The sequence below is a fragment of the Cygnus atratus genome, chromosome Z (genome assembly GCF_013377495.2).
Source record: "Cygnus atratus isolate AKBS03 ecotype Queensland, Australia chromosome Z, CAtr_DNAZoo_HiC_assembly, whole genome shotgun sequence".
Classification (NCBI taxonomy): Eukaryota; Metazoa; Chordata; class Aves; order Anseriformes; family Anatidae; genus Cygnus; species Cygnus atratus.
This window is the reverse complement of record NC_066396.1, coordinates 47,544,980-47,689,158: the sequence shown is the minus strand read 5'-3', so window position 1 is coordinate 47,689,158 and position 144,179 is coordinate 47,544,980. Positions and strand designations below refer to the sequence as shown.

Here is a 144,179-nt window from a genome sequence, read left to right as displayed (position 1 = left end):
TCAAGGGTATGATCTGTGTGATCTATCACATACAATTATGTCAGCTTGCTCCTTCAGTGCACTAACTAAGGTTTAAATCAGGAAGTAGTTCTCATCCTGCCCCAAAAAGCAAGTCTGTGCACTGAATGTAGTAAGTTAATTTGATTGAATGTATTGGCTTTAATTAGTTGCAGAGACTATTGGTCTTCATAAATAATATTGTACATCAAAGCTGCCATTTCTTAAAAACAAACAAAAAAAACAGAAAACACACCTCTACTTAGCTTTCAGCTTATTTCTCTAACAGTTTGAGCAAAGATTATTTAACTTCTGGATATGACATGTACTTGTCACATGTGTAACACTTAATACAGCTAATCTTTTAACATAGCTTTAAAATAAAATGGAGTTGACATATTCGTGTCCTTTTTATTCTTCAGGAAAGCTGCAACAAGAAAAACAGCTGCTCATGTACAAAGGAATGAACAGGCTGGAAAGAAATGTATGCAACTTATGAGTGCCCAGCACTCCTAATATTGTAGCTTTTGAAGACTTATTTGCAAGTGTTAGGACTGGCATTTCAACTGACGTTCAGGAAAAACAGCTGAAGTTTGAATTGGAACAAGATATACTTACTGCACCAAAGAATGAGTTTGGCATGCACCAGTGCCACAAGAGAGGCCACCAATCCCATGCTGGAACCATCTCTATGCTAGTTATTTCATCTTAACACAGAATGAAAATGGTCCTAGTGCAGCTGAAGCAATGTAATATGATCTATTGCCTCTGTTTTGAGTTCACGACAAGCAAACCAGTTTTTTTGGGGCTTGAAGGTCTTGGTGTATAAATAAGAGATTGATAAATAAGATTTGGATCACATTTATTTAAAGGCACTTCTACTCTCCCATTTCTTTTCTTTTGATGTGTTTAACCTTATACTCTGTTTGTGGTATTTTGAAGAACATTCCTTTCTGGTGTTAGCAAGTTCATTTATTTGAACACATTTCCTTTGGTTATAAAGTTTCTGTACCAGATAAAGAATTTCTGGCTAACACTCAAAACACAGACAGCTTAAAACGTACTCAAGTTAAAATCTTTAGTTATTGCAAATTATTCTTCCCTATTTGAGATAGTTATGGTAGCTTTAAAAAATTACACACTGAGTGAATTTTAAGACTACACGTGCATCAAGTTCATTATTGCTAGTTAACAACTGCAGATTGAAAATGTGTGGACCTATTTATTTCACAGTGAAACTGTTCTACTATGTTGCTGTTCAGAGATTTGGCCTTCTGCATCTAATAAACAGAAGACAGAAATAATCCAAGTTTTTTTATCTTAATGGTTTTCAAAAATTTGTAAGCAAGTAAGATGTCACCTAAGAATCGTTATAGGGAGAGTCCGGGGGGACAGCTGCTCCTAGCAATAGAGGAAAGATTCACACATAGCCCCAACATTATTTACTAACTAACTAGTAAGAATTTATTTAGATGATCTGGTCCACATTGAAGAAAGCACTCTCCTAATTCTGGGACTCCTGACCCACTGGTTTCCAATACTGAACCACACTGTAGTCGCATTCAGGTTGAAAATTCTTATATGCAAACTTTTTTCCCTATTCTTCATCTTGATAATCCCAAATAAATTCTGACAGACCTCTGACACCAAGGTTCAGTGGGAACCCTTCCTTCATTCTGTTTCTGCTTATGACATCCTTTATTGCTAAGGGACAATCAAAAAAAGACTTCTCTTGAATTGCCCCTCCTCTGTTTGTTCAACAACTTCGGAACAGATTTCAGTTTAGTTCTGTGTTGCTGAATGATAAGGTAAGACCTTTATAAGGCTGAGGTCAGAGAATTTTAGAAAAGCATAACTGAATTTTGCCTTGTTTGTGCAAAGAAGTACTCCAAGTAGTTAAAAACTGATTGCCGGATTTTGTTTAGCTCTACTTTGTAAAGAAAAAAACATGTCTAACAATTAGTGAACACAGCTGTGACACCTGATAGTGAAATTTTTAGATACATTCAAAGAGCAGAAAATAATTCCATAAGATTTTGAATAACCCATAACGTTTCCGAAGTCATTTTTCATGTTCTTCTACAGTAAGACAAAATAGAAAATATGGCAAAAAATGAAGCTTTTGCTGTGACCTTCAGCAACTGGTCCCCATTCCACACTACCACACAGAGACTAGAAAAAACAGTTCAGCAGTTTTAGACATGTATCAAACTGGCACGAATGCTAACAAATCACAACCTACCTCTGGGTCAAGAACAGCTGCTGGGCAAAACCATCTTTCATCACTGGGATCAAATTCTATTTAAGATTAGAATAAATTAGGAGATGATCATCATAACCAGTAACCAACTGTGCATTTCAGCCTAAGTCTGGTTTACTTCCTTTACCACTGTTTTTGCTCACAACTAACAATTCAGGTATCCATTAAGTACCCATCAGAAGAGTTTATTTAAATCATTAAGAAGAAGGTCTCCACCACAGTTTATTGAAACAATATATTCTAATAGATTTTATACATCTTACATTCTACAAAAGTGTTTGAATTCTGAAATCATTTAAAGAAAGATTTTTGTATCACATCTAACTTAAAGAGGCAGCTACTTTTCAAAGTACTGCACTACAACAGTTAAATGTGGTGAAGGATTTATTAATGCACTTCAAAGATGCTACCTGCAGCACATGGCATCTATATATTTTTTTCAGAACAGCTGACCAGTCGCATCTGCATCCTCCAATGACTTCTTTTAGGCTTGTCCTCTTATGTCTGTAAGCTGCAGAGGTTTTTTACAGGACATTCCCACTAAGGTGCTCCACCACACCATTACGAGCACATTTAGTTTTTAAATTTATTTCAAATATAAGATAAAAATTTTCCCTACCTTAGATACAAACAGAGACTGATTAAAAAACTCTTGCATATATACACCGACACAACCCTGAAATGAAGGAATGAGGAGTCTGCCGGCATGGAAAAGGTACAGATAGATAGGACAGCAGGCTGGCCCATTCTGTGTCCTCCAGTATCCTTTAACTTCAAAGCAGGACCTGTAGTGAACTGATCTCAGTAACATCAGAGAACAGAAGCATCAGCACTGTTCCCTTTATCAACTTTAGAACATTCCCAAAAAGAGCCTTTTCACTTCATGAATGTCCTCTATAGTTCATATTCTCTTCTTTACACCTGCAGTATGATCCCAGAACAATACATTATCACAGGGGAAGAACTAACTGGGAATCTTCATCATTATGGCCTTCCTTAATTAGGTTCTAACTAGCTGTGCCTGCCCAGAATTCACTTCTTGCTGACTGGTAGAGAGTGTCAATTATGCCAGCCTGCCCACCTGAGTAGCTTTAGAAAGCATAACAAAAACAACATCATCATAAATCCAAATCCCCTAAGCTCCAAACATCCATCTTGTGGAATCTCTCCCCAAAGCAAACCATCTCGCTAACAAATTCTTTTGGTATATTGCACTGTTTACAAATCAAAAGTCCATAAAACCATTACTAGTATGCAAAGCCAGTTCAAGTTGTTCTGTGTTAAGACAATTTGTTTGCTATTATCATCTGCTATAGTAATCAGCCAAGTACACAGAACTTTAAAAGAATTAGGCAGTGCCTCATGTACTCCAGTGTGCATTTTGCTTAAGGGGATTCAGAACAGTTTACTTAGCTGACTTCAGATAATAATTTTTTAAATTATTTTATCTTGCTATGCCATTTTCATAGGTGGATATTTAATTTTAGATAAAGTATTTACAGATCTATAGAAAAATGAAAAACCTTAAAACACCTAACAGAATCGGATCTACATTTAGTGATGCTCTTCTGAATTCAGTACCGCCACATCAGCAGTTGCACTCTTTTCCAGTTCCAGCGCATAGGGGTTATACTCTTCTTCAAGCTTTCTCCTCCAGATTTTAACTAGAGAATATTAGAATAAAAGAAACACACAAAGAAAAACAAATCAAAATCCCCTAAGTTATTTTATAACACTTGAGGCAAAACCTAAAATGTAAAGTCATTGATTTTCAACCTCCTCCTCCTCCTCAAAATAAATGCTGAGATAAGTTGGCACATCTATCATGAAACATCAGACGACCAATGAAACAATATTTTAAATACGCAGGAATGCACTGAGGTCTTTGATCCAGCCTCATACTCAAGCAAGGCTCAACTCTGAAGGTGTATCCAACTTTCAAAAACTCCTAAGTTTTCAAAACTTCCAAAGAAGTTTTAAAGTTGCCTAGTATCTATAACAACTACTGTTGGCTGCCGAATGCATTAACAGAGCTGGAAGAATGTGTTTCTAGAAGCCTTAACAAAACATAAACAATTTTGGACAGGAAGATGTATCTCAAACAAGCTTCAATACAAAACTTAAGTCCACCCTAAGTACAGAGTATATACACCTGGGGGGAGGGGTGTTGGTGGTAAAACACATTTGTAGGATTTTCTAACAAATGGAAATAACAACTCCATTAAAACCTCCTTGGATAAAGCAACGTGTTTCACCTGCCACCAGGGGATTTCAGAGGGATTTTGTCTAAGAGTTTCTCAGCCGGAGCTGACCTCAGTTTCACAGAATCAGGAAAACAAAAGGTCACAGAAAAGCACATCTCCCCCCTTACTAACCATTAACATGCCAGGCGTCATTTTTCCAGTGAAAATGGTGAAGTGGAATGAAGAGAAAATTAAATCAAAGTAAGTCCCTAAATACTCACTATAATTTGGTACGTCCTCAGAGTCCCTGGAAGCCGTTCTACCAGTGTCTGATAAGTAACTATTTTCATGTTCAGTGGTTATGATGCTAAGTTGAGTTTCTCTTAGTCTTCCTTCAGCTTCTTCCTCCAAAGCAGCTATCATATCTTTGTAGGCCTTCCTGGCCTCTGTTGTCAGCTGAACCATTCTATGAAAATGGTCCTATATAAATATAAAATACTAGTATTACTTACATGAGACAGCATGTTTTAACATCTCTATGAAATTCTGAATGAATATCCCTTATTTGGAACGTATGCATATTTATATATAAAGTTGAAACCCAATGTGTATTTTTAGTCAGTAAGAACAGAAACTAAAATGTGCGTAGCAATATTTTGCTCTAAAATCATGAATGAAATTTTTTTCAAAACCAACTAATGTAGGTTTGTCCACACAAGTAAACACTGCAAAGTTTGAAACAGTCTTCTACACGCTACATCCATTTTCAAGGCAAGATCGTTATCCTGAAGATTCATTGAAATGTCTGTACAGCTAACCACGTGGTGGTGATCTTTAATACCTTCCACCTTTGGCCTTAGCTTTTTCCCTATTTTTAAGAATATTTTTATAAGCATCCATTGTCTGTTTGGGTTGGAAGGGACCTTAAAGATCACCCACTGCCAAACCCCCTGCCATGGGCAGGGACAGCTCCCACCAGACCTGGTGGCTCAAAGTCCCAACCAGCCTGGCCTTCAACACTTCCAGGAACGGGGCATATTGTAAACGATGCAACTCCACCACTTAAGTGTTTATAAAACCAGAAAAACAAACCAAGCTTTTACAGAAACTTAACTGTCCTGAAACAAACAAGTTGGAAAGACATCTAGGTAGAGACAATATCAGGAAAAGATTGTGAAATCACTTTTTGAACACTACTGAGTGGCTGTACATTTATAATTAATTTTTCATACAAGCCACTTACCTAGAATAAAGAATGTAGGTATGCAAAAGCAAAACAAGCAAAACCTTAAAGAAGGAACTTTTTTTTCCCCCTGCATGTAAGAAGTAAAGCTAAACAAAAGCATAAAACTTGATCTCTCAACTCACCTGAGCCCCATCATAGCTAAAAATTCCCACCACACTCACAGGCACTGCTTTGTTCACACAACGGCCTAGGGCCTTGCGATTAAGGGCAAAAACAAATGGGATATTCTGCTCACAGGCACAGTCGATAATGTTATGTAGTGTCTCATCCAACCCACCTGGAGCAGATAATAGAGTTAACAATGAACAACACTATTCAAGCTAGAAGACAGTGTTAAAAGATGATGAATACTACAGGATTATGGGAGCATTTAGAAATGACAAGAGTTTACAAGAACAAATACATGGATCTCAATAACATTGTTAGATCTCCATTTTTTAAAGGAGAATTTGACACTTTTTTGTTAATTAGCAGTATCCTTAGTCTGCTACTATTCTTTTTTTTTGTATGTAAGGAACAATAGGATTTACTACAGAAACAAATCAACTATAAAAAGATCTGACTGCTACAAAAATATTTAAAAGTTAGTAGAAATTAATGACAATAATTAGTAAAGCAATTTTTAAACAAAGCATCACTGACAACTTATTGTCAATCTGTAGCCTAAAAATACTGATAACAGGAGGGTTGACACAACTGACACCAGTAACCTTTTTCTCTTCTCAGCTGTGCCAGTGCAATCTTTTGTGCAACTGTAATGCAAATCAGTAAGTAAACAGATGCCAGTTTCAAGTAACTTTCCCCACCCCAGATATTCTTGACTTAGTTCACACTTCAGATGCACAAAAGTAAACAATCTGAAGAAGGAAGGCCTCTTTATATGATTGGATTTCAAAGGCTACTCAGATAGGTTCTGCCAATAAAAATAATAATAATCATCATCATAAGTATATGAGTCCACTTTTTTACATTTCTTTTATTAAACAAACTTTATTTTTTTTTAACTTATTTACCCTTTGACTGAATCTTTTCGCAGTTAGGAGAGATGATGACACACTTCAGTTTTTTCAGCCTCAGATGTTTCAAAACTTCTCTAAGCCCCATAACAAGCCTGCGCTTTATCTTAGCCTTTACTGGGTCTTTCTGATACAAACGATCTTGGAAACGAACCAGTTCTTTTAAGAGATCTGTCACACAACTGTCAACTTCTTTGCTAAGTACCTGGCTGCAATAACTGGAAGAAATAATAAATTAAATGTTAACAACTCTGAAATTACAAATATGTCTTTGTCCATTTTCTATTCCCACTCCAGACACACTTATGACATACAAGAAGACAAATATTTACTTAAGATAATTGTAACTCTTCAAGAGCCAGGATTTACCTTGGACTCTCTTCTCATAATGGTATGTGAATTTGCCACTTGCCATCTTTCTGTTGACATCCTTAGATTTTTTTTCCTTGAGACCCTTCCTTACTGAAGGGCTACTTGTGTAAAAAATGGGAAAAAAATAATTCAGAACCCTCATCTTTCCCAGGAAATATTAGAAAGATGAAGTACATCCGTTTTTACCCTTTCATTATGAAGACCACAAAGCTGTGGTCTGATACTGAAGTTAAGTGAAATAGGACAAAAGACAAAAAGAACATATTCCTAATGTTCTGGAGAGGAGAAATTTGATTCAGATTTCCATCTTTACCATAAGTAGCCATGTATTTAAAGAAATAAATTAGAATTATTTACTCTCACTGTTGAACTTTGATTTAGATAGGTCAAAATAAAGATCCTCAGAAAAATGCTTGAATAGAAAATTATTACATAAAGACATATTTATTGGTATAAATATATATATAGGTTTATGGTATAAATTTATATATATATATGTTTTACTTTGGTTTGTTACCTATGGTATCTAGCTGTGCTATCAAACCTTTCTTTAAGTTCTTAGCCACTGAAAAAAAATCTTAAGTAAATATTTTTTACATACTTGCCATTTTTCCCATCAGAAGAAAACCAAACTACACACTAAAAATAAGTGAGGTGTCCTACTCTTATTGTTGAGTATTAAGCTGGTACTCCATTTGTTTAATGCAAGGTACTTATACTCAGCTACTTTTCCTTCCTGAGTCTCTCATGAATTCTTCACCTTTTTTTTCCTGCAAGGATAATTTATTCTGAAGTGACAACTACAACGATGTACAAACTATGTCTCTGGATTTCACTTTTTCACTTGTGCACCAGCTTATAGAAAAAGAAATCTAGAATCTTAGACTAAACACTAATTAGTGTTGCACAGAATGCAGTTAAAGTACCTTGTTAGAAAATTGCCACATTGGTGGTACTGTTGGAAAACAGGTATCAGTACAATCAGTACTTACTCTCTAAATCTCCTACTGTGGATTTTTGGAAGATTAGAAGTTAGCTGCTTTGAAGCCATAGAGCTTTCTGTAGACTCTTTGATCCCTGTGCTCTCCAGAAACCCTTCAGCAACTTGCATTACAGGAACAGCTATCATATAAATAAAGATGTTTCAATGAAAAGACAGACGACAAAGCTACTGTGAAGAGGCTAACGTGAAGTACCTACCTCTTGAAGAGTTATTTCAGTATTACAACAGTAGTATGTGAACAAGTGTTTTTTTTTTTTGTTTGTTTGTTTTTTTTAAATTCATAGAATCTTAGAGTTGGAAGGGTCCCGCAAGGATAATGAAGTTCAACTCCTGGCTCCACACAGGATCATGCAAAAAACAGACTGTATTTCTGAGAGCATGGTCCAAATGCTTAACTCCAGCAGGCTTTGTGCTGGGATCACTTCCCTGGAGAGCCTGTTCCAGTGCCCAAACACCCTCTCAGTGAAGAACTTTCTCCAGTTTCCCAACCTGAACCCTCCCCTGTCACCACTGGTTATTGTTCCTCTTTTTAAAACATACTGCCATGGAGATGCGGGGAGCCTCATTATGACATATAATAAATCCAACAGGCATAAAAGTGTGAAATAGTAATCAGAATCCCAATTACTCAGCTACAGTGAGCATCAACTTTGGCATACTTTAGATAAGCCAGTGTTGAATCTTTGAAAATTTTGAAGTTACATTTTCATTTGGCAGTATTTGGTACAATTTTTGAAAGTACTAAGTGTGCTCACTCTCAAATCTCAATGTACATACTATGTTATAGCTTGAAAGATACCTGTTTGACTATCCTGTGGAAGTGTATCTCCTTCAGTAGTATTTTCTGCAGACAGACAAGTATCTCCATCTTTTGGTATTGCTGTTTGTTCTAGCAGGTGTTGCTGTTTTCGCTGCTCTCTTTCTTTCAGAATAATCTAAAACATAGAAATTTAAAAAAAAATCAGTATCACAGATAAAAAAGCAGTTTCTCTTATCAAGTGTTTACATACGGATCAATCAAAGAACTTTGGTGCTATAATTCAAGGCTTACATGTATTTTTAAATTTACATATAAATTCTGCAGTTCTTCAAAGTAATATTATAGAGAAGAAAAGATATTCCTTAAATCTACATTAAAAACGATCTTTTTTTCCTAGACTACCAGCAGCTGGGTGGAGAAAGCCATTTCTAGTGATCTGCCTCGTTGGCAAATGAAAAATGCCTCCCTCTTTACCTTTCTTCTTCAAACTGTCAATTTGTAGCACTTCAGCTAAGCACTCAAACTCTCTCTCTTTCTCACCCACCCACCCTGCATCATGCACATTGCAATTTGCTTAACCAAGAATCTACCAATCTACCTTCTCCATTTGTTCCCCTGTTAAGAATCCCAAGTCAGTCTCTATTGCACTGCTTGCTGTTTCTGAACTTGCAGGTTGGAAAACAAACAAACAAAAAAACAAAAAAACAAACTACAGATCAGTATCTGTATGGTACACTGAAGAAGGAAGAGAAGTAAGACATGTTCAATCCAAATATGCTGCTATAGGTGAAATCACTAATCAGTTTCTTGAAACCGATTTTCCTTCTCTGCCTTTGTAGCTGGCTAAGAAGTGGTTATTACACACATGGCTGCCTAGATCAGCTAGTCTGGCCAAACTTTGTAATGAACTACACCATGGAACCTAATTGCCAAAGTAAATTTCTCCATTTGTGTTTGTCAAAGAAGAAAGAAGAACAAAGATAATCCCTACCATACTCAGAACACAGATATTATGTAGACGAAGCGGATCTTTGTCTTCTCAGACCCACTTTGGAAAATAGATGGCATGAAAATAGAACAGCCAAAAGACTCAACAGTAATTACTGTCCCTCCCCTCTCCTCCCCCCCAAGAGTTTGTTATGGTTTTATAGTGCACAGTTTTCGAATTCAAACAGTCAGCACAGAACGACTAGTAAACTACCTTCACTAACTCCATAAGAACTTTTCTAGACCAAGATGTAACCCAGTGATGAAGCATTACATCTGGGGAAAGGAAAGTGCCAGAAATGAAACCAGTGGTATTACAAAAATACTCTGTATAGGAGGCATGACAAGAAACAACATGAATGGGCAAAGAGGGAAGAGAACTGAAACCCCCAGGCTGATCTAACACTAGTTGCTGGAGAGTCAGCAGAAATTCTCGCTTGGAAGAACCCAGATACATTAAACACTAACTTTGCATGTTCATTATCCCCACTCCTGAAGATAAGCGTATCTTGTCCAAACCAAACAAGGTTTCTTTGGATGTCCCCCTGTTCCAGTCATTTGCACACACTTTTGTAGTGACAGCTATCTTCAGCTATAAAGTCATGTAAGTGAGGAAATATATTTTTGGGGGAAATGTTATATGCTGTTTGGTAAGACTTCTCTTCTTCCTCCCCTTTTCTACTTAAACCAAGGAAAGCCAAAACTGAATTTTGGCAAGCAGAAGCTGAGATGCCTATCTCTGTAACAGGAATTTTAACAGACTCAGAGTAATACTAAAATTATGTTAGCCTATAATGTACTATGATTCTACAAACGTTAAAAATATCAGCACCTTTTTAAGAGGTGTTGGTCTCTTTGCTTTAGGGACTTCTCTCTGCTTCCCTTTCTTTACCAAAGGAGCGCTGGAATCCAAAGGGTTATGAGGCATCTTTCCTTGATTTAACCGGTGACTTTTTGTGGCTGTAGCAGGTTCTTTAGAAAGCAATGGTATGGCACCACCAACTGAGATAAAAAAGAAGTCTGTATCAGACAACTAGCACAAAATACCTAAAGCAGAATCCAATGCAAGATTAATGACTGGAATAGGACTAGTATGAGCATATTAAATTTGTGTTGCTTCTAAGAATGTTTATAGGCAATTCTGTGTCATTAAACGGTGCTCTTTAATAAAGATATTTTTAGACCCCTCCCAAGTTAATGACATTTCCTCTACTATTATCATACTACCAGAATCACAAACTCTGTCTCAGAAGTAGAATTTGGCAGATCACTGCACTCCATGCTGCCTTTAACACCAAGCCACCTCAGCTTAGTAAACCTTCAGAAATCTCCGTGTTTCACTGTAAAACTACTGCTAAGTCTCTTTTGTTCAATCAAAACATCTCTCTGAAGATGTCCACTTTACCTGCACTTTTCAGAGGGCTTAGGGCACAGAGGCTTTAAATGACTGGCCGAGTGACTGAACTTGGAACTGCCAAACCATACCCTAACAAATACTCTCCATTTTCAACCCAGGGTCACTAAGAATTACTGTATCTTGTAACTTCCATTACCTGCAATATAAACCAGGTTACGTTACCAAGTAAATGAACAGGATGACATAAGTGACAGTGGAATGAGCTTGACACCTCTGCACCTGAGGCAACCTCTTCTCACTAAAAATTACACAAAGCTTCTGGCAATTTGTCTTAAGCCATCTTCATTTACTGCTTACAAAGTCTTTATGTGCTGATCCTCCAATAACACATACAGCACAATTAGCATAAGCCACTTACTTCACAGATCTCTTACACCACTACTTTTCTCTTTAGGCACTGTGCAACAAAGGCAAACTGAGAACACTGCCAAGAACGCGGTGCAGTATGGTAGCATAGGCGTCATCAAGAATTAAAACTGGATTTGAAGCAATACATACATCCTGCAGGCACCTCAGAGCTCTTATGCTGCTGAAACTGACGACTTCAACAGTTTGTCATTTTGAATGACTGATGCATTTCCAGAATTTAATTTAAATTCAATTAGATACTGCTTTACTATGCTTTTCCACCTATACATTATTCACCAAATGAAGTAGTAAGTGGAATGAAATAATTTCAGCTGCAGTTGCATTCCTTGCCTTTCTTGCTCACTGTGCTTCGTTTCCAGCTACAGAGGTCAGCACAATGCTATTTTACAAACTAATGTTGCATTTTGATATGCACTGATTTAATTGCACTGAATAACACTAAAATAAAAATAGAAAAGTGAGGTAACATCTGCCTTACACTTTGAGGGCATCAACACGATACAAAAATTTGTCTTGTGCAGGTAATCTGTTACTAGAAAGGAAGTACTGTGACCCATAAATTCATGACCCACCACCTACTTTTCAATCCGTGTATTATATAATTATGTATTATATATCTGTGTATTATATAATTATGTAAAACTGGTTGTTAGCCCCTCTACAGCACCGGCTGATTCAAATGGGGGAAAATAAAAATCAACTGCAGAATTAAAAAAAACATCGTACAAGATCTCTCGACAAAGCCTCATTGAAGACTAGTACTTTGAGCTTTTTTGAAAAGCTTATACAGATATCACATTAAACTTTGTGAGATGAACGCTCCTTCAATTAGCTCTTTCCACAGTACCAAAATCATGAGAGAACATTTATCATCCTTAAGTTCCAGCAAACACCATGTTTCTTTTTGCAAAATGTACAGCACTAACACAGCTAGGACTAAATTTTGACCTACAACAGAAAAGGCACTGGTCTATCTGTTTCCTTGGTATGCATCAACAAGGTTTGAAGGATTCTATCACCAAAATCTAGCATTTTGTTAAAAGCCACTATTGCACAATTCTCAGGAACAGCAGAACTCATCCTTTGGATTGGGCTGAGTGACTCTCATATAACCCCTGTGTTTACAAAGCAGTTTTTTTGCATAAGGTAACAGCTCTAGGGTTTTTAGCATCAGAAGAGTTTAATATGGCCTTTGTTATTGTGTAACCCCTTCCTGTAAGCTAAAAGCACAACAGTAACACACTTACTTAAGACAAAGCAAAAACTTCCAAAAACATTAATATTTTCCTCAAAACTAAATTTCAATCACCTTTCATAGTTATATGATTTATTTTTATTTTTTATTTTTTTTTTTAAAGTTCAGTGTCTTGAATATTTTTCTTGCCCCAAGTCTTCCTCTAAAAATTTCAGGCTTTCATGTCTTTTTTAAAATAAACGAATGAATTAAAAAACAACAACAAATACATACAAAACACAAGACGATTTTCTCTTGCATCTTGTGAACGATGCTGCTGCCTGAATATTCACATATGATTATATATCAGAATCAGGCTGCATTTTAAGTTTCAATACTGAAACACAACTCAAGTTGAAAGTAAGTAAATTTAATCATAACCACTACCTGAAAACACCACGGGCTTAGAAGATTGTTTTGACTTCTCTGTCTGCTGTTTCTGCTCCAAGACCGCCAGCATGCCACCTAAATCCAGTTGCACAGGAATTTGACTCTTCTTACCACTGCTCTTGGATGTTTCCTGAGCAAATGAAGAATAGATTAAACTGTTTTCCATTTCTGAATGCAGAGACTGTTGAATAATATATTCTTAAAAACTTAATTCACAGTACACTTTTACTTTTTAACTTGATTTAATCAAACTATTTTGCTCTTTAAACTCGTATGAACTTTAACGTGAAACATAAAAAGTCAAAAACAGTTCAAATACTGTGTTGTTACTTTTTAATAGTTACTGAAATAAAGCATAGAATAATCAAGCCTTTATTAAAGCAGGTGTTTCATGTCAGGATCACACTTTGGTCAAATTGCCACCTATTTTTGAAAAAGAAAAAAGGCTTACCAGAATTGAAAGTTTTGTTAAAAGTACAGTGAATTTTCTAGGGCATGTGATTACAATACACATACATCACTATCTTCAATGCTTTTTTAAAAAAGAGGTCACCAGCTCTTCCTTTAAGCACCATTGCCTTATAAGCACTAATCTTTCTGTCTGCTTTGAAGAGAAGTTGAAAGTAGTGTCCCATATTTGCCACCACATGTAATGATTCAGAATATAAAAAGATTACACATGAATAGACTAGTAAAGACTAAGAAAGGGCAAACTGTGACTGCAGAACATGATAAGAAAATAACTCACAGACTTTGTACTTACTTTGGAAGATCAGTTATATTCCTTAACTGTGTTAAAACAGGAGATAATATGATCTCCTCTTGCTGAGTGCAAGATCTTACCTTTCATCAGAGCTATGCCAGAACCTACAAGCCAACATGGAACTACTTATTGACCTCACTGTTGTGGTGTTTTTCTCCTTCTTGACCCAGGCTAAGTGGATCTCCATGTCTTAATCTGGCCAAACCATTTTCAAGAGGTTCTCAGCTTCTTAAGACAATCAGTGAGGGTTGGATTTATGTCATGATCAAGTAAGAGAGGAGAAAGAAAAATTGCAATACCTGAAACTTGTATACATTAAAAAGATAGTATTTTCCCCTAAAAATTGTAACACAAACCAGGAGGGTAGCAATTACTACACCTGAGTGTTTTAAGTCAAGAGGACCTTGTCACTTACCTTGAAGTATGAATGAGGAACTATGAATACAATCATGGAAGAGCTTGGACTTAGTCTTATAGTTAAATATGTTAGTTTCCTTTGTAATTTTGAATTGACAACTTATTTTCAAATATAAATTAATTTACCTGCATTTTCTTCCTTTCTAATGGTAAAGATGAAGCCTGCTTCCCTGACAATACATCTACTTTAGGAGTCCCATCCAGTGTGAGAGAGCGACTATCCCAAGGCTCTTTGGGGTAATGGATCTTTATTTAGAGACAAAAGGTAACAAGGAAGAGAAAGTATTAAAAGACACAAAAAGGGTAGAGTGAAAATGGTATTAAATTCATTTGGTGTATGCCAGTCATCCTATCTACAGTAAATGGGGTTTAAAACTATGATCTACATCTTAAGTAGCAATGAAATTCTTGTAACAGTGAAATCACTTATTTGCTGCCCTATTACATCAGGCTCATATTTACTTCCTTTTTTCATATTTGGAATTAAAAACAGCAAAGCAGCTTCCTCGTCAAATACTTGTTATGAAGGAATATAAGCTACTTTATGATAACGCCTCTACAAACTATGCATGTTTTGAGAGGTGATATTCCACCTAAGCTTACAAAAGTCAAAGGCTTCTCTCATTTTCACTGCAGGTCTGCAAACTGCTTTCTTTATAGCAAACCTGGTTTGAGCAATCACCATGCCTTTTACTGCCTTGAGCAGTAAAAAGCAAAAAAAAAAAAAAAAAAAAAAAGTGTTTTGCTAATACCACTAGTATTCTCAGTGACACAAAACAAGGACAAAAATTTCTACCAACAAAACTGGCTTCAAAGAAAAAGGAACACAGATTTTTACCTTTATTATTTATTTGCTCTGCAAGAGCAATCATATTTCCAATCCTTGTGATTTATGTTTGGGATTCATTCCCATATTGAATAAATTTCCATATTAATCCTTAATAAATTTCCAAATGAATCCTTAATTCATTTCACTTATGGAAAATTAAGTAGCTTGGATTTATGACCGATGTCAGACTGAAGTACTTACCCTTGCACAGTTTGACAACAGTGTTACACAATTCAGATGCCAGTGAAATTTGATTGTACGCACAAACAGCAAAGCCAGAAAATGAGTCTTCCTATTATTTTTGTCCTTTTATGAAATGCAAAATTAAACCTTAACATTATATGTAGGAAAATCCTCAATCTACTGAATACATTGACTTTACAGAGAACCTATGGGGAACGCCATGGGTAGAAAGCTACATTGTAGGCATTCACATTTAGTCAAGAGAATTCTACCTTCATCCAGCTAAAACCTGCAGTCTTTTCATGCTTATCTTCTTAGAATTCAGGTGAAGTTATAAGATTACTTACTTCAGCTTGCTTTGTGACAGCAGGAATAAATGGTGGTTTCTGAGATCCTGATTTGTTTCTCCTGTCAGAAGCAGCTGCCAGATCAGGAAACTCCTCAGCATCCTAAATAAATTAAACAGAAAATGATGTTTTTGTATGAACCATCAAGTCCATATTCTCAAAACTGAGTTTTCCTATGTTCAAATGGTTTTCTCCCTGCTTATCACTCACTTACCATAATTTCACTGTACAAAAATTCAGAAGCTGAGGGTAGCGCTACCAACTATAATCAGCACTACAATGGTTAAATCAACTAGGCAGTAGTAGTTAATTCAGGGCTGAAAGAGCTTAGGAAAGAAATGCTTCCAACAGCAGCTTGTTATTGCTGTCAGCTGATACAAATACTTAGACTTAAATGGCTCCTAAAGGAGTGTTTTTCAGATCATTTAACAGCCTTGCAAACAACTCCCCTCTTCTTCCAGTACAGTCTCCAGCTGTGCAACTCTGCCTTAAACATGTTAGTGGTGAAGAACAAAAGGGCAGGCAAAGGGGTAATAACTCTTGACTACAGTACGGAAATAAACAGATAAATCAGTCAAGTGATTATGTAGCCTTATACACTTAGCAAGTTTTAATAGCAAAGGATCCAGATTCTGGATTAATTAAGTCACTGGTACAGACAGGGTGGAGCTTGCTCTACAGTGGTCACTTTATACCCAGGAGAGCTTCAATCAGAATGACCCGAAACCACCAGCCTGGTTTTAATTCAATTGCTTCTCCTCTCACTTTCTAAGAGGCCTTTTCAGCTGTGACAATACTGCTGAACATACCAACACTTCTTCTGGAGCCCGGAAGACTTCGTATAAACAGCCCAAGTTAGCATGTTTAATAACAGGCAAGCTCAGTCTGTGCAGACACACCTAACTCAATAAATTATTTTAGAAGATGGTTGTAAGTAGGTCAAAAGAAGACTGGAAGAAAGGGAAAATGTTTCGTGAACACACTTTTCCATCTTAAGGATTTCTTCAACCAGAGTTAGTACCTTTGGATTTCAATAGCCCTCAGTAGAAAAAATATTTATTTCAGTTTGTCTGATCACTTACTGAATTTACATAAACTTCCGGCATTTGCAACACCCTGTAGTAAAGGGAATAGTTAAAATCTAGCACTCAGAGTGGCGTAATACCTCCTTATATTTGTTCTTAACTCATTACATTGAAAAAGCAGAGGACATAAAAACAAAATAATGAAATCAAGTAAATAATCTCCTTTTTATTCTCTTGTCTCTTTTGATTCCTTCTAAGACATCGATTTTATAGACCAAGAAATCTTAGTTTATTCAGTCTTGCCTCCCACAGGAACAGTTTGATACCTTTGATTGTTGTCAGAGCCCTCCCTATCTTTTTTTAGTTCAGGTATGTGTATTTTTTTTTTAAGGAGTAAGGGGCACACAAACTAGTACCCACATTCTATTTAGATCAGATCCGTCCTGGATTTATGTGTTGTCATAATGTTTTCCATTTTCTTCCCTATTTTTCTATGAATAATTCATAACACTGTTTGCATGTTTGACTAGTACTACTAGCACTGGCCTGATCTGATGCTGTTACTAATAATTTCTTCCCTCAGGGAAAATACCTGGTTCAGAGACATTCATTGTGGACATAAAAACAGGATTACTTTACCCCACATGCACTAATTTACGCATATTAGGAGTTTCTATTAATTAGTGACTTTTACGAAATCTAGTAAGCATTCCAATACATTCCTCAAGTGAGCAGCTGCAAATACAGAACCTTAAGTTCTCAAGGTCCCCAGAAGTTCCATGTGCACGATTGTTTTATGTTCTTCTATTTCAAGAATATCATACAAGCATCTCATGCATTTTTCACACTCAAGCTTTCCTATCAAACCAGGAGCAGGCTCTGAAAGCTATTCCCAACTACCACCCCAGATGCTGCATCCACATCATGGATTTCAGTGCAATATGTACATTCTGTTCTATGATCCTATGTGATTTCTTTTTTCCTTTTTTTTGTCTTCATCAGTACCATCACCTTCCTACTATTTTCCACAATTCCTGCCATTCTTTCTGTTTAGATAAGTCAGGAATAGCAATCAGGAATATAAACGAATAGTGACAACTATGTTCCATAAGAATTGCTTCCAGACTTGAGATGGGCTGAAGCACAATACCAATATCGCATTCTTTAATACTGTGGCACACTACGGTATCAAGTATACTCCCAATCCACTGCACACTTTGCTTTCTGAAACAGCTACTGCGCAATATTTTTCATTTAGGAAATCTGCCTTTTATTGGAACCTGTTAACATCCAGATTCTCCACTCTTTCCTGCACAACTATGCTACTTCAATCCCTGATAAGTCAAAAGGCAAAACCGCTCCCCACCTGTAACTTCTAACAAAAATCTTAACTGACATGGACATGACCCAATTTCCTCTACTAATGGCGTTTGAACTTAAATGTGTGGAAAGCTAACATCTGGTCTTCCAATACACACTCATAACACTAAAAAAAATTATCACAACAAAAACCTCCTCACTGTACCTCAATCCTTGGTGGTTCTTGTATTGCAGTAGATTCATTCTGAGTTTTTTCTACATCAGTGGGTGACTTGTTTTTCTTTTTCTTCTTTTTCTTTTTTTTCTTCTTTGCTGACACTTCTTCAGGCTCAGTTCCATTAGCATCAGTTTTTGTTTCTGCCTGTTAACAAAAATCATGAGGTATGACTATTAGAAATTGATTTATTTCATTATCACCTATGAAAATAAATACAATAGTGACCTCACTTAAACAAATAACATGCATCTTAGCTTAGGCTAGAAAATTCAAGATCTCTTAGTAACTCAGTGGTACTGCAAGAACTCTTCATTTGAAGCACATTAAATAATTATCAGAATATATCTGGACTACTGAGATTCCAATATGAAATTTCCACCCCGGTAGGACAAGATTTCCATGTTTTGTTCCTGTTTCAGAATGTGGGAATTTCAACAAAGTCCAGCCTAAAAGTGGCATATTCAAATCAGCTATTTTGGAATTTTGTGTTGATGGATTTGCATTGTTTTTCTGATACCTAGTTATTCTTTTTTTGACCACAAGTGAAAAAAAAAAATCTAATAAGGACAATGTAACTTTATATTACTTCTTAAAAGTTACATTAGAAGTTTACATTACATAGTATCTAAGGAAAAAAGGCAGTGTCTCACAGCAAGAGACACGACCACACAGTTAGAGAAATTAGTTTAAAGCAGATAATTCTCAAGTACCTTTACTTGACTATCCTGCTTTCCCTTGCCTCTGGGAAGACCTTCAGATGCTGATGACAACGTAGTTTTCTTCGGGGGCTGTGAAAGTACCATAGCCCAAGACAGATGTGGCTGAGCAGAACCATCTGTAGATGCTTCAGGAAATGCTGCTGTGGAAAAAAAAAAAAAAAAGTGATATCCAAAGATGTCACAAAATATTTCTCAAATATTCAGAAGACACAGGGTCAATAGTGATTTAATCAAGGACTAGCAAATACATCATAGAGCTATATTCTCTCTGAGGAGGGAGTGAAATAAGATGCTGTGGTGGTTTTACTCGGGTGGGCGGCTGAGCTCCACCACAAACACTCTCCCACTCCCCCTCCTCAAAGAGGGACGGGGAGAAAAATATGATGAAAAGGGCTCAAGGGTTGAGATAAGGATGAGGAGATCGCACAGTAATTACCATGATGGGCAAAACAGACTCAGCGTAGGGAGATAGTAAGATTTATTACCTATTACTAACAAGCTAGAGAAATGAGAAACAAAGGAAAGAAACCAAAAGCACCTTCCCCCCCATCCACCCTCTTCCACCTCCTCCCCCCGAGCGGTGCAGGGGAACGGGGGAATGGGGGTTATGGTCAGTCTATAGCGCTGCTTCTCCGCCACTGCCTCACAGACCCTCTCTGCCCCTGCTCCCCGTGGGGTCCCTCCCACGGGATGCCGTCCTTCCCGAACTGAGCCTGCGGGGGCTGCCCACAGGCAGCAGCTCTTCAAGAACTGCTCCCACACGGCTCCGTACCACGGGGTCCATCCATCCCCCAGGAGCAAACTGCTCCAGCACGGGTCCACCACGTGCAGCAGCTCCTGCCAGGTCACCTGCTCCTGCGTGGGTTCCTCTCCACGGGCTACAGGTCCAGCCCGGAATCTGCTCCAGCAGGAGTCTTCCACAGGCCGCAGTCTCCATCAGTGCAGGTCCACCTGCTCTACCGTGGTCTCCTCCACGGGCTGCAGTGTGGAGCCCTGCTCCACCGTGGTACTCCATGGGCTGCAGGGGGACAGCCTGCTTCACCATGGTCCTCACCATAGGCCGCAGGGGACTTCTGCTCCAGCGCCTGGAGCACCTCTCCCCCTCCTTCTTCACTGACCTTGGCACCTGCAAGGCTGTTCCTCACTCCTCTCACTCTCCCAACTGCTGTGTGGCGCAGCATTTTTTTTTTCCCTTTCTTAAATCTGCTCTCACAGAGGCGCAAAACAACATCACTTATTGGCTCAGCTCTGGTCAGCAGTGGGGCCCTTACCAAACATGGGGCAGCTTCTAGATCCTTCTCACAGAAGCCACCTCTATAGCCCACTGCTACCAAAACCTTGCCACGTAAACCCACTACAGATGCTCCCTTACACATTTCACTCCTTCAGGAAAATTTTCAGAGTTACAACTACTCCACATATTGTCAGGCACTATACGCATACATTTAGTCCAATTAAATTATAATTGGAAATTATACTGTCATATGAAATACATAATTCCATGCTCATTTTCTAACATATTTTTTAAACTACGAACTCCTAATATATTTCTATATAAAATTCCTTTAATACTTATTCAACTGTGAGTCACACAGCTTTTACATACAAGGCCACATCAGTACTTTCTACTTTCTGAAAAATTTCCAGTTTTGCAGATATATAAACACAAGCTAAAAGGCTTCCTTATATGCCTCAGCGTACAGGAGTTTCACCCACTACCATTTAGCAGTATCGACGTTTTGGAAGAAAAGAACTCACACATTTTATAAATATTCATAACACATAACAAAGCACATCAAAAGTAAAATAAAATAAATAAATAAATAAAATAAAAATAATTGAGCGATTAAATACAACAGTTTATTGAGTTTATGTGGCAAGGTTTTGGTAGCGAGGGGACTGGAAAGATGGCCTCTGTGAGAAAAGACCAGGGGCTGCCCTCATGTTGTACGCAGCTAGTTCCAGTGACAACGAAAGGGATCCACCACTGTCCAAACCTGAGCCCAACAGTGATACAGACAGCAACATTGTTGTAACACATTAAAGGAAGGGTAAAAATGTTGCACAGCAGCTGTGAAAGATCCGGTGACAAAAATTTGAGAAAACTCTGCAGACACCAAGGTCACTGAGGAAGGAGGGGAGGAGGTGCTCCAGATACCAGAACAGAAGTTCCCCTGCAGCCTATGTAGACGACCATGGCGAATGGAACAGGTTGTCACCTTGTAGGCCATGGGGGACCCCACAACGTAGCAGGTGAACATGCCCTGAAGGAAGCTGCAGCCTGTGGGGAGGAGGCCACATTGGAGAAGGCTGCTGGCACACAGGCCACATCAGTCTCTTTCTGACGGACTCTACCCCGTGGTACAGAGCCATGTGGGAGCAGGTCTTGAAGAGCTGCTGCCTGTGGGCAGCCCCCGCAGGCTCAGTTCGGGAAGGACGGCATCCCGTCCACGTGGAGCAGGGGCAGAGAGGGACCGTGAGGCAGTGGTGGAGACTGACCGAAGTCCTGTTCCCCTGTGCTGCTTGGGGGGAGGAGGTAGAAGACTCGGGAGAGAAGGAGTGAAGTTGAGTCTGGGATAAGGTTGGGGGGGGTGTGCAGGGAAGGTCATTTTGGGGTTGTCCTTGTTTCTCACCATCTACTCTATTTTTAGTTGGCAATAAATTAAATTTATCTACTCCAAGTTGAGTCTGTTTTGCCTCTAATGGTAACTGGTAAGCAATCTCCCTGTCTTTCGATCCTCTTGATCCACAAGAGAATTTTTAATTCTCTTGATCCACAAGCTTTTCCATCTTATTTTCTCCCTCTGGCTGGTTGAGGAGGGGGAGTGCAGCTTGGTGGGCACACAAGGTTAACCCTAACATTTATTTCAAACATCAATTTTATTCAGGGGGATAAGAACTGACAGCAGCATTTGGGGAAAAATGTTATCAGATGACTTCAAAGTTACCGGAATAACTTTATCCTTGGACAAATCTTCAGCAGCTTTTACAGAAATAACATATGCCACAGAATAGAAAAAGAGTACACACTAGACACTACACTGTCAGCTATTTAAAATGAATTTGCTTCTCAAGACTGATCAAATATCTCAGTCACATTTATTTTTGAAAAAATTTGAAAATTCTAAGCAGAGTTCCAATAATCAATATGCATCACTTCCTCTCCTTATAAACAATGCAGAAGGCAACAACAGTAACATTACCCTTTCAACATCAGAGAGACAACATAGAAAGAGGACAACCCCAATTTTGATCTGCTAATGAAATCTATATGCAAGAATAAGCTATAAGTGGTCACCTCATCTGAAAGAAACTGAAAAAGCTTTTTTTTCCTCTTTATGAGCTTGCTGTCTAATTTCTTGTTTATAGTTCAGCAGATCCTGACAATACTTAATTTTTGCAAATTGATAAATGCAAGCAGTTCAAATATGTGGAAATAATTGATGTTTGTAGCACTTACCTCTACCATCAAATGAAGAGGGAATTAAGCCGGCTACTGTTTCTTTTAAAGTTTTTGATGGGGCTTTGTTTTCCACAGAAACATCTTCCTGTAAAATGGAGTCAGTTGTCATACAAATATGAACAAAAACACTTACCTAAACAGAGCTAAAACTTAAAATTAAAAAATCCTCAACCCATGCAAACAAAGGTGTAGGGAATTTTGCAGCCCACCTTTTTCTGTTGCTATTCTTAGTGGAATCAACATTTGGACCCCACTGCATTATAAAATATAAGCAGATGCTTTTCCTGTGTTGTACAAGTAAGGTGACTACTTCCATTTTACAAAATTACCCGAAGAATGATTCTAAAACATTTTCTTGTTCATTCTTAATCTCCCAAGAACACTGAAAACAAAGTCCATCACCAAACTCAAACTAGTAATGAAGAAAAGGAACAGCAAAAAGGTATTCTCTCCATCACAAGCAGTTTTCCACTGAAAGGTACTGGAAGTCTCATGCTATTTGGATTTTTTCAAAATAAGTCATCTATAACCACTGTTAAAAACTCTGATTCAACATGCTTGGCATACTGCTGAATGTGTCAATATTACCAATCTAAACTGTCATAGTACTTGGCTTTCCTGTATCTGCTCGCAGCACCAGACAACGAAGGAACAGAGAGAAAGAGTAAAAGAGAAGTGTAAAACGTCTAGCTATGAAACTTCCCACTTGCAAGCTACTTAAACAGGTGTTAACATAATGCAAAAATAGTTTATTGAATTTAGGAAAAAAAAATATTTTTATGAGTTCTGCAACATGAAAGCATTAGCTAACCTTTGTGTTCAACAAAGGAGACATCTGTGGTTGACTAAGGCACATAATGTTACTTTCCGCTGAACATACTGGTCCATTTTTATGATGTACATTCAATGTCTCACTGCTTCCCAAACTCTGTGACTTGTGGAAATCCAAAATAGTAGTTTCAAACGCAGGTACAGGAAGAGACTCTATTTTTGGAGTTTGAGTTGACTTCTTGCTTGCAGTTTTACTGAACCTGTCTGAATAAAGCATGTAAAGTCTAAAAAATAAAACTTGCTTGTGATCATCTCTGTATGTCCCATAGCACACCAGTTGACATAGCTACTGTAACTGTTACAAGAATTATTGCTGTACACACCTCATAGTAAAACAAACAAACCAGCCAAACCCTAGTGATTATAACCAACTTGTATAAACAACAACAAATTGACAAGCAACTGTAAATTCTGATGCTTGTTTAGGAAATTTTTATATCAATTTACATGAGCTTGTGCAATCAGCAAAAAGACATTACCATGTGTTGTCAAAAAGTCACGTAGTAAAAAAAAAATCCTGTTCCTTAACCACTCTAGATATAGAAAGATGATCACAAACTAGAGGTTATAACACAGTCAAATATTTTACATCTATTCTACATGTTTCAAACCAAACAAGCCATTTATACCTGGCTTCATGGAATCTCTGCTGCATGCAGAGGACTGGAACGAAGTCGTGTTCATGATTCTGACAGAAGACTCCTCTCCATCATGCTTCTTCTTGTCTGATTTTTTCTCACCCTCTTTTGATCTCCTCTGCTGAAAAGTAATTGTGACCTATTTAGTAGATTCTACTTGAACTTAATAAAACCAAGTTAACAAACTCTGCACCTAAAGCTTGAAAATGAAGCTAATACATCATAAATACTATAACCATAACCACAAATAACCAACAAACCTTGGAACAGCCAGCAAGTGATTTGTTACTGAATTTTATCTACTTTGTTACTTTTTAACTGTGCTACTTGTAGCCCATGGAAAATGGATTATTCCATGCTTCTATGCAATTGTGTTTTAAGATCTCATTAAAATTAATCATAGCACTGTCAAAAGCTTAAAATCATTTGGTCTTAAATTGTCCAGTCTTATTTTCTGAGACTGAGTTTCTTCTAGAAAAGGACTAAAATCCTAAAAGCATTCCAAGCTTTTGACTAAACTACATACTATGGCCAAAACCAGGCAAGACTGACGTAACAGCAGTCAAAACACTCGCAGAAAACAGTAAGTAGAAAAAATACAGATATACATTCCCAGTAAAGGAAACAATTCACCTACACTACACCAAAAACCTGAAGCCTTGTGATGGTCACAATAAACCTTTTTTTGGCAGAGCTGGGCTCTGGAATCAGTATGGTAGACAAAGAAAAAGGACAAGGTTAGCACCTATGCAAACCACGCCGTATCAACCTAGATGCATGGCTTAACTCTTTCTGATTAGAGGATTCTGGACCAAATTTGAAGTACATCCTGCACCAATACCATTTTCTTGGGTAGGAGGATGAGGTATTTTCTGACCTTGAAAACTAAATTGTTAAAGCCTTAGAAGATGTGATCAAATAAATGCAAAGACACAAAAAATCAGTAATTTCTCTCTTAAAGATCACAAAATGTAAACGACAGGATCAGTACCAAAAAGACTGTCAAACTGTACTCAGCCCAGCCTAGGCTTACAAAGATCACAGAACTCCCCTCAAAAGTTAAACTAAGTTTCTTCACATTACTTCACCCATGTTAACTCAGCCAGTCATCTCCCCAGAGAGCTTCAGTGCTTGATTTTCCCTCAGCAAGTGAAACTAAACTGCTAAAAAATGCTAATTTCAGATCTCTAGCTTTTACACCTTATGTCAAGTAATGCATTTTTAGGACCTAATCTTGCAGCTTCAACCTGATGAAGTTACCAGGTCTCTGCCTAGGCAGTTAGGTCCACCAGAAGGATGTGGACCTAAGAACAGATTACTTAGGCCTGCTGGAAACAACAGCAGCCTCGGAAAATCCAACAGACACAATGCCTAACCACAGAGGTATATGGTTTAGGAACACCTATGAGATTTTTTTTTCTTCTGATTTTTGCATTTTGAGGAACTTGCCTTTTCTTTTTTTCTTGTTTGTTTCTTTGTCAGAAGATAGATCTGTCCTGAAAATAAGCTTCAGGAAATTTATCCCTAACAGACAGACACACAAAATTCTCTGAAAGTGTTCACTGAACATCTGTTTCACTTTTGATTGCAAGAGAGCATTTCTAACATGAGCCTTTCTTCCCTCTCCACTCCAACACGTTCCTATTCTCAGGGGGACTGTTTTCTACTATAACAGGTCTTGGAAATGCGTCAACAATATATGCGATATGATCACATATTGGCCACGTAGCTGATCACAGCCATCAGTTCTCTACAATTTATGTTCATGGAGGCTGCTAATGGCTTAAAAACAGCCCTACCTCCCTACCCTGAAAGCCCAAATATTGAATGAAGGAAAGCATGGTTCATGAGTGATTTTTTTTTTCTCCAGATGTTACTTTCTTAGGAAAAACAATACATTCCTCTCGAGTTCCAAAAATGCTGCTTGAAAAACTGTATCGGCTTGAATTGTAGAATTCCATGAACTTTTTCAAAATATGAAGTCGGACTCATTAACACTAACATCCTCTTTAACCACCATTCATTACTTCTACAGGAACAGAGAGCGATTAATCACTTTAAAAAGGAAGAAAACATTTAGACTGATTTAAAACAAGAGCATAACTTTTAAAAGCAGTGTATTTGCTCACCTTTGAAAGATTCTTACTTTCTTGTCTGATTGGATACTTTTGCTGGGCAGATTCACTAACTATGCCAGAATCATTACAGTGTGCTGAGTTGTTACAAGGATGGTGTGAGCCAGCTATTGGATACATATTTGAAACAACATCAGGTGAGTAAGAGCTGCTGGAGTATTCACGGAATGCAGGATCTCCCATAGCACTATGTGATGGACATTGAGAAAAAGATGAGAAGTCATCCCGGGGTAAATCTTCAGCATATACTCGGTGCCTAGATAAACATACCATTCCTGGTCTGAAGGATTTGTTTAACAAGAAAGCTATATTTCAAAACAAAAGTATTCCATGTTATTGCAATTAAGTATTTGCTCACTGCTATAGGTTGTTCAAAAAATACGTATTTTGTTTTGGATAAAACATGCAGTTTAGGAAATATTTAAAAATACAGGTGTTATCTGTTTCCAAGTTGCAAACCTAGCATGCTTTATATTTATAGCCCTCATTTCTGTTTAAGGTAACTAGCTTTCTTTGTTCTTATTTTTGGTCAGCTTTTTCTTGTGAAACAAACCAAATGCACAGTATAACTACACAACATGCATTACACACTTGACTACAAAAATACAAGCACTAAACAGTGAAATCTATCCTAAAATACCATAATAACAAAGGATGAGTATAGCATCTTATGGGGTAGAAGGCATGTATGAAATACAAAGCACGTGTCTAATTCATGCCTTTTTCCTTCAAATATGTGCTCAAAGTTTCCTTCCGATTTCATTCTATAATTTCTACAGAAACTGCATGCTGAGGTACAAACTTGATTAGGGATGGAGGAAGGACATTTCTCAGCTGTTGCGTTGAGATGAAGACAGTTTAATAGGAAAGAAAAGGGAGGGAAAAATAAAATTCTGTCTAAATTTTAAAGCTGTTCAGCATAAAGCTGCCAACATCTCAACCTTGGGTAGATGATGAAAACCGGAAAAACGCCCCCATCAGAACAAGATGCTTGTTGGAATTCTGATAAACTGTAGCCAAAATAACTCCTGCAATCACAACTTACAGAGAAAAAAAAAGTAATAATTCTGAGTCACAATAATAACTATGGCTCAGTCCCAACAAGGCAAAGGATTAATGAGAATATTGCTTCTGTCTGCTATTTTTTTAATGTTAAAAAATACCACAGATGAGGCCATACTCTCCTCAAAGTTCAACTTACATTACAAATAAAACTGTTCTGAAAGTACTCAGATTCCCTGTAAGATAATATAGCTGAGGTGCTAAGAAAGACTACAATTAATGTGTTCTCTAAGGTTCTAACTGAACTTGAAAAGGCCGTAATTTTGCAATAACTGCAAAATCAATTCAATGTTTAGAGTGCCTGAGATGCAACTAGAGAACTCAATAGCATCACAAGATTATTACGATACTCAATTATTTCCTATCCTAGAATGCGGGCCTTTTTCTAGACAACTCTGGGGTTAACAATGCATTTACAAATCTACCATGAACGCCTGTTTTCAGGCCTCCTTCAGAAAAGAAAACAAAACAAACAAAAAAAAAACACCCACACTTTTAGAAACCTCTAGAATTCTTACTAAAATTGCCTTTCTGGGGCTGTGCAGGTTGTGAAGAGGAGATTCAGGAGTAAATCCATGGAATATTTAAACGTTTTGTAACAGGGAAAACCCTCTTGGAGGATCTTCCTCTTGCTTTTACGTGACTGTCTCTACCCCAGCCCTGTCATAACACGGCCGTTCTTTCACTCAAGGACTGGATTCCACTCCTTCCAGAGCAGGAGACAGCCAGATCTGCCATTACAGACCAACAAACTCTCTGTAATACTCCTTAACAATACGGGGCCTGGGGAACAGGAGATGAGGTACCAGACATATGCCCAAACAACAGAAATGCACAAATCTAAACCCTGAAGACAACAGGGGGAGCATTTCTAGAGGCAGAATATCAATGTATCAGAGCTTTGACTTCCCAAGAGCACTCAGTGTCCAAAACAGGAAAGCTAAAAGCCCCCAAGAAATAAGATTCAGAAAATGTACATACTTATCCAAAGATGGTTCCTGAACAAACGGGTAGCATGTAGTCAAGTACTTAGGAAAGACACATGCTGCTGAGGGTTCTGCCCACGCCATGGTTACTGCTGCACGTTTTGGGACAAATGGTTTGACCTCTGCTGATAACTTGATGCCCTGAGAAACAAAACATTTTTTGGCTACATGCACTTTGAGATTAATATTATAAGTGAAAAACATTCACTCCCGTGAGCTTAACTGTCACAGAAGAGCGTCAGTTTGCTCTCTTTGCTCTAACAAAGCATGCAAAACAACAACGTTCACCAAAAAGAAACAGAGGGAGAAGAAAAATGAAGGAACCCTAAGAGAAACGTGACTGCTCTGGAAAATTATTTCCTTTAATCCCAGCGTTATCGTTAACTAGTCACACGGGTCCATTTCAGAAAGCACAGGGGATGGCTTAGCAGAAGATGAACAATGTAAGCTCAAACTCCCGACTCGCACTACTGCGAGGTCTGAGGCTGCACGCACGTAACCATACCGGCTTTCTTTGTTTACCTCCGTATTTTAAGGCAGTCTGTGCGAAATGAACGCTTAATTACAAAGCCTTCCCATTTCTGGTACGACACCAATCTATTCGGGTGGATTTCCCACTTGCCCTGAACCACCGCCGACCTGCGCTGGGTGCGCACACACGCCGGGACACCGACATGAGGCGGCGTTTATTGCAACGCCACAAGCAGCTGCAACAAGTCACTTTCGCAGCGAGTTACGCGCGCCTGTCACCGCCAGTGCCGGTAGCTACGAGCACAGGCGAGGCTTTGCAACACCCCCCGGGGACAACCCCCCGGCCCGGCCCGGCCCCGCCGCCATCCCGGGCCTGCTGGCCCCCGGAGCGCCGCGGGGCTGCGGCCGGCCTTACCTCGGCGCCTCGCAGCGGTGCCCGCCGCCTCTCCGCCGACATGCCGAGGGCAGGGGCAGGGGCAGGGCCGGGCCCGTTCGGCTCCGTTCGGCTCCGTTCGGCTCCGTTCGCCTCCGCCCCGCGCCGCTCCCCGGCCGCCTGGGGCTGCGCGCAGCGGCGCGGGGCGATGACGTGCTGAGCCCGCGGCCGGCCTCGGGACGGGACCCCGCGGGGCGGGGCGGACAGCCAGGGGCCGCGGCCGGGGGACAGCGAGGCTCGGGCGGGGCTGGCCAGCGGCGAGGCTTTACCGAGGGCTCGCGGGTTGTTTCCCTCGCCAGGCCGCTCACCGCCGCCTGGCGCCGTGTCACACCTCAACCGCACGGCAGTCGTGTATTGAGACCGTGTGCCGGCAAAGGGGGAACCAGCACAACTTGCTACGCAAGGGCCGATTAGCCTCATTGCATCAGCTCTGACCTTTTATACACAGGGAAATTGAGTTTGTACTCTCCTGCACTCAGCAACGTTTTTGAGATGAAAAGCACTCGGTTTACTCTGACCACCCCTCTAAACCACTGCAGTCTACATAGAGTGCAAGCTAACTTCCCAGAGAAAAATAAAATAAAAAAAAACAAACAACAACACAGAGCAAGATAGTAGCTGCAGACTAAAACCCCAGACTAAAAATTTTGTGGGTTATAAATGGTACTACAGAAGTTATCACAGTATAAAAAGTCTTATGAAATATTTTAACTACTATTTGACACATTAGGACAAGTTTATACCAAGTAATTGCAGGATACGTATTTCCATTATGACCTGTGTCATCTCCAGTCCTATAATTTCAGGATGTCTGTAGCTAGTCTGAATTTGACCTCCCACTGCCAGCTGTATTTTGAGGTTGGTGGCTGCAGCTACCAAATTACAGCTACTAAATAGAAGCAGTTGCATAATCCCCTTTATTTACCCTTAACTTGATTTTTTTATAAGACTAATTTGAATAAGGGTTAGAAATTTTGCCCTGTAGTGTAAAATAATTCTTGCAGAGAAACAAAATAGCTTCACCCTGTTAGTTTCTCTGAAGGAGGTACTCTTAATGTGTTCGACACATTGGTTTGCCTGGTGAGTTAGAACTCTAGACATTTAGGTTTTACAGGTCATTAAAGATAGTTTTATTTCTTTTTGTCTGCTACTTAACAGTTGCACCATTGGATTTGAGCATGCAACACAGCAGCAGAAAAGCTGAGTGCAAAAGTTACAGAACACAGGTAACAAGTGATCATCTAGTCAGAACATGCAGTAGGTAAACTTGGATTTTCTTTATTAAATTCAAAGTAAGATAGACACATTAACAGTTAAGATAATTTTATTACTCTTTGAACAGATAGCAGCCTACTTGGAATTGCATTCGACTGAGCTTTATTGCTGTGAATAATACAGCTCATGCACAGGTACGGATGTACGTTTGTACATTTTAAAGTATTCACTGAATACTACCCACATATATACACTCATATACATAAAGTTCCAGAAGATTTAGGAGACGATTTCTAGACAGTGGTTCATTTCTGCTCATCCTTTGGAAGAGGTCTTCTAAAGAGAAGAATGTGTGGCTCTGCAGAAATAAAATTGAACAAAGTGTCAGTTTGGCCCCTAAGTCTTGGTTATAGATATTTCATACATTTAATAACACTTGGGCAATATTTAAGCCTTATTAATTAAATAAAACAGATAAATCAAGTCCAGAAAAGTGGACATATGTAGCATCTACAATTTTGCAGTAACCTTTTCTGAATCAAGCAGCTGATTTAAAAAATTTTATAGCAAAGGTGGTCAGTATCATGAATGTGTACAGGAAGGAAGTACTGAAGATACAGGGTTGGTACTAGCCTCGTTGCTCTACATTAGGTACTTGGGGAGCTTTGCTAATGTAACAGTATAAAAAACTGCTGACACTGTCCTTGTTAGGTACACACTGTCAAGCATCAAGTCACTTCAGTTGATACAGCCTGCTTTTGTTACTATTGAACTAACTTCACTGCAAACTGCACCAAAAAAAGCCCATTCAAAAGTGGTGAGGTAGGAAAACTCTGGACAACTAAGAAATTTTTTCCAAGAAATTAGCCTTCTCATGTCTTTAGAATCTGTATTTTTGGAAACCGGGAATTTCATGGGACTAGCTGCAATTCACCTATCACCATTTGCAACCCTGATTACAATGCATCAGGAATGGCCATCTTCAGTAGATTCTTGTTGGAGAGGTGTTAGGGCTTTGTGCCCTGTAAATTGAAAGACCGGCTTTAGTGCTGCATTTTGTAGGTAGTACAACTAGAGCTCAAACTGTACGGTAAATTTTTCAAAGCATTTATGCAGGAGCTTGTATACATGAGCATCTGTTAGGTTTTTGTAGGAAGGTGTGCCAGCTTCACGGTATAAAAATATGCTGATATACTAACATCATTCAAGAGCTCACAAAAAAAAAATCTGTAAGAACAGTTTCAAATCTAGCATGCTTTGTCTACCAATAGGCTGATAAACTTGGAAGAAAGATAGCATTTTGTATGACCAATTCTGGGAGTAAGAGGTGAAGGTTAAAAAAAAGCTGCTGTGTTGTTTACGTTGCTATCTGACTGAAATAGCAAGAAACTGACTAAACATTGAGTAGTGAATTCCAGTTAGGTTCAACTGCAGGATCAACTATACATTTCATAGTTCAGTTGAAGCACCAGGCAGTTGATATTTTAGACTCTTTTGTTTATCTAATCCTATTCAGCTGTACTTACCTGGCTCGTGGATCATGTAATGAACCCATCCCAGACTCTGCTGAACACCAAGTCTTCTCCACTCCTCTTCAGACATTAGATGGGTTTTGGGCACTTGTTTTAAGAGTTCTCTTGGCAGCACCACATGCCTGTAGAAGTTCAGTAATTAACATGTTACATATGCTAATCCCTACAAAACCTGCACAGATCTCTGTTGAAAGATGGCTTGCGAGCTCACTTACTAATACCAGCCATTCCCTAGAGAGAATCCTAGGATACCGATTATGAAGCATCAATTCTAATATCCAGTTTTATATTTGCTTTGTCTACTAAATGTTACATCTTTAATGCAACTGTACACTACGACAGTCAACCTACATCCTAGAAAAGATTAATTCCCCTGCATGTTCTAGTCATGTTACTTGTACATAAGTACACATTACTATCAATCGGCTGGTGTATCAGGGATTTGAAAAATATAACTCTGCACTTTTAGAACAATCAAGTCACTCTTGTTTGTATTTTGTAACCAAGACTTTTTCTACGGCAGTTATAGTGCTGGTTTGTGGGGCCAGAACACTAACACCACTTAAGAGCGTGATCTGTCAGATGAGAAACACAAGACCTGCTTTTCACATTTGCAGGTTCCTTTATTATATAAGCAAAGCATTCAAGTCCTGCTTCTGAGGTCAAGTAACTTTCCGAGTCAGCTGCTAACAGGTCCTCGACCTCTACATGGAGGAAAAAAATAGTTCATACTAGTGCTTTCAACTAAGCTTAGGAGACTGAACTTTGCATCAATTTCAAACTGCAATTACCTAGGGCAGTGACATACGGTTGAAAACCTGGAGGCAGAGTCCTGCAGGATTTATTTTTGTTTATTTGTACATTTGCTAGCGCTATATTTCGACACGGAGTTACGAATCGCTTCAGATACTGGCCGTTTAACGGCAACGCACGCTCCGCCCGCACTCAGAGCTACAACCGACACGGCACGGAACTCCCAGCTGCGCAGCGCCTCCCGACCGCTCGGTTCAGAGCGCCCAGCTCCACCTTCCGGGCACGCCGGCGAGCGAGGCACCGGCAGGGCAAGCCTTGAGACGCCTCCAGCGGGCCGCCCGCCCCCGCTGCTACCCTCGGCTTGGACGCGAGGCGCTACCCCTCCGACGCCAGGGGAGCCGATGCACCTCAGCGCCGCCAGGGGCGGAGCTCGCCACCGGCGGCAGCACCTCGCCGGCCCCGGAGGGCCCCTCCCATCTCTGCAGCCGGCTCGCCCCCGCCACCCCCCCCCGCGCGGCGCCTACCTGTACTCGTACTGCTCGTCAGAGTACTTGTCGGAGTAGTAGATCTGCTTGTGGGCCATGGCGGCGGGTTGGTCCGTCGTTCGATCCGTCATCCAGTCCGTCAGTCGGCCCGGTCGGTCAGCGGCAGCTCTGCGGGCAGAGCTCCCCGACGACTAACCGCCGCGGCCGCGCCCGCTCCGTTTGAATCCCCACACCTCGGCCGCCAATTGGCCCGCTGTCTCGGCCAATGGGCCAATGGGCGCGCCGCACCGCCCCGCCCCGCCCCGCCCCGCCCCGCCCCGCCGCCGTGCCAACCAATCCTGGGGAGCTGCAGGGGGCAGCTTGCGTAACAGAGGGGGGCGGGGCCGGGCGGGGCGGGGCGGGGCGCGGGCTGCCCGCGTGAGCCGGAGCGGCGCGGTGATTGGCCGGCGGCCGGTGCGGGCGGGCGGTTCCAGTAGCTTCTGGAGCGTCCGGCACCCGTTAGCGACCGTTGCTAACGCCCGTTAGCGCCTGCCCCCCGCCCCTCAGGTCCTGTCACCTCAGAGCGTGCTGGGCTCCGGCTATCGAACGCCTCTGGTGCCGTGGCCTCTAGTGGTTGTGTGTTACTTGGAAAATAGGGGGCTGCCCCGGGATCTCACGGCAGCGCAGGGAGCTCCTGAGGCAGTGCCTCCCGTGCTCGTGCTTTGGCCTCAGCAGTGTGCTCGGTTCAGGCTCGGTGTGCAGGCAAACGTGAGGCACAAGTGTGCTCAGGTGCCAGCTTGCAAGCGTCCTTATCTAGAAGAGCAGCAGCACAGTAAATGTTCTGGTAGTAGCTACTTCGGGCAAGTTCCCAGAAATTGACGAGAGGCGGTGCAGTCCCTCAGATACCAGTTGTTTATGGCACCAAACTTTTTCAGTATGTAAACACCCAGTTCTGTATTTTCCTGAACTCCGGTAGTATTTCCCGGGTGCAGTCACCCTCAAGATTAGATAAGCTCAATGTTTGTTGCCTCAAAGGCAACTCCTCTCTTCCTCATGTTTTGCTTTCGGTGCCTACACTGTGCTCCCGCCTGCTCTCCTTACTGTTTCTAAAGAGAAGACCAGTTTAATTTTCTGCTTTCACAATGCTACCAGAAACATATGTGTTATCTCTGATCCTGCAATGCATCTGTTTGAGAACTGTTCTGATGGGAAACAAATGTGAAGCTGTGCGAGGCACTAATGCTGACACCTATGCATGTATAGGGATCATTGCTTTTAGCAGTAGGCCACAAACGAAGTGGCTTTTTTACCGGCAGTGCAGTCTGAAGTTTTAAATGATGAAATTTACACCAATCTCAACCCTTACAACTATTAAAAAGAGGTTGCTTATCTAACAGGTAACATCCCAATGCAATCACAGAAGTACAAACCAGCTGTAAGTTTCCTAAAATGTTAGCTGGATTAAACAAAACTTTTTTTTTTTTTTTTTAGGTTAGTTTTCATGGCAGAACAACAGTTACTTTTAATACATAGGACAGGGGGTACACTAAATAATTTATGTTAGGAATGGCATTATATAATAATGAGAAAAGAGAGAAAACCCCTGCAACAAAGCAATTCTGCTGGACTGAAGATGTTTTATCTGTGTGCTTTATTTATAACCTTTCAGCTTCTCTCATGCATATTAAACAGCACAGAAAATTGACCTTAATGTCATGCTATGTATAAGCATCCTTTGAGTACACTCAGAATTGAAAGCCTGGAGTTCCTTTAAAGCAACTTTTTCTTCTATTGAAAATACAATTATTTGTATATTATATATATATTATGTATATTATATATTGTATATAAAATACAATACCGAATCATAATTTTAAAGAGGATTAAGAGGATTCTCAGGTAGATGGGCATTCAATTTTCTTTTAGATCCCTCATTATTTTGAAAGTCCTTGTTCATCAGGACTGAAGAACTGTATTTGTTAATTAAGTGGCAGAGCTAACAAGACTAACATACTGTTTTTAGCAATACTGGGTTAGGACATACTCTGTTAGCACTCTAATGCCATTTCAGCTCCTTCCTTTTTTTTTTTTCTTTTTTTCTTTTTTCTCCACTTTGGAAAAGGCTTTCAACACTGTACTATATGGGATCCTGACAGAGAAGCTGCTGAAGTATGGGATGGGTGAGGAGACAGTGAGGTGGACTGAAAACTGCCCGAGTAGCCAGGCCCAGAGAGTGGAGAGCAGTGCCACAAAGTCCGTTGGGAAGCCAATAACTAGTGTTGTACCCCAGAGGTCAATACTGGGTCCAGACTTATTAACATCTCCTGTTGATCTGGATGGTGGCACGGAGTGTACACTCAGCAAGTTTGCAGATGACAAAAATCTGGGAGGAAAGACTGATACACCAGAGGATTGTGCTGCTGTTCACAGGGATCTGGCCAGGCTGCAGGAATGGGCTGATGGGAAGCTCATGAAGTTCAACAAGTGCAGAGTCCTGTACCTGGGAAGGAACACCCCAGGCACTGCAACATGTGGGGGGCCACACAGCTGGAAAGCTGCTCTGCAGAAGAGAACTGGTGGACACTGAGTCGAACATGAGCCTTTGCCACAAAGAAAGTCAACAGAATCCTGGGATCCAGTGGGCAAAGCATTGCCAGCAGGTCGAGGGAGGTGATCCTTCCCCTCCCCTCAGCACCGATGAGGCTGCACCTTGAGTCCTGTGTCTAGTTTTGGGCAGTGGTGCCAAGACAAGAGGCAATTGGCAAAAAATGAAGCACAGGAACTTTCTCCTGAACGAAAGATTTATTTATTTATCTATTTATTTTTACTGTGGGGGTGACCAAGCACTGAAACATGTTGCCCAGAGAAGTGGTGGAGTCTCAGTCCTTGGAGGTATTCAAAAGCTGCCCGGACACAATCCTGGGCAACTGGCTTTTGGTGGCCCTGCTTGAGCAGGGGTGTTTGACCAGATAAAATTTGGACATCCCTTCCAACCTTATCCGTTTTGTGTGATTTTGTGTGAAATAAGGCTCTCCGGCACTTTCTTTAGAATAATTGTTATACACAAAGGATGTGACAATCATCATTGCAAAGAAGGGAGTAAGCTGTTCCATCTCCTCTGTGGAAAAAACCAAAAATGCTTAGTCTTTGCTAAGGCAGGTTTGGAGTAGACCTTAGGAAACATTTCATAGCAGTACCTAATTTAACTATCTGAGCACTAGAATAAGAACATATTAAAGAACAGTTCAGAAAAAATACATCCTGCAGGAATATCCTAGATCCAATGGATCCTGTCTCTGATCAGTGGTTTCTTTTGGAGATATTTGCTGTGGCAGTGTCAGTTATGCCTTCCCATTTCAACTTTTGCCTTTTCTAGACAGTTGTATGTTCACAGCAAGTAAGTTGTTTGTTTGTTTGTTTGTTTTTGTTTTCTCTAATACTCTAGAATGATCTTTTTATTTGAATTATTATAATTTCATTAAAAAAAAATAGCTATTGTTAATTTCAGGAATTAGTGTTATTAGGTGGTGGATCCAGATCCTGACTTTGAAGCTTCCGAACCAGATCAGAAATAAATGAATGACAAACATCTAAATTATTTATAGAGGAAAGCTGCTGATCATCTCTTGCTATTCACTCATGCCTCAGCAGCTTGAAGGCATATAATGAAGCGTATCTTGAAGTTTAACTTGGAATTTGAGATTTTACTTCCGAATATTGCACATGCATGCAAGTTGTTGGCTGACAGCATGCCATACAACAAACTGAAAAGGCCTATAGTGCATCTGTTAGGAGAAACACAAGAGCTACTCTGATGGAAAGCATGCATCTGCTTGAAGCCCTGTCCAATTAGCTCTTGCTGCTGAAACAGAAAATAAAATCTGAAAATGACAAAAACATGTAGAGAATATTCTTGAGCTTCTCTCTCTCTTCTGTAGCTGTTATGTAGGCACATACAATTTTGAGAGGCAGAAATCTGTATGAAAATAGTATGACTGTAGTTAGCACAAAATGTATTCAGAACTGCAGATGGACTATGAACACTGGATTTTTTTGGATCATTTCGTTTATCCAGACAGGAGCAGATTAAAACCCTTTGTGTAACCTGTTGGTTCTGACCAAGGCCATCTACAGAGTTGTGCAGGGTATGGTAAATCAAAACTGTCATACTGAAGGACCCACGTGCCACTTACTATTGCATATACGGAGTTCAGGATCTAAGTTATGGTGGATAAAAATATTTTCTGTGAGTTTTGACAGAAGGGGAAGATGAAAAGTTTCCCATCTGTGGTCTGCAAAACAATTTCTCATTATAATTCTCTGCAGCTTTTTTTTTTTTTTTTTTTTTTTCTGTTCAGTTCTGTGGGATATTTGAAAAAAAGGTAACGGTCAAGGAATCTTTTGTAACTTCTTCATGAGTCATAATCATATATACAGTTAATAATTTGTGAATAATTTGCATGTGAATCACATTCATATACCCATGAACTGTTATCAGAGCATTTAAACTTTCAATCTGTTTCATGTGAAAACAAGGCTTAAGCAATTGTACTCTCTGTTGGCTTTGACTCAATTGAACCTATTGGCTGATTTCGGTTAACAGAAATGTTCGTAAATAAATTATTGCAGTTTTTGTGATAGCTGCTGGACAGACAGAGCAGAAACATTCTGATGGGGCAAGGCATTACAGTTAAATTCACACCTTACTAGACACCAAAGAACCTGCAGAGGAGGAAAAAACATACCAATGCCTCCACAGTAAATATCCTCCAGCCTTTGGTGCACAGGCCTTCCAAGACATGAAAGCCTATCATTCAAAAACCAAGAATCTGTAAAAAATCAGTCTCACTTAGTTCTGATACTCAGTAAGCAAATGTTTTATTTGACTGAGATTTTGTTTTCTAGCTTGATACGGTATTTGCCTCGTATTTCACATCCCAGAAATCCTCAAAGCGCTGGTCCTATGAGCTTAAATCAGACTTCTAGTCTGTGTGAAATTAACAATATTTGTCTTTGCAGGCTTGATCTTCAAAATTACTTTGTCTCATTTTAGATACTTAAGTTTGGATTTATTGCCTAACTCAGTCTGAAAAATCTTTTCATAAGCATGGAATTATTTGTGTGCTAATTAACCTCCCCACAGTTAATTAAAGAAAATGGATTATTTATCTTTTGGTTTTCATTTCACAGAAAGATGTGAACTAGATCTTTGAGAAGAGACTAGAGAATGATGCTGTATTTTGATGGTTTAGCTCCCTTTAAGTAGGCTAGTTTACATGTTGAAAATAGTCTAGCTGAATTCCTGAGGATTGTCATCAGAGAGAGGATAAATTGACTTGAGAAATAGATAAAATTATGTATACTCCTCCCAGTACCTGTGCTGATTCAAGAACTGCATTTTGAAGGCGTTCATGAATAAATTACTCCCAAATGATAAAGGAGCCCAGCCTGCAGGGTGGGGGTAGAAATACAGAGATCCATGGAGATCCTTGCAGTCTGGGGGCTTGTGCTGACGTGTCATCTCATGGAGATTTAATTCTCTTCAGCTCTCTTTCTACGGATTTTCTTGTAAAAGGAATGGTCAGAACCTTATCTAAAGAGTATAGCTCAGATCTGAAGAGGAGCGACACTGAAGTGTTCCCGTGCTAAACAAAATCAATAATACTGAATTTAGGAGATGATGATTTCCATAGCAACCAGGGCTCATATAGCAAATTCATGATGATACTGTATAATGACTGTAGAGTCAAGCATAAGAAGATGCTCAGAGGAGGCACAGTCCCACACAGATTTGTCTTGTAGACTGTGCAAAATGACAATATCTCAAAGTGGACCAACAGAAGAAAATCTGCAATGAAATCTCTCAGAATTTTTTCACTTGCTTGATATTTTTAGGACAGTGCTTAAATGGTTAGAGCAAGGGCTTTATTTAATCTTAAAAACGTCAGTGCTAGATCTGAGAAAAGGTCGTTTTAGCCGAACATGTCTCTGCAGCTTTCTATAGCGGATGCCTAGGGAAGAGTGTAAGAGTTGGAGAAGTATGTGGTGATACCTTCCCACATTCTCTAGATTTACAGATTACTGATCAGGGATTTGTTTGCATGTAACAGTCCCAGATGGATTGTTGTTTCATGAATTTCACAGTCTATATAGTCTATATTTCACAGGCCTATATAAATGTTCTGTATCCACAGTATCTTGTTGCAAGGAGTTCCATGGCTGAACAAATTTATTTGTGAAAGCAAGCATCTTCTTTTGTTCATATTAAATCAGCTACATCCTTGTTTTTGTATTGGAGGAGCCTGTAAATTATTTATTTATTTATTTTATTTTTTTCTTTTTCAGAAGTCTGTAGTTTCCAGGGATAGGATTGAAATACTAGAGAATTGGAGGCTAGGATTTTGAATTTGAGCCCAATGCAGACTTTATTTCTTTTTTTTTTTTCCTTCTCCTTAAGTAAATATTCCTCAAATATTTAAAACTAGTAACATGTACATTTTGCACATACACAGGAGAGGAAGCAAGTGTATCTAAATTGAAAATGTATGAGGTTTGCAAGTATTGTAAAGCCTTTTAATAGGTTGCCACAATACGATGCTTAATTAGAGTAGTAGCTAATGACTGAATTCAATTAAAATTGAATGGAATCCGAATAAAACATACATATATATGTACACATATTTTGTCTTATGTTTATTGTAACAGTATAAGATTTAAAATAACCACTGGAGGGCTCACGGATTTCATGTTAAATGACAAAGCGGTTTTTGAAAACTAGGAGTTGTAGTTATTGGCTCAGATGATTTTAATTGGTTCATTAAACATTTGAAGACAATTTCATGACAGATTTTTTGCAGATTATGGACAGAGAGCACATATATTTTCATCTCAAAGAATAACACTGTGATTAATACCTTTGTCACGGTGAGGGAACATTTACAAAGATTGGAAGGTAGGAGAATCTAAATGTCATAGAATACATGTTAAAGGATAAGATCTCCCACACCTCTACCATAAAAATCCAAAAAGTCATCCTGCCAGGCAGCAGGGTTTCCCCATATTGAGGAGCCACACACACATCTGACAGATCTTCCCCTCCCTCTTTCTTCTGAGCCTGGCACTGAAGGCTCAGTGATGAGTCAGAGCAAGGGCTGTGGTCTGTCTGGACTGCTCAGTAGAGATGGGAGCAAATGCAATATGTTTAATTGGTGTCAGTTTCTCCTGGCATTCCAAATCCCATTTTTTATTACAGTTAAATAGAACTTAGTTTTCAGAAGTTTCAGGAACAACCAATTCTGTTTACAGAATCTAATCTTATGTTTTATTTTCCTCATATATCAGCCTCGATTTTCCTCTCTCTGCTATAATGAAGCTAAACTTATATTCAGTATTATCATCTTGCTTCAGTTCGCAGCAGTATTTACCACTCTTTCGTGGGACAAGCATGTGCAGAACAAAGTGTATTGTTCCTGGGGTGATTTCAACAGTATGTAGGGTTTCAACAGTATGTAGGGTTTCAACAGTAAGTAGGGATTTTAATTATATGTAGGGCTATGTAATTCATTCTGCTCCTGTGAATATGTATTATCCCACAATTTCACTCAGTCTTGTTGCCTTATTTCATGGAAACTCATCTGATTTATTGTTCTCTTGTGGTCATTTTTGGTTCTGCTTATATCAAAATATTTCCCTTGCACTGAATAGTTATTTGATTTCTTTCCCATGAGTTTGAATCCTCCAGTTTGCAAGCTAAATCTGTCTTTTTTATCCATGCTTATACACCTCAACTTTCAGTGATCCTGGTGACTTCCCTCCTTGCTTCTTTAGTTTTGGTACTAGAATGGTCATTTGTTGCAGGAAATACACAGAACTTTGAATTTGCCTTGTCAAGTAAAACTTGTTCATAGTTAAGTACACATATTTTTAGTTTCTTAGTGTTTCATCTATATCTTTTTAACAACCAGCTTTTTAGTCTTTCATCTAAAGAAAAATATCCACTGGTTAAATTTTTCTGTTACGTATTACCATGTACTATCTATACAGAAAATAATGTAATAGTTATAACATAGATGGGCAGATGATTCTGCCTTGAAAAAAAAGTTGCAAGGGTCATTCTTTCCTACCTGCCAGACTACAAGCATTCACCAAACTCAACTCTGCATAGCATTTGCCACACTCTTGCTGTTTTGGGAGACATGTTGCAAATCTGACTTGAAAACAAACAAACAAACAAACAAACACAAAACAAACCAACCAAACAAACAAACAAAAAAACTGCTTTAGATAACTTCATTTCTAAAACTGATATATATTGGCAACATGCTCAGTTTGAAACCTTGTCCATTTTTTTTCTGGTTGTATCCTTTAATCTAAGAAAAGGAATTACCTGCCTTCGCAGACCTTGCCTTAAACTGTCCCTGTTGTAAGAACTTAAGAGAACATGCCTTTTTTTTTGCTATACTAAGAATATCATTGACTGAAGTTTTGGCCATAGCTGAATCTTACATCATTGCATACATGTATATACAAACTTATATTTAAAAAAAAAAAAAAGTTCTGCAAAGTCATAGAATAGAAACAGTCAAACTGATTCCTGCATAGGTATTAAAACTTCATGCCTTTGTCTCGTTTATAGTAGCACATCAGCAGGGTTGTCATGGATACTGAGTCAGGTCCCATTTTGTCAGCTTGCAGATGTGCTAAAAATGTTTTTTTCCCTTCCCACCCATTAGAGTTAACCATCCTCATGGACTTGATTGGACTTGAAACAAGTGAAGTCTCTGGCCATCTTAATAGATTTTGGACTAAGATGTAGGTGAGCAGTACAATACCACTAAATAGTATATTTCATAATAGTCATCATATATTTTTACATCTGATTCCACTGTTGAAAAATGGATATATATTATGAGCTTTTTCTCGTGCCAGAAGACACCAAACTTTAAGCTGCTACCAGCTTTGTCTCGCCATGCAGTTCTTGTTCTTTGTTCTCCCCATCCTCAGACTCAGGACAGAGGTCATATGATGCACTGTATCTCAAAGTGCATCAACCACTAGCTCAGACTTCATGAACTTCCTCTTATTTTTTTCCTGTGAAATTCCCTAAGCCTACTGCTAGCCATGTTGATTTTAATCTTAAATGAAATGGCGGAGGCTATGGAAATCACTGTCTTGATGCCGTAGGAAGACAGAACAATGTTGTTAGTTGGTCTGTTTACTGCGTTCTGGGACGGGCTGTTTGGTAACATAACCACTGCAGTTGCAACATTCGTTTGTGAGAGTGGGAGCTTGTAAGCTTGGATCATGTTCTTGACTGGCTCTGAACTGTAGATGTACATATATCTGTGCCTTGTGGAGCATGCCTGCCGGAGTGCATCCTGGGCTCTCTGTCTCTGTATTGCACAGACCAGGGGACTGGCTAAAATGTACCATGACTTACTGCCTCTGGAAACGGCTGTGAGTGGTGGAGAAGGCCTATAGCCATGTCGTTACTAACCTCTGACTTGGGGGGCAGACACAGTTGCCATACTCATCTAAACCTGATCCCCAAAGAGACACCTCCTTCAGCCTCTCAGCTTGGATAAATTGTTTTACAAATTGGTGTGTTAAGACTATTGCTAGATTTCTGGTATATGTAGCTTTCCAATTGAGTGTAAATTTAGTACCAAATTCCACAGCTGTCTTTAGAAAGAACTGGGATCAATATTGTCACTGCTATTGGTTTGCAGCTGCAATATGACAAGGGTAAAAATCTGGAACAGTAGTATTTAAAAAGCCTTGAAGTGTGCAAAACTTTGTGATTGTACTATTGTTTTTAGACTTAAAAATCTGTTTTGGGACATACCAGAAGAAACCCTGGCAGTAAGAAGGGTGTTTTTCAGGATACCACATAAACTAATTGTTACCCTAGATTGAATCACAGTTGTTTTCATTCAGCCTTACAAAAACTGCTTAGAAATGATTATGCTTTGAGTAGACGGTGTTATAAGTGGAGGTTGGGTCTTGACAGATAGAAAGCATTTAATTTCATGTGGGAAGGCACGGATTTCAAAGACCTTTGTGGTCAGGTCTACCATTGCGTTAAAGGCAAAACACACCTGAAACAAGCCCCCAGGCTTCGGGAAAATTCAAATGACATCGGTCTGTTATCACAATGGTATTATTATATTATTGCATTGTTATTGTTAAAATATTTGATGGAGGGAAGCTTGCAAGCAAAAGAAGATTAAATAGCAAAAGGTAAATTCAGGCTCATTATCCAGCCTGAAAGCAGGAGATGGAATTGATCCTCCATGAGCTTCATTTGGCAGGAATAAATGAGCACAGTATAGATGATGTAGATGTGTTTTTTTTTTTTAATTATTTTTTATTTTTTTCTTGTGAGATAGAAGGCTGCATAAAAGATGAATGCTGTGGTTTGATCATGCTCTGTTTCCTGCTGCTTGATATTGGTTACCAACCTGTGCTGCTACAAGTGAGCCCTCAATGAAAATCAGGGCTGGTTTGATTTTTGAGGGCAAAAGGGCAATCTAATCATAGCATAGCTGGTCACCAAGGTCTCTTTTGTGACAAAGATACACCTTTATAAATGGAAAATTGGTCTGTTCTCTGAATTTTCCTGTAAGAGTCCTTTTTTTTTTTTTCCTGACTGGAGAAGAAGTCTGGTGAGATTAACCCCATGTGCCTGACAGTTCGTCCTTATGAGTATCACTTTTCTCTTTGTGACATTGATCATTGACATTGGTATCTGGATGCAGAGCAGTGAAGTTTAGATATCAAAATTGCCAGGTCACACTTTGAGAGTACTTGAGTTTTATTTCAAACAACAAAATGTGTTAAAACAATGAAATACCAAATTACCTTTTATTAGGGCAAGATAATTTTTCCACTCTGTGCATTATATATATATTTTAATATAAAAATATATATAATATCTATGAAATCACATGAAATAATATCTTTGGAGTGTTTCTCTGACATTGTTGTACATTTTTGATATATCTGAGTTCTGCCTGAGGAGTCTGAAAACTTTCTTCAGTTTGTCTTATAGCATAGCAAGCGTTGCCATGGTGCCTTGTAACATTTTTCTAATCAGCAGATGGAGCCACAAGGGAAAAAAAAAAAAAAAGAAAAAAAGAAAAAGGTTTGAGTGAAGAATTTTGGAATGGAATAATACTAAAATAAACTTGTTATAAAAATGCTCCATATGATTGATGATAAATTAAAGCAAACAGTCCTGTAATGTATCATCTGTTAGTTAAATATGTGCTCTCATTTATCTGATCTGTATATAGCCAAAGCCAATTACTGTAAATTAGTAACAACTAATGACAGTCTTTACTTAACTCAAAGCTGTAACCCCTTATTTAAGCCATCAACCTAATATCTGAAGGAGTGGAAAAAAAATAACCTTTGGTAAGTTTAATATTTTAATTTCTCAAAAGGTAGAATTAGAATAGTTACATCGAATTCAATGTGGAAACGATGACACACTTATAGAGTTGGTTTGTCACTGCAATCGGCTCATTTCTGGAGATGGGAGTGGGGTCTGAAAGGGCAAAGACCTTCCTGAAGGACGTTAAGTGACAGTAAGGTTCCTCACCAATCCATGGAAGAATGACAGAGATGTGTAGGTAAATCCACAGTTTACCTAATTTTTCCAAAGTACATGTTCCTCAAGGCTGCCAAAATGTAACACTTTCCTCTGTTTCAGAGTGCCTGAACGAGTGTGGTTTTCATGATGTTTCCAGGAGACGAGTTAGGTAGTGAGGCTTTAAATACGTTTGAATTTGTTGCTTTTTTAATATAGTCAGTCATATGACTGAGCTTTCATAACTACAACATGCTTGTTGAAGATGTACTGCTTTATCACTATGGAATGCTTTGTATGCTCGTCTTTCAGCTTTTCATGGGATAAAGATGTGATTTATTCAAAGATGAAAACACCGGTGAAGAGTCTGAAGCTCGGTCGAAGAGCAGAAGTTCCTCAACATATATTTTGGCTCTATCAGAATCCTTGCTGCAGTGTAAAACCAAGGAGCCAGGTGCTTTGCAGCACTACAAATGTAACTGCATAAATACCTCAGTTTTTAAGTTGAAAACAGTCACTTGAATCTTACTTTCCTTGGTGATTTTTCTTAGCAGACATTAAGGTGCTGTCGCATTGGCTGTTAATATTGTATTTCTTCTGTGAATGAACAGAGAATTTCAGTATTCAGGGTGACACCTTCAGAAACATTAAATGCATATACAATCACTTTAAAATGGCAGAATGTAATTAGAGCTGTGATTTTGACAGTAATTCCTACAAAATTACAATATTTTTCACTTCATGGAAGGCAAAACTAAATGAAATGGATGTTGTTAGCATCTGGTAAGCATGATCACAGTTTTTTTGAGATGGTTTGATGCCATATTTATGGCACTCTGAGTAAGATCTGTAGCTGTGACTGATGCCGCCTTACCATTCAATGGTAGCATTTCAGCTGCACTTTTATGTGAGGCATTATTTAGGATGCCTCTCTCTGCAGCATCAGATATGTGGGTGAGGGGGCCAGGTTTCCTTTTTAACCATTCAGCCAGAAGTGCTCCCATGCAGTCATACATGCAGCCACATGTTAAAGACCTGTTATTTGGAAAAGAACTGTGCAATAATTTTCCCAATGCAAGTAATTGCCAGCAAAAAAGTAGGTTCCTCAAATTCAGTTCTCTGCCTCCAGTTAGGGATGAGAAAAAAACAACACTGCAGATCCTATGGTCACCTGTGCCTTCCTGTTACACCATGTATGGAGATTTAACTGATGGTTTTGCCACGTGCATATCATTTTAGCACCCATGTTCCCTATCATTAAAAAAAAAAATGTTTGGTTTTCTAGAAGAGGCCCTTTTCTTCCTTTGGTTACAATATTTTAGTAAACATCAGTGGTTCACATCCAGAAGGATGTCAGTATGAGGTTATAGAGCAAACAGTCACACCACTGCTCCTGGGCAGAGAGGGAGGCAAGCTGTAGCTGCTCTAAGGAGGTAAAAGGGAAAAAAAGTGAACTTTGTTCAAGTAAACAGAAAGGATAAGAACACAGAGATTCTGATTTGCTGAGTTTAAAAGAAGCCATCTAAAGCAAATGAGAAAGATTCCTGTAATCTTGCACATTTTGTGTGCCATTGTTGATTAAAGGGCTTCACTGGCCTTAACTGGCTCACCAAAAGTATTTTATTGAGAGTAGCATGTGTTAGCTTCTGACCTTTCTTTGTCTCTAGACATTACATAAAGAAAATTCTATCTTACTGAATACCGACTAGGAAAATATTTAATGACACAACTGAAATACTGTTCCATTTTATACTTGAATGAAATGTATTTTTGTTCGTTAATCTATTCATTCATGTATTTCTTCATCTCCAAATCTTCTTGCAATGTAACTAAGGAAATATAGTACCTTTTCTGAAATGTTTATAATGTAGTATCTGTATATATCTGCAATAAATCTCAATAAATATAGTGAGGCCCTGTGTAAGTAGAAAAGTTTCCTGTAAGATTTACTGTGGAAGTGCCTCTCAGATTCTTAGAGGAAAATAATAAAAAAGAAGCAGCGTGTTTTTTGTTGTCATTTTGATTTGATTTTTTTTTTTTCAAATAAAAGCTAGTACTTAGTATGTATGACAAGCTCTTTAATATAAAAAAAATAAAATAAAATAAAAAGTTCTTGGCATCTCTGTATGTTGTTCCTAGAATGCAGAAACTGGTAATGAGTAAGGATGTATAAGTAAATTTTCTGAGCAGCTGTGATGTCACATAGACCTGAGCCTGTTATGAATATGCTTTTTTGTTTTTTCCAAGAGAGAAGTTTTTTCTAGAACATTTTTAATAAGTATTTATTGTAAATTAGCAGTCAGAAGATAATTACATCTAAAGATGTTTAAAATTCATTTTTTTTTCATATTTTATTCTACTTTTAAATTGCACTCCACATTTTGTCTTTATTTAGCAAACTGGCAAACTATATTTGGCTTAGAAATTGTATCATTACGTTACACAGTTACTAGATAGCTTCCAGTATTCATATTGTTAATTTGCAGATGGTTGAAATAGAAGATGCAATAAGGCCTATTTTTCCTTATTACCAGTTTCCAAGACTAGACATATTATCCTGTATTTTGGGAAAATTATTTAACTATGACTATCAACAAGTTATTTGTCAGACATTTTGCTTTTTCAAACCTTTCCTGATGTTTTTTTAGAATAAAACCATTAAATGAAGTTACTTTCCCAGGCTTCATCTTACTAAATAACATGTGGGAAAGAGCAGATGTTTGGGTTATGGGAATAGAAGATCCTTGAGCATCAGCCAAAATATTTGGGAATTTTGGATATTTTTAAAATATGCTAAGTGATCAGGTGGACAAGCTGCTCACCCACCTGTAGTTATCTAAAAAGGCTGTTGTGCTAGTCTCCTAGAAAACAGATTGTTACTCATTTTCCACCTAAGGAAACAGGATGATAAATGAGGAAGAATGATCTCTTTTCAAAGATACTAAATACAGAAGCAATGATGATTAAAAAGCCACCAAGTTTCTTTTCACAAAAACAGCTCGTGAGAAGATTAAATTAGGAGAGAGAAGTATACAACTCATTTAATGATTAGATGGAATTTATTTGTTCCAAATGCTATTCAAACATTTGAACTGCTAAAGTAGATAGCTTCAGTCTAAATTATTGAGTAGGACATTCAGTAAACGTAATTCTGCTGCAGTAAAATCTGATCTGTCCTCTACAGGTGACTATCTCTTTCCATAGACCGTTGAGGGCATTTAGGATGACTCAACGACTAACTTAAGACCCTCTGATAAGTGATTAAAATTAGGTGTGTTGAAAATGGACTTAGGGGACAAGCCACCCAATTACAAAACTAGAATTGAACCTGGAAACTCCCACCTCCAAAATGCATATTAGTGTCAGAAACGTGCTACATATGGGTAGGATACAAATCTGACTGCTATTACAGTCAGGTTGCATTTCTGCTGAAGTGCAACAATTATACTTGAGATAGCTTTCTGTGGCTATTTTAAATACACTGAGATCTCATTAAAATATTTGAACTTTACAAGCAAACGTTGATAGGTGTCATCAATCACTCTTATTTGTATCTCTGTAAGGACTCATTTGTTCTGGTCAACCTCTTATTATCTAGGAATTAATTTTCCACAAATATGATAAATGGCAATCATGAATTGTAAAAGCTATGTGATATTAGCAATATTTTTAAAAATTGAAAACCTTTATCTTCTTTTATCTGGCTATGCCACTAACACTGGGAGAATCTCCTCTTTTCCATAAAATAATCAGTCAAAGATTTGGCTTCCAGCAGTGCTCTTTTCCCCAGTCAGTAACCTCTTTTGGGATGACCCCTGAAATGAACCTATCATGAATTTGACTAGCAATTTATGTCTTGGCCATGATAAATGGAGTTAGTCTCATGTTACCTTTCTGTTGCAGTTAATCATCTTGTAATTTTGAAACAGTAGAGGGAGGTTAATGTTATTTTCTTTATCAATGTTTAGGAAAACTATTTTCTCTTCAATAATGTCACACAGTTGTTAGCATCACACAGACCTGAGCTTACCTAAGAGCTAGGTAATCTTAGATTTCAACATTAACAATGCTTAGTTATATAATATAATTTATCACTATGTTGATTAATTTCCTTCAAATGTAGGGCAGCTGTTTAACAACACTGATAGCCATTAGTACTACATCACTGGGGCACAGGACAATTTTATGTTCTTCTGATTAATTATATCTCATGCTGTCCTATTATAGTAATATAATTTTGTACTAGGGACTCAGTGTATAAGGTGACCAATGAAGAACATAGAGGACAAACCTCACCATTTTCAATTTGCTATTTCAAATTCTGTGAAGCACTGTCCTTAGCTTTAATGCAGGTGAAGGAAGAATGACCTGTTATTCAAACTTTCATGCTGGTTCCTAACTCTGTATCTGGCAGCAGTGCTTTTGGTAGGATCATTGTGTTCTATGAAAGCTTTTTTACACTCTCCAAGTATAATAATAGAATATTTATTTTCTTGTGTCTTATGAATTTCTCCAATAAATTGTTTTATGTATTGCTTCAGTTTGTAAACAGGGAATACTTCCATTGTAAACAAAAAGTATTAACTAGAAATATACTATTTTTTTTTGACAATATCTGTTAATATTTTCAGTTCTGGGTTAAGAAACATAGTTGCTCTGTCCAAGACAAGAAGCTACTTGTCTTTGAGGACTTTGATATTTCTAAGTTTACCAGCTGTTTCTAAATTAAATTTGTCCCATTACAGTCATTAATATACTTTCAAATTTCATAGAATCATTAAGGATGGAAAAGATCTTCAAGATCATCTGGTCTAACCATCCCTCTACTACCAATATCACCCAATGAACCATGTCCCTAAGCACCACGTCCAACCTTTCCTTGAACACCCCCAGGGATGGTGATGCCACCACCTCCCTGGGCAACCCGTTCCAATGCCTGACTACTCTTTCTGGGAAGAAATGTCTCCTAATTTCCAACCTAAACCTCCCCTGGCGCAACTTGAGGCCATTCCCTCTAGTCCTATTGCTGGTTACCTGTGAGAAGAGGCCGACCCCCAGCTCCCCACACCTTCCTTTCAAGTAGTTGTAGAGAGCAATGAGGTCTTCCCTGAGCCTCCTCTTCTCCAGACTAAACCCCAGCTCCCTCAGCCGCTCCTCACAAGACTTGTGTTCCAAGCCCTTCACCAGCTTCGTTGCCCTTCTCTGGACACGCTCCAGGGCCTCAATGTCCTTCTTGTAGTGAGGGGCCTAAAGCTGAACACAGTACTTGAGGTGCAGCCTCATCAGAGCTGAGTACAGGAGGATGATCACCTCCCTAGCCCTACTGGCTACACTATTCCTGATACAAGCCACGATGCCGTTGGCCTTCTTGGCCACCTGGACACACTGCTGGCTCATGTTCAGGTGAGCATCAACCAACATCCCCAAATCCTTTTCCTCTGCACAGCTTTCCAGCCACTCTGCCCCAAGCCTGTAGCGCTTCATGCAGTTGTTAGGCAGGATCCAGCACTTAGCCTTGTTGAATCTCATCCCACTGGCCTCTGCCCATCGACCTAACCTGCCCAGGTCCCTCTGCACGGCCCTCCTACCCTCCGGCAGCTCAACACTTCCCTCCAGCTTTGTGTTGTCTGCAGACTTACTGAGGGTGCACTCAATTCCCTCATCCAAATCATCAGTAAAGATATTAGAGGATGAGCCCCAACATCAACCCAAATTTCTGCTGGGTCTCTTGCTAAATTAGTCTTCAGAGATATTTCTGGTCTATTTTTTTTTCCTTCTTCCTTCGTTTATCTCCTTTTTCTTGACCACTCATATAGGATTTTTCTCTTTTCCTACTCTTAATGTGTAAGGCAGGACGTTCATTCTTTTACCTATCAGCATCCATTTTCTCTTCAGATACAGCATTTCATTACCCTTTCGAGGGTAATGAATATGTTTAAATAACAAGATTGTTAGTTTTCAGATCTCCTATTTTTTTTTCTTCTTCCTTGTTTTGGCTTGTGATTAGAAACTAATTACTTTCCCACATTCCTGTATTCTTTAAATATGTGCTGGAGAGTGTTTTCATGTCTTTCACGTCAAAATAAAAATAGTGTTTTTTGTTTTTTGTTTTTTTTCTGGTAACATTTCAACCCCCCCAATATGCCATCATGAAATTCTTCAACATTCAAGCCTTTCTGTAGGATGATTATTTTTCACAACAAATGAGAGTTAAAATCTTCATTGGTTCTGTCTATGCTTGGATATAAGATAAGAGGCTGCAACATCTGCTAGTAAGAATGATGTAACTGATCTGGTATTTAAAACCGCCAGAGTGGGTAGGTAGTGGGGGGAGATGCTAGGAACATTTTTAGGTGGGACTTTGCTTTCCAATAACCATGGACTTTAGTTAGGGATTATAGATACATGACTTTTTAATGTTTCTTGGTAGATTTTTTTCACTAGAGTATTATTTGGGTTTCACTTTATATATATAAGGTACAAAAATATTCAAGCAAGTAAACAACTACATTTAAAGGAGTAGTTAATAGTCATATGATAAATCAAGCCAAAGATAGAATTCACAGTGAGTAAACATGGGACATAAATAGGAATGTGAAGGCAAAGGAATCTATTTTGGTGCAGGGTGTTGTTCTTGTGCTTTAAAAAAACCTTCAGGAACACACAGCAGGTTTTTTTATTGTTATTTTATATTTCGCTTCACTGCTTTGCTTTTGTAAAAAAATTTTGTAAAAAGCAAAGATTGCTTTGCTGTAGATTTTACATCTTAAAGTGTTCACTTTATTGATTTATTTTATTTTATTTTATTTTATTTTATTTTATTTTATTTTATTTTATTTTATTTTATTTTATTTCTGTACCACAAATGTTGCAATGCATTACATTAGTTTTGCTTTGCTAATTAAAGGACACTTTTTTTTTTTTTTTTAAATGATCATTAGCAACACATTTGGGAGATCTAAGCTGAAGAGAAAGTGAAAGAATCATTTCACTTTAAGGTTAATATTTGCTATTTTTATTGTCCCCAAAGAAAAAAAAATATACAAGAAACAATATTTTTTGTGTTGTTAGTCATAAGAGCTGTAACTCATCTCATTATAGCATTAACCGAAGGCTATGTATACACCTACACCATGGCATTTTGTTCCTGTGTGCTGATACAGTTGGAGCTCTCTCATCTTTGCCTCTAATGCAGTTCAATTCAGCACTGGATGCTGCAGTCTTCTATTGTGGTGCAGGTCACGTAGCAGTGAATGAACAAGATTGCATGAATAATGTGCTTTTTACTCAGCGATTGGATAAAAATGAATGCCCTCAACACCTACGTACATCCAATCTCCACCACTTCCTGTGTGCTTATTCTTCCTGAAGCTTTAATTATTTATCCTTGGAGAGAATTTGACAGTTACAAGTAGTCACGACTCAGCAGATTAACCCTACAAGCACCAGAACCAATTTCTGTATCAAGTATTCTCAAATGTCAATGGAATCCAACCTTAATTTAGAAGCGATATTACTCCCAATTAACAGAAAGACATATATATATATGTATATATACACACATATATATATAAGCATGACTAAATACTACATATTTTTAAATCTAACAGTCTTTGGTGAAATTAAAATTGATACAACATGCTAGTTTTAGCAGGTAGTCATTGAAGACTGAAGAATGTCATATGCTCTAAATAATGAGAATTTCATTCTGCAATTGAAATACATTCCAGGTGATAATGCTCAAGAAATAAGGAAAGCAACTTGAGTTACAAGACAAAATATGTGTATGGTTGCCCATGGTACGTTGTTGCATACTGATAGAATATAATTGAATTACAGAATTAAAGGTGGCTGCTAGTTCTGCTGCTTGGCCTTTAGAAAATGTTTTCAGGTTATACCAAAGCTGTGCAAGTAATAGGAGGAAGTTTATCAAATTAAAAAATATGCATATAAATAAAAAATAATAAAAAAGAGAGAGATCTTTAGAGATAAATTGGTTCTCTATGTTGGTTATACATAGAGCATGAGAGAAACTGTGTGTGTGTGTTTATATATACATACGTATGTTTGTTTACTTGATCTGGGTGTGAGAAGATCAGCAAAGCAAAAATAAAAAATATTTTTCATGTGAACATTTGTTTTACTAAAAATTTTTTTACATTGCTGCATTTTAGAAACCAATGCTAGGAAGGCCAGTATTAGGATACATCACTGCAGTTCATTCTTTGCTAAGTATGTTGTCTTCTCTGCCCTGTGCTCTCCCAGGTAAAAATACCCTGCACAGATTCAGAATTCCTTTCATTCTTCCTTTAGGGCGGGCTTCCATGGTCATATATCAAAATCAGTAGAAACAATGGAATATTGTAATTCCTGGGGTCCATAATCAAGATCCAGAATAGCACAGAGAAATTTGTGAATGTGTTTAACTGTAGACTGTGCCCTTGTTCTGTTGAATAATGTTACTGTATTATCTGACTGGACTGCATGGATCACTGCAGGCAGGGGCAAATCTATGTCTGTCATTAGTTTGCGTAATGTAGGAGTGTGCCCAGCACTGGTAGCTACTAATGGGTTGATTTAAGCCTCAAGAGTTACCCAGAAAATCTACACTTGGTACAGACCTCATTTAGCTCCTTGTGTGAAGAACAGACTCCTCAGTATAAATAAGATGTGTTTTTATTTTGTGCTTCTGCTTACAAACAGTAAACAATTGGGTAATTGATTATGGTAGCAATTTACCCAGAGTTGTTACAGGTCCTCTGAACCTCTAATAAAAACCAGGTATTTTCTTTGAAAATGCGTGGTGGCCCAGTGAAGAATTAATCCACAGAAGACGTATTATGCAAAAGAACAGAGTAAATATTAACAGCGACTCTTTTTTGCCTTTTGCTCTAGGAATTAGTGACTGTAAATATTAGGGTTAAGCTTATTCAAGGCTATTGGTAAACTGCTAATTATATGCTGTCATATTTAGTGCTATTGAAATTAATGTGCATATGAACAGCTGGATTAGTGGTTGGGATTTGCCAAAATACTGAGGAATCCTGAGTTTTGTATTCTAATTAGTGATAGTAATCGTAATCATGGTGGGATGGATATTTGACAGATGAACTGAGCTGGTTCTAATTGCTTTAGTATATGGAATTTGGCAAACAGATTTAAAATTTTTGAGTGTTAGCATGAGAGATATTAACTGAAATACCCATAATAAAAACAAGTGTACAGAAGTACAATGATATGTCAAGGTACTGTCAAGTGATTCTTGTAAGAATTTATGACATTTCTTCCAATCTCCACAAAAAGGTTAAAAAGTAGGTTAGCGTATTTCGTGAGACAGATTTAGGGCATATGAACAATTTCAGGATTGCAGAGAAAGGAGAATGTGGTCTGAAGCTCCAAATGTACATTATAAAAGCATTTTTACTCCTAAATGTAAATGTGATCTTATGGCATAATACAACATATTTTCACTCCAATACTATGACAGCAAAACAACTCTTGCTAACTGTGTTGATTATGTTGCAGATGTTTTGGACACAGTCTGCAAGGTCTCACAATAATGATAATATTTCCCGTAACAACATGTGAAACTTATTTATCAAAAGCATGAACTGCAAAAGAAATAGCTTACCTATGTTAGAGGATATTATTCAAAATACTAGTGGAAGAACAGATCTTGGAAAAAATATTCTACTTTGGGTAAGTACCTGGTTTTAGGATAAAACTGTGATTGGCTTTGCTGGTGGCTAAATACACTCTATTAAAGCTGCTTCTATGAATGGAGGCATTTACAGAGTCTCTTGTGTAGCTTGTCTTAAAAGACTGTCTCCCTGCTAGACTTAATTTTGATTACCTATATGTAATCTAAATTTATTTAGTTGATTATTTATTGAGATTTTATATCAAATTTACTTTTTATTTAGATTCTAAGAAGGATGGGCTAGCAGCACAGTATCTTCCTCTCTGTAGACATGGGCAGAATTTCACTGTTTTTCCTGCCTGCCCACTCCATGAAAGTGTCGTTACTTGACATCTTTGAAACATCCCCTTCTCTGTAACATTTCACTGAAGCTGGCCAGTGGTTTGTTTCAGTACCTGTTGATTGACCGATAATTTACAGGTTGAGTTATGGAGTTACTGAACTCCTACAGGGGTAACCAGAGAGTGAAAAGCGTGCTGAAGGGTGCTGGTGTTTAATTTGATAGTCATTGTTCATAAGTAACACTTTTATGCTAGTTTCCTAGCAACTAATTTTAATTTACCTTGGCCAAAGCTCTATTCAAAACAAACAAACTAATGATGATTTAGAAAATGAATATCTTTCTCAGGAAGACACTTAACAGCCCTTAAATAATAATTTCGTATTATTGAAGTTCAGCAAAATCTCTGATGCTGCCAAAGGAATGTTCTGCTGGTTCAATGTATTGTTTGTTTACGAATCAGATTCTGGACACCTGCTATGCTGAGAAGTTTCATTTTTTTATTATTTTGCAGTAAAAATTATTTGATTGAAAAAAGGGAAAATTAGTTGGAAATAAACAGCTACCTCTTTTGCCTCCATATTTTTGACATTTACTACCTATGTTATGCAGAACGTACCTCTTTTTTACTCATCCTTTTCTTTTGTTCTTTCTACTGATTGATAACTACAAGATAATTTGGGGGACATAATTAAAAGTTGTAGAAAGTTGAGCCATATGGTCCTCCCTACACTGTTCATGCTTCATGCTTCTGTTTACTGTGTATCACCTCTCCTGGCACTACATATCCATCCTTTCTCTTGAATGATGGAAACACCATCTCTGCTGCAAAGGACCCCGTCAAAGCTGAGGAAGGTGGTTTATCTGCTGGTGATATTTTATAGACTGTCTTCTATCAAAGGCACGAAAAACAGAAGCAGCGATTGATTCTGCTTCATGTATTTGTTACAGAGATATGTTTGCTGGTCAGTGCAATATGCCGCTGAACAGATGCGAAAGGCAGGACATTGCTGCCCTCTGAAACAAGGTTACTTTCTGATGGCCCACAGTCACTTTCTGCCATAATGTGACCTTGCCATGTCTTAAATGCAAGGTTTTCATTCTCCTTATTCCCTCTTTTGGGTGTGCTTTTCAGGCTGATGATTTAACTGCCCTTAGATGCTAATGCTCTAGAGAGAGTTAATGTACTCTAGAAAGGAAAGGCACCTTCCAGCTTCTTTTGCGTCTTGGACAGCAGAGGGCGGGTGTTAGTTTCATGTGTCTTAAAGTTTATCGTGTGGAATGGCTGTGTGAGTATACATGATGGAAGTGACTGGGTGCATGAAAGAGTTACAAAGAGTATAGAGCAGTCAAAAAACTTTTTTCCTTTTGGCATAGATAAAGTTTTTCTCTGACAGATTTTTTTTTTAAATTTTATTTGTTTTTAAAAGCTTTCATTTTGTCCAAAAATTTAAAAACAAAATTAACATGTTACTGGAAAGGTAAAAGAGAGCATCAGACCATGAACATTACCATCTACCCATGCATCACTGTAGTAAAACCTCCTAACACCTTTCATTTGACTGTCATTGTGGTGGTTCGATCATTGATATTTGAGTCACTGCACAGGAAGCAGATGTATGTATTTATTCTGATACATAATTTTGTGCCGTAGTCCTATTTTGGCATTAATGGTTGAGTTTTTAGTAAAATTGTACTTAAGGATTTTGTAGCCACATGGCAATCCTAATGCTTATATCTAAACAACAGATTTCTGCCAGTTTAGATACGCTGGTCAGGCATATGTTGGTCAGGTGCTGTGCAAAAGCAGGCTTTTAGTATTTACACACCATTAGGTACAAAATCGTGTTTTTATCAGTATAATTTCTTGCACTTAGACTACCGGCATTAATAGGACAAAGCACAGCTGTAAAATTGTTTTAGTAATGCTAGAGAGATAAAGCGCTGCTGGTAAGATTAAAATGAAATACTAGTTTAAAGCTAATCACCATTCATTGTGGCCAGTAATAGCTGTTGGAGAGAAGAGGCTTAACAGGTTGCTTCAGTGGCATGTAGTAATTTCATAGCAGTGCACAGCCTTATTCCTTTCTATTTCTGTCAAATTGAATAATAACAGCAGACAATCAACACTTATGCAATGCTAACGTTGACTATAATAGTAGTGTCCAGGTAGTCTTTCAGATGTGCTGCTGCTGCAACAGTTTTAACTGCTTGGAGATAACAGCCCTACTGCTGCTGGCAGACAGTAAGTCTGGTTGTTTTCCATGCCTCTTGGTAGGATTTTTCCTTCTGCTATACTCACTGCCCTAACAAGCCTTCTCAGGCCATGTGCTGGCTTCAGTGTCCCTTTGTCCTGGATCTGGGAGCTGTGGTCTGTGTCTCTGCTGGTGGCACTCCTCCTCCATCTTCATCATGGTACCAGTGCTTTCCTAAAGCCCAGATCTCACTTCCACATGGCAACTTGAAACTCAGGCTACTGATTTTTAATTTCTGAATACACCTTCATAGTCAACCATTTTCTCTCTTTCTCATGTGCCTGGGATAGCTCCTCTGACCTGGATCCTCCAAAGACCTGTGTTTGGCCAGTGGCCTTCAACTTCTGCTAGACTGCTCAAGCTGCATCTGGTCTGCTTTAAAGCGTGGGGTTTAAGGTAGGGGTTCTCAGTCTTCGTATTTGCATCTGCCTTACTTTTTGTCTTTCCTCACATTACTAGCAGTGGATTTTATAAACTTCAGTCCCCTTAAGTGATCTGTGAATGACTCTCAGCTGTTTAAACCCCACCACTCACACCTCCTTCCTTACCAGCCCTTTTGCATGTTGCCCACTCTATTTGCCTTACGTGTTGTCATATAGGGGTGGGTCACCTCAAACATAAGGAGGGCAAGTAAGCTAGCCAAGAAAAGACATCCATGCCCATGTGCACACAGGTGTCCATATACACATGCCTATGGTTGCCTCTTCCACATGACTGTATCCAGAAAGAACTTAACCATCTCTTCAGGCCAAATAACAAGCAGCATTATTGTAAACAGATACAGTGACTCACACCAGCAATTTGTACAAATAATGCAGAACTACCCCACATTCTCAATTTGCTGGGATGAGTGCTGCTGCCAATAACCCTCCACTGCCGATGTTATCCTTTGCTGCAGAATGGTTGGAATTGTTTCAGTAAAGGGAGCGATCAGTAATGGCTTCACTATAAACACAGCATGGTGTGTTTCTTTGCCAAGAAAGTCTGTATAATTTGATGGCATGAACTGGTGGGCTGTATTTCAGGGTGAATTTAGGCAATTAGGCATTTGTCCTGACCTGTGCAATTAGTATATTTCCTCTCTCCACAGTCCATGGCTACCTATTACTATACATGTTCTGCTTTCCATTCAATTTTTTGTTTTGGCTGGAAAAAAAAATAAAATATATATATATATTATATAATATATATAATATATATATATATATATTATATATATATATAATTTTTTTTTCTATGTTATTCTTCAACCAGGTGCCACAGCATGCATCTTACGCCAACACAACAAAGGGGACGCCAAGTCAATGAAAGGACTATGAATGTACTGCTCATGGAAAAGGTGCCCATTTATACTGTCTATTGTTTTTCTGTTCTTACCATTTTGATTTTATCCTTTTAATAAGAGGAGGTGAACACACAGATTTAGGGAAGTTTAGCATTTTATTGGACAGCTACCTGCTAAGAGGAGGTACTAAAATTCAGAAACAATTAAAATTCCCAGGCTTGCATTTGGATCAGAAAACCTGTGATAAAATTCCATTCCCATTGAAATCAATGGGAACCCATGAAGTCAGAATATACAAGTCTTTTTTTAAAGCAGCTTTGCAAACTGTTCCTAGGATAATAAAGTACAAACAGGAAAAAATAAATAAATAAAAGCATACAAAAATTAGAGCAGAAACAAATACATTATTACAAAGTAGAAAAGAGAACAACTGAATTATTAACTACATCTCATGAATTAGAGCCAAAAATATGTAGGGTTAATGAACAAATGATTGACTGGCATCCCTTTAAAACAAGACAGCAATAAGAGTTTTTTCATCATTTGTCAGTAAAGTAGGTTGCTATTTGCTTTCTCCTACAAATCTTCAATTTTTCTAATTGTTTAAAATAAAACATTCAGGCTTGGATAGATTAAACATTTCTGTGAATTTGAGATTTGTCTCTCTTTCATAAATGGATTGTATTATTAGCACCAGCAAATTTTACAGTGTTGTGTTTTAATTGCCTTCTTGCTTTCTGGCTTCCAAGTTTCATTTAGATGAATGACAGCTTTCATATCCTCATACATGAGACACATCCTCATTCTCAGCATTCATTCATGTGTCCCCTGTTACAGCAGGAGAGAAGCTTGGATGATAATGCATATATGCCCAGAAGAACTGGCATTTCCATCAATACAAGTGCACCACGGGACCAGAGGAAGGTTATGGGTCTCTCACTATCTTTCACAATGCATTACAGTTTGCTGACCATGTGATAACAGTTCACGAACACTGAAGAAAATGCAACTGGGAGGTATTTCTCTGGGAAGCAGGGTCCCCCATCCAATGTGATGTTTCAGCTGCAGAGTGGCACTTGGTGCAACAGGATGGCAGTAGCTCATGGCCCCACAAGCCTGTGCCTACGTGAGTAGTTTTCCTACAGTCGCTCAAGAAGAATATTGGCCTGAAGCAGTTCTGCTGGGTTCCTTATGTCTTGAGCAAGTTAGGAAAGTTGTTCAGATTAAAGTGTGTCACTTCACATAAAACACCTGCGTTGGCTTCCCTAAAAATTGCCTGCATAGCAGCTTGAGTGGGGCAAGAGAGAAAGAAAGGAAAAAAAAAAGTAAAAAAAGAAAAGTAAAAAAAAAAAAAGTAAAAAAAAAAAGAAAGAAAGTCATGGAAGTGGCAGTAAGAAAAGCAGCATTTTTTCAGCCAGTAATAGAAGCAGTGTGGGACCTAAGGGTGTTGCTGAGGACAGGGGGAACATCCCTGAGCATGTATGGGGAGGCAGAGGAAGAGCCTGCAATGGACTGTGGCAGGTGCCGGCAGCCCATGCAGACACGGCCGTCGTTGAGGTTACACTTAGAAATTACAGCTCTATTTTACCACTGCTGCTCCTCTGTCTCACCTCAGGGGTTAGCATAGAGAAAGGAAGAAATTGCTATAAAAATGTGGGGCTTTCGCAAGAGCAAGTCCCACGTTACAAGGTTGATTTAGTGCTGGTTTGCAGATTTTAATGGACTTCCCTGTCTGCTCCTGTCTTGCAAAAGCTTGGTGCTGTGTTTGGATTCAGGTATTATCTCAGATCCGTCTTTGCTCCAAACTTTTATAGTGCGTTGACTTTTAGCAATAGGCCCACAGGAACCACTGATGGAGCATGAGGAGTTACAAGTTTCATTTTCTTCCATATATTTCATGTCATATTTCACAGAATGAAAGTGTCTTAAGGCAAAATTGTTTCAGTATTTTCAGCAGAAAAAATGTCCTTGTTTAGGGTCAGCTCCTGGCATAAAACCTACACATTTGCAGGCATACTTCAGAACTTAAATTACATTACACTACAACAAATTAAGTCAAAATTTGATCATTAACACTTAATAATCACTGTTTTTAAACAGTGATATTTCCAACAACATGGTTTTCTGGAGAAATAACTTGCAAAGCTGCAGATAATGCTCCCATTTACTCACACAGCCCACCCTTAGCAATAAGGTTGCCACGGAAACAGCAAAACTGATCGTGTGAGAGGGAAGAGGAGAGAATGAAAGGGAGATGGGGGCAATTTAAAGCAGGTTTTTGTTGAAATAAATCAAATAGTATTTGGTAAAATACATATATATATTTTTCTAGAGCAGAACTGCAGACTTTGCCGACAGACCTTGTGCCTTTTCATTGTGTTTTAGTTTATCTTTTTTTTAATCTTGTTTTACTTATTTATTCATTTACAGAACAGTAATGCCACATTAGTCTTACAGAAGCTGAGGTCTGACTCAAACACCCAGTAAGTAAAAATTCAAAGTGATGTGAGTTCAGTCTGTGGCTTTTTTTTTTTTTTTTTCCCAACACACAGAATGCTCTGAAGTAGAGGTACACAGTCATGGCTCTTTTTAATGGCATTGATGGAAACTTCAGTTCCTTTGGATTTTTCTGTCAGCAATGTGACAAGTCTCCCTTAAAATCACAGGAGCACATAACCGAGCTCTGTGTGCAGGTATACCAGAGAGAGAGAGGAAGACAGACCTTGATTTATTAAGTATGTACAAACAGAATAGACATATCAAAAATCATGTAGATTTTTTTCCTTATTTAAAATAGTTATGCACCTTGTTAAGAAATTTAAATCATAACGTTTTTTAGCTTGTCATAACATTATTTTGTTTGTCTGTAACCCTGTTATCTGAGGTTGTCTTACATATATAAAGCCTCATTAGGCCTGAGGAATACATCAGTAAGAGATTTCCAGTAAATATCTTTCTCATGCAAGGAAAGCAGGTATTTTCCCTTCTCAATTAACAAATATAGAGAAGAAATATTCCCACGGGATATTAGAAACTTTTGTATTATTGAAATGTTATCTTTTTATGTGAACAATCGACCAATTGTGATATTAAATATTCTGCAAGGTGATTTACTAAAACATAACATTAACTCTTATATCTGTCAGATTACAATGAGAGGAACAGCATCCTATATACCAATGATTTAATGCTGTTGTATTAAGTGTTTAGAACTTTTTGTAAATAAAGCATCATAAGCAGTCCTATTACTACTTTGTGTGAGTTGCAATCAAAATTCACGGCACCATTTATATTTAAGGTTATCTGACATTTTCACTGTTTCTTTTAACTTAGCTAAACCTAAACCAGTTTGGAATACTTTCTTTCCAAAATCATTTTATTTCTCATGCTTATCTTTTGAAAATCCATTTGAATCCAAAAGCAATTTTTCCAGCACTGGGTAGATATGGAAATGGATTTCCAGCACAGTTTTAACATTGTTTAGCACTTGGCTGCTTATAGTATATATTTACCATAATGTTGTACTGGAACTAGGTATTTTTTCTGATTCTGATGATATGATTAATATTTCTTTATATATATGCCATTGAAAGTCACCTGCTTTACATTGAGGAGAACTTCTTACCAAAGATGGTGGAACACTCTGGTTGTGCTGCCTGCGCTTCCCTCTGTATGGTGGTCAAAAAATCTGTATCATCAGTGCCTCCTACCTTTGCATTTGTAGCAGTTTAATCCCTTTAAACCTCATCCTAACAATGAAAACCAAAATTAAGTTTCTCCTCTTTCCTTTCTCTGATCTTACCCTCTGGTATCTTTTTTTTTTTTTTTTTTTTTTTTTTTCCTCCCTTTTCTGGGTAATAAAACTTCCTTTCTTGTGAAGTGAGGGATGTAGATGTGGTTAAGACACAGAATGAAAAAAGTCCTCAAGAGCCACTTGAAGGGGAAAAAGGAGGAATGTTGACATGTAGTAGTGACTGCATTGGGCTGAGATGAGGATCCATGAGGAAACAGGACTGAAAAAACGACAGATAAAAGTTCAAAACAAGAAAGAATATTCAGAGATGCCAAAATTATCAATAGTTCCTAAGAAACAGTGTATTTCATCAGAGACAGCAAACACCCCCTCACTATGTATGCATTGCTAGGTTTATGTATTATTTTGCTTTTATCAACGCTGAGTTTCCACCTGCCATTTTATTTCTGAGTCAACAATGGACTCATTTTTCTATGGCCATTTATTACTTATGGTAGTAGTGTCTGGCTCACATCCCTGGAAAAAAAAAAAAAAAAAAAAAAAAAAAGGCTCATTTTTAACTTGGATTCACTTTACTAGCTGGCCTAGCATGGTTGCAGAGAGATTAGAGGGAAATGGTGCATTGAATGTCTTACTGTCAATGGTGCACTGATAATAGTAGTAACAAGCTCAGTGGGTTCAGGCTAGAGCGCTACTGTACGCGTGCAGACTACAGAAATGTTGACAGAAATGTCCAAAGATGCCTGATAATGCTCTGGCAGTACAGATGAAGTGACTAGATCCCAATTTTAATTGCAACTTAAGAGAGTTGACAAGTTTTCCTAACTTCATTATTTCCTGGAGTTGGATTTGAACCTGCTGCCTGCAAAGCAAAATTTTCTACCTTTTCTGGCCCCTAGAATTACAATAGGCCAAATTTCCAGATATTCACTTCTCCCACTTTGGGGACAGATTTTCAAAGGAGACCAGTTCCCAATCAGACACTGAAATGAGGACCAGATTTCAAGCCCTTGGGAATTTGATGTCTACAGTTCCTGTGTTCTTCTACAGCATTAAATGTCAGACTTCCAGGAGAGCTCAACATCCATCAGATGTCTTGGTAGCTTTTCTGTGTCCACTGAGGCAGTGACAGAAATTAATCCTGCTGCTGATGGTATGGGAAGCATTTATCCTCTAGCTTTCCCTTCACCTCTCTTTCACTGGCCTGATGATCAAACTACTTTTAAATATTTTAAATATCCACTGTGCTAATAGGGTAGATAAGAATCTGCTTTTTTTTTTTTTGAGAAAAAATAGCTTTTTTTTCCTCATCAGAGATTTCTGAATGCAGACCTGTGAAATCTGTGAATCTGCTGGTGCACAGACAGAGCAATCGAACATCAAACAAAATGTGCACATTCATGTTCCCACCCTGGATGTAAATGAACCTGCTGAATGGATACATCGGGGAGAAGCCCAGGTCCGACTTCCCCGTTTTCCTCACTTGCCACCCCTTTAGACACCCCGTGCCTTTCTCTGGCAGCACCCTTTCTCCCACAGGGGCTTTGCAATCCTCCGTCGCTCGCTCTGATGCCGACTTCATTTTCTGGTGTTGCTGCAAAAAAAAAAGATGCCGCCTGTGCTGGGAATGGGATCTTCCACTATTTAGCAAGTCTTTGCTGAATGAGTCATCAGAGCCGGCTGGTATTGGCTGGGCTGGTGAGCACCCAAGGGATTGCCTGGCAGAGGCTGCGAGGCCTCGCTTCATTCACAGAAATGTGGGGATGCTAGCCAGCCCTTCCATTCACACACACAGCGTCTCATTCACATTTTGCAGTTTTGCTAGCCGCTTCTAATGAAGAGAGCCATTTGGGAGCAATAGGGTTTTCTGGGCAGTAGAGACAAGTAGAAATAAGCCATGGTGTGTACATTTGCTGTTGCTATGCTAGGAGGACGAAGAGAGGAATGAATGCTGTGTGGATGCTGTGGCAGGTTTGCAGTGTGGTGATGAGAGGCCATTCCGCAGATCACTAGATACCTGCTTTTACACTGACTAGGACATTGCTATTATTCATCACTGCGGGGATAAGAGGTGCTGACTTAATTTACTGTCATAAATATACTAATTAAATACCTGTATTTAAGATGTTTTGGCATATTTGCACTTTGTATACTGCAGCCTTTAGTTACCGAAGAAGGAAAGAATACCAGAGGATTTTTCCTTTAAAATGTGCTGCAGTTAGTCATTTGTTTAAAAAACAACTTTGCTCAGTGAAACTTCTCTGGTCTGAATTTGATTTTAATACAGTGTGTATTGTCCAACATCTAAAAGGTATTTTGCAAAGAAGATCAATTTATAGAAAAGAGCCTATGGTTTGTGATGGGCACTGTATTTCACAATATTGTATAAATTTTGTATTTAAAAAAAAAAAAAAAAGAAAGAAAGAAAAAAAAGAACAAGAACTAAAAGAGAGAAATGAAATATCTGTTTTCTTCATATTTTTTCTACTCCTCATATTAACTGTTTGTGACTGACTTGATGTTTAATAACAGCTGGTGTGTTTTTTTATTCTTTACTGCAGGACATCTGTTTGCTGGTAAATGGACTTTTGAATATTCTCTTAGTACTTTCGAGTTTTTCAGAATTATAGGAAATATTCCAGTGAATTGAAGATCTATTTCACATTTTTCTTCAGAGTGAATATCAGTGGTGAAAGAAAAACATCTCTGACGCTTGTTGTCGGACACCAGAAAAATACTTTTCATCACACATAGGTACTTTATGTAATCCTGCATTAAAATAGAAGGTGGCTTTGGAGTAACAGAGGAGAAGGATTACTTTCTCTATAAAAAATTGGATGTGACAATTTCCATGAGAAACAACATTGACACAAATACATTTGTAAAATCTGTTATGCTGCTTTTGTGAAAGAAAATGGGTATTTTCTTTAGTTCTGACATCTGCTTTTAAAATACTTGTGTTCTTAAAGGTATTCTGAAAACCAAGGTACCTGTGCTTTGCTGGGGGGAAAAAGGGGAATGCATATGTGTGTATATTAACCAGATATTTGTTATCTAATTGTGTCTTCTTTTAGATTCACAAATATGTGAGGTGGAAGAATATTTAAGCAGAAGAATAAAGTGTGGTGTTTTACAAAGGCTGTTAATTCCTTTTTAAAGGTAATTGCCTTTGGTATCAAGAGGGATGGTGGGGGGAGGAATTAAATGTTGGAAGGAAATATCTGTTTGAGGAGATAGGAAAAGGAAATTTGAGAATTGATTGGTGCTGGTGTGCTGTAAGTGGGTGGATGGCTTTTTTTTTTTTTTTTTTTTTTTGCTACAGGAAGTGATTTGCAGTGTTCACTGAGCCTTTTGTTGAAAAGGGTCCTTCTCATTTGTGTGAGTCATGCTTTTGCTGTGAGCGAGTTGGCAGCTCTAAGCAGGACTGGGATCTCTGTCATAGAAAACTGTTACTTCACCCAACCTTAACGTGGAACCAAAAGAAATTTCTTAAATATATCTATTTTTTTGTTCTTCCTTATACTCCTTGCTTTTTTACCCCAAAATCTTGTTATCTGTCCGTGTTGCTATGAATCGCCTGCTATGTTAGCACAGGCATCTCCTGCGTTGGCATCAGATTTGCCAGAACATATGCAGGAAACTAGATAGAAGGGCATGCTTCAACGTACCAAGTATAACCGCTTCAGGAATGATTCGGTGACATCAGTTGATGATCTTATTCACAATTTGTCCATGAACAGCAAGGTCTCAGCAGTTGCTACGACTTCAACAGCACCTTCATACCTGGTCTCGCCAGAGGTTCTCCGCAAGGACCAAGAAGATGGACCCACAACCCTGTGTACCCTCATCCATAAAGTGTCCCACTTGAAACTCTCTAACACAGGCAACCTTTTGGGTATCAAAAACCTGTCCTCTGCAGTAAAGGAGCTTGCTGTCTTCAAGTTGCAGGGAAGCTCGAGTGCTTCTAGCTCAGCAGCAGGAGCTTCAGACAACACATGTAACCTTGTCTCTGCTACTTCGTGTTCTCAGCAGGACGTGAGCAAGATGAGTATGGGGAAAAAAACACCATCAGAGGAAATGCACCCGGGAGGTGAAGACTGGAATCAAAGTAGCAGCTTTGTCAATAAACCCTCTCGAGGATGGCTGCACTCGAGTGAGAAGATCCTGGGACCTGGTGTGACGTACATTGTGAAGGTTGGTCTGATTTCTTCCATTCTCTGTTTTTATCAATGAAAAATTCTCTGCTGGTTTTGATGACAGGCTAGACAGGCTGAAAGGATCTCTATTTGTATGCTCCGTTTTTTTTCTGTGCATAATGCATGGTATGTAAATGCAGGAAGGCAGCGTTCGAAAGCAGTGCTAATTTCTTATATTAGAGCAAACCTGCAAATAGGCTTTTTGTCAGATAATATTCTACTGCTGGGTAAAAATATTGTTTTTAAGCTAAAAGCTGTTTTTCTTACTTTTCTGGTCGTTCCCCCTCCCCCCTCCCCCCCCCCTTCCGAATTTAGGTTTTCAGTGTTATCTAGCATACTGTATATATATTGGATACATAGGCTTCCAATATGTCTGGTGCAATCTACAGTAGGAAAGAAAGACACCTTGATGTATGAAGAACTGTTTATCTTGCATGATATTTCTGTTTCAAAATACCTTTAAGGGCATAGGATATGTTTTTAAACTAAAAATATATTTGAAATCTTGGAACACTAAGGCACAGAGTGTAATTCTTATCATGTTCCACAAATAGAAATACCGTTGTGGGTAGAGCAGGAAAATGCAGCTTTTTTTACATTATGAGAATTCAGCCACCTTAAATGTTATTGCTCTTTTCAGTTCATTGATGTCAAGTACAGCAAATCATAAGTTCCTAAGGTAATGTTTTTGCACGCGTTGAAAGCATTTTGAAATGACCTATTACATTGGAGCCTTTAAGAATAAGGTATATGCAGTGTTTTTTGTAGTCAGGTAAGATACTAGTTACACCTGCCAACACAGTGTGAACTAAGTGTAAAAACAGTGTTATTGTCCAGAATTCATTCTTCAGTCACCATGCTGTATTTGCTGAGTGGCTTTTGCATATTAAGTGTTAAACTGTTTAGTAGCAGGCTATTAGTAAGACTACAAGTCTATTTTAATCTTGTTTTGGGTGTAAAAGTCACAGCATGACTTTGTATCAGGATGCTTTAAAACTGAGTGACAGCCTTGTCGCTTAACTCTTAACAGTTTTTCTGAGGTCTCATTATCCATAGCAGAGTGCCTATTTAACAGTTAAACTCTAAGAAGCAGTTTTCATTTCTTTCTGTTAGTAGTACATTTTGTAAGTGATGGTAGACTGAGTCAGTTGGCCAATTAGAGCACCAGTACTCTGAAATAGCACTTTTTGACTATTTTGAATTTTACTGGGACTACGAAAGAAAGGAATGTCAGTGCTACCTTTCAGAATACAAACTGCTGTTCTGTTACTGTTCGAGAAGTGTCTAGATAAAAATGTCCCACTGATGCTAGATGTAGTGGTGTGGAGACCCTGTCCTTCTTTTGCACTGAAATATTTTAGTTGACTAAAGATCATTACACATTCTCCCATTATCTCAGGAAATTCAGCTGTTTTATTTGTTATTTTGCTAAGCAGACAGACATTCACTGTGAGAATTCACTGCTGCTGTTTGTTTTACCTGAAAACAAATACAGTATTCATTTTCTAAATTTTTCAGTGGTTGACTTTATGTATGCCAGAGGAAACTAAAATCCTTGACTTGAAAAGAAAATTAAAATTATGTACAAGTCGACTTACATTTAAAATTATACATGAACCCGTATCTAATACTCATACTAGGTACTGATACTAGAATAAGTATTTTAATTAGTGTAGCTGGTTTCAAATATATGTAAGTGTATTTATACATATCACATGTATTAGAATTTTCAAAACAAATCATTAACACTATACAACTTCTGTTCTTGGTGCTTTTCCTATTGTTAGAATTTATGGAATTAATTTTTTTTAATGGAATATTTTTTCTATTGAAACAGGTGATACTTTTAACTTTGTGTTCTCTGGTTAAAGGTTAAAGGTTAAAAGAGAAATTAAAGGTTAAAGGTTAAAAGGTTAAAGGTTAAAAAGAAATATCAAAATCACTGGTTAATGAATAAATGAAAATAAACCAGCCCTGGTTAGGCCATAATTTGCCTGTTCATTAAGTATCTCAGAATTTTCCTTGGCAACTGCAGCATTCATATAGATAAGAATAGAAGTGCAGTTCCCACATCATTAAACACTGTTAGTTCCCAGGGCTTTTATGCATTCAGACCATCAAATCAATACATAGATAATGTACACTGAAGGGAAACATTCCTTGGATACCTCATGGCTATATTGACTATATGGGGGACTTGTACCATGTTTAATTAGTACCATATGCCTTGCAGAGCATTCCAAAAGCCATCAGTTAAAGGAGACAAAAATTGGATTTGTTGTTAACCAGCAAAGCTTTTATCATTTTGTGTGCAAATGTGCACTGGATTATATTTTCTCATTAAACCACATTCAAAACTTGAACATTATCTACGGGACAGGGTAAATTGTCACTACTGGGCAGATTGATAACTCATATTGGAATCTCTTGAAGTAAAAGAAACAAAGTTCCTACATGCAGTGTATGACAAATCTATGACATTTCTATGACACTCTTTCCATTAATTTCTATTTTCTAAGCCTACAATGGTCACCAAAATTAAACCTGCAAAAGTAATTTTGTTAACTGTTTTTTTGGCAGTGCTAATTATTTTATTTTATTTTTTTTTCCTATTTTTTAAATGGGCATTGCAACTGTAACTCTTAAAAGTGAGTGTAGGGTTATGATAAATAGGAACTGTGTTCTGATCTCTGTGGTCTCCTGAGGTGGAATTATTTTCAGCCATAAAACTATGGGCACTTTCTGTATTTTCTTTTTCTCCCTGTGGATTTTATGTTCAATTTTTATACATTATTTTAATGGGAAAATTTCTTCACAAATATATAAATAAGTTGTGTAGCAAATTAGACTTTGGCTATAGTCATAACCTGGGACTTAAAGTGATGAGGTACAGATATTTTACTTAACAGTACTGTTGAACAGTTTAACAAATTATAGAATAATGAAAAAAATGAAATGATTTGCAATGATGGAAGTCATTGAACAGCTTAATGTTTTCTCCACAAAGGGACTGATTACTATAGAGTGATTTTAAATGTTCATGTTGTCAAAAAATCAAATACATACAATAAAAAAGTTCAAACTTCTGTAATGTAACAACAATTGAATGTTTTCAGTTTCAAACAATGGAATCTATTTGTTTCCAATGATAAAAGCCTACTGATGAGTTCAACTGGGTAATGGCATAGATGTTTTGAATTTTGGTGCATTTAATTAAGAGCACAATCGACAATCATGGTAAGAGGCAAATGTACATCTGCCTTTAGGTAACTGACAGTTGGGTTTTGTAGTAAGTGCTGATGAGTTTAAAACACTATTCTTCAGCAGTTCAAAACTAAAGAAAGACAGAGCACTGTATATTTTATATATAGTGTACATAGTATAAATAATGTATAATATAATTTTAAAATCATGTATGCAATATATCCAAAAGAGCCTTAAAAAGAAGACAGTGGTATAGAAAAGACTCAGGTAAATCTCATATTAAGTACAAATATGAAGATAATATATGGGAGAAGAAGGAAACAGGACTTCATCCTAAAGAAGCGTGGCAATCCTTGCAAATATCAAAGTGAAAAGCAAACTAGGTTATTAAGATTATATCAAAGTATATAGAGAGTGTAATTTCTGTAACATTTTAACACATTTATATCTTGGGAGGAGATAACACTGATTTACATCTAATGAGGAAAACAGATATCTTCTGTGAAACCATTCAAACATATCACCAAGTGAAGGCTTCCGTTATGTAAACATTTCTGCATGAACTTACAGGAATATTCTGATTGAAATAATTGAGAATACTGTTATATGTGGAAAGTTAAGTATGTGCTTAAGTATGAACCATATTATTGAGTTACTAGCTGTTATTGCATCCCTTTATGTTGCACTGTAGTATTGCCTTCACCATACATACAGGGCAGCTATGATTTTAGCAGATCTCTGCAAGTAGACACCGAGTTAACAAAATCACTTTCCTTTTTAGTGGCTAACCCAGACTGCAAAGCACAGCCTTAAATGGAGCTAACATGGTGGAAACTGCAACATATGCGGCCTTCCTGCAGAAGACCTCAGGGCTCTGTGGAAGAACATTTCACTTTTATTTTTTTATTATTATTCTTTCTTTTATTTATTTATATATTTATTTTTCCATCTGTTTGAACAAGAATTGGTTTGCTGCTGATTTAAAGTAGGAGCAAAATACAAATGTTTTATGTCTACAAAGACATTAGGGTGGTACTCTTTGTCCAGCTGTTTGAAAGGTACCCAGTGTACCTGTAAGAAAAAGAGAAGAGGGTTCTTTGCTTCCTTCATACTCCTTTAAATAGACATAAAGTCAAACTTACAACCTACTTTTTGTCTTTTTATTTATTTTTCAAAAATAGTAACATTACAGCAGGACTTGTTGTTTCCTTTTTGATTGATGCTATATTTATCACCTTTCCTTGTAGCAAAATTAACATTTATTTTGTTTCATTTTTTAATTTTATGAATTCTGCTTCTACCACTCAAGTTGCAGTGGTGTTAACGGTTTATCAATGATAGTTTGATATGACCTGAGCAAAAACCCAGCAAGCAGGATTTTGTGTATGTGGTTCCATGAATAAGGAAAATGTTCCCAAAACATCCTCTTTGTAATGAGTTTATGTGTTAAAGAAGTGGGTTCTGTATTCCAACCAAATGGTGGTAATAGCACTGAACACTGAGCCTTTAATTCAGATTGTGCTATCCCATGTACCCCAACAGTTTTAGCCAGAGTTCAAAGACTAATGAGACTGGGTCATCATTTTGGATTTTAAAGATGCATGCATGCATTTCATTAAGGGACAGAAAAGAAATAGGTGACAAAGACAACACTGGTTTTAGCACTTAATTCCTGACAGTGTACTATATTACTTTGCAGTAATATTTCTTCACATTTGCTTTGCTGTTGTTTGGGCTGTAAAAGAATAATATCGATGCTTGTTACTCTGTCTAAAACCCCTTTTTTGAGCTTCCTGCATCTGAGGTACCATGGGTCTGTTGTACAGTGCACTGATATGAAAAGAGAGTTTCTCACAGAAATTAAATCAGATCCTACGAGCAGAAATCATACAGTAGAGTCTTTAATTATAATATTATTCTAATTACAGGAATCAAGTATTATTACTGTACATTTGCACACCTTTCGGTGAAAGAACAGCACCTAATGATTTAAGTGCTGAAGGATCCAATGCTCAATATGAATGCCTGGTCGGCAGTACAGCTAGGGTATTTCCAAAATGCCATGGAAGCTTTGACATAATTTCCGCACCTAGGGTTATTTTGTAAGTGACACAATTGGTGCACTGTTAATGTTGATTTGAATAGTTGAATTCAGAACTACGTTTTTTTAAAAGCAAAAATGGTACAGTTTTAAAATCCACAGATAAATTTTGAAAATTGGTTTAGGAGGCAAAACTGCATTCAGCCAGAATTCTTTCTCTGTTTTCCTCTTAGAAATTGCACTGTAGTTTTCTTTACTTGTCCTCAAACAATGGTTATAGTAAGAATATCATGTGTCCAGTGTAAATATCACCCACAAATACAAAGAAAACGTGCGGATAAAACACAATCTTCAGACAAAACCCATGGCTTTCTTTGCTGCTAATGCCTTTGCTGCTAGTGGCAAGACAGGCTTTTGTTTTGGCTACAGGGCACTTAACCCAGCCACACAACCCATTGAGAAATGTTTCCATTACCACACTAGCTGTTCTTTTGCTCTAGACTGGCTTTGTTTTGTTGTAGGAAGTTGGAGTGCATGCACAAAGTATCAGTATTAAATTTTCTTGGCGTTTTCTATGGGGAAAATGCAGATCTGGCCTGGGACAGTGCCAGAGACAGCAGTCCTTCCCGGCTGCTGATGCTCGGTTAGGGTGAAGCATGCCGTTGAAGAGCAATGAAACAAATTCCATAGTTACAGTGAAACAAGTGGTTCAATACTGCTTCCATGCATTTCTGGACAGTCCTGCAGTATTCATATTTTATGCAATTCTGCACACTCATGACAGCCTTCAACGCAGCTTCACTTCTGGCTGAGCCAGGCTGGCCTGGGGCAGAGCCCTTCCTTCTGACTTGCAGTGGGAACAAGGATGGGGCCCAGTGCAGCCAAGTGCCAGTCAACATACATTTTAGAGAGGGATGGGGGCAATTTCATAAGGGTAATCTAGCATGTTTGTATAATAAGTGATAGCTATTCCCCTAGATTTTTTTTCAAATAAGTTTTTCATAGGGCCAGAAAAGATTTCTATCTCAAAAAGTTGACTCCGACAAGCAAAGTCATGGCTAAAAGATATGAAAAACAGATTGAAAAAACTCTTTGAAAGTAGACAAAAGTGTCAAGCAAGAATACAAAACAAGTAAAAATAAATGAGGTGCAGAGAGACACAAAAAAAATAGTGTGAGGTAAACAGAAAAGTCTGCTTAGGCTTTTTTTTTTTTCTTTTCCCCCACAACAGAACCGCATGATATTTACTGTTAGAGGGTTTGTTGTCTCTTTCTCTCTCTCTCTCTGTATCTCTCTCTCTCATTTTTTTTTTTTTTTTTTTAAATCTCAGACCAAATCCTGAAATCTGATACAATAATTGACCAAATACCAGAAATAACAAGGACAAAACTGAAACAGATATACAGTATCTTGGGGACTGCTTGGCACCATTTGTGTCCTGGATTTGCTGTTGTACTAATAAGCCTTTATTCCCATGTTTTGCTCTTCTTAGCACAGAAATGATACAAGGGAGGGCATGTCTCACCAGAAACTGGCATCCTGAGTGGCATTTGACACTGTATGACTCTGATGAAGCAATTGTTGAAAACAGAGCTGTCCCTTTGCTTATAGACAAGCTTCTTCAGTTACCCACAGGGTGTTTTAAAAGTACCCTTAGCTCCACTAGAAATAAAGTGTTTCCAAAATGACACTGTCTCCACCCAATGCATGGGCCAGACTTTATTTCCAGGTGTTGAGCACCGGTGCTGCAGTTTCACTCACTTTGGCCTGCTTCTCTGCTGAAGTGTGAGCAGGAATGGAGAGAAGAGGCCAGGTGGGCAAGCTGTGGGGAGTCCCAGTGTGAGGCTGCCCTACAAACATGGTACTGTCCAGGTGTGGCAAATCTACCCCAAAGTGGGCTAGAGGCAGCAGCTAGGAAGCAGTGGCACCCTGGCCTGCTCCTGCTCCTCCTCCTCTTACCCTAATCATGTTGGTGCAGGACAAAAACCCTCGGGATTAATGAGCTTGACAAGGGCCAAGTTTGAAACCTCGCCGCTCTGCTGGCAGCACAGCAATAAGTTTTGCTCATGTTAGAGACTTTGTCTGGCGTATTTTGTTGGCTTGATATTAGCAATATTTATGTTTTTTATTATTATTTTTTATTTTTATTTTTTAGCTCAGAGTTCTTAAATTCAGCACAGGTTGTTCAGTGATAGGCAGAGGTTGCTACGTGATAGATGTCTGCAGAACTAGAACTGACCCTCAGCCTTTAGAGGTTGGTGCAGCAGACTTTTCAAGTTGAAACAGGGATGAGACTACTTAAAATATTTTTAAGAATGAGGTATTGATTACCCCTGGATTTGACATCATTTGTAGCCATTCCTTTGTTACAGCAATAGTTATATTGGATAAATAGCAGGTCCACGCCAGATGAGAAAACTCAAAATACTGATTGTTGAAGATGTATCTTTCTGTCATTTTGGACCTTGTGTAAACAAATTTTATAGTCAAAAATAAACAGAGACCACTAAGTAAATAGAACCATTACCTCACTTGAAGGATGTGCAGTTCTGCCAAACAGCCGGAAGCGGAGCTGATCTGTGGGGAAGGAGCTGGGTGCTGGAGGTGCCCTGCCTGAGCTGGCTTTGGCCTCAGGGCCCCCGGCAAGGGTTGTGGGGAGGGATCCTGGCAAGGCTGGTGGGCCTCCAGTCCCTTACGGGAGTCCTTGTGGACCCCTAGCCTTCCAGGGTTCTTCAGGGCCTCCCAGCTGCATGAACAGGCTGTAGAGATTTGTTGTGCTTTAAGTCTGGCCCGTGACACCTCTAACCTTATGTCCTCTGTTCTGCACGTTGGAAGTCATACGTGGGGTGCTGTTACTGCAAACACAACTATCGAGTATGTTTTCTTAAGAGCAAGAAAGTTGAAGATTGGTAAAGATTCAGGTATAAAAATGTATTTTACTTGCTAGACTCCTGTGAAGAAAAACAGGCGTACCTGTACCATTGATATATGAAAGGACTCTCTTTCCCTCCCTGTGTATTTTGGATTGTCTGTTTTAACACTGACCCTGTCCTTCCAAAATCACACCTTCAAATGTACAATTTTGAAAACATCAGTATAGCTTTTCAGAAACTTAGCTCAGGTTTAGACTCAACTTAGTGGAAAAGCACCTGTTACATCTTCCACCTTCTGTCTCTGTGCTTTAATAATACTCCTCATTAAGCAGTTCTACTTAATTTCTAAGGTAATGTAAGTTATTTATTAAAGAGATATATCTACAGTCTCTGTATTTATGGTTTTGAATATTTAATTAAGATGTTCAGCTATTGAAGCATAATGTTTTGGCTGTAGAAGCTTTTGCATGTTTGTGTTAGAGGAAATCTGATGCAGAACATAAGCTGCTACAGCTAATCTTCATGGTTCTTTGAAAGGAAATATATCTTAGTGGTTATTCAAGGTAGCAAGCAAAACAGTCTGGAAAGTGTTCACTCAATTAAAGTATGCATCTGTGCAAATGAGACATTTAATTTGTGATATTGTACTGCATATTGTAAGTGTTCACATTGATTAGTATCACATTGCAGTAATTGCATTCACCTTGCTTTATATTCCTTTAAAAATTAACCTGAAAATATAGAATTAAAGTTTTTACACATGCAGCTTGCTTTTCACTAAAACTTTTGGCACATCCAAAAAATAGAGGCGTAATGCAGAACATGCTTGTATACGAAATGATAGTATAAGTGGTTGTCCAATGTGTGCACTACTGATTCTAGCATTTCTGATTTTTTTTTTAATGCAAAAACATGCATCTAGAAGATAATAACAAAAGAAATATTGCATGTGCAAAACTACTGATACTTTTTTTTTCTTTTTTTTTGTGTAATCTTGTGAAAGCCCAATCCATTTGGCATCTGCAGTGTATGAATATTTTTCAGCTAGGTGTTGGCAATCTTCTTTCATCCTCACACCAGTAAGAAGTAAGAAAAAGGTCTTTTCTTTGAAGATGTGTTGTTTTCAACCCCATTTGAGATGGAGATTAGAAAATTGTCAGAAGCAAAATTTGCTTCCCAGCGGTATCTTTCCCCGTACTAGCAAGAAATGAGACCTTAGAGTTGACTTAAGAAATTGCTTTTCAAGATAAGATAAAATATATTCTTCTTTCCCTAGCTGAATCCTTGGCCTTTTTTTTTTTTTTTTTTAAAGGAGTTCTGAATCATTATCCTATGATTTGATTTTGAGATGCTGCCAGAAGGCTTTCATGGAGGAAAAATGTAAAACCAATATTAATATCTTGTGAAAATTATAGATGTATCCCAATTGGAATGGATACTTCTTTTGATACATTTTTATTTGTTTTGTTTTGTTTTGTTTTGTTTTGTTTTCCTTAATGGTAAAATGCCCTGCATTCTCATGTTTTGTGAAGCTCTCTACAGCTACTCCTGTCTACAACTCCGATACAGAAAAAGTAGAAAAATTCCCATTTATTCTAGTAAAACCAAGCGAAAATACATTTTAGCAACAGAAGGAAACTATACTTAGAAGTCTGGAGAAAATATTGTACAATGTTGCACAGCTTTTCTTCAGATTTCCCCTTTTCCTAGCAACTGTTAATATTTAGTCATGTAAAATCTTAATAATACTTCAGAATTACATTAACAGATGTAGAAATTATTGCTTGATATTGTTCTACCTTCTATCCTTCTGTCCTGATATTGGTGGCATGTTTTCTTTGGCAAATGCTGCACTCTTTCTGGGCATCATTCTCAAAAATATTTGAAGGCATTCAAAATATGTTCATATTTTCTTTAAAGACTTTTTAAAAATCCCTAGCTACTAAAGAAGGACTTTAAAGATTTTCTGGTCTCTGTGGGGAAAAGAAAGGAGAACATATTTCCATCTTTTTCAGTGTTGGCAAGTCTCGGTATCTTCTCATATATAAACATCTAAGTCCTTTTATTAATAGATATATAGAGCTCATATTTTTAATTTACAACTGTCCACAAAATATTAATATACTTACATTTATTTGTATGCTCTTTTTCAGAAAAAACTTTTTTTTTTTTTTCCAATCATTCTTTATAAGTATCCCTGAAAACAGTGGCACCGCATATTTTGGCATACTTGTAGTCAATATAATGGACTTCATAGTGTCTGTATAAATATAATTAAAAACATCCATGTGTTTATTTTGTATATATAAAATAAAAAAAAAAAAAAGATTTTTTGACATGTTAAGGTGGATTGATTCTTTATAATTTGAGCAAAATCACATGAAACATAGATAAAAATACTTGCCTTCCTTTGTTTAGAAGCTGATAGTTCTACTAGCAGGGAGTCAGACTTAAGAAGAATTTAGATGAAAAAGTTTCACAGTCTTTCTGTATTAATTAGTCAATGTAAGACACTTTGTTCTATCATTGATCTTAGGATCCTTCTGGAAGTCAGTGTCCCTTTACTTATGTTATTGAAAGCCTTTATAAAAATCTTCAGGAAATTCTCTGTAAAAGAATTTATATGGTTAAAGCTAGGCATCTAGCAAATATGCAGTGACTCACAGTCATGCAGTGAAAATTTTAAAACATGACCTTTCTTTTTATTATTTTGCACTTTGCATGATAAACAAACACTGTTACTGTTTGGTGCAGTGAATCAAAATATACCAAGGCACAGATATACAGAGAAAGCCTCATTTCCCTGCAGTCTCTTAGGAAAGTGCTTTATAACTCTACTATGATAATTAAATCAAGAGCTTATGAAGATTACCTTTATTTTTTTTTCTCTCTCTTTTTTTTTTTTTTCCAAATGAGTTTAATAGTATAATTTTAACAGCATTACTGGTACTGAAAATCCAAGCTTTCAGTTCAAAGAACAAAACAGAGAAGCAGTACATTGTAAATTTCACAAATTGCCAAAATATCATTGATTTATACTAAAAATAATATTTTAATTAAAAAAAAATAAAGTACATAAGTCATACAAATGATTTCTAAGAGGTATAGATCTCACACAAAATACATGTGTTTGTCTCCTAAATCCTTTTATTGCAGTTGTGCAAAAGAATCTTATGTTCAAATCATAGAAACAGAATGGTTGGGGTTGGAAGGGACCTTAAGGACCATCTAGTTCCAACCTCCCTGCCATGGGGGACACCTCCCACTAAACCAGGTTGCTCAAGCCTTCATCACCTCCAGGTATGTGGCATCCACAGTTTCTCTGTGCAACCTGTGCCAGTGCCTCACCACCCTCTGAGTGAAGAATTTCTTCTTAATATCTAATCTGAACCTAACCTCTTGTAGTTTAAATCCATTACCCCTTGTCCTAGCACTACACTCCCTTGTGAAATGTCCCTCTTCAGATTTCTTGCAGGCCCCCATTAAGTACTGGAAGGCCACTATAAATTGTCTCTGGAGTCTTCCCTTCTCCAGGCTGAACAACCCCAACTCCTTCAGCCTATCTTCATAAGAGAGGTGCTCCAGTCCTCTGATCAATTTTGTGGCCCTTCTCTGGTCTCACTCCAATAGGTCCATGTCCTTCTTGTGCTGGGGTCTCCAGAGCTGAACACAGCACTCCAGGTGGGGTCTCACAAGATCAGAGCAGGGGGGAAGAACCACATCCCTCGCCCTTCTGGCCATGCTGCTTTTGATGCAGCCCAGGATATGATTGGCTTTCCAGGTTGCAAGTGCACATTGCTGGCTCATGTCTAGCTTCTCATCCACCAACACCCACAGGTCCTTCTCCTCAGCAACAATCCAATCTCCTCAGCTCTCAATCCATTCTCCACCCAGCCTATGTTTGCGCTTGTGATTGCCTCAATCCAGGTGCAGCACCTCGCACTTGTCCATGTTGAACTACATGGTATTCTCATGGGACTACCTCTTGATCTTGTCAAGGTCCCTTTGGATGGTGTCCCTTCCCTCCAACGTGTCAACCTCACCACTCAGCTTGGTGTCATCTAAAAACTTGCTGAGGGTGCACTCGATCCCACTGTCCATGTCATTGACAGAGGTGTTAAACAGTTCTTATCCCTGTACCAGCCCCTGAGGAACACCACTTGTCACTGGTCTCCACTTTGTCATCAAAGCATGGACTGCAACTGTTTAAGTATGACCACCCAGCCAATTCCTGGACCCACTGTGTGGTCCATCCATCAAAACTACATCTCTTCAATTTAGAGACAAAGATGTCACATAGGACAGTGTCAAATGGTTTGCACAAGTCCAGGTAGATGACATCAGCTTCCCTTCCCTTATCCAACAATGCTGTAACCCTGTTGTAGAAGGCCACCAGATTTGTCAGGCACGATCTGCCTTTAGTGAAGCCATGTTGGCCATCCCCAGTCAACTACTTATTTTCCATGTGCATTAACATAATTTCCAGAAGGATCTGCTCCATGATGTTGCTGGGCACAGAGGCAAGACTGACTGGCCTGTAGTTCCCTGGGTCTCCCTTTTTTGCCTTTTTGGAAAAGGGGGTTATGTTTCCCCTCTTTCAGTCTCTGGTAACTTCACTGGACTGCAACAACTTCTCACATATGATGGAAAGATGATTACATCTGCCAGTTGCTTCTGGACCCATAGATGCATTTCATCAGGTCCCAAGGACTTGTGCACCAGCTCTTCTCTTATAGTGGGTGGTTAATCATTCTGCCACTCCCTGTCTTTGTCTTCTGTGACTTGGGCTAAGTGTCTTGACAACTTGCCAGTGAAGACTGAGGCAAAAAAGTCACTGAGTACCTCAACATTCTCCATATCCCACATAAACTGGTCTCCCACATCCCACTGTTTCCCTAGTCTTCCTTTTATCAGTGACGTACTTGTAAAAATATTTCTTGTAGCCCTTGATGTCTCTGGACAAAATTAATTCTAACAGGGCTTTAGCTTTCCTGACTGATCCCTGGCTGCTTGGACAATTTTTCTATATTTCTTCCAGGTTACCTGTCCTTGCTTCCACCATCTATAATATTCTTTTTTGTGTTTGGATTTGCCCAGGAGCTCCTTGTTTGTCAATGCAAGCCTCCTGGCATTATGTCCAACTTCTTCTTTGTTGGGATGCACTGTTCTTGAGCTTGGGAATGTAAGCTTTGAAAATTAACAAGCTTTGTTGAGCCCCTCTTCCCTCCAGATCTTTGTCCCATGGTACTCTATCAAGCAGATTCCTGAAGTAGCCAAAGTCTGCTCTCCCAAAGTCCAGGGTAGAGGGCTTACTGCCCTCAGGATCCTAAACTGCACCATTTCATGGTCACTGCAGCTAAGGCTGCCCTTGAGCTTCACATTCCCCACTAGCCCCTTCTTGTTGGTGAGAATGAGGTCCAGAATAGAACCTCTCTTTATTGGCTTCTCTACCACTTGGAGAAGGAAGTTATCAATACATTCCAGGAACCTGGCTGTGGCACCACTCCTGTAACAATCTGATGATTTTCCAGATTCAATTGGCCCTTTCAAATTCCTTCCCTTTGACCGGGAGGACTGATGAAAATACTACCTCTCCAGAGCACTAGCACTCCAGAGACTCTTAACCACCATTCCCAGGGCGCTGCAGTCCTTCTTGGCACTCCTTAGACTGCTCCTGGCTGCATCACTGGTGCCCACATGCAACAACTGCAGCGGATAAGAGTTAATAGGCTGTATAAGGGGCTTGGTAGTCTCTTGGTGACATCCATTATACAAGCCATTGGTAAGCAACACACCTCTCTGGATCGTGTGTCAGGTCAGCAGATGGGTGCCTCTGTACCTCTCAGAAAAGAGTTGCCTACTACTACCACCCATTGCCTTTTCTTAGTTGTGCATATTGTGCTGGCTTAGCCAGCTCCAGCATCTCTCCTGATGTTATGGGTGTCTCCTCTTCAGCCTGCAGAGGGTCGAAGTGGCTCTGCACTCAGACTTTGGGGAAAGACTCTTCCTCCTGCTGCTCCTTGCCATTGCAAGCTTTCATTCTTTTGTGATATTGGCATCTCTCCCTTCTGTGTGTGCTGGGGGAGTTTTTGGCTGTGGGTTGTGGGCCCACTGAAGACTGCACTCGTAACCAGCTATCTAACTCCTCCTCAGCCTACCTGATGCCACACAGCCTTCTCACTGCTTTCTGTAGCTCTGCTTCAGGTGCAGGAAGTCCTCCACCTGGGCACACCTTTTGCAGGAAGCTCTGCCACCAGTCCCTGCCCCAGGAGACAGGTCTAGGCATTTCCATCAGTCAGAATTCTGCACTGCAGCCCCTCCCTTCAGCAGCTCCAACTGGGTGGAGGCATTGGCCACTGCTGGTGTAGATTGGGCAAGGCCCGCAGAGGAAGCTGCAGCCTTTGCTCTCAAGTTTTCTTGAGGCAATTCTGCCTTGAGGGTCAGGTAGGATGAGTGCCCTTGACAAGCGCATATGATCACAGAATGGTGCCCAGTTGCTGGGTACATGGAGTCTCCCACTTGGCCTTCAAGAATAGGGGACCTCCCCTTGTTCCTGCCCATGCAATCTGCCCTCCACAACCTGGTTGACATGATCCTAAGGCTGCTTTTTGTATGTCTGGGGGCTGATCAACACTACTCCTGGCCTGGCCCAAGCCTCATCAGCCACTCTCTTGGGAGATTCTGGTTCCTGGCAGGTCTCTGTGCTCCCCTGACATTTCCCCGTTGCAGGAAACAACCCTGTGCACTACAATCCCCTGCTCCATTGCAGAACATGCCTGCACCGGAGCTCAGAGCCTTGATAGGATAAGACGGTTTGTTGAAAGAATAGGCTAACCTTCACCAGTCAAGAACTGTTAAGAAGTCTGCATATAAAGGGATATTTATAGTATTTTAACACTACTGAAGCCAGTTATTTTACAAGACAAAATAGGAAAGAAGTAGGGGTTGGTCAAAATTGGAGATATTATTGGGAATGTTTTGTTTTCCTCTTGCTCTTTGTTGAAGCAGGGAACTACCCATTTTTGGGAGAAGTGCAAACCTATTGACAGCCATATCCATCATTGTTTGTACTAGTTCAGAAGCCCTGTTGGTTTACTTGTCTCATGGAGCAATTCGTGATGATAAATTTACAGCTGAAGAGTCAAGGCTTATTTGTAGTTAAACCCTGAAGAAGATGTGTTTTTAGATTTTCCGTTCCACTTCCATCCAATCAATTCTTACTTAGAGTTTTCTGTCTGGATTAGAACACATTCTTTAATGAGAAAAAACCCTTTGGGGGACATATTGGTTCACTGTAAAGCTCTATACATGATTACTTACTGGTATAAAAATCACCAACTGCAAGAGTATGAAAGCACAGAAGAGTGCTTCTCTGTTTTTCAGAGTAGCATATGTTTATGACACATTTTTAGTGTTAAATTCTGACAATGTCTAAATATAGGGCCTTTTCCTCATTCAGAATAAGGCAGCCAATGTTTCTTTCCTACAGCATTGCTGAGCCCTGGAGCAGGTGCACCATTATGCAGATACTGGGGAAGCACAGGGCAGTGAAGCAGAGCATTTCCCTTTGGCATATGCTGATGGAGCAGAGGCATCAGGCACCCTCAGAGGCAGTCCTGAAGAAATGCCTTGTTCTGGGTGAAGGGAAGGACACGAGGCTGTGTAGGGGCTGGAAGGATATACTGCTCTCTCCTCAGAAACATGTGAATAGGGACCCTCTCAGCCCTCTCTAGCTCCAGACATGTCTCAATACAACACTGTGGGGTTCCTCTGGCTTGGTGCAGTCCTTGCACTGCAGGAGATAATTGCTGGAGAGGATTAGTTTGGGTATTCAGAAAGTGTGTGTGTAGCAGAAATCTCTGAAAAAATGTGCATACTTCTTTATGTAGCCAAGAGTATATTTTTTACACAGAAGACTGATGAAATTTCAAAGAATGGACTGTAAAAATATTTTATGTTACTTTATAACATGTATGTGCAGGATAACATTCATGTTATGTATGATTTTGATATCATTTTACTTGATAGCTAAGTAGAACATTTAAAGGCAAATATTTTTATCCCAAACTACCAGAGAAACTGAAATCTCTAACAGCTGACTTGAAGCTCTCTGATTGCTGCTCATATAAATTTATTTCTCTCTGAATATCCAGTCTTCCTTCTGCCCACAGCTTTTTCTAATATTGTAACTCACCCTACATTAGAAATGTCACAGAGCTAATCTTCTATTCCATCCTTCTGCTTAAAATATCTAGGTACTCTGACATAACTCTGAATGGCTGCTTGTATGCTGAGCCCTTATTCTCACTGTGCTGCTATCTGCTCAGGAGATGTTAGCCCATGTTTGCCAAAGGCAGCCCCTTTTCCACAGTTAGCACTTTGCCTAATCAGCAGGACCTGCAAAAAAGGGGTGTCCTGCAGATATCCACGGTGCCAGAACTGGGTTACAGTGGTGGCAGGACAGCACACACCCATTCTTTGCTTACAAGCAGGAGAAGGTTTACCTGTGGTTTGGCAAACAGCCTCTTAAAATGTGCTAAGTTTAAAAACAAATAAATAAATAAATAAAAGAAAAAAAAAGTTGCACATTTAGAGTGCAGGTTTTTAGAAAATGCTAACTTTTTTGGTGATATGGAGAAAAACCTCCCTAAACTTCTGTGTGTGTTTTGTTTTGGTTTAGGTTCAGAGCAGGTCCAAAGCTCCAGTGCAATACCTGACTCTTGAGTCCAGCAAGATTTAATGAGCTCCCAGAATGATCTAGGTTCCAGATCAGTGTCTGAGCCTCTATCATCATGTGTATGAATTCCCTTTATATATACTCCTTTTCAGCATAAATGTGTTAACTCTGTATTTAAAAGTTTTCAACTGTAAATTCAGCCTTGGGAGCTTCCCACAGTGTTCAGTACTCACAACTGATCATCATATCAGCTCATATGCTAACTCTTGCCTGCTGTAATGATGGAGCATGTATGGCATGGCTTCAGCCTGTGCTGTGTAGAGATGTCTTCCCAATACCCATACTTCTAAAGTGGTCCTTTTATTCGATGTGAATTCAAGACCTACTTAACCTAACTAAATGAACCATTTACCTGCTTTAGATGGGTCTGAAAGTCTTTCTGCTAACTGGCAAGAGGATTTAGGCTTTTTAAGCTGCTGTGTAAGCACATCATATTTTATATCATTATATAAGAAAAAATATTTTATCCAAACATACGTAAGAACTGCAAATACCTTTCAGCATTAGCTGTGGTTACAGACTAAGCATATAGTAAATGACTGCAGTTAAAAGTAACTGTTCTTATGAGGAAACTCCTGAAGAACTTTATCAGTTTTGTGGACTTGCGATGCGTCCTCACTGCTACATAGCACACTCTCCGTCATTCCTTCTTTTAATTTTGTGTTCCCAGTAAGAGACCAGGTGGTTTGGAGTTCACAGATATCGTAAGTAAAGAAGGGAGGGAGACCACTTTTCTATGCATGAGCCATTTTTTATGATCAGGATGAAGAACCAGTGTTTCATATTAAAAAGAGGACACCCACAGCTATTTGGATGCAGAGCAGTGCCTCCAGACCTTTGTGTGTCCCACAGAAATCCAATGCACTAGCCTCATGCAGGGGTGTGAACACCACATCACATGCACAAAATGTGCCCAACTATTGGAATTGAATGCTTTATGTCCTCCTTATACAGACTGCCTGAGTAAGGAAAGATTTGTCTGCAAGAATGTTGAGCAGTTAACTTTCCTCCTGCAGATGTGGAAGGAAATGTCCTCCTGCTGCGTGCCATTTTGCTATGTGTAACCGAACGGGTAATTACGTATTTCAGATTCCAGGTAGAACTCTGTATCCAATTTGCATTAAAAAATAACAAGGACTCTATTGCTACAATATTAGTAGACCCAGGTGACTTCAATGACTTCTTACTGCCTTTGTTAGTGGATGGGTAATATGTGGTACCCAGAAGACAGGACAATCAGGGGGCTTTTATAGATTTTACTAAGGATTTTATTATTGCCAGATGTCCCTGAAGTATTTCAGAAAACTATTGTTTTCTCACTTTTTTTTTTTTATTAAAATGTCAACATTTTAATGAAGTTACAATGCTTCAGTGCTTCTAAGATTCCACTGTCTTCACAAAATTAATAGATTTACTGCTATTATGTAACAGTAATATATGTATTATGTACAATGTACATACAACTAAGGTACAATCTCCTCATGAAATGGAGGAGCAAATACATTTTTTATGATAAGCTATCTTTTCTTTTTGTGTTGATTAACTGAGTAAGTAATTTGTGGTGGATGTCTCACTCAAACCATTAAGATATTCAAGATAATCAATGTTAAGTTAAAGCAAACTTTTAAAAGATTATGAAGTATTTTTGGCACTTTTTATTAGTTTTTTTTTTTTTTATTTAGCTTATTTTATTAATGGGAACACCTGATTGCAGTTCCTTTTTCTTTTCTTTTCTTTTCTTTTCTTTTCTTTTCTTTTCTTTTCTTTTCTTTTCTTTTCTTTTCTTTTCTTTTTTTTTTTCTTTTTTCTTTTTTCTTCACTTAAGTGGTTTAGTAAGTAGGCACTGCAAATTCAGTTAAGCTTGGAAAGTAGTATAATGTGATATTACAAGGGTTCTGGTTAATTCTTCCTCATTCATTTGCCAGAGAGAAAAACTCATTTTGTAAGATACTCGTAGTTAAACCTGCACTCTCTGGCTTGGATTTGGGTTGTTTTTGTTTTGGTTTGGTTTTCTCTTTTTCATTCATCAATATAGATATCAACAGTATGGATATCTGATTGGGTTCTAAGTTACATGTAGACAAGTTTATTATATTGAAAACAAGTTACAATTTGTTACAATTTTTGTATGATAAATCCCGTAGCCGTTCCAGCTCCAGCTCCCGCAGCCGTCCCGGCACCCACAGCCGTTCCAGCTCCCGCAGCCGTTCCCACTCCTGTGGCTGGTTCGGAGAAACGAACTGTAGCAGTGCAAGTTGCCCCTGCAGAGGGTATTCCAACCCCTGTGGCAGACCCTGTGGCTGGGTCGGAGAGGCGAGCTGTAGCAGTGCAAGTTGCCCCTGTAGAAAAGGTGAAAAAATGGTATAGAGACTCAGGTCGTTTAGAACGCAGAAAGTCTTCTGCTAAGTCTGGGCGTGGAGAAGACGAGGCTGGGCCATCAAGTGTGCAGGAGGATGAAGATGAGGATGAGGATGTTGAAAAATCAACAGTAACTACCCGAACCCTATACCAGCGTCTCGGCTATTAGGGGTAAACGCGCATCCATGCAAAGAAGACACGTTTTCTTGTTAGGGTGTATCTAGACATGAAGAATTTGGTGTTTAGGGTAGACAGCAAGCTCACAAAGAAGTTGTAAGTATTGTGGAACATTATGGAACTCTTAGTGCTCTTTACCCAACCCCTTGGGCTGTTAATGACAATGCCTGAAATTAGGATGAACTGCCATTTCAATGCAGAAATAAATGCTTGTTGAGTTAGAAAAAAAATAATTTGAACTTGAAATAAAAGCTCTTGTTTTGAAATAAGGGAGTCCCTGAGTGGACTTAACTAACAATAGTCAATTCATATTAACTGGCAATTTATTTTTTTGGCATCTCATAATTCTGGACTAGCTGCTTGCCTAACAAGAATAAAAGGAAGGAAGGAAGGAAGGAAAGAAGGAAGGAAGGAAAGAAGGAAGGAAGGTGAGACGGAGAGAGAGAAAGAAGGAAGGAAAGGAAGAAAGAAATAACGAACAATGAAAGTGTAGGGATATGACTCTAAATACACATGAGGAACAGATGTGGCAAGTAAAAAGATGCTCACTTTTGCATACTTCCTAAGTAAAAACACAGGCTAAGCCTGAGGGTGAAAAACTTGAACTGAATTGTCTGACTTATTACAGTGTACCTTACGATATGGTTCAGGGCTTTCTGTTTTCAAAAATTAGATCCATATACACCACTCAGAATCACAGGATGCTACTTCCATTTTTCTTTGAGCACCCAGGCTATTATCAACACTTGTGCAATGCTAGAGCAGATTTTGGATACATCAGTATTTGAAGGCACTGTATAATTTATGGCAAACTACACCAAGTGCATGTCTGTTTGCTGATGTAACCGTGTTATCTCTTATATAACTTGCACGATGCTCTGTATATTGCAGGTGCAATCTGCAGTGCTGTGAGCCACTCAGATTTATGACAGGCAGCTGGTTGCACAGATTAAAACCTGTCTGTCTTAATTTATTGCGAATAACCATGCTGTTTTGGTGAGCTAATGATACTCTATTAGTTTAGACTCAGGGATTACGTGTCCTTCCTTTGTCTGAGAGTGGGTGGTGGGTGTATCTTCCTTCTACCCATGTTTTGGGCAGAAATTTCTTTGCTAGTAGGTACTGCCTGTGCACCTGACATTCGAGCATTCATTCCTCCCAGGCTGGACTACTGCAGTGCCGTAGGTGGCTACATCTTGTCACATTTTTATAAAAACGTTTGCTGCTGTTGCTGCTACTAGCTTCTGACTCAGAGTGGAAGATTTCTTCCAGTAACTTGGTGTTTTGAATGGTGTTACAGAACACTGAGCAAGGTTTTTGTGTTTGAGGGGAAAAAGGCAACTGTGATGGTGACTACCCACACTTACCTTTCCTCTTTGCTTCACACACATGAATGCATTCAACCCTAATTTGTTGAACGGTCTGTTTCTGACACATGGTGAGAGAACTTGATATCCTGTATAACACTGGATACCATAAAAATTTTCAGTTGTTAAACAAGAATTTTCTGACTGAGTCATAGAGAAGACAGAGATACTTTAGGGAATATGGAAGAAATCTTCATCTATGTGATGAACTAGAAACCTGGAAAGTATGATATTTACCTGGGGGAAAAAAAAAAAAAAAGACTATTCAAGATTTTGGAACCTCTCACAGTAAGAGACATGATCCCAGGAGTACTTGACACTGTTCTTTCAGATTCACATCAGTCTCCTGCAAGATGTCAATTAGAACACAAGGTGTTGGCTATGAGTCTAAAACCTCTGAGTGGGAAGGCATTCATTCATCTGAAAGATGTATCCGCAGGGCACAGTACCATCCAGTGAAGGTAGGCAACCTTGAACCTCATTCAAATATGAGAAAGAAGACAGAAGGTAGAACATTATTTGAGAGAGCTTGGAACTGGTAGTCCCAAATTTTCCTACTTCAAGGTGGGCTGCATCTTGGTGTGCTTGTTTCCTGAGCAATGAGAGGGAGGATGATAATGGGAGTTCATAAATATCATAGTGCACAGTAGCTGACTGATTAGAATATATATTAATTGTTGGGTGAAGAAGAGCTTTTTTAGAAGTAGACTGTTTTATAATGATATTTTAAATGTTTCATGGAATGCCTAAAGCAAAAGATAGCATTTCTTTTTAATCAGGATATATATTTGTTGAAATAAATGAATAATTTATTTACTTGCTATCTTGGTTGTATGTCTCCTTTCTGTGGATCCTTGTCAGGATGTACTTCAAATGGATATTTTTAGAGAGCAATGTTGGTCTTGGGGAATAATTGAAGCATAGCAGTAGGTGAGTTATATGTCCCTGTAGTTGGCCTTTGGACCTTTTGAATGTCAGTTTTTATAGTAATTTCATTACTTGAAAACATGCCGTGGTGATTAAGTGTTCACATCTTTTATCCCAGAAAATCAATTGCCATCTTTGCCTTATCAGTCAGGAATACTGCAAGCCTTACTATGTTGTGTTCAGCTGTCTTCATGCTATACATAAAACAAGTACAGGATAATTTTTCCATTTGACTTTCCTTCAGTCTGGTTTTGTCTCTACTTTTGTTAATGCAGATCAGGTAGTATGACTCAAAGGAGTCTAAATGCACGCCTTCTAAGTATGTTTATGGGTATTTGTCTAATTACTTGTGTGTTTACCTTGATATGTGTATGCACATGTGTTTGTGTATTTATTTGCACGCCTGCATGTACTTGTCAAACTACCTTTCAGAGTTTGCTTTTAAAATGTTAGCCTGGTTCTCAAAATTGCACAATTATTTAGCTTTAAGAAACCTGTGGCAAATATAGACCAGTGAAGGAACAAGTGCAATCCAAAAGTCTTTTAGTATCAAGCAGCCTAAATGAATGTGTTGAAGAGATAATGGAAACCAAGTATTTCAGTAACAAACAATCATTGACATGCTTTTGAATAGTTATTTTTTATTACCTCTTTACTGCATATTTCATAGTAAAAATATCTCATATGACATAAATATTTGGGAAAAATTATCTATAAAAGCATCATAGCACTAAAACAAAATGATGCAAAGAGTATAGGAAAACATCTTCCATTGATGTATATTGGCATAACTTAACTGAGTTCATCTGATAATCTCAATTGATGCTTAATTCATCTCCAAGAAAATTTAATCACCTTCTGAGATACTTAAAAAATGAGTTAATGCGTTAACTTCTTGCATCAGAGAATGAAAATGTTGTTCTGGATGCTTTTAGTACTCAGGAAGAAGTGTATTTAAAAAGGAATCTACTTGTAATAAGGTACACGGGGTTACCTAATCTTGTACTGATAGAAGAGTAGAAGAGTGCTGATAATCTAAAAATCTTGAAAGTACGACCTTTATTTTGAAAGCTCCGTGTGCCAGGATCTCTATAATAACATAATTTCTCTGATGATTTTACAAACTATTCAAAAATCTAAGATAAAGTTGCAGGAGAATTCTAAAAAAAAAAAAAAAAAAAAAAGTCCAGGAAATTGATCTTGAAAAACACCCTCCCAGAAACTATGGGCTACTATAATCCAAATTTGAGCATTTTAATGAATAAGAGTAACTTTATATTTTAGTTTATATTATTCACTGTTGTAGTGACAATAACATTTGATAGCAATTAGTTAAATAATAATGTACTTCCGAAACCAAGAAATTTCCTTCATTTGTAAACACTTTGAGATATACATTTTTCTATAGAAAAAACACTGTTAAAGATCCTGATAATCAACAGATTGTTTTTTTCAGTGAAAAAACAGACACAGAATGCTGGTCTTCTTGATTTTTGCACCAGTTTTAGATTTCATTACACTGCAAATAAATATTTTGCTGATAAAAACACAGTGCTAAAATAACATTACCAGGCTCATTGTCTAAAGAATCATCCCAGTTTCCCCTAATTTTCAAAAGTCAGGTGAGTGGCTGAGTGCTTAACATTCATACTAAGATACTGCTGTTGGATATGCCCATCATGAGCTGGTTTGTACAAAGCCACAACACAGATACCTGGCGAGAGCTGCAGCTGCACGTAAGTTTTAGCAGATGCAAATTATGCCTGCTTTTGGAAGCAAGTCCAGAAGATTCACATTACATTTTAACATAGTTTCTAACCCTACTTCCTCTTTTTCATAGAGATGCAGGGCAGATATCTGGGACAATCTGTCTGGCCTTTTTCTGAACATTAGCCAACCCTCATGTCCACCCTCTCTTGAAGAGAGGCTTCTGTTGAAGACATTTTCCAGCATTTGGTATTAATATATTTTCTTAGGATTTTCCTATCAGTGTCATTAATGAAAATGTTAAATCCCACCTGTCCCTGGATTTTTCCACTAATCAATGCTAGATGGATTTGCTTCAACACACTTCCTTTTTCATTAATATTATTTTTAGTTTGACTAACTTTATATATAAAATTGAACAGTTAAGATAGGGGAAAACTAAAAATCCCATCAACAAATCATGAACAAGGTATTACACAGATTAGATTAAACATAAAAAGATAAGTTGAACCAAACTTGAGATTTAAATGAAATAAAATGTTTATGGAAGAAATCTGTGATGTACAAGTACATAATGATTAAAAACCTACCTGACAGTTAGGATAAAACAAATGTAAAAATAAAAATTGTACAATGTCTTTCAATGAGCATTTTCTCCTAAAACTCAAGAATAATTATAATATGTTTTTCATCTGTTTTTTTTTTCCTTACAGTACTTGGGGTGTATAGAAGTCTTACGCTCAATGAGATCTCTTGACTTCAATACGAGAACACAGATTACAAGGTAAGACTTTGTACAAGCATTTTTTTAAAGTCACTTCTGAATTGTGTCCCCAAAGAGGAAAGGTCAGAAAAATAGCAAAACACATACTAAATATATTTGGATACCTTAAGTCTGCTTTTTATTTTGCTTTTACAGGGAAATATCTCACCTAATACCAATACAGCTCCCGTGAAGTTTAAGGATCCTCCCTCCCCCATCAAATCCTCCTCTCCCCATCCCCCCCATCAACACCACATGGTGCTGACATCTTCTAGTGAGTGGAGACCACAGTTTCAAATGGCCATAGACACATTCTGGCATCAAAGTAATGAAGCAATCCCTTTCAAAGAAACGCACATAAAATGATATGAATTGAAACAGCAGTTGAATTTCAGCTCTTTAAGATGTCTTATTGTCACTAATAGTCTATCATAAAACATTTTTGTACTATAGACAGATAAATATTTCCTTTATTAAATGTGAACAAAAAAATACTTATTTTTAGGCTTGGATGCAATTCTCATGAACTACATGCATTGACTTTGAGTTACACTTGCATATATCAGCTTTGAAGGGGGCCCTGTGGGTCCTCCGAAAATGTTAATCATTTATTTGTCAGGATGTTGTGTTGATGAGGGGCATAGAAGTATATGGACGGGTAAATGATAGAATTCTGTATTTCAGACAACCTAGTCTGTGGAGGCATCTGAGTATTTTCCTATTTTGTTGTTTTAAACTCCTAGCATACATTTCTATAGTATTCACAACAGTAACTTTTAAAAATGCTTTTATGTCCAGGCAGACTTGTAGTTCCAATGCAGATGGCACATCTGTTATTACCAACTGGAAGCTGAATGATACTGGCTTATGAAACAGTTGTGATACCTTTTGGTTTTGTATTATTTATCTGAAGGTAGACTGAATTGAGTTTTCTTTCTTTCTTTTCTTTTTTTTTTTTTTTTTTCTGCACAATCTCTTGCACTTTATGTTTTCATTGGCATAGCAATGCACCTTTCTTATTATCTAACTTAGAGGCACAACTCTACCTTTAATATGTGAACATATTTGGTGATCTAAAGCAGTATGATCTGTACAAATGAAGTATCTTTGTCTTACAGTTCTTTCAATACAAAATGTTTTTTGGTTTTTACTGTGAAACAGACTTGGAATCACATTTTTTCTGTTATGTTACAGCATATTTGTCTACATGCTGGACATTTTCTTGGCTCATCTTCCCTGATGACATCTAGAACACAGGATATTTTTTTCAAGCAGGAAGATATATTTTCCTGTTTCGCTTGTTATTTTGCATTTTCCGTTTTCCATTTATCATAAAATAATGAGGACTTATTAACTCATTATTCTGATCATGTAGTTTCCGATCTAAAACTTATTTTAAAGTAGGAGTTGGAATTGGAATCAGGATCTAGCAACTTAATCTGCATTTCATTAATTCACCCAAAAATCCTCATTCCATGTCTTAAGTTTTAAGTACACACAGGAAGCAGTCTGTGCTATACTTCATCAATTAACATTTCACATGCAAGCCTATTTTTTATTAAGGAATGATTAAAACTCACATTTGCTGATTAGCTTGCTCATGTGCATTAAGAAGAATAATATGGGCCTTAAGGTATCTACTGAATTAGTACTGATGATATTCTGATATTACAGGCACAAGTTCCCATGTGGATATAAGCCTGTATCACAACTGTTTATTATAATACTATCTTTTTCCAAGACTCTGTAAAACCAGTCATAGAAGAAACTGATCTATGTTGGGCCAATATTACTTCTGTTATCATGCAGTATTCACTAAATACCGTAAAAGCCATTTAGAAAAGATGAACCAAGGTATCTGATCAGCATGGAGGTCTGGATATATATTTTCCTAATAGACATGAGTTGCACTTGACACATACAAAACAGTCACTCCGTTTCTAGCAGAGCATCACGTCCCTACACCTGCTTGCTTTCTTGCCTTTGCTTTTTTTCCACATTGCAAAGCTCCTATATATTTTTTTTTCTTTTTTTCTCCTGTCTTCTGGTTATGGTCAGTTTATCCTTCTGCTGGCCCTGAGCAGGAACAAATCCCCAAGGGAAGAGGAGCATGATAGAAGAAAAAATCTGTGGCTCAGTCATGGAGTGGATAAGTTTTGTAGTCTCTGACACTGCTGCAAACTTTGGATGTTATTTTGTAGATCCTCATCCCAGTCCCAAACAACTGTGCGATTAAGTGAATTAGTGCTTCGTAAAGGGCACCTGTGTCATGTAGAAATTACTTAAAAATTAGTGAATTAGATACCCATATTACATAGGAAGCTAATAGGAAATGGTTGTCCAGATAAACTGGATGGCTTTGATAATTCCAACCTTTATGACTAACACATTAGGAAAGCATATATGTCAGTGTGCATGTGTGGACCATTCTGACAAATGAAAAATTGTGATTTCAACTCCAGGAACTGGATCAAAGCTGATGTGTCAGCAATCTAGCCAGAGGTCTTTTCTTTCTTATCATAGTCATGAGGATAATGACAGTAATTACCAACCTGTGCCATCTAATGTCGTTATACTTGACCTATGATTTGGCTTTGTTTCTCTTTCACATTTTTTTGTAAATTGAAATGTTAAACTTGTAGCAATACATTTATCTTTGTGTGAAAGCAGCAAACAAATACTTTCACTTGTCATACTCTTCACAAGATTTAACAACTTTGGTGGTGCCTGACAAAAGGTATTGTTATCCTAATTTTGGTTATAATGTGGGAAAAAAGGAACAGCTATGTACAATTTATAAGAGAATTTTCCTTTTATTATTTCACATTTGAAGTTTCAAGATTATTTCACTACAGGACAACTAGAGTAGTATTAACCAGTTGTACTGCATTTTTTCTTTTGTATAATGAATATAATGTCATGTGAATTTTTGAGCAAATAAATGGATGGGGTCCAAGCTGAGGGTCAGCAGCTATGCATAATGAAAAATAAAAGCCAGCCGAATCCACATGATGCATCATTAATTATACGGTGACAATTCTTGTAACACATGTGAGGTCAAGATGACATTCTTGAACAGCAAGATGAACAGAAGCATTTAATTTTCAAAACAGAGGAGGAAAAGGAGGACTAGCAATCAAGACTGCTCAGCTAACTGCAGGTGGCAAGTGGTCCTAAGTTCATCTGAAATCTACTCTCATCATCAAGGAAAGGTGCTGTTTGGCCCTTGAGCTTTTGTGGCCAGGCTTTTAGTGCCCACAGTCTTTTTATATATTAAAGAGAAAAAGGTAAAATACTTTTGCAACACATGTAATATTTGCAATTCCTCTAGTATGTTTTTATGCTTATTGTTTAATCTGTTATAGTGTAATGAGTCTTCACTACTTGAATGCATGTGTCTAGTTATGCACTGGATTGAATTAGAATAATGTTGCATGCACTGTTTGTCGTACAGCATTATCTGGACTACAGGGCTGCATGTTCACTGGCATCTAATTAAAAGCAATCAGTTTACTGCATGCAGCTTCAGAAAATCACACCTCCCTTTGCTTGAATAAAAAAGTTGTATTGCATGCTGTGATAATGACAAGTAAGTCAGGAGTGAAATACTTCACAGGAGCATTGAACTCAAATCCAAGCTCTGGTCCCACTCCTCTCCTCAGTCGCTGCTGGGCTGAACAATTTGAAAGAGATTTCTCTCCAAATCTGGGACCTGGGCCCATGTTTTCTAAGAGCAGAAGTCAAACCCACTGACGCCAATACCCCAACCTTCGGGGGGGGAGATAATGCAAATCCAGATTTTAGATCTGGGTTCAAGTCCAATACTAAATCTTGTGAATGACATTAAGATGATACAGTGCATGCCTCAAACATACCTGTATTCTTTGCAGAAATTCACTGTGAAAAGGAAAGAAGAAGATACTGAAAAGGAAGAATGCTTCTGCTGTCATTTCTGAGGACAAATAGGTACCATTTTGAATTTTGTGCTCAGGCTTCTCTGTATCATACCCTATGGTCTAGAAGGTGCATGTAGTCCATCCCCATTTGCTGCTGTGTGGGCTCTGTGCATGGGCCGTGGTTAGGGGAAAGTGCAAGGGTGCAGGCAGGGCATGAGCACCCAGGCTGCCATGCAGATAAGTGTTTATGCCTAGGAAGGGGTGGGAACAACAGTCCTCTATCCTTTTGCACACCTACCCCAGGACTAAAGCTCTGCAAAGCAGGCATGCTGCCTAATGCTCGCTTTACCAGGAGGCAGGGCTCCCAAAAGTGGATGGAAAAATCTTTATAAATCAAACACCAGACCACTTAGTGGGGCAATGATGGCTAGAGTGTCTGATACTGTCAGGGAATAATATACATTGGCTTGTTTAGCTGTTATTAGTATAGAATGGCCTGGAATAAGCAGAGGTTTTTATGCTTAATATTGAGATCTTTCTTTTAAATATATTACTAGTAGGGAAAATGTTAACTGGATTAATTCAACTATTATATGGTAATACAAAGCCTGAGTGAGAGAAATTAACTGAAGTTTCCCATTCCACTTGCCTTTATGAGAAAGCAAAGAGTTTCAGAGGATGGGGAAGCTAGAGAGTTCAAAGATGAAGATTCAGGAAAGCAGTTAGTGATATAGCTACATCCTGCCTTTTTAGAAAGCTGGTAAATCCATACAGTTTTGCAGGAGCAGAAGTACTGAGGCAGAGTGGCATTAGTATGTTTAAACAAAAATCACAACTCAAAATTAACAACTGCCCAACACCTAGGGCATAGAGACACTCTCAAGTTCTGTTAATAGCACCAAGTGGCCAGATTACGCAGAGAAACGAAGGCATAACAAATGTGTATGCCTTTTGGGTGACATGTCCTGTCACACCAGACAGTTCATTGACATGGGGCAGTCCTTCATGGGAAATACAACTTGCATGTTTGTAAAATGTCATAAATCTTATGGGGTTATATGAAAGCACAATGTTAGAACATTTGTAATAGATATCTTCCAAAACATTTTTTTAAACTCCAAAGTCCTGCTTTAGAGGTTAAGCTAATAAAGGCTAAGAGGAAAATGTTTTTTAGACTTTTTTTTTTTCATTTTACTTTTGTAAGGTTTCCTATGCCTTACTTTGAAATGCTTGCTATTGGCTACTTTTTGAGAGAGGATACTGTGGTAAATGATCTGAGGTTGGACACTGTTTGGAGGTTACTGTGTTCCTGGTTCAGATCCTGTCCATTTCCCTGACAACTACCAGAATAAACAGCCAGAGACCAGGATGAATGGAATAAAGCCTGAACATCACAAAAGAAACTAAAGAATTAGAGCTACCTAACAATATAGACCTCCAAGTACATTTTTCTTTATTATTGTTACTTTTTTTTTTGTCATCATTGACCTTACTCTCGACGTATGTAAGGTTGTGCAGAAGGAAGGTTCTTGTAGGCATGCATTCAACATTAAGGCTTTGTATATGTCTACATTATGTTCACAAAAGCTGTAAATTATTTAAAGAACTTTTCTTAAATTTTCCCCAAATGTTGATTGTTAGAAGATTATCAGAATCTACAATGGTTAATTGCATATATACGACTGTGTTCCCAGCAGCCTCTTTGCTGTCACCTGTGTGTAACATATATTTGGCATAAATATAAGGAAAAAATGCTAAGTTTGCTCCAGTTTTACTAAGTGCCAAACTCACTGTATGTGCATGCAGAGTGAAGAGATAATGTGTGCTATTGGATAAACAGTTTCACTGTAAATTCCTAAAACCAAACCACTGTTCAGAACTACTGTATTAGAAGAAGCCACCAAAACAGATGGACTTCTCTGTTAGTGCTAAACGAAACAGAGTGAGTTTCTGAAACTTGCATGTTACAAAAGAAGGTACAGATTGCATTGAAATTGCCTCAAATATCCCTTAAAGTTAGATTACCTAAGTTGTCATAAAGCCTTACAAATGGATAAAAAAATATTTTGAGAGGGAAAAAAAGAAAGCCACCTCTGTTAGAAAATTAATGTTAGTCTCACACTGAAGACGTAGGAGAATAAAAATAACAACCACTTTGCCTTGCCTGAATTATCAATGGACACATTGCATACTATGTACCTTGTGGTGTCCTTACTCCTTTGCCAAAACAGTTGCCAAAGACAGCTTTGCTACCTTGCAAAGTTTATTCAATACACCAAAACTGAATTTGGCCAGCTTCCTTTCATTTTCTGCTTGTAGATTTTCTACATGACAGAAGACTCCATTTCAAGAAACAAACCGAGGATATGAGAGGAAGATAAAGAGGAACCTTAACCTCCTTGCTCCACCAGTTGACCACAACCTGCTTGCCAGCGCGGCCTTCCTCGTCAGCCAGGCTTCCCGGCACTGGCACACTTGGGACAGGCGACATGTCAGGGCAGTGGCACCAGACCCGGCCCCACAATTTGGGGTGCTCCCTGCAGGGAAGGTGTATCTGTCCTTCATTCTTACCCTGCCCTTCCTGCTGGCACTCTCTGCTCTGCCCTCCTTAGATGCTCTTTCAGCCTTACACTGGTAGTCTCTTTGCCTGTCGGCATTTGAGGTTCTGTAAGCAGCAACGTATTGGTCTAGTCTCCAGAGCCTGTGCGTGTCCCCTGTGCTACTTCAGGTAGCACTCGCTTGTTTTGCCTGTTTCACATACAAACAAGTAATATTTCAATCATTAAACAGATTTTAAAATATATATATATATATATTTTGTCTCTGCTTTTGTGTGGTGTTGGTTTTGTTTTTGTTTTGTTTTGTTTCCCAGCAGCAAGTTATTTTTATATTTAGCATGGACATTGTTTCTCCTCATCAGATTCTGGTACATCACTTGGTAATGATTTATAAATTATTTAAAAAAAATAAAATTGGCAGGAATATAAAACTGTTAAGAAATAACTAGGGGCCTTTTTTATAGCTCTCCAAGATGTGTCATGCTTACATTAAAAAAGTCCATCTTTTGATGTCTATTTTTAAATTTCTGAAGTCCTAACCTTTGGAGGTGGCAAAGAAAAACTTGGGAACTATCAGATGCTGAAGGATATTAATGAGAGAATATTAGTATTTTTTTAGTCTACCCATACAAAATATTTCAGACTAAAAAAATTAGTCAGAGTACCTAGTCTAAATACTTGAGATTGCTATTCTTTTTCCAAATGTGTTGAAAAAAATCTGTGCAATTTTCATGTGCTGTCATTTCCCTGAAATATGACTTTTAGAGTTCTGGTTTTTTAATCAATTAAATCATATTAATTAAAAACGGCAACAATAAAGCCCAACATCCCAGCCAAAAAAAAATCATTGAAACCACAGGAAGGGAGGGTATTTTCATGTGACGGTGTTTCATAGAAGAACAGATTTGAGCTTCCTGAGTGGGCTACTTTATATAACTGCCAGAGTAAAACATGACTAAAGCTATGAAAAATATCAGGGCATTTGCCTTTTTAATGGAAAAAAATATAAATGCAAAATGTCTTTTTTTCTTTCTCAGAGAGATGTCAAGTCAATTTAAGGTAGAATAAGTCAGGCTGAGAAAATGCATACTGGTAATTTTTCTCACAATATATTTGCATGTTGAATTTATATTCAAAATACACAACATGTTTTGTGCCAAGAAAATGACTCCACAGTATGACCATCTGCAAGGCAGAAAATACTCTTGGACAGATTTGGAACTCAGTATGTGGTCCCTCATGAAGACAGCACAGTAGCTAATTTTACAAGAGATCAGAATAACTTTACACTGGTATCAATCTCTGCCCAGCTAATGAAACGGAATATGGCATGGAAAGGTGTAATGTTTGCCTGTGTTAAATAATTCTCTTACCAGAAAGTTAGTCTAGTCATATCCTACTTTTCCAAAGTCCATGCAACTGTTTAATTGTGCAAATATGTCCAGAACTTTCATTTTTACATTCCTTAGGTGAACATTTGCATGCACAATTCAGATAATTGCACTTTCAACCTAGCAGCTGTTTCTATTTCTGGGTATGGTTTGTGGCTCAGGTACTTATGCTGCATAGGCATTTGCAAATCTGATCGGCTGAAAAAAGATGTCTCCTCTGTACTGCCTGGCAATGCAAAGTAGAGTGAAGCCTTTAGGATGTCTTCTACATCTCCATTCTGTCTGTGTTAAGATCCCCAAAAGATAATTGAGAATATTATAAACAGAAAGGTCCAGGAACCTTCCCCAGGAAGAGTGTATATCTGTGTAGCAGCAGATACTCAGCTGTCCTTTTTCTTCCTGTTTTCATCATATACTTTAAGACTCCTTAAATCCCAGGCAGAAAAGTACTGCAGCTTTTGTTGCAGGTCTATAAAGGATTCCTGTCAAACTGCTCTGATCTCGCTTAGGCAGAATTGCTTTAATATCTTGTTCCGAAGTTCCCAGAATTTTCATCAAAAACATTGTTAACACAAAACCTGCCGTTGTTTGAATGCATTTAATATTCACAGAGTTTTTAAAAAATGAATTTTAAAACAAATTGTCAAATTTAATTCAGATGACATGCCTTACCTGACATCTATCTCAATGAGCTCTCACCTTTCCAAGGTCTTCCCTCCACTGCCAGTGTTCATACAGACTTTGGGAACACTGAGTTCAGTAAAATGAAGGTATTTTACTGAAAGGAAGGCCTGTAACTGGAAAACCTATAGTTGTTTGTTATTGTGTGGGAGGATGTGTACCCCATTGTCCTGGTTTCAGGTAGGACAGAGTTAATTTTCCTCCTAGTAGCTGGCAGGGTGCTATGTTTTGGATTAGAATGAGAAGAGCGCTGATAACACGCTGATGTTTTAATTGTTGTAGAGCAGTGCTTACACCAAGCCAAGGACTTTTCAGCTTCTCGCTCTGTCCTGCTAGCGAGCAGGCTAGGGATGCAGCAGGAGCTGGGAGGGGACAGACCCAGGACAGCTGACCCAAACTGGCCAAAGGGGTATTCCATACCATCTGACGTCATGCTGAACAATATAGAGGGGTGGCTAGCCGGGGTGACGGGGGGGCCGGCTGCTCGGGGATAGGCTGGGCATCGGTCAACGGGTAGTGAGCAATTGCATTGTGCATCACTTATTTTGTACACATTATTACTATTAATACTATTATTATTATTATTATTATTATTATTATTGTTATTCTTTTCCCTGTCTTAATAAACTGTCTTTATCTCAACCCACAGACTTCACTTTCCCGTTTCTCTCCCCCATCCCGGAGAGGGAGGGGGGAGGGTGAGCGAACGGCTGTGTGGTGTTTGGCTGCCAGCCGGGCTAAACCACAACACCCATCTTTTCAGCTGCTTTGTACTTTCCCACTTCTACCACAGAAATTGAGACTGCTTTGCCAGCCCCCAGCCTGGGGCTTCAGCCTCTTGAGCTGGTTCATTTACTGTCCCGTACTCAAGTGATGGTTTTGATTAACAGGGTCCTTGAGTCAGGTGGGTCTATTGAGTTATATGCTTTTAAACCCGAGTCCTGCACTAGAAAAATAACATGCTTTTGAACAGTTGTTGTCAACTGCACTGACCAGAAAATTCCCTTTTTCTCCTGCACGCTCCATGTTGCTGCAAGAGATAGAATACGGTGGAGGCAAATAGGAAGAGAAAGGAAGTTATGGGCAAATGTATTCATCAAGCACAGCTTTTGTCTCTGAAATGTAAATCCTTTTTGTGAGAGGCAAAACCTACGAGGGATCTTAATACACTAGTCAGACCACTGATGACAACAGAGCTCATGGGAGGGAGAGACAAAGAAGATGAAGTGCTGGTGGTGCCTCCATATCAGTGATTTTGAGTCAGGGAAGCTGAGACTCACCTGGGGAAGCATGAGGTATGGGTCCAAGGGACATCAGTGAGCTGAGAGCCATGGACTTCTCACTCCATTGCCTTCGAAGGATTCAGTTCGGTTGCAGGAGAGAGATAGAAAACCTCAAGTTTTAGTTTAGTAAGAAGGTTGACAGGATACTTCTGTAAAAATAATGGCTGCCATTTCTGCCTAATTCTAAGAAAAGCTTTCCTGGTGGAGAAGAAGGATATTTATTTTTCATAATTAATGTTTTCACAAGTAACCTATGTCTGAGTATTGCTGTGCTGTATTTCTAAGATGTATAAGAACTGTTCTTGAAAGAAAATGATTTTTACCTGGTATGTAAGAAAAGTTAGTAGCTGCTTTAACTAAAATACTTGTTTGGATCAAAGAAACATAGTGGTGAATGTGGGAACTAAATAAAAGCACTGAACTGTGAAACGGATTGATGTTATAGCTATGATGGTCTGATGATATATGCAAGGCAGGGTTTGTAGTGAGAGACAATTTTATTAGGTGAGCAGATGTAGCTGAGAGATAAAAAAGAAAAAGACAAGCTTTGGATCAAACAAGCTCTCCTCTAGACCTGAAGAAAGGATTGTGTGCCTTAAAGGTTTTTGATTATCTGTTTCTATAAATCTTGCTCTTCTTCAGAATGACAGGATTTTAAACCTGCTGCAAAGCCTGTTCCTCTCCCTCTCTCTGCCCAAAAAAGCATGTGAACAGGTGATTTGAACTTGTATCTGCCCTAGGTAACGGTACCCCAGGCGTAAATATATAGTAATTACTGATTGTACCTGGATAAATCTGTGACATTTGCAGAGCCATTGGATATTGAATGTTGAAACATATATGACATTTCTTTCCTGGCTCACTTGTTGATCCTGTGCATTGACCTAATGAGTAGTTGAAATACCATCCTGCATATGACACACAATTAAAATAATAGGTATTTTTATCAAGGTTGTATTGAGGTGTTGAGTATTTTGACTGTTCTTTAGTTCATAGTTTATTGTTTTCCATTCTATATTTATTCATGTGGTTCTAGGTCTAAGAATAGTGTGCTGTTACTCCTGATTCATATTTAAAACAAACGAGGTTTACAGCCACCTCTGCAGGTCTCTGGGCAACTGTTCTGTGCAGTGACAATTTGACAGGTCTATTACAGCATTGTAGCTAATTGCCATAGGAATATCTGGGTGTGCACAGTAGCACATTTTAAACACTGACCAGCTTGATTGTTCAGATAATTAGTTTTTCAATACTGAAAGAATCTAAAATATTTATTGTAGCTGTATGATTTGAAAAAAAAAAATCTAGCATATAATTACTGTCCTAATTCATATTCATTTTCAACATGCTTTTCTTTCGCTCAACATGGATACAGTGGGAAAAATTAAACAATATTAGAAAACTGAAGAAAAATGCTCAAGGCATTCATTTTGTTTACAACGTAAAAATAGGGCCACAAGTAAATTATTCAGGTCACACTGAACAATTTATCAATTAAAATTTTGTATCAAAACATACTTGTCATGTCTTCTATACAACGTGTATATTACTGTGAATATTTTATACTTAGAATAAATTTTCTAAAGCCAAAAATGTGGGACTGAAAAAGTGTATAATACATGAATGAGAAAAATGGTAATAACTAACCTTTACTTTATAGGAAAGATTTAAAAAAAAGGTGTAAAGAAATGCTAGTTAAAGACATTTCTTATGATCAGATTCCTCATGGCTTAATAAGGTACAAAAAAGAGAACTGGAAGAAGGTGTCAAAGAAATTTTCTAATTTACAATGAAGAAAGGTCTTTTAAATAGTGTGAGAAAACATTTTTATCCTTTGTAGCTCTCAAGATACTCTTCCTTGCACTAATGTCGACTGTTTGCTGCCTTCTGCTTTATACTAAAGTAGCCTAAATCTGAATGGCACCTCTTTTAGTAGTGAGAAGAGAGCTAACCAACCCACTAACTATCTTCACCTGTGAGCAGAAATACCGTCTGGAGCTCTTCTCTTCCAGTGCATCTTAGAAGTACGATGAAGAAACCCTCACTTTCACTTACCATAAACCTTTTTTTCTGTCTCTTCAGGGAAGCAATCAGTCGTGTTTGTGAAGCTGTGCCTGGCGCCAAAGGAGCCTTCAAGAAACGAAAGGTATTTTTTTTTCTTCTTGTAGTGAAGTTGACTTTATTTTCTTAGTTCAACACCAAGGAGACCAGGCACAGCAGGTAGGTGGTTTAAAGCAGCTTTGAGAATTGCAGATCATTAATCATTTAAAGTATTGACTGTTTTCACCCACTGTTATTTGTCTCTCTCCCTTTTGGTTAGAATCGTCTTTTATAGACATCTTGAAGTATGAGGACATCTAGGAAATGCATTGTGGCTTGCCTTTATGTTCCTACCGTAGAAACTCTGTTTTTGTGTGTGTGTGTGGTTGTTTGTTTTTGGTAAATTTGCAGGTGAAAGGCTAAAAGCAAACAAAAGGGAATGCCTTTTCATAAAATGTATGAGTAAATTGTGAAAGTCATCTATTTCAGAGGCCAAAAATATACATTGTTTTGAAACTAATTAGATCTTTTGATGGAGCATAGCTCTACTGGTGACGATTAAGAGTATGGAAATTGCTGGTTTCTGGAAAAAGAGAGAATGTACTTGATGATTCCCTGTTTCACATACCCTTTCCATAAACACTTGTAGCCAGATGCTCTGTGGCCTGAAGGCAGGTCCAAGTGTTATTGGCTTGACACAATTCTTTTCGGGTGTTTATTCTTATTTGTATAGTAGAAATTAGGGTCTGAAGGCAGGAAGTGGAGGAAACTTCAGCTCAGCCCCTATACCGCCTGCTCTTCCACATGCCCCTGAGCAAAGCTGGAATTTAATACAAAGTCTAAGGGAAAGAGTACAGAATGCAATTAATTGCAGCCCTTGTGCATGTTGTTGGGAGCAGAAGGAGAAGGTGAAGGACAAGGTCTGCCTGCTTATCCCCCGCCTGGCCATCTGGGCAGAGTCCATGAAGAAAGGGGAGTCTGAAACACCACTTACGCAGTGGGAAATCTTCCCCTGGTAAAAGAAGGCAACCACATATATGACAGCCTAATTGGAAACTGTTTCAGAAATTAAGTTGTTGTTTTCTTCTCTTTCCCAACAAATCTATCTCACTGTCATTTTTAGATGCTCTGACCTTTGTTTTTAAACCTGAAAGAGGAAAATACCTTTATTGGAAATGCTCAGTGATGCAAAATATAATTCAAAAAGTAGTTTAAACAGAGCCCCAAGTGCCTAGTGAAACACCTTGTTGTATTACTCTTTTAAGAAACAGTGGTGCTTAACAGTTACTGAAAAGATATACTATTTATAAAGTAAGCCTACTGGCTGAGAAGAAAGTTTGCCCAGCAACAGAATTTCAGCTAAATGTTGAAGGCAATTATCTTTTTTTTTTTTTTTTTAAAGTGTGTACTTTCATGGTTTTGCCACTACTGGTTTACAAGTTTAGTTCTTGAGGTGAATTTTTCACACTTACCCTCTTGGAGAGGGGATCCTCAGGTATCGTCTGGGAAGCATGAGGGTTTAAGGAAAGACGAGAAACAAGAATACTCAATGAGCTTGTTGTAAAGAGGTGCTAGGGAAAATACTAGCTCTGTAGCACGGTGAAGTAAAAACAGTGCAGCACAACTGTTGCATACAAGTAATAAATAATCAATATGTTTTGAATCAATGAAAGAAAAAAAGAAAGAATTAAGCTTTAAAAAGGATCAGAAAAGTGGCCAGTCTGTTAGAAACTTACCAAGCTTGCAGGCACCATAACACAAATACTGTGGCAGAAGGATGCTGCCTCCAGTCACAACTCTGCTTTTACACCCTAATTACCAACGTCAGTATTCACGTGTACACCTACAGCAGGTGACTGGACTTGGTCTGTTATTTCTGGCAACCTAACGGTCAGGCTGTGGTTACTGTTCTCTTGCAGCTTTGAGGTTTCTCCCAGCTGCCAGAGGTGTGAAGTTTGTAAGATCTGTGGCCCCTCCTAGGTAACCTCTTACTGTCATTCTCATGCAGCTTGCAGCACAGAAGATATGCAGTGAAACTCGTGTTGGTACAAAACATTCTAGGATCTAATGGATGGCCTACGTACAGAAATTATTAATATTATTACATCTCCTCTGTTTTCACACCATTTGTACTGATTTTATGAGTTAGGAGTAATCTTCAGCTGTACGTTTTATCCCCACATACAGAGGTTTTAGACCCTGCCTGGGCTTTTACCTACTGCTGAGAAGTCTACAAGCGTAACATCACTCTGTATGTATTTTTTGTGAGCATCCCACCACTGTCACAGGAATCCCACTTCCCATTCAGAAAGGGGGCAGAGCAGGCAATCAATGCAGAGCAAGCAACACTCTTTTTCAGGATTTTAAGTTGTTTTTGTGAATAAGAACATGTCATTTTAAGGTACTGACTTATGGTATTCATCTTAGTCCGGTCACATGGTCCCTTGATGAAGATAGGACTGACATCCCACAAAAAAAGATAGGTCTTATTAGGTCTTAACTTGCTAGGTCAAGTGTTGTGTATACCTGCCCAGATATTATTAGCAGTATTAGTAGTTTTTCCAGAGGAAAACAGTTGTTCCAATGAAGCAATCTTTGAAAAGTCAGCAACTTTTTAGGAACCTTTGAGATTTGAGCTAATCCTGCCTGCAAGGAAGGTTGTCCCAAATAAACAGAACAAAAAATGTGTTTTTTTTTTCTCCCTCACAGCCACCAAGCAAAGTTCTTTCTAGCATCTTGGGAAAAAGTAATCTTCAGTTTGCAGGAATGAGCATAATGCTGAATATCTCCACCACCAGCTTAAACCTAATGACTCCTGATACAAAACAGGTGAGTGTAAGTGCCATGTTAATTAGTGAGACTTTTGATGAAGAGCCTACTGCACAGTTATTTGCTGTCTGCCAAAAGGTATTATTCCTCAATAATATTTATAAAATGAGCGAAAGAATATAAATCATATTAGGAGTCATAGTTTGCTCTAGTATTCAGAACAGTTTTGATGAATTATTTTCTTCTTGCCATGTTTTAGGTTTTGCTCTTAAGAGACCTGTAATACGAAAAGGCATTTTCTGGTCCTGGGAGTTCTTGTTTCATACAGTTACAAACTTTCAGAGAGTTCAGAGGGATACGTTTGGAGTAGGTGACCGAAGGACTGAATGCACATCCCCAGTTTTATTTTCATCCTTCCAATTTAGAGCCCTAAAGGACAATCTGTTCCTAAGACACTGCTAAAAATACAGCTACAAGGATTTTGCAGTGCAGTGAAATGCTAGTCTTTTTGAAAGACAAGGCAGTCTTTTTCAGGCAGCCTGTTTCTTCTTCTTTGTGCTGAAGGTATATACAGGCTTTGGGGAATCACTGCAGTGGATTGTAAATGATGTATGAGATGAGAAAAATCCTTGCTCAGGGTATATATAAAGAGAAAGCAGATGGACTTGCGTAGTCACTGCTGTGCTATTTGCTGTGAGCCACATACTGCGTGCAACTTTCTGCCCAGATACAGCTAGAGAGAAAAATAAATAAATAAATAAATATTTGCTGTCGTTAGGAGCCTCAACATTAAAGAAGAAAAAAGAATACATACACTGTGTTAAAAGGCTTGCTGTTTATTATTATGATTTCATTGATTTGTCTTCATTCTTATCCTCATTTGGAAAGCATCTCAATCATCTACAGTGAGCACTGAGAATGTGAGAGCAACATTATGGCTGCTTGCAGTATTTTGGAGCCTTATTACGGAATAGGCACAGAAGTGTTTTTCATAAGGATGGCTGCCCCCAGTCAGAAGCATATGAACTTGATGTTTATTAGATCTATCAAAAGAGTAGCAAGCCTGGAAGTGGCCTTGTTTTCAGCTGACATCAGGGTAGAAATTAAGTTAAACTGAATTATCCCAGGGAAGATGCTTTGCTGTTTCTTTTTTTTTTTTCTTCTTTTTTTTTCCTGTGAGTGATGAAGTAATTTTCAGTGAGCTAAAAAACAAACAAAAACAAAACAAAAAAAGGGTTGACAAAACTGTTTATCTTTCTCACACATCATTCTTTTTGAGGTGGACTTGCCCTGGATGCTGCAGGCCTGTGAAACATCTGGTTCTCAGAGATCCCCTGTCTGGCTGTGGTCTCTCTTGTGTCTTGTTTGTGCCAAGCATTTGATTTGAAAATAAGCACAGCCCAGCAGCTTTGCCCTTTGAAGCCTCACCCAGGAAGGCAGTTTTGGATGTCTGTAACAGCCTTCTTTTCCCAGAGGAGCTGGAAGGAAAGAAAAGACTGGTTTTTGCCCATGGCTAGCAGGCGAACAATGGATTGTGTCCCTGCATAAAATCTTTGTGAGCATGCTAAATGGAGATGCATGGAAGCTGACATTTTATTTTGGTTTTGTTTGTTTGGATAAAGTACAGGCCTGGGTAGAGTGAGATGTTTCAAAACTATGTGCCAACGTTAGTGAATTGTTTCACATAAAGCAGTGCAAGACATTGACACTTTGATATACTTTGTTTCAGTGTTTCAGTATTGGGGAAAAATACCAAAGAACCTAAAATATTTACCTGTGGAATAGGAAGAAAAGTCTGAATTAAACTAATAGTTTTGAAACTTTTATATTTCCTTAAAATTTGAAAAAAAAAATACCTTTGAGGTAATCTGATCTTTTATTTATTTATTATGATGATGAACAGGTTATTTGCACAATATTAACTGTGCAGAAAATCTTCAGTAGTTCAGTTTTGTTGTTAAGTTCACCTCCTCTATACGGGAAAAAGAGAAGGAAATCCTCACTGATGAGTAGGGAATGATGGTTCTCCAGTGAACACTTTAAAATTAACCATATCTTCTGAGACTGCTGTGGACAAGCAGAAGTATTAAAATGGAAGTACTCTTTACATGAAACAAGCACTTCAGGTTGCTCTCTCTGTCAGTTCTGTCTTATTTGGTGAATCAGTGTGATTCAGAGAAACGTGTCAGGTGGTTTTCTTTTTCAGGAAGGATGGTTCAGGTCTTTAGGATTCAGGATAAGAGCAGAACTCATGCAATATTTTTATAGCTTTTTTAAAATTTTGTTTTCGTTTTGTTTTCTAGAACAGTTTTTTTAAGTGTATGGTTCCCTCTCTAAAGTGAGCAACCAAGATCCAAATGACTACTGTCATATGCTCTGATCACTGAATTAGGGTTCTGTCCTAAAGCAGATAAATTATTTGGTATGGTTGTTATGAGTCAAATGAACAAGTGAAATTTTCTTTCAAATGACCTTTTCTTTCCTGGTTGTTACATGATTTCATTATTAAAAGATATCATAAGTTAAATATCAGAATAGCAATGCAGCAGAGCTGTTATCCCTGTATTAGAGGTTCATGACAATTCATCTCTTCCCAGAGAAACATCTTATTAGTTCAAATTGTACATAAGCAAATTGAATTTAGTCATTTCAAAGCCCAGGAATATGGCTGAGATTTTGGCCATAATGCTAGACTGCAGCTAGATTGAAAATTCTGTTTGCATATTGCAAGCATGTTTGTGTTTGAAACATAAAATAGAATCCTAAAATCGTTTAGGTTGGAGAAGATCTCTAAGATCATCTAGTCCAACTTTTAAAAATGACACGGTTGCTGCTGGAAGCAATGTTAAGAACCTCAGCTGGTGTGCAGTTTGGCATGATTTCATTGATTTCATCAAAGTTGAATATGCAGAAAAGTATTTTGATGAATAGCATCCTTTGCTTCATTCATCACTAACAGTGATAAAGCAAGTGAACTTTAGCAGATTAAAATTTCTTATACTGTATGACAAATCTATATGATTTACTGGCTTTCTAAGCACACTTAACAATTTTACTGTGTCCTGCTAGGTTTCAAAGAACATTGGAATGGATATATTCATTCTTTTTTTTAATTTTTTTTTTTTTAATATTCTTACGTTACTCTTTGGACTCCTTGTGGGTGAAACAGAGTTTATTTTGATATTGGTTTTGGATTTTCACCCCTGCATGAACCAAAAAAAAGAAATCAAAGGTTAAACTGTGTAAGAAAAACCTACTGACTTTCATTTATTTCTTCTGATCCATACAGATCATAGCAAATCACCATATGCAATCTATCTCCTTTGCATCTGGAGGTGATCCGGTAAGTATTTCTCTAAAGCTTTCCCCCACATAGATATTGCTTTGAGGACTGTGTGATAAAATTTATTGCGTAGCCTACTGAAAGAAAAATATAACCAAAATAGCTCCCGTTTCTTGTTTCATAAATTCTTCTTGATTGTTTCCATCAAACTCTTTTTGAGGGGAACTACTGACAAGCAGTCATAAATCCTCCTTTTTGAATGTCTGAAATGAAAAGTATCAAAAGGTTGTGAGCATTATAATAACTGATAAGTAGGGCTCTGTTTTTCAGAGTAATGTAGCATAGTCATATGGTTATTGTGTGAATTTTCATCCTGACTGTTTTTTTTATTTAGTCTTCTTTGCAGTAATAGACAAGTATGTTGCATTTATATTTATAGAAATATATGTACTTTTTATTTTTTTCTTCTTGTTTTGAAGTGTACAATGAAAGGAGTGTGCTAAATACTGCCTTCAAGTACATTCATTACACACGTGCAGTTTGAAGACAGGACTTTCGGGAAAAGGCTGGATCTTTCTTTGCAAATTTGCAAAGCTTTCAGAGACACCTACGCATTTGATTCATTTAGACCAAAGGGCAGACTCTGGCTTGTTACGCTTTTCCCTGTTTTTATGAGTAGTCCATCTGAAGGCATATTAAATGTGCTCAAAAAGTATTTCTCAGCTAGGAAGAAGAGGAAGAATTATAAAACACAGACAAAGCTTACCTCATAACCTTAGAGGTTTGAAAGCTTTTAAACCTAGATTAATTGTATGTCTGCCTTTTCCTTCGTCATATGATTATATGTTATTTATCAGTCATATTACTATAGGCAAGGTGATTTATAGCCTGCTTTGTGAGTTATTTCTCTCAGTTCAACTCTATTAAGCTGAAAACAGACAGAACTTCCTCTGTTCATTTCACTATCCTTGGTAAACATAAGGGCAAACTTCAGTCTTAGAATAGCTCTGCTGAAATCCATTAAGTTCCAGAAGGGAAAAGGACACCATATCACAATAATCTGGAGAAAAAAAATAAAAAATTAAAAAAATTAAAAAATGGATCAACAGCAGCTTTGAAATACAACAGATTGCAATGGATGCTGTAAATGAACAATTCCTGAAGTGGGCAGAGGAGTGATTAGCACAGTTCCCTGCCTCCGTAAGAAGATTCTTCGCTCCCCATCTGCCATCCCAAATGCTAAGTCCTGGAAACACCATTGCACACTGCCCACTGATCGAGTGATTTACCAGAGAAGAGGAGAGGAGCAGCAGTAGAGATTGGATTTAGAGTAAACAGGCTCTTCCAAATGTTTTAGAGAAAATCACGTTACTGAGTCAGCAAGCTACCAGAGATATCAAATTGCATTGTGTAAGGGAGCCTGTAAGAGACAGTGAAATTGTAAAGTTGCATTCCCTGTAAGACCACAGCATGGTGACCTCATTCTGAGGGTGGAGAGGGTAGGTGTAAGGATCTAACGACACTGTGCAGGCTCATCTCAGCAGGCTAGTACATGGTAAGCTTGTTCATGAAGCAGGTGGTTCCTTTGTTCTGAGAGCGCAGGAAAGAGGACAAATGCTAGGGATGTGACTTAAGTCACTGCTTTATTAACCCATCTGTAGGTTATCAGAACATAACTTTAATCAGGCCTCAATGATTTCCATTTAGCGGAGGACTGTCATCACCACACCTTATCCTGCAAACACAGTTGGGTCCCAGCCCATAAGCTCATCTCCTTCTAGGGAGAAAGGTCATACTGTGCTAAACATGAGGAGCCCAGATCTGTGCCCAAACTACTTAAGGGAATGCCTCCCTTATACTGAATTTTGAAGTTTGGTTTATTTAGAAGCAAGACTGCCCCCACTTTTCAACCCATCCAGTTTTCTGCTCTGGATTTCTGCCACACATTTGTGCCAGCAATTAGCTTTGCAACTTTCCTCCCACTCCCTAAGCATTAATTGCCTTCATCACTCAAAATGTATCCACTGGAAAAGTGTTCCACAGTCCTGGAGAACAGCTTGAGTACCATATATATATATATTTGTAATATTCCCCTTTGCATGAGTCAGTTTCTGGCTTTATTCATGCATGGGAGCTTAAAATTTCTCTACCAAATCCTTTTACACACCATTTCAGGATCATTTTTAGTTTATTTCTAGGACTGTATTCTGGTTCTGCTTTAGCAATCTTTAGCCCCTCCTTATGATCCACCAAATATTTTTAATCCATAGTCATTTCAGGTGGCTGTTTCCAGGCTGCTAGACAAGACATCTGGTTCCAAAACCTAGATGCCTGTTAAGATGGAGTCAGATCTCTTAAGTTTTCATGAGGCAGATCTCTGAAGGGTCCCTTAGGACAGTAGCTTTTCAGTTTCTGTCCAGATGATGCCTCCAAAAGCATACCCTTTTGATGGGAGTCTTTTAATTTAGCCTCTGTGAAATGCGCTTACCTCTTGTGCTTAGTGGTTCATCATAGCTCAAGTCTGAAAAAGCTGTAAATGAAATGAAATATATGTGGTTACAGTCTCTTGCACCCACATCCAGAAGGGCTATGAGATAAATCTATTATTTACTCAGGCATAAATATATCCATTAGCTATGTCTGTACTAATAAATAAAATAACCGGTGGCTTGCTTTAAGGCCATGAAACCAAACAGCGATTTGCATCTGTGCATCCACTCTCTTTCCTCCCAGTGGTCTCGTGAGATCGATGTCCAGCATGTGTTGTTCGCTTGGACAGTTTCAGGGCATTGCATAGGAAAACAGCACAGGCAAGCAAGGGAGAGTAGCAACATTTAAGCAGCATGAACAACTGTGGGACAGCTTTCAGGCTTCTATTTTGGCCCTGTGTTATTTACCATTATAGACATAGCTACTTTTCTTTTCACCTTAGCTGTTGATATGCATCATTACTTCCACTCAAGTCATAGCCCAGACTCTATGTCACTGGGTTCTTAAGAAATTAATAGACAAAGTGCTAAGGGTAGTCTTCTCTTCTGTTTTTTTTTTTTTTTTTCCCTCCAGACCAACCTCATTACAGTTGTGTCTGAGTGCTTTCCAATAGTGCATTATGTGATATGGCTACAAACCTGTCACCAGAACCATGAGTGTGCTTTATCATCTCCCTTATCATCCACTTAGGAAGGAAATTGCATGTACATGCAGCACAGTGATTTGTTTTGGTAGGGGTGTGTGTGTGCTTGCGCTAGGGAGAGCTAAGTTAAAAAAAAAAAAAAAAAAAGTCTTATTTCATTGAAGACTGGTGTTTGTTATGACATTAGATCTTGGTATAACAGTCAATGGTCTTCAATTAGTATCTAATCTCTACCTCAATTAGCTTTAGATATACATGACTATCCAGGCATGTCAAGATATGCTGGATCTAACCAAAGCTTTCTGACTGTATCAAAGAACACTGGCGTTTTCCAGATATGCCAGCAAGCCTCACATTATCTGGGTGAACTGGCCTTTTTGTTTCATCTCCATGGTGATAAAAGTTTGCACCACTTGTGCATCATGTGAGGGTGGTAGGAGAGCAAGCAAAAAAATATTCCCAAAGATTTGAGCCTGCTCTTGTCAGAAAATCTACCTGGTATGTAGGAGAGGGGATGGATGGGTGCTGCCCATGGGCTGAGGGAGAACATCCTGGGAGACTGCTTGCAACAGCCAAGCAGTGCTTGAGCACCTCTGTTCCATATGTCATTGTAGTCAGTAATGTAAACACACCTGCTTGTCACCCATGAATAAACCTCATTGCTCAATATTTCTGAGGAACAGGGATGTCAGTGCTACTCTTTCTGCCGCAGAACCTGTTGATAATTTGTATTCTGAACCAAAATCTTTGAGTACTTGAAAGATGAGGACTTGAAATTTTTAATCCCTTCTAAATTAATCCTGACCCATATTCTACTAGATTTGTTTAATTGATTTTAAATGGCTTTGGTCTGAAGAAAGCAAAGTGATAGGATCAGTATTAAAACCCATAAATGTTTTTATAGGTTTTAAGTAGTGTACATCTGTAAAGTAAAACATGTCACACTGGGGCCGTGCCCCCAGCAGTACATACACGCTCGACTGTGATAATTCGATATAATCTGTGCAAGAATTTTTTACATTTAAAATCTCTCTCTTTTTTTTTTTTTTTTTGACAGGATACAACTGACTATGTTGCATATGTAGCTAAAGATCCTGTTAATCGGAGAGGTAAGTTAGAAATATCTATCTGGCATTTATTTGCCTTTGAGAAACATGAATTATTCATGGTATAATTTAGTCTTTCTTTTTTTTTCCCCAAGAAAAAATAAATGCAGCCCAATAAAAAATTGCCTTTGACAGAGTCATGGAATGACTGTGTAGCAATAAGGAGCTGCCATACGCTAGTTAGTTCTGAAATTTGGAACAGGTCTTTTCTGCAGCTCATCTCCAATATCACTTGGATTCTCTTCATCTCTTAAATCAAAAGCTTGCCTGTCTTGGCTGCGAGCTTCTAGGCAACAGCTAACTCATACCTACACTCAAACAAGATGCAAAAACTAAGCAGCCCTCTGATTAACTCCTCTGATTAAGAGCCTGAATCTGTTAGGTCTAAGTACATGCCAAATTCTTCCTCATTGAATCTTTTCTTTTTTTTTCTTTTTTCTCTCAGTTGAAGTTTTATTCATGGAGATGCCTGTTTCTACTGCTTTATCAGTGATCAGTCAGGAGTAGGGAACCTCTTGTTGATTGTCTTCAAAGACTGAGATCCAGTGCAGAGTTTCAAAAATAATAGTACATTATAAAAGTGTAGATTACAGTGTGGAATAATAGATAAAGAACTCATTCCTGTTTGTAATGCAGAAAGCATCAATGGGTCTTAATGCTAGACACAGAATATTGTATAATGTACCTGAGAATCTGTTTATTATTCATAGATTCATAGAGAATAAAAGACTACTCCAAAAAAAAGACTGAAGCACTTCCAACAGGATTTTTGCAGAATTTAGACACTTTAACTTCAAACCTGCAAACCCCAAGCTGCCACCGAGCTGTGAGCATGACTAGTTCAATAGTTTTGGTAGTTCGTTTCCTTTAGTTATCTTAGGTACCTCAATGATCTGTTGTGGCCATGTGCAGGAATGTCCAGACTTGCCAGTGTTAACTCAGAAGTAGTACTTGAATATTAGTGAAACATCTAGAAAACTTATGTGGAGTGGGAGGAAGGGAGACAGTTCAGCTCTTCATGGTGCTTATTATGTTTCAACATCATCTGCCTCCCTCTTGAAAGGCTCATGCATCAGGCTGGAGGCTATACGGTGTGCAGCAGCTCTCCACCTGCTCTTGTTTTACAGCACTGCTCTGCTGAGCTGGAGAGCAAGAGATCTCAGTGGCAGTGTAGTGGACTGGCACTGTAGGCCAGATACATGGACTGTAGGGTCTGAAGGAGCCCTGTGTCCTGTTTTCTGTTCCTGTGTGAATAGATTTTATAGCAGAAACTGTTTCATGGAGTATGGACCTTATATCTAATTGAATACATTTAGCCTGACAGTTTCTAATTATGCTTGTCTATCCTAGAATGAGGAGTCATCTAAGTGCTTGATCTTGTTTTCCTTTGGTGCGTTTAGATGAAGTTATTTCTCACTTTTTAGGAAAGGCTTGAGAGTGAAGTCTGTAGGTCTCCAGCTGCAGTTCATGTCCTGCATCCTTAATATCATTTGTTTCTCCTTTAACTTTTCTGCATTGTTTTAAAAATGTAGATAATGACTGTTGTTGTTTGGAGTAATCTAATATTAATCTCAACAATCTATAACAGAGGTTGCACTTTCATATTCTTATTTGCTTCTGGCTTAATCATTAGCTGGTTTTCTCATTAGTCATTTTTGCTGCTGTGTAGCGATGTTATCTCAGGTGAAATTCTTTCATGCTGTGATCTCTCATCCTCCTGAGCTACAGCTTTCCATAAGAGGTTTTCCCAATTGCCTGTATACCTCAGAGGTGGCAGATCAGTGACTTCGCATGTGCCTAGTATTAAAATTCATTTTTCAAAAGGTCTAATTTACCAAGGGTAAATAGCTGTGTTTCACCCTCACTGGCCATTCCATCAGCTTTTATGTTATCTATAAATCACTTCAGAAGTGAGTTCGATTTTACTTCTGTATCTCACAACAAGTGTTACTGCTGCTCTTATTGACACTAGGACCAATGTTGTACTACAATTTGCACGTTCATATTAGACTCATTTACTCCCAAGGCTGGAAAAGCTCTCTTCATGCTTTATATTCTGGATCTAGCTAGCTGTAGGCTGTCTGTCTTCCACTGTAACCTACACGAGAAATCATCTCTGTGTGAGCCAAACGTTCTCATCCTTTTACAAGAAGCACATCTCCTACCTGTTGAAAGTCCATTCATGTACCCAAGGAAACAGGTTACTCATTATGTCACCTACTGAAACTACTTAATGACTCATGCTTCATTTCAGCTCCAGACAGGTTTAGCAGTAAGCAATGTAGCCCCTTTAAATTCCCTCTCTAGTTACAGAGTGCAAAATTTATAGCTTTCTTTGACCTAACTACTGTGGGTCTACTTTCCTGGAGATATGCTTGTACCTTATCTGGGACTGATTGTTCACCACCACCACCATTGGTGCAGAGAGTGTAAACAGCAAATATTCTGCTGCTAGCCAGGGATGTCATCCTCTGTCTCTGAATATGTGGAGGGTCCTGGTTTTGGCTGTCAAGTCTACTTTCAACATGCATTCTTTGTATTACTGCAACTGTAACAGGGTCCGTGATCTAGGAAGTATCCTTGTTATTGCTCTTCCTTCAGCTTGAAATTTGAAAAAAATCAGGAACTCAAATGAAGAGAACAACTTGGAAACTTGGGGTGATAATCAGAACATGACAGAATGGTTAAGGTTAGAAGGGACCTCTGGAGGTCATCTGGTCCAAGAAAGGACAAGTAGGGACACCTAGAGCAAGTTGCCCAGGACCATGTCCAGGGGGCTTGTGAAGACCTCTAAGGATGGAGACTCCAGAACCTCTCTGGACAACCTGTGCCAGTGGTCCATCACCCACACAGTAAAGAAGTGTTTCCTGACATTCAGATAGAAATTCTTGTGTGCTAGTTTGTTCCCATTGCCTCTTGTCCTGGCACTGGGTGCCACAGAAAACAGCCTGGCTCCATCCTCTTTGCACTCTTCCCTCAGATATTTATAGGCATTGATACAACCTCCACTATGCCTCCCCTTCTCTAGGCAAAATAGTCCCAGCTCTCTCTGCCTCTCCGTACAGGAAAGGTATTCCAGTCCCTTCATCATCTTGGTAGCCCAACATTGGACTTTTTCCAGTACATCTAGGTCTCCTTTGTACTGAGGAGCCTAGAACTGGTCAGCACTCAGGTGCAGCCTCACTCCAGGTGCAGCTGAGTAGAGGGGAAGGATCACCTCTCTTGACCTGATGGCCATACTTTGCCTAATGCAGCCAAAAATACCATTAGCCTTACCAGCAAGGGCACATGGCTGACTTAGCTTCAACTCAGTGTCCACCAGCAACCCCAGACCATTTTCTGCAGAGCAGCTTTCCAGCTGGGTGACCCCCACCATGTCCTGGTGCCTGGGCTTGTTCCTCCCCAGGTGCAGGACTCTGTATTTCTTACTGGACTTCATGAGATTTACAGAATCATAGAATATCCTGAGTTGGAAGGGACCCACAAGGATCATCGAGTCCAGCTCCTGGCTCCACATGGGTCTACCCAAAAATTCAGACCATATGACCAAGAGCATAGTCCAAATGCTTTTTAAACTCTGACAGGCTTGTGCTGTGACTACGTCCCTGGGGAGCCTGTTCAGGTGCACTACCACCCTCTTGGTGAAGAACCTTTTCCTGATATCCAGCCTGATCCTCCCCTGTTGCAGCTTGACTCATTTCCCTTGGGTCCTATAGCTGGTCACCAGAGAGAATAGATCAATCAGTACCTGCCCCTCTACTCCCCCTCATGAAAAACCTGCAAACCATGATGAGGTCTCCCCTCAGCCTTCTCTTTTCCAGGCTGAACAGGCCTAGTGACCTCAGATGCTCCTCCTACATCTTCCCCTCTAGGCCATTCTTAGGCCTATCTTAGTAGCCTTTCTCTGGACACTCTCCAACAGTTTCACATCCTTTTTGTACTGTGGTGCCCAGAACTGCACACAGTACTCGAGGTGAGGCCACGCCAGCGCAGAGTAGAGTGGGACAATCACTTCCCTTGACCGACTAGCAATGCCATGCTTGATGCACCCCAGGGTACAGTTGGCTCTCCTGGCTGCCAGGGCACACTGCTGGCCCATATTCAGCTTGCTATCAGCCAAAACCCCCAGATTCCTCTCTGTGGGGCTGCTCTCCAGCATCTTGTCCCACAGTCTGTACATATAGCCAGGGTTGCCCCTTCCCAGGTGCAGGACCTGGCACTTGCTCTTGTTAAACTTCATGCACTTGGTGATTGCCCAGCTCTCCAACCTGTCCAGGCCAGCCTCTCCAGCCTCCCTCTGAATGGTTGATTGACCCTTTGGTGAGTCAACCACTTCCCCCAGTTTCATGTCATCCATCAGTTTAGTGAGGGTGCACTCTATCCCATCATCCACAATGAAGATGTCAAACAAGACAGGACCAAGTTTTGACCCCTGGAGTACTTCGCTCATTATTGTTCTCCAACTAGACTTTCCATGACTGATCACTACCCTCTGGGCCAGGCTGTTCAGTCAGTTTTTGATCCACCTCGCTGTCTGCTTATCCAGTCCATAGTGGATCATGGGTGATGATTGATGATGGCTGATGATTTCATTATATAAGGTTATCAGGTTGATCAGGCATCACTTCTCTTTGGTGAATCCATGCTGACTACTCCTGTTGTTTTTCTTGTCCTTCGGGTGCCTGGAAATGGTTTTCAGGTTTAGCTGTTCCACCACTTTCCCAAGGATTGAGGTGAGGCTGACTGGCCTGTAGTTCCTTGGATTGTCTTCCTTGCTTTATTTTTTTTTTTAAGATAGGAGTGACATTTGCTTTCCTGCAGTCTTGAGGCACTCCTCCAGTTGCCACAATTGAGCAAAGACTATAGAGGGTAACCTTGTAATAATTTCTTGATGCCCTTGATGTCCCTGGACAAATTTAATTCTAATAGGGCTTTAGCTTTCCAGAACCTGATCCTTGGCTGCTTGGACAATTTCCTTGTATTCCTTCCAAGTTACCCGTCTTTGCTTCCACCCTTTGTAATATTCCTTTTTGTTCCTGAATTTGTTCAGGAGCTCCTTGTTCATCCATGTAACCTTCCTGGCATTTTTGCCTGATTTCCTCTTTGTTGGGATGAATCATTCTTGAGCTTGGAGGAGGAGATCCTTGAATAATAACCAGCTTTGTTGGGCCTTTTCCCTCCAGGGCTTTATCACACAGAACTCTACCAAGAAGAGATCTGTCAGATCCCTGCCAAGATCCCTGAAGAGGCCAAAGTCTGCTCTCCCAAAGTCCAGGGCTGTGAGCTTGAATTGTGCCTTCCTCACTCCTCTAAGAATCCTGAATTGCACTATTTCATGGTTACTGCAGCCAAGGCTGCACTTGAGCTTCACATTGTCTACCAGCCCCTCCTTGTTGGTGAGAATTAGGTCCAGCATAACATTCTCCTCTTTGGCACCTCTATCATTTGGAGAAGGAAGTTGTCATCAACACGTCCCAGGAACCTCCTGGATTGCCTATGCCCCACTGTTCTGTCCCTCCAACAGACGTCAGGGTGGTTGAAGTCCCCCATGAGGACCACAGCTTGTGAAAGTGAGGCTGTTTCTATTTGTTTGTAGAAAGCCTTATCGGATCAATCTTCCTGGGCAAGTGGCCTGTAGTGGACTCTCAGTAGAATGTCACCTAGCCTTGTCTTCTCTATAATCCTGACTTATAAGCTCTTGGTCAGCTCCTCACCCATCCCAAGGTAGAGGTCCACATGTTCCAGCTGTTCATTGACATAGAGGGTAATGACCCCTCCTCATCTTCCCTCCCTGTCCTTCCTAAAAAGCCTGTATCCTTCCATTCCAACACTCCAGTCATGGGAGCCATCCCACCACACCTAAAATAAAATTAAAGTGGGGATAAAATTAATGAAAACAAAGAAAGCATGGAACAGTTAAGGTTGCTGTTGCTTTTGCTGTCTACTAATATATTTATAAGCTCAATTTAGAGCTCAAAATTTTCATATAGCCTATTGCATTCAGTTAATAACAAGTGTGAATTTTATCGGGTTTCCTGTCTTTCTGGACTTATTAATGTTGTGGAACTGATTTGAGCTCTTGCCTGTTGCAGTTACACACCATATCTATTTTATTTAACCTTTACAGTACATTGTCTGGAATTCATCATGCCTGTTTCAGGTTTTATTGAAATGTGCATACCACGAATAGGGCAGTTATGCCTGACATGTAGGCGTTTTGTCATAGGTCCGTGCATCCCACTCTAATATAAAGACTGATTTGAATGTGTCAATCTTTTTCATGTAGCTTGTCATATACTGGAATGCTGTGATGGCCTTGCCCAGGATGTCATCAGCACCATAGGGCAGGCATTTGAGCTTCGATTTAAGCAATACTTAAGGTGCCCCTCTAAGATACCTACTTTCCACGATAGGTGAGTATGGTTGCAGAAGACTGATAAAGAATCTCCTTTATTTTTACTTTATAAAATGTGCTATGGACAAATTTGCTGGAGATGAACAGGATTTAAATGCTTCAAAAAGAGATTTCTGCTGAATTAGCAAAGGAGGGCTTGCCTAATGAATCTGAGAGGAGCACAGTCATTTTAAAAGAATGGACTAAATATGGATTGCACAGTGAAATTACTCAAACAATTATGTGTTTTCCATTGTGGTTAATATGCAGTGTTGGTTGGCCACAAATTAATATTATTTTTCACATTTTGTCATTGTTGTTACTGTGATAGCAGCTCTGTAAATTTAGATGAAGTGAGCTAGAGTTGCTGGGCTTCCAAAATGACCAGTGATGTTTCACTACTTCTGGTATTAGCTGGGGTAAAGGTTTTAGGAATGCAGTGTGTCATAGACAGGCTTTGACTGCATTGCTATCTAGAGTAACAATGTCAAACTTGTTAGCTTGCATACATTTAAAATGCTGTGGTATAGCTTTCTGTTTCCTTTAGTGATCTCTATTTTTATCATGGATCAGTATATACTCACTAATATTAGAATAAATCCTACTTCTTACATAAGGGTAAAATGAGCACATGGTGAATATTAAATGCTATTATTTCTATCTGGAAGCATTCTGTACTCACTTTGGAATGGTATAAATGACTGTTAAATGTAGACTGAAAGCACAGATCCTATCTCATGACTTCATGAAGTTCTTCAAGATTTACAGCGGTGATAGAACAGACATAGTTAAAGACAATGTTTTAGGGCTTAGTCAGTCAATCAAGTAATAATATTACAAATGCTACTGTGAGTTTGTTCATCGATTATTTAATGGCCTTTAAAGCTAAGTAAAAAAAAGCCTTTTTTCAGACTAAAGAATTTCATCCATTGCAAAGCGAGCTTTAGAGAAAATTTATCTAAACAGGGTGTCTGCTGCATGATCCTGACCTATGATGGTAGCTGAATTTTCAAAATAATATGCTATAGTGATCCTCTCATAGGCAGTCTTAACATGCTGAAAGTGTTTGTAAGTGCTTTGCAAGTGAGGCACAAAATCAAGTACTCACTTTCTTACAGGGTGCAGAGTTTTGATGAGTCGTGGATGGAGGAAGAGAGTGAGGCAGCAGAACATCCCTATTACAACAACATCCCAAATAAAATGCCCCCTCCTGGTGGTTTCATTGATGCCAGACTCAAAGCAAGGATTCCCACTGCTGCAGACACAGCTCAGGTCAGTGCAATTGCATCTCTGCCCTCTTGCTGATGGATCCAAAATTTACATATACATATATATAACATATATATATAATTTGAATATTTATATATATTTAAGATGGATTTATTTGGAACATAGATGTGTGGCTAGTTACATATTTAATGGGCATTGAAGATCTAGGAGACAACAAATTAGGCATGTTCAGAGCAAAGGGAGTTGAATTCTTCATGGTGTTAAAAAAAAAAAAAAAAAGGTTCAAAGAAGATAAACCCACTGAGGGTTACAACATTTTTAAGAAACATATCTGTCTCAGAGAGTATGAATTAAGAGTGCACACAAACTAGAAACAATTTTATAGAGAAGCTTTTAAACAATCTAATACAGTCATTACTAACATTTCATTATGTTAATAACTCAGAAGCAACTGGTATTAAGCCAGGTTCCTAGGTAGGTCTTTCATCCCACATTGAACTGAAGCCAGCTTGGATATTTCTACCAGGATTGCTGTCAGAGGTTTGACTCCTATCCATATAACCACTTGAGAGGAGTTTTGAGATCCAGTCCAACTCTGTTTAAATCTAGAGGGGCCTTGTCTGAAGAAAACATAATCCTGTCAATATCTAAGTGAGTTCCCTGGTACCAATGTGAGTCTTTCAGCTCATGTTTTGGAGGGTGTTTGGGGTGTCTACTGATCCCATGTGTGGTTTCTGAGAAATGGTTTTCCCAGCCACAGTTTGTCAGGGCTGCCTGTGTGGAGACAAACATACTGAAGGCAATGATGTATCATTTGAGATTGCAGGGGTTGATAAAAGCAGGAAGGAGGGAAGTTTTCATGAAGGTCACCAGTAATGTCTTACTCCTACACAAATGTTTTTCTGAGATGTATATTCTGACACAATAATGAATTGGAAATAAAGAGTGGGAGTACACAGAATACAACCAAGGAGATTGTCAAAGCCACTCATAATATATCAGTGTTTTAATGGTAATTGCAATTTTCTTTGTACACGTGTCCATTCTAGTCTGCAGCAGGAGTAGGAAGAGAGCGAATCTATTACCAAAGTCGTCACTTAGGAGACAAATTCAATGAAGACTGGCATCATAAGCCTGTTAAGCAAGGTGAGTCTTACCATTTTGGGTTGTAATGTAGCAGGATGTCTTAGGTGGGCAAAGCACATGAATGTCTGATGCGTTGAAAACTTAAGTCAATAACCTGCACTTTGTTGATCCCCTTTGTCATGAATTTTGGTGTTGATATCAGTGAAAAGTGTTTGGTAAGTATTCCTGGGTGAGTTATTTAAATGCACACCTTCATAAAAACTTATCTTTTGCAGAACACTTCATATACAGATTTGCCCCAAACATTCAGCTATCTAGCTTGTCTGAAAAAACCTGTCTGAAAAGTTCATGGTATTTAAAGACAGGCTTTTGGTCTTTTCATAAAATCTGACCCACTAGGATATGCACAGTGGATTTTCCAAAGGTAGGGAACAAAGTCAGAATCTTTTTAGGAATGTAGAACAATGCACATGTCTGCATATAATCTGGGCTCTACACACAACAAATACTGCATGATTTTCATTTTGCTGTTTATGAGTTATAAGCAAACCACATCAAAACATCTGTATCAAATTTGACCCCCTCCACCTTTATGTGACAGCTTTGAGGTGTCTTGGGCGGACTGTTTCTTTTCAAATGCCAGAATATGTTGTCTGTTGTTAATGTGCACTGATTTGGGAACTTGGTTGCATTTCATCCCCAATGAGTCCCCAGCTAATTTGAAACTCACAGTCTTGATTTACAAAAAATCCCTTTTCTCCTGAATAATTAAAAATAAAATTCACTGAAACACTATTATGACTACTTTCGTCAGCATTTTTTTTCTATTAGGTCCAGCAGTTACTGTCTTTCTATCTTCCATTCCAGGGAATTTTAAACCTGTGGTGATGGGTTTTGATATCATCTGTTCATTCTAACAACACTATTACGTAAAAGACAAAAAATGAAAAAGAAAAAAAAAATCAGCATCTCTTGAATTTTCCAGGATCTCTGGATATTTATAGTGTGCCGGAAGGGAGATCACAAGTAACTCCAACAGCAGAGATGCCAACTTACGTGAACACTCAGCATATAAATATGGAAGCTCTATTGGCACTTCAGGCAGATGCTGAAAGTACCTTCAGTGGAAACACAGATAATACCAAAGAGAGTAGCCCTGGAAAGGATCTGTTCGACATGAGTGAGTTCCCTTCCTTTTCACTCCCTTTCTAGCAAGAGACTTTATGCATTAATTTTGTATAAAAATAATTCTAAAATTCTCCAGGTGAAATTTTAGTATCCCTGGTGGAGTCACAGTGAGCTTTAGAATTCATGGTGGTTTCATATCTGACTGAGATAAAAATAAGGCTAACCGAAGATCTGAAGCTAATTTGTATTAGATCTGTGTTAAGTTGCAGTCTATGTTATCCATAGCATCACGGGTAACTGTGCCAGAAGGAAAATAAATCGAGAGCCCTGTCATGCATGATAGTGAAGGAGTGATTGACTGGAGAACTAGCTCCTTGCCTGTCCTGTGAACTTGTTCCTAGGAAGTCAATGCATACTGCATTTGACTTTGTGCAACAAGGAAATTGAGAGGTAAAAGTAAATTCTCTCTTCCTCCGGATAGGTCTACAGCCCTACCTAGCCATTTATTTTAACTTTGAAGTCAGCTTTCCTGGAATCAGTGTCACAGCTATAGTCTTCAAATAAAGTTTTAAGCATCAGTCATAATTTTGATGCTGGTGCTACCCATATACAATGTTTACAGCCATGAGCAGATACTTAACAAAAGGTATGGGGAAAGCAATTTGATGTACTGAAAACCTTCCTTGTTCTATTCATCTTACTTCCATTCAATTGCTGACACATGATTTATTCAATTTAGTTCATATTATTAAAAGGCAGTGAGACAAAGCAGTTGGTGCCTACATGTTATTTGTGAAATAACATACCTACATTTCTGTTATTTCAGTCTACATGAAACTGTCTCTCTGGCACATTTTTGCTGCGATATGGCTCTATTTCCACAGCACAGAAAGATTTTGAACTGAAAGAAAGGGGGAGGCAAGAAAGTTAGAGAGTGCACCTATCTATCAATATAGATCTAAAATGAGAAAAGTCTGCTGACTGAAATGATGGATGTTAACCGTATTTTCTAACAGCCATGCCCTTAAAACATCGACAAGCTTACCTCTATATTATATAAAATCTTTTCCTAAAAATAAGACAAACTGATTTCTCATCTTGCACCCTGCATTAGGCTTTATTGACCATTGGATCATAAGGAAAAACTATTATCAGAAAGTATGTCAACTATCCCAAAGTCAGTGGCTTGTCAAGCTAAACATGTGGAGTAGTGCCGACTGTAACATAGTGAAGACATATATACAAGTTAGATTTAAGAATTATCTAAACTGTGACAACAAAGTATGTATTCTATCTCTCTGAGTTAACTTCTCAGTGACCCCACACAAGCACGGCTATGTACCCCTAGCCTCTGAGCAGTCCACTCTGAGCACGTGTATTACTTCACACTACCGCTCTCCAGATGTTCTTTAGTAAGACCAGTGGACACAGAACAATATGTCTTTTTAATATGTGCTAGATGGCCAGATGAAAATCTAAAAGTGCAAATAGCATCTGGTAGGTCAGTAGAGCCTATAATGAAACATACACTGACCTATTTACTATTTCTGTAAGACTGTTGAGATATGTAATGACACCTCTTTCCATTCCACTGTAGGGAAAGTAACACTGAGTTCAGGATTCAGCTGAAGTTTAAAAGATTACTTCCCAAGGTCTAATTTCAATTAGGTAAATCACAATAAAGGTATTAACCCGTCTCTTTGTCCCAAAGTCCTCTTCCTAGCCTGAGGTTAGGAGTAAGCCGAGTAATAACAGTGACTGATCCTTTCCAGACCTACCCATGGGCTGGAGACTCAGTAATGGATAATGAATATATAATAATTGGTAATATATAATAATGGATAATGGATAAATGATTATGTTGCTTGAAGAGAGACCAGATATGGATGGCTATAATGACTTTGAGTACCCATATTATGCAATTTATTTTAAATGAAACTGTCTGACGTAACTGGTAAGGCAAAAAGGGAGCTTTGCCCTGTACCAGAGCACATAAATACAGCTGTTGACAGTGGCCGTTACTGAAATAAAATCAGTACCTTTCAAAAGTTCCTGCCAACATTTACTCTTGATTTTTATCACTGTCTTTGTGTGTATAACACATGTTTTTAACATATTACACTCCTCAGTCTTAATACATGACAGATCAGTAAGCTTAGCTGTATGTCTTTTTTTTTTTTTTTTCTTTTTCTTTCATGAAAATAAAGGAAAGTGACTATAACACAGAATAAATCCAGTTAAAAATGTCTGGAATATCACTTCTTTTTGCAACATGATTTAACTCTGAATTATCTTGCACTTTTTTCTATTTGTATAACCAGAACCATTTGAAGATGCCCTCAAGAACCAAACTCCTGAGCCTGTGTTGAATAAATCCACTTCCATTGAATGTACTAGTCCTCTTTTATCCAGAGCTGCTGACTGGACTACAATGCAAGAGCTAAGTACAGAGCCATGGTATCAAGGAGAGATGAGCAGGAAAGAAGCAGAACAGCTGTTAAAGAAATGTGGAGATTTCCTTGTGAGAAAAAGTACCACAAATCCAGGTTCCTATGTGCTGACAGGCATGCAAAATGGACAAGCCAAGCATCTTCTTTTGGTGGATCCAGAAGGAACCGTAAGTGCTGATTACAGAGTAATACAGGCGCTTTCTGACTTCCTGTATTTTCTCTGAATATGTGTAAACTTGTTTACAGCTCAGCCACAACTGATCAGAATGACAGCTTCATGTAAGGTGTCATCATATCCATTTCTCTCCTGATGCCTAGTAGAAGACATACTGCATGCATACATGCACATTTCAGGGATAGCAGAAGACCTCCTGCATAACATCTGCAGGTGGCCTCAGGGACCTGGTTCCCTATCAATGTCAAACTTTGGCCACCACATTATTAACTTAGTCAAAAGTGTAGCTAAGACCCTTTTTGGTCTTCTAGCTGAGAAGTTGCTGGCAGCTGTGCATGTTCAACCAGTGTTTGTGCTGGGAATTTCCACATGATCTCTGTCAGTGAGGATACAGACCAGGCCCCTCAGGCTATCATGTTTTCCCCCTCTTAAGGCCAGGAGACAACTGGAGTAAAACTGTGCCATCTCTTTGCCACATCGGGATAAAATTGCTTCATCTCTTTGCTGCACAGGCACTCCTTTAGCTGATGAAGCTTCCCAGCAGCAGAACAGCAAATGAAAAGAAACTCCTGTTTCTGCATCTGTCTGTCGTGCTTCTGGGGAAGCTGAGCCTCACCTGAAAGAGCATTGCCACACGTTTTATTCTTGTCCCCTGGTAGCTGACAGATAGCAACCCCTCTTCCTCTCTAAAGGACAGCTTTAAAAGCCGGAAAGTAAACGAGAAACTCCTGGAAAGGAGGTGGCTTTTTGGCATCTATTTCATCTGAGAAGCCTGAGGAAGGAAGACCAGCAGCATTACGGCGGTCCTGCAGACTGCAACACCGCAATGGCCACAGTACTTGTCGGTCTACTTACTTAGCTTCGCCACACGAGGGCAGTCAAAGAATGTTTTTAACGCTTTTTCTGCGCCGTGTGCCAGGTCCCGGGTTTGGCCTGGACGCCAGGCCGTGCGGGGAGCGGCCTCCGTCTCTAAAATTTTGGCGGCTGTTTTGTGTCATAATTCCCCCTTCAAAATAAATGCAGAAATAGCTGCTACAAGGTGCGGGCATGTCTCACCAGGAGCTCTGGAAGCCAAAAAGTAGATGTGATATCTGCTGTTCCTCTCGCTGGCAGGGTTTTACCCAGGCCTGGGAAAGTTCCTGTGCACCATTTCGGCAGGGCTCACCGGGTGTTTCTGCTGCTCTGCATCAGCTTCAGCTGGCTCGGGAGGCACCACTCAGTGATGACAGCGTTTTCATATCTGTATTTAGGTTAGCTGAGCTGTTTGTGTGATTTGTGGGGTCCTGACGCAGCTCCTCAGCAGCCTTGTTTGTGACTTGTCAGAGAGGAGAGTCGTTCATAAAACGCTGGCATGTGGCAAGCCTCAGCAGTGCCCCAGTGGCATGCGTTTTTCCTGCCTGGCCTCTGCAATTATTTGTAAAAACTGGTTCATACAGAGTGCTTGAAAGTCATTTCACACCCAAATTATCAAGTGGCATGTTACAACTCCTCAAGGTGTGTTTCCAGAACAGTTAACTGTGCTGCTGCTTCTGTTCTGATCCAGCTCACAAAAAATCTCTAGTTTAGATAAGGGATGAGTAAAGGTGAGTACTGCAGGCTTTCTACTGGGTTTAGGATTGAAGCTTGAGCCGTGGTGATGATGGTGCATACTACTGAGGGTGAGAAAGCTCTCACTTGAGTTGAATGGGCTGAACATGTGTTAGTTTGAATATAGGTAATGAAAGTTCCTGATGTTTTAAAGATATCTTAGTTTTGAAAAATATAGCTTTTAATAATTACAGAAAGTGATGTTTAAAAGTAGTATGTTTGAGAAAGCATGAGAGCCAACTGGTTTTCTTCAGCAACACTGCTAAATGCAGACTCAGCAGATAGCATAATTTGCCGTCCGTGTCGTTTGCTGCATGCTTTTCCTGTGACATGGTGTCCCAAGTTCTTGTAATTTTGCCAGAACTTTATTGTGAAGACTGAAATATTTCAAGCAGGGTGCCCACTGCAGCATAGACTGTTTTTTTGAAAGTTTTAACTAAAGTAATTATCTATTTTCTATTCTATGATTTTTTAGAAACATTCAATGAGAATAGATGACATGCTTCATTTTAGAGCAGTGTTCATACAATTTTGCTTGAGACATTGTAGAACTATCCCAACACAAAAGCATTATCACAACTTTGCTCTGCATGTGGAAGCTGTATGCCTTAAGTTATTTTAAACATTAGAAGGAAATGTTCTGGGAAGATGAGGTTATATAATTAAAGATAATAAAGATTAAATTAAGTTAATTAAAGATGTTTTGTAATATGAATTAGGTCTTGGCCTACCCTAACTTTGACTGTTTTACCTTGTAATGTCAGTTTTCTCTTATTACAGCTGTAATAATTCACTTAGCAGGATTCCAGTGCAGAGTACTGGTAAATGGGCTAGAAAAAAATGACATTCCCTTCCCTAAATTGTTTCACTTTCAAAGGCCCAAGCATGTACCATGCAGCACTGTGCAAACTCAAGCCAAACACAAGTGGTGGATAGTTCACTTTCAGGGGAAGGGAATTTCCCAGTGGGCACCAGAGAAGTTTTTTTTGGCATCTCAAGAAGAAGGGCTTTGCTGAGGAAAACACAAAGATGCTGAAATGCACAGAGAGGTTCTGGCATCCCTGGATGGTTATCCCTTTTTAATAAAAAGGTGAAAGTAGTTAAAAGGAACCTGTAATTCCTTGAAAAAGAAAAGTTGGTCTAAAAATCCAACTTACAGCGAAACAAAATGTTGTATGGAAATTTTCAGGCAGGCCTATTCATCAAAAGTAATAATAGTAGACTAGCTCATAGGTATCTTGCTGAGTATCTGTTTGGAGAGACTAAGGAGAGTCAGAGACAAACACATAGAGACTAAACAGCCAGATTTCCACTGCTTTTGATGGGAAAGGGATCTGTCTCAAAGACATAATTAATGGTGCCATTTTATTTTTAGAGAATTTTGGTGCAAAGTTATGAGAAAAAATATTTTGCTCCTTAACTTGTCTTCTTGCATCCTTTTTTTGAAGGTTCGTACAAAAGACCGTGTCTTTGACAGCATAAGTCATCTCATCAATCATCACCTTGAGAATAATTTGCCAATAGTTTCTTCTGGGAGTGAACTCTGCTTGCAGCAGCCTGCTGAGAGGAAACACTGACTCCAGATAACTCTTAGTTTTTGTAACTTGCAAGTTATAACTGGTGGAAATTGCAGATCTGAAAACATGTATGTAAAAAAAAAAAAAGAAAAAAAAAGGACACAAAAAAAAACCAACAACAACAAAAAAACACCCACCATATTCCCATATATTTCACCAGTATATTTTCTTTAGGTTTAAGAGGCCCTATTTCACACAGTTTACTTGAAAATTCTCAATGCTTTATGTGGACTTGAAGTCACAACAGAAGGTTTTCTTAAAAAGTAATTTCAATAAAATTGTTCTGATCCTCAATTGTGAATATTGATAGTGTGTATATATATACACATAATATATAAATACAGTATATATTTATATTTTTCAAGTCAGTCTGTTGATGGTATAGAACTAATCTTCTGTGCCATGTGTTTTTAACAGAAGAAAAATGCCAATTGTGATTGTTCAGTTAAAAATAGAATACAGCAGTCTCAATTTCTTGAGAAAACAAATATTGGGCATCTTATTTATGATTTTATGTAAGAAGCACAATTATGGGGATTACAGTTGGAACATGTTGGTTAAGTACCATGGAAGGAGACTGAATTCAGCAACGTGTATTCCAACTCAGAAATTTAGCATAAAAGGATTTTTTTTTAAAAGCATTATTCAGTGTCACAGATATCGAAAGCATTTTCTTTCTGATGTCAAATCTGAATTCCTATATGATATTACCCAAAACATTTGTATCTTGCTTTAACAATGATTTGGTGTGATCTCTCTGTGTAAAAGGTGTATGCATTTGATTTTTCTAATGATAATACAACAATATTCTGCAACTTTAATTTGTTAATTTGAATGGTAAGGTTATTTATAAATAGTTCTCTGGTTGTGGTGAAGATCTAGGTGTCCTTGACTATCAGTTTCCAGTGAGATGTTATATACTGATTAGGCAAGTTTCAGTAACTTGTAATTAGTAGGTTTAATGCAAGACATATGTGGCTGGTTAAAGACATATCTGAAAAATCTTTTAGTCTTATGGATAGTGAAAACTATTATGACTCAGTGATCAGTTTTGCAAATGATGTCATTTGCATTTGTCTAGTTATTAGGTGCCTCTTCCCAAAGTATAACTTGACTTTGACCTTCAGCAAGAGATAGGTATTGCAAATATACAGCTTTTCTCTAAATATGAAGTTTAAAATATACATATACACTAAAGATGCATTTCTGACAGATGTGTCCTTGTCTTTTGGTACTGGGAATTGTTTTGATGAAGGTCTGTACTGTTCAAATGCAAGCAATATATTAATTTGTTTTCCTGTTTTATGAGCCTTAGTTCTTATTTATGTAAAATTATCGAGACAAATTTAATACACACAGTTCCTGTAATGGCAAAGTTTGGGACAGAGCTAGGATTTAGCCTTCAGCATTCAAAGGTCTTCTCTAGCAGAAGCATCTCAAATCAAATCATCAGACTTGATTTACAGTGGCCAAAAGTTAGCAGGATAAGTCTAGGTTAAACACCTGCCTGTCCTCGAGTAGTCAGTTAGATTTGTTTTTAAGAATTTTTTTTAAGTCTAAGAATTTTTTAAATTAAGACCAATGACCCATGAAATAAAAATACATTTGATTATGTAATCAAAACATTCTGAAACCAAAAGAAGACAGTCAGTGAACCAAATGCTTCTGATTCATTTTTTTGGAGATAGTTATTATCTGATGTTTCTAGGTCTGGATGTGAGCTGAGAGCAAAGGAAAGAAAGTAAATGCTGCCTTGCAAATTAGCATGACACTTAAAGTCGTAAAATATTTAATTCTTAAAATCTGGGTTTTCCTTTTACCAAGTTGAAATTTGCAAGGAAAGTGAAGAGATCATATACCCCAAAGCAGTATCAATCAGACTGATTTTATTTAAGAGTATCTGTTCTTACCATATTGCCCACTGAAGTATCTCAGTTGCCTCATTTTTCATCATATGTAACACTTGTCATTCTGGTCTCCCACCTTCCTATGGACATGTCCTGGAAAGCTTTTAGTATGATATAACTAACTGTAACAAAAGGCCTCTTTTGTACTTCAAATATGATTGTGGTCAGGTGCCTAACTTCTTCAGATGCCTTCAGAAATCCCACCTGCTGCCTATCTCTGTTTTGGATTCCTAAGTATCCTGCCAGTGCATGCCGGTAAAATATGGCAAGATACAGGGGTATGAGTGAAGGCACAAAACATCCACTGAAATAAGCAGATTCTTTTTTTTATTTTTTTTCCTTTTTTTTTTCTTTTTTAACCATTACCCTAGCTGTAGCTTTAATACTTTAGCAGCCAAATAGCTGCATGATTTGGAAATTAAAGCTGATGGTAAGGAGACTTGAAAAAGCTTGCCAGAAATATTCAGTTCCCCAAACTACATTTCACAAACTCTGCCTTAAAGAAAATGTGGCTGATTTAAGCTTCTCTTCCAGCACATCCCATTTGCCAAACTTATCCACTGATGATGCAAAGGTTACAGGTAGCTAGATCATATGTACTTGGGTCCTTGGTGGTGGTTTGGGCTTCAACATTTGGGCTGCAACAATACCTCACTGTCATAATGGCCTGGGAGATCCTGTCTGGCCAGACATGAAGGTCCAGAGCCTTTTCTAAGTCACTGAAACCAAATGATCTTGAACCAACCAGGAAGGAAGAGCAAGCATATGCAAGAGCAAGCAAATTAATGCTCCTTTGGCAGATCCTGCCGCTGCTTTTTGTAATTGTCAGTCTCATAGATTTGGCTTTCCACCATATAAGAATGGTATAAAAACTGTACAGCCATTTGGTTAGCAGGTCCAAAACTGTTGTCATTAGAGTGAAAGAGACATTTTACATTGAGCTCAGCAACAGAGAACTGAACCTGTTAGAAAGTAATTTCTCCTCATTTCTGTGAGGAGCCAACAATGCTAGCAATTTAAGAGACATAAAGCTATGGGACCAATGCTGTGTGATTGGTTGAAAACTGTGCAGTTGACAGCATAATAATTTGATTTTTTTTTAATGTTTGACTTTGGTTTTGAGTCCCCTCACCTTTTGATTTTCTTCTCTTTTATGCAGTCTCAAGGGCTATACACTTACTGGTTTTAAAAATATGGTGATCATTCGGTACCATGACTCCAAGAGCTGGGATTTAACTGAAAGAACAAATTTACTACACTCAATAGAAATCACTGAGATTATACAATATTCAGTTATCCTTTGATATTTTCCCAGGGAATAGCTGAGAAGTCAGAATTGAAACTATTACCAGTAAATCTGGTTATCAGTTTTGATTCCAGTTGTATTACAACTATATGAACTATGGCTAATGAAAATTCATTAGATTCTTTTAAACAAGACTGTTAGAAGTGAAACAAATGCTTCTGATTGATTTTATTAAAGTTCTATATTAATTGTTAGGATAATAACAATTTCATAATGCTGAAGCTGGAAGCGATAGATTTGAGAGCTGAGGTATAGTCATGTTCCCAAAGTTTTAGTTGTTCCAGATGCTTCACAAGCAATGAAACTCCAAAGGTAGAAAATGCAAGTTGAAAACAGAATTACCTTCTGGTTTCAATGGGCATTTGCACACTGTGAGGACTTCCAGGCTCCCTTCCTGGAGAACAAAAGAGAAGGATGTTCAAGTTGGCTATGCCTAGGTGCAGGAGGAGATGCAATATCCATGGCCTCTCTGCCCAGGGCTTTGCACATGAGGTGAGGGTAGAAGGTTAAACTGAAGCTTCCCTTCACTTCAAATCCTACAGGATTCCCAATGGGAGCGGATGCTAGTTATATCAGATACCTCTCTGTTGTACTGTACTTTTTCAACAAAAAGCAAAGGACAAAGGACATAGGCCTGGGACTGGGATTTGATTGCAAAATGTGCACTGTCATGTAAAGAAAAAGTTTCTAAGTGGCCTAGTAAATGTCACTTACCAACACCAAATTTTTGATATCCTGACATCCTTCTTCTCCTTCACATAATAAACTGTTCATGTTCCTTACTATCTTTGTCCCCGAGTATCATGTTGTGCAGTAAGAGGAGGAGAATTTATAAAATTTATACCACAGTGCAATTGTTGCTGACACATCAAGTCCCAGATACAGTATTCATAATAGAATTTATGCATATTTAGAAGTTTGTAAGTAGTAAATGCTGCATTTGAAAACTATATGAAATGGTAGATCCAAGAATTTTTATTGTAAACCATGTTTGCATTAAGTCTGAGCTGATGTAATACATACATTTCTCTTTTTGTCTTCCAGACATTTTCAAAATATGTCTGTATAAAATCTAAATTGTTTTATTGTAGTTACTGTCAAAAATATGTTGATTTGCACAGCCTTTTTTTCTGCAAAACTATGATTGCACTCTCCACAAACCTATACTGGCTCAAAGCTGTCAAGATATGGAGAAAGTCTTACTCAAAGCTCTGTGCTCAGTCACTTATTCTACCCACGCACTCAGTGCCTCACCTTGCTCACACCAGCATTGGGTGCAGCTGGAACATGTGCAGGCCTGTGGAGAAGTAACACATAAAACTTGCCTGCAGTTAAATAGAGACTTGGAAACGCCAAAAGGTGAAAAGCTGCCTTGGGAGAGAAAACCCCAGGGTTAAGACGTGTGGGGCCTGGAAACATGAGCCAATAAGCATATGAGCCACTAATGAGAATAGAAAGCTGCTGCCAAATTAAAAACATGCTAATTGGCTGATAGGGTTAAGCAGAATCTTGAGGAAGAGAATTGCAAAATACTTGTACAATGCCTAAGGTTCATCTCTTTTTGTTCATCTGCATCCACCAACATGAGCATCATATATGGCTTCCACTGAGAACAGGCAGCACTATTTTTTTTTTTAGTCTAAGTAAGGGGGATAGAGCTACAGAGCTACATATTTTTAGCAAAAGCATTGTATAAAGGAAATGCTAAGTAAAGGGTGTTTAAACCTTGTCTGACACCAGAACAAGCTGTGGAAACCAAAAGAAAAAGGAAACAAAAGCTAGGTGACTCATTCTGCTACCCCACTTTGAGGGAGCCAGGAAGGATGACTCAGCTAATGAAGGTAGCCTCAAATTTTGAGATTAAGATGCGCAATTACAGTTCATGTAGTTATCATGAAGGTCAAATAACATAAAGGATAAAGACAGCTTCCTTCAGCAGGCCTCCTTTTTCTTCAGTGAGGCAAAACTACCAAAAACACCCAGACAAATGTTCATTCAGAAAAGATGAAATTTTTCATAAGCGAAGGATGTAAAGATTATAATTGGTAGGAGATATATATTTGTGTCCTTTGTGGCTGGACTGGTGTGATAACTGCTTCTAAGTAAAGTCCTGCAGAGTTAAATCTCAAAGGAAGCCAGGTTTCTTCTTTTGAGTTAAATGTTTTTCTTCGCGTTGTGTGGACAGCAACAACAAAACAAAAAAGTGGCTATTTTACTGTAAAAGGGAGTCTGACTGTACATTTGATATTTATTAATATTTGTTACTTTTAGAAATATTTTTAATTGAGAATTGCAGGAAAAATAATGTATGTGGAAATATTGTGATCATTTATATTCCCCCAAACTTTTGTGAATCTCAAGCTTGTCTGCTGATTGTGATATTCTGGTTATAGAGGCAAATTTTGTCTCTGAGAAAGTCCTTGAGCAACAGAATTTGGAATATGTGTCATGCAGCTGTTTTCTGATTATTCAGTTTGTATGTGATTAACCAAAGTAATAAAATAATGAGCACTGCTATCAACTCTAAATGTATCTAAAGTGGGCCTGAGTCTGTTCTCCTATGCCCAGGTTCCCTATTTATTTGTTTGTTTGTTTGTTTACTATTTTTAACTGAAGGCACACCTGTTTTGTAGCAGAAAAAAAAATCTGCAGGGTTTACTTGGATATTGAATATTATTAAGCCAATGAACTACTCCCCTCAGTAGAAACAGAGACCAAAAATGTCAGGGGATGAGGTAACACATGAGGGCGTTGACCTCGGTTACACTGACTATACAGCAGACCAGCTCTATTTACTTTGACAGAGGCACCTTTGACTTCCATTTTTCCATTTTGCCAAATAACATTTTCAAGATACACATAATTAATCATACAGGCCCACACATTTGGGCCAGATGATGTGCTCATTTGAAAAGGTAGCTTTCCTGCTTGGCATACTAAGTAGGTGATGGTAGCCAGTTCCATGGTCTTTCCATGAAGAGTGACAGTAAGGAAAAGGCCCATGCAAGAGCAGCTATTTAGTGTGCTGTGGAGCAGAGAAAGCCTTTTCCTCTGAAGAAAGCTTAGCTGGGCTGACGGTACCCAAATCCCCTTCCTGCAACACCAGAGTGGCACCTTGTAAAAGTCCTTCCCTCTTACCCATTTGGAGAAAAGCTGAGCCCGGGGATGCCTTGGGAAGTTACATCGCTCTTGGAGAGAACAAATGCGGCTCTGAAGGCTTCAGGGGTGCCAGCACGCCTCTTCATGGTGCCCGTAGCTCACTAAGGGCTGCAGCTAGCCTCATGCCTCAGTAGTGGCCAAGCTGAAACCCCCGATCACTGCTGTCATGCTTGCCCCATGAGTTTTGCCATGAGAAGGGACTGCCTTCAGGCCCAAAGTAGCCACTGGGTCCACAGCTCCCAGCATGGTTAAGGGGCCGATCTATCTAATTATATTGTTGGAAATGCTGGGTTAAATGGCATTAAGCCGGGTTGATGCCAGCAAAGCTGAGCTGGGCAGGGGCAGATTGGCTGCCCTCAGGCTGCTAGCTTTTTGGCAACCGGCGCTTTACGCCCAGGTGTTCTTTCCATTTCCTCACTAAAGCAGTTGGAAATAACGAATGCTTAAGGCAATGCTACACCCTAACTACAGTCGCTTATTGTAAAATGTGCCTTTTCTACAGAACCGCTGTGTGCTGCAGCCAGCACGGTGAGCCCTCTGAGTGGGCAAGCCCAGGGTCCGAGTCTGCTCCCAGGAGAAGAGGCAGAGCCTTCCTCTAGCTCCAGGGGCGGCACAGCCACAGCCGACACTGCTCTCACAAATAGTGCTTTCAAGCACAACACCTAGAATTTAAATCTATGTTTTCTATGGAAGGCCAAACCCTTTTTACGCTCCTTGAAAGATGACTGCTACATGACAACTTCAGTTCAAAGGTCTGGGATTTAAATATACGTTTTCCAAATGTTTATGGTACCTAATGAGTTGAAAATGCTCTGTAAGACTGCCAGCAATAAAAGACTCTGGTGAAAGCTCCTCGTGAAAACTTTTATTCTCCTTTGGTGGTTGGACTTGCATTTCTTTTGTAATATGGAACCAAAATAAATATTCTAATTCATGAAATAATATGAATGAAATGTGACTCTGCTTTAGGGTTTTTGCTCCATGTAGAATCCTTTATGAAGGGGAGATCTGATTCGGATTTCTAGCATGCTCAAATCAGCCTAGATAATAAAAAGCTTGGACTCTGGGCAGCATTTTAAGGAATTTTCTAAAATTTTAGGGGAAAAGAAGCTTATCCTCTATCTTTTTACATTTTCAAGGACAGGAAATCTTCCTGGTTGGTTATGGTCCAGAACTGTGAAGCCCTCAATTTATCCTACTCTAAAATTTTTCTCTGAAACCTTCCCAAACCTGTGTTTTACCTAACACATCCAAGTGGCATGTACCCACTGGAAAAAAATCTCTTTAGATACATTATCAGTGTTTAATGTGAACCCATGAGTATTAGGAATCTGCTTAAAGTATAGCAAAAAAAAAAAAAAAAGACCAAACAACAACAACAAAACAAAATAAATAAAACAACAAAAACAACATCCAGATCAAAAAATAAGAGACAGATATCAAAGTGGAGTGATTTTTTTTTTTTTTATTGACACACAATCACATGGCCTCAAACAGTTGCTTGCACCTTGCATCAACTCTAACAAATAGCTAAGGCTAGCATCCAGATGTTAAAATTCACTTTTACAGGCACGTTTCTAGACTTTGGCCACTACAAATACTCATTTTTTACTTTTCACCTAAATATGGAGAATCACATATCACAACACAATGTGAGGGTTGGTGTGGGGTCAGCCACAAAGTTTTCTCAAACAGTTGTCCTGCTAAGGCCTATCTCCTCTACAAATAGCAAGGAATGCTGCCATGTGCCATCACCTCATGAGCTAACGTTTGGAAGCACACAAACATTTTAGCAGGCAGTTTTCAAAATCAGAACTTCAAGGGAGACTTCAAGATTGAAAATACAGACAAATAGCACTGTAACATCTAAAAACCTAAGCCACAACAATGCAATGTTGTCAGTTCTATTTCTAACAAAGCTACAGAGCTGCTGACCTAGCCTGTACCTGCAGTTCATGCTCCTGTTCATGCTTAGCTTAGTTTAGTTTGTTTTTTTTCTATATGCACTTCTTTTCAACATTTTTGGTAGAAGTTGTCCATTTTCTACTCTCTTTCACAGTTCATTCAAATTCATTTTATATTCTTCTTTGTTCTTGCTGTTTTCTAACAGCATAAAACATTTACAAGTAGACTGCTAGCTTGTAAGAAAATAATCACAATGCAAATCTCTACATTTTAAAGGCTTTTGCTACACACATTACACCACTTACACACTGTACGTACTTTGAAAGAGTCTTTATGCTGCTGTTTAAATGATTAAGACAGGAGTAAAGCCAAGGATGAGCTCCTACAAGTTGTTAATTAAAAAGCCTCAACTTCTTCTGATTATGATTAAGGCAAAGTGTGGTTTGGAGGCATTAAGCAGGAATCTTCAAAGGAGCCCAAGAAAGTTAGATGTTTACATTGAGAACTAATCTGAGAATTTCCCTTCCAGTGAAGGGAAAACCTACACTGAAGCCTCCAGCTATAAAGTACTAGTACTGATGGAAGTACCATAGGCCACTTCCATGGAGACTTGCAACCATATGTTTATGAAGTCTTAATTACTCTAGGTCTTAGGGAACCCCCCTGATGCTGAACAGCATCCTGTACTGAGGCTGGTAAGTCAGTGATAAACCACAAACCTTTTTTTGTACAGGTTTCTGTGGAACAGCCCCTCAAAATAATGATTCTGGGGCTCCAGAAAAGTTGAAAGATCATGCAAACTGAATAGATCATTCCATATTCAAGGCAGGGTCAGGTATAAATGGAGATATGCCCTTCAGCATGACCCTGCTGTACCGCATCTTCCCTCTTGTATCTGCAAAAGTGCTCAGAGACGGTAAAAGTGTAAGGTCCCATTGCCAGAAAAAAAGGATCTTGTCCTACTGGCTGGGCTTCTTCCCAGGGAGAAGCTATAACACAATCCCATGCTGTGGTAGTGCCTGGAGGGAAAAGAGGAACTCCACAAGGACCAGGTTGTGGTTCATTGCTTTCTGAAATGATACGTCTCTGCTTCAGAACTGAAGAATCTCAGCTTAGGTAGTGCATTCACAATGTACACAGGTTTACATAGGTTTGACATACATTTTTAAATACATTGAAAATAGTAAGTAAAAATATATGCATTGAAATAGTACATACCCTTGATATATGTATTGATGGGTCACATTTTAACTACTTTAAATAGAAAACATATATAACCTCATTTAATGGTTATTTACTACTGTTTTTTTAAAAGTTGTGAAATGTCACAGTGACAACTATCATGTTGTCTTTCACTAAACATGAAAAGTTTGACTAACAGTGGAAAAAACAAATGTACTGCATTGATATGGCATGTTAAAGTTCCTGTCAGTTTAAAGCTACTACTTCATGTATTTTAAAAATCCCCTTCAAAACACATCTGTCTTTTTGAATAATTTGTCACCTTACACTCTATACTACAATACAATGTTTAAAATATTGTAAACTCTAACCAAACATTGACTTTTTAATACGGAATTGTACAAATATACAGCTATTTATACCACATACAAGTAAGGCCATTAACATAACAGCAAGATACATATACAGAACTATAATCCCCAATATACGTAATGAGCTTTTCTCCTAGTTGGCAATAATCAGGCTCATTTTCTGATTATCAGCAGCGTTTAGTGAATGCTGAAGTTACATTTATTAGATGAATATTTAGTGAATGTTAACAGGTTTTCTTGATGTCTTGCAGGATCAGGTGGTGCCAAATGCAACCTTATCATGCAATGCCATCATGGTGCACAATGTCAATAGATGTACATGGACTCTGTACTGGCTGTTGGGTAGCACAGAAAGCTTTTCTGAATCAGGTGTGTTACTGAAAGAACACACAAAGCAAATGATTGTTGATAATTAAGTCCTCAGAGTTAAATAAGTGGTTAGTGTTTTCCCCTATGATTTAAGTGCATGAATACTTAAACTACACTTGTAGTTTAATTCTAAGCCACAGAAAGGTCCTTGACTTGAAGAGTCCCTTACTTACAGAAGTTTCCGTTGTGAAATGAAGATTCACGCTTCTCAATGACACACGAGGGAATGCTCATCTGAGGGAAATCTTCCTTTGGCTTCTGGGTATTGCTGCTGCTGGATTTACTTCGACTGTGATCTGGCGTGGGCTGAATAGGCAAAGATCTGGCTACCCTGGATTTCACCAGGCAACCACAAACAAGGCGAAAGAAAGCCCGACGCATTTCCTTACTGGCCAAAGTATAGATGATGGGGTTCATTGCAGAATTGATGACCGCCAGAGCAATAAACCAGTTGGCTTTGTACAAGACAGAGCACTCCTTGACTCTGCAGGCTACATCAATGAGGAACAAAATGAACAATGGAGACCAGCAGGCAATGAAGACACTAACAACGATCACAACAGTCCTAAGGAGTGCCATGGACCGCTCCGAGTTATTGTGGTTAGTGACATTTCGGCTGCTGGACTTTACCAGGATGTAGATGCGTGCATAAAGGATAACAATGGCCACCAGAATGGCGATGAAGATACTAATGCAGAACACAACATACTTCTTGGAGTAAAGAGGCAAAATGGTTGAACAATCTGGCAAGTTGTTTATACAGTTCCAGCCAAGGATGGGTAAGGCACCCAAGGAAATTGAAATAAGCCAGCATGTTCCAATGAGAAGGAACACTCTATATTTCTTATTTGCATCATAAGGCCTCATCTTAATCATAGTCAAATGCCGCTCAATAGCTATTGCTAGTAAGCTGAAGGTGGAGGCTCCCAGTGCAACAAACATACTGCCTTCCCTAATGAACCAGATTGTTGAGGACAAGCTCAGAGTTTTCTTCCCAGACATAAGAATGTTTACTTTGTAAACAATCCCAGCTAAAAGATCACAGAGAGCTAGATTGCCAATGAAAAAGTACATGCGGTTGTGAAACTTATTGTTTTTCCATATGGCAATCAACACCATCAAGTTTTCCAGGACTATGAAACTACATAGGATCAGAAATGCAATAGTGGTCAGGTCTATTTTATCAGTTGCCTTCTCCCTTAGAATGAGCTTTCCTGTGTAATTATAATGCAGTACGATCAGAGAGTCCATCCCTTCACTTGCTTGAGGGCCAACAACATCAGCAGGGGGCACAGTAACTGCTGACATCGTTTATGAGCTGATGTGGGATATTCCTTCTTCAGTATCACAAGAATTTAGTTCCAATAATTTTCCACAAGAGGGAGATCAAGCCACGTTCCTTCAAGTACTCCTCTGGGCGGGCAGCGGGTATCCCCAGCTCCAGTGAGTCTTGCATGTTAATTTGGGAGAATGGCTCAGAAACCAGGCCCTGAAAATAAAAACAACAAATGCAACATAAGTTTCACTGTCATTGCATGTCACCCACAGCCTGTGTGGATTCTCAAGCTGTAACACAAACCCTGGAGCCAAGAGGGATGTTGACCACGATGAGGTGCCGAAGTCTAGCATTGCTGTGCGTTTACCAAGGCAGTGGTGGGTAAGCCATAGCTCTTGCTGTGGAAGTATGATGCCAATGTGGAGAATTGCTAATAAGTGTTTCCTCCTACAAAATTTCCATATGAAAAATATGCAGTAGTGTCAAAAAGGATTAGCAAAAGCTCCCGGCAAGCACATATTCACAGCAATTGGCTCACTCCTTCCCAAAAAGACCTAAGTGTATGTGGCACTACCAAAACACCACCCAACTTTCATTGCCTGAGCAGTAGCACAGCAAAGTCACTGCTTTCTGAGCTTGATCCTGTTCCCCAAGCAAACCTTCAGTATTAAAGAGCCTGAGAAAGTCAGCACTGACACAAATGTGCACACTGCCAATGCCTAAGATAGCTTCCCACCCTTAATGATACAAAATTATTCTATTAACAATTAAAGAGGTGCTCTGAAAGCCAGTCATCACAAAACCAATCCTATTTCCAATTCAAATTAGTTGGCTTTTTACTACTACTTGGAAAAAAAAAAAAGTAAAAAAAAAAAAGTAAATCATATCTTTCTAAATATCATGTTTCATTCTGGTTCACTTTTCTTCTATTTTAAATATGTATAAAAGACATCCATTTAACTTTTTTTTTAAAGTATTATACAATGAGAGATCATCCTTTTCAATTTACTTCTGTTTTTCTTTAAATCATGACTTAGATTAACTGCAACATTTTCCCATGGACTTTGCTATGCTGCTTTTTCACAGCGGATTGATTCTCCTAGCTGCCTTTTTTTTTTTTTTTTTTTTTCCATTGCCATGCATAAGTATTGGAAGAGATCTGCACACCTTTGTAAAAATATCAGGAGGTGCCAGAAACACTTACTACTTTACCAGAAACATTACAGTTTAGGGGCTGCATACTCCAATGAGAATCAGTGCTTTTGCCTCAAATGTATGCAGTGAGGTTGAACTGAGAGCCAATTTTTCAGCTTGGTAACCAAGCCAGGATGGGGATGAGAAGAGAACTGGTTCCACTGGAACCAAATTTGTAAAGGTTTCATTTTTTTTTCTGGGAAAAATGAAAAAAAAAAAAAAAGTTGTGCTAGATGGGCAGGATGGTCACTTTCTTTTGCCCCCAAATGAAGTAGCTTAGTTTAGGGAAGAGAGCTCCTGACTCCTTATTTACACAAAGGTCATGAACACTTCCTAAACTTGTGAAAGAAGCTTTCAAAAGAAGGGTATCAAGAGAAGAAAGTGAGATTTCAGCCTCTACCAGCACAACAATAGTTTTCAACCTGTGGCCTGTGCATCCCAAGGAATCTCTTATTTACTATTCTGTGTAACATAGCAAGCACACTGTCAGCAGGCTTAGGTTTAACATAGAAGTGTTTGTACTTCCACTGGAAAACACGCAGGTTTCTGAAGATCACAAAAGCATGTGAGCTGCTCTTATTCCAGCACTCTGGCCGGGGCACTTGAAGAGTGGGAGATACCTTTTCAAGTGCCTCGTGAAAGAGGGGAGGAGCAAACCAGGTCCCAGATGAATGTAAAGGGATTTAAAGGATGACCCACACCATTTTTCTCCCACCCTTCCTTTTCCTGGATTCTCTCAGTCAGAAGAGAATTTATCTGAAAAAAAGCCTATGGTGAGATGACTTGAATTCATTAATACATTCAGGATGCTTTAAAATGATTTTCTGAGAGGGTAATTTACTACTATTATTTGCCCATTCTATTTTTTAGGTCCAAACTGCTTTGGTGATGAGACCCATAGGGAGACAGAGATACATCATCCAAGAAACACAGTTGTCACTTAGTGTCGTAGGTCTTCTACTCTCTGAAGATGATGGCAACCCCCTCATTCATTTCCAAGGAGCAGAAATTGGCCCTCAAGTTGTTGACTCTTTTTCTGAAGCACAGTAACAGTGAAGCTCTTCAACAGAAGAACTTCACCTCAGCTAAGGTTCAATCTAATTGTAAGTCAGTTAAAATCTACACACTGCTGTCACAGAAATTATCAGTCTTTCATTGTATTGGATTATAACAAGATGCCACTGTGTTCATATGAATTGCAAGTGCTTTCCACTGTACAATAAACAACTATATTTTATTAGAAAAGCATTTGTTAACAATAGCTTAACTAGCAATACTCATCAGAATGCCTGAGAGCATCATATTCAGCACCACATGCAACAAAATACGTGCTTCTGTAAGCCTCTTCCATGTTGAGTTATCATACTCCTCTACCAAAGGACAAATATGTTTATTTCTGTGGGGAAAATGATATGCAAGACATAGGACTGTATCAGCCATATCTCCATGGATGTAAACTGTCACGACTCTACTAAAGGCTATGGCGCTGTACCAGTTCCCCTGGCTGAAAGCATAGACAGTGTACTTAGCCAGCAGAAATCACACTGGGTCTCTTCCATTGTTCATAATTACTCCTTCCCTTAAAATTATTACAGCAAATTTAGTATCACAAAAGTAAATCTGCTTCTGACAGCCCAGCAGCAAGGCACTGGAGGCTGTAACAGTATTTGCCAGGACTCTCAGGGAATGAATCTCATTCACCAGCCACTTGAAAGTTAATATAAATAATAATGTAGTAAATTACTTCCTTCTGGCAGCATCATTTCAAGGTAATATCTTTCAGCCATGCTACTTTTTAAAAAATGCTTTCATTTTTTTCTCCTCCTTTGTAGCCAGTAACTCAAAAAGAACATTCATTTTCTAACAGTTAGCAAGAATACGGCTGGTTGTATATTATAGTAACAAGATAGCAGCAGTCAGATCCAGGATATCTGAACCACTGCTTCATGACAGCCCTACAAATTACTCCTCAAAAAGTCTTTGTCCCAGACACATACACAGAAGACTAGTTACTAGTTGCAAAGTATGGTCCTTAGCTTGAAATACTAAAAAGAGGACCTGAAGAGCTTGTCTGCGCATGTTGGGCATTCCCCTGGTTGGGTACCTCAACATCCTGAGCGCTCAATACTGCCGGAAATTCATTTTATTCCCTCTAAAGGAAACAGAGTCCCTATTGCTGCACCACCAGGTACCATTAGAAATGCAAATCTATTGGCAGAGCAGGGGCAACCCATCTATGCTTTCGTGCGGATGTGATGGCCAAAGCAGTGTTCACCAAACTGCTCAAATAAAGGAAGTGTTACAACACTGAGAGTCAGAGTCTTGTGGAGGACAACTCAGTTGCCTTCCTCAGCTGCTTGGCTGACCTTTGTCCTCCCTGCTCCGTGGATGGAGGGAGCAGTCGGGTGAGCCCATGATGTGCCCATCCTGGGAAATCTCCCTGCCCACTGCTATGCTTTGTGGTTTCCATAGCTGTTTGTGTGGTCTTCTGCAGAGCTCCAGGGTCCTAACAGGATCAAGCACCCTTCCAGGTTGGAGCAGGGTCTCTCCACCACGGCTCATGTCCCTGGGGTATGACAGGGTACTTACGGTTCCTGTGCTGCATGCGCTGTGGGAAGGGCAGTGCTGTGCAGACGCCTTGCCCTGCCCAATGGCAAAGGGGCACCTCCACCACCCTTCCCAGCCCCAGCACACAGCAGCACAGGCAGGGATGCAGTGCCATACCTCTCACCAGCTCCACACAGGTGCCAGGAGGCAATGGGAAGCTGGCGGTAATGTGGATGCCAAGCCTGTCAGCAGCTATTCCCTCAGTATTTCTGCCCTCAGCTCCTAACAGGCACTCCAGTAAGAGTACAACAAGGGGCTGAGGGCTTTTACCATCTCAGGAGTCACTGGGTACTTCAGAGCAGGAAAAATAATAAATTTGTGTCTTCAAAACAGTGTGCCAAACTGCTCTTAATTTTCACGATAGCCCGAAGTCAACAGAAGTGAGAACAAGACTTAACTCACGGCTTCCTACATTTGTCTTCACAAGAACATACAAAGCAATATGTTCAGTACACCCACTGCAGCTCAGCTGGAGTCCGTATTTTCCTACCTTCCAGACATCCACAAAAAGCCTTGGCCAAAGGGGCTGGACCACCCCCCACCACCAACACCAGCACACACATTCCTGTTCTCCCTTCTCTTTCACACACGGCCATATGCTTTGGCCACAAATGACAATTTAAAGAAAGGCAAAGGGAAAGACAAGAATGCATACCCACTGCCAAACTTCTGTATATTTTATTTTTAAAGCCTTTCCAGATGAAAAGTAAATACGTGCAATTTGTCTGGCACACCCTGGCAGTGCTAAATTTTAGAAGAGAAAAGGCTTTTGAGAACCACAGCACATTACAATACACATTTCCACCACGAAATTATGCCGTGCTGGATGTAAACGGAGTTTAGACAACAAACAGCTGCTGCAGAACAATGTCCTCGACAACTCAA

The 144,179-nt window shown here is 38.7% G+C and overlaps 4 protein-coding genes across 12 annotated transcripts in view; 1 reads left to right on the top strand and 3 right to left on the bottom strand.

The window, feature by feature from the left end:
• Positions 1 to 2,428: 2,428 nt before the first annotated feature.
• Positions 2,429 to 29,254, bottom strand: SECISBP2 (SECIS binding protein 2). 3 transcript variants are annotated; one of them, XM_035569204.2, is made up of 18 exons: positions 29,056 to 29,254; positions 28,165 to 28,310; positions 26,116 to 26,377; positions 23,978 to 24,107; positions 23,329 to 23,552; positions 22,515 to 22,602; positions 19,046 to 19,194; positions 18,324 to 18,479; positions 15,774 to 15,875; positions 14,541 to 14,660; positions 13,232 to 13,364; positions 10,657 to 10,826; positions 8,877 to 9,012; positions 8,067 to 8,196; positions 6,700 to 6,920; positions 5,809 to 5,963; positions 4,722 to 4,920; positions 2,429 to 3,921 (listed from the first exon to the last, which is right to left on the bottom strand). In XM_035569204.2, the coding sequence occupies exons 1-18, from the start codon at positions 29,095 to 29,097 to the stop codon at positions 3,812 to 3,814; spliced, it is 2,673 nt and encodes an 890-aa protein (XP_035425097.1). In that variant the 5' UTR covers positions 29,098 to 29,254; the 3' UTR covers positions 2,429 to 3,811. The 3 variants fall into 3 exon arrangements, with proteins under 3 accessions (XP_035425097.1, XP_035425099.1, XP_035425104.1); XM_035569206.2 differs by having other exon boundaries at positions 19,046 to 19,191; XM_035569211.2 differs by lacking the exon at positions 29,056 to 29,254 and having other exon boundaries at positions 26,116 to 26,426; positions 28,165 to 28,308.
• A 1,072-nt stretch (positions 29,255 to 30,326) lies between these two features.
• Positions 30,327 to 33,291, bottom strand: CKS2 (CDC28 protein kinase regulatory subunit 2). Its single transcript, XM_035569196.2, has 3 exons — positions 33,098 to 33,291; positions 31,815 to 31,942; positions 30,327 to 30,646 (listed from the first exon to the last, which is right to left on the bottom strand). Exons 1-3 carry the CDS (start codon positions 33,187 to 33,189, stop codon positions 30,594 to 30,596), a joined length of 273 nt encoding a protein of 90 aa, XP_035425089.1. The 5' UTR covers positions 33,190 to 33,291; the 3' UTR covers positions 30,327 to 30,593.
• Positions 33,292 to 65,555: 32,264 nt separating this feature from the next.
• Positions 65,556 to 128,079, top strand: SHC3 (SHC adaptor protein 3). Of its 3 annotated transcripts, XM_035569198.2 has the most exons (13): positions 65,739 to 65,796; positions 65,931 to 66,095; positions 90,202 to 90,272; positions 102,143 to 102,206; positions 104,810 to 104,929; positions 108,159 to 108,212; positions 112,343 to 112,394; positions 118,678 to 118,804; positions 119,904 to 120,057; positions 121,065 to 121,161; positions 122,087 to 122,281; positions 124,551 to 124,846; positions 127,890 to 128,079. In XM_035569198.2, exons 2-13 carry the CDS (start codon positions 65,946 to 65,948, stop codon positions 128,016 to 128,018), a joined length of 1,509 nt encoding a protein of 502 aa, XP_035425091.1. In that variant the 5' UTR covers positions 65,739 to 65,796; positions 65,931 to 65,945; the 3' UTR covers positions 128,019 to 128,079. The 3 variants fall into 3 exon arrangements, 2 of the variants coding, with proteins under 2 accessions (XP_035425090.1, XP_035425091.1); XR_007709246.1 differs by having other exon boundaries at positions 65,556 to 66,095; positions 124,551 to 125,893; positions 127,890 to 128,006; XM_035569197.2 differs by having other exon boundaries at positions 65,556 to 66,095.
• Positions 128,080 to 135,835: 7,756 nt separating this feature from the next.
• The window catches only part of S1PR3 (sphingosine-1-phosphate receptor 3), a 9,898-nt gene continuing 1,554 nt past the window's right edge, over positions 135,836 to 144,179 (bottom strand). For 4 of the 5 annotated variants that reach the window (XM_035569199.1, XM_035569201.1, XM_035569203.1 and 1 more), the window contains exon 2: positions 135,836 to 139,706. In XM_035569199.1, the coding sequence (XP_035425092.1) occupies positions 138,383 to 139,525 (1,143 nt within the window). In that variant the 5' untranslated portion in view covers positions 139,526 to 139,706 and the 3' untranslated portion in view covers positions 135,836 to 138,382. Of the gene's footprint in view, positions 139,707 to 139,796; positions 139,937 to 144,179 lie in introns of those variants that run through there. The other variant, XM_035569202.1, reaches the window with a different exon arrangement.

Bases quoted from the DNA above. Each gene is read 5' to 3' on its own strand.
- SECISBP2 (XM_035569204.2), bottom strand. From the start codon at position 29,097: ATGTCGGCGGAGAGGCGGCGGGCACCGCTGCGAGGCGCCGAG. The intron at 26,378-28,164 runs GTATGTACATTT...ATGTTTATCTAG, and splicing joins CAGGAACCATCTTTGGATAA to GCACCGAGTATATGCTGAAG. The intron at 22,603-23,328 runs GTTAGCTAATGC...TCCATTTTACAG, and splicing joins CTCCTTTGTTGAACACAAAG to GAAGATGTTTCTGTGGAAAA.
- CKS2 (XM_035569196.2), bottom strand. From the start codon at position 33,189: ATGACGGATCGAACGACGGACCAACCCGCCGCCATGGCCCACAAGCAG. The intron at 31,943-33,097 runs GTAGGCGCCGCG...GAACTTCTACAG, and splicing joins GACGAGCAGTACGAGTACAG to GCATGTGGTGCTGCCAAGAG. The intron at 30,647-31,814 runs GTAAGTACAGCT...TTATTTCTGCAG, and splicing joins TTACATGATCCACGAGCCAG to AGCCACACATTCTTCTCTTT.
- SHC3 (XM_035569197.2), top strand. From the start codon at position 65,556: ATGCTTCAACGTACCAAGTATAACCGCTTCAGGAATGATTCGGTGACA. The intron at 112,395-118,677 runs GTAAGTTAGAAA...TTTTTCATGTAG, and splicing joins AGATCCTGTTAATCGGAGAG to CTTGTCATATACTGGAATGC. The intron at 124,847-127,889 runs GTAAGTGCTGAT...CTTTTTTTGAAG, and splicing joins TGGTGGATCCAGAAGGAACC to GTTCGTACAAAAGACCGTGT.